Consider the following 144,179-nt stretch of genomic DNA (forward strand, 5'->3'; position numbering starts at 1 on the left):
GCCGGTGCCGGTGTGTCCGTGCCAGTGTCAGTGCCGATGTCTGTGCCGGTGTCCGTGTCCATGCCGGTGTCCGTTCCGGTGTCCATGCCGGTGCCGATGTCCGTGGCGGTGCCGATGTCTGTACGGTCTGTGGCGGTGCCGGTGTGTCCGTGCTGGTGTGTCCGGGCCAGTGTGTCCATGTCCGTGCCGGTGTCCGCTTGTCGGTGTCCGTGCCGATGTTTGTGCTGATGTTCAAAGAAAGAAATGAATACAGGTTTGGAACAACATTAGAGTGAGTAAATAAGGACAGAATCTTCATTTTTGGGTGATGGTCTGTGCTGGTGTGTCCGTGCTGATGTCCGTGCCGTTGTCCGTGTCGGTGCCGTTGTCCGTGCTGATGTCAGTGCTGATGTCCATGCCGGTGTCCGCGCCGGTGTCCGTTCTGGTGTGTCGGTGTCCGTGCCGATGCCTGCGCCGGTGTCCGTGGCGCCGGTGTCCGTGCTGATGCCTGTGCCGGTGTCCGTGCCGGTGTCCGTGCTGGTGTGTCTGTGTCTGTGATGGTGTCCGTGCCGGTGTGTTGGTGTCCGTGCCGATGCCTGTGTCCGTGCTGATGCCTGTGCCGGTGTCCGTGCTGGTGTGTCTGTGTCTGTGATGGTGTCCGTGCCGGTGTGTCCGTGCCGATGTCCGTACCGATGTCCGTACCGGTGTCCGTGCCGGTGTGTCCGTGATGGTGTCCGTTCCGGTGTCCGTGCCGATGTCCGTACTGGTGTCCGTGCCGGTGTCCGCGTGTTGGTGTCCGCGTGTTGGTGTCCGTGTGTCGGTGTCCGTGCCGATGTTCGTTCTGATGTTCAAAGAAAGAAATGAATACAGGTTTGGAACAACATTAGAGTGAGTAAATAAGGACAGGAATCTTCATTTTTGGGTGATGGTCCGTGCTGGTGTGTCCGTGCTGATGTCCGTGCCTTTGCCCGTGCCGGTGTCCGTGCTAATGTCCGTGCCGGTGTGTCGGTGTCCGTGCCGATGCCTGTGCCGGTGTCCATGCCGGTGTGTCTGTGATGGTGTCCGTGCCGGTGTGTCCGTGATGGTGTCCGTTCCGGTGTCCGTGGCGGTGTGTCCGTGCCGGTGTGTCGTGTCCGTGCCGATGCCTGTGCCGGTGTTCGTGCCGGTGTGTCCGTGTCTGTGATGGTGTCCGTGCCGGTATGTCCGTGATGGTGTGCGTTCGATGTCCGTGGCGGTGTGTCCGTACCGGGGTCCGTGCCGGTGTGTCCATGATGGTGTCCGTTCCGGTGTCCGTGCCGGTGCCGATGTCCGTACTGGTGTCCGTGCCAGTGTGTCCGTGCCAGTGTCCGTACCGGTGTCCGTGCCAGTGTCCGTGCCAGTGTCCGTGCCAGTGTGTCTGTGCCAGTGTCCGTAATGGTGTCCGTGCCAGTGTGTCCGTGCCAGTGTCCGTGCCAGTGTGTCCGTGCCAGTGTCCGTACTGGTGTCCGTGCCAGTGTCCGTGCCAGTGTGTCCGTGCCAGTGTCCGTGCCAGTGTCCGTGCCAGTGTCCGTGCCAGTGTGTCCGTGCCAGTGTCCGTACTGGTGTCCGTGCCAGTGTCCGTGCCAGTGTGTCCGTGCCAGTGTCCGTGCCAGTGTGTCCGTGCCAGTGTCCGTACCGGTGTCCGTGCCAGTGTCCGTGCCAGTGTGTCCGTGCCAGTGTGTCCGTGCCAGTGTCCGTGCCAGTGTCCGTGCCAGTGTCCATGCCAGTGTCCGTGCCAGTGTCCGTGCCAGTGTGTCCGTACTGGTGTCCGTGCCAGTGTCCGTGCCAGTGTGTCCGTGCCAGTGTCCGTACTGGTGTCCGTGCCAGTGTCCGTGCCAGTGTCCGTGCCAGTGTGTCCGTGGCAGTGTTCGTACTGGTGTCCGTGCCAGTGTCCGTGCCAGTGTGTCCGTGCCAGTGTATCCGTGCCAGGACACACCGGCACGGAAAGATAACTTAGTCGAAAGATAACTTAGTCCAGTAACCAGGCGCTGTTTGACAGGCTTTTAAGTGCATGTGCTCCTCGGCTGTATGCGCTCAGAATGTTAGAACAGTGCATCAGCACGCAAATGAAATGTTTAAAGTAACAACATTTTTAAGTTTGTTGTAACTCCACCTCTGCGTTAACATGTGATGTGAATGTACGTCGCATTGTACAGTATGTTGGGATGGAGGCGCCAGAACTGCAACTTATAGAATACACTGTAGCACGATACTACTATATTTATTCAAAAGCAGATTGTGGAGACATTTTAATTGTCCACGATCAAAAATCGTGATATAGCACACCCCTACTTCAGATATCATTCTTGGGGCTCAAGTAAATTTTCTTATTATCTTACACGAAAATAGTTGTGCTGCTTATTATTATTGTGGAAACTATGATACTTTTCAGGATTCTTTGATGAAATTTCAAAGGAACAGCTTTTATTTGAAGTAGAAATAGTAACATTATAAATGAGTTTACTGTCACTATTGATCAATTTAATGCATCCTTGTAGAATAAAAGTATTGTGTTCTTTAAAAAAAAGAAAAGAAAATCTTACTGACCCCAAACTTTTCAATGTTACTGTACCTGACTATTCAATTGCTTGAACATTACAGTTTAATGGTTAACACATGTTTTTTGGAGTCTAATTCTTCTGTTCTTTCAAACTATTTGTTGTGGTGACAGTGGTGGTGGATGGTGACTTTAAGGCCTGAGCTCATGGCATGATAAATAACAACAGACGTGTACGCTAGAGCTGAGTGATGCATACACACGCGCATAGATACTCTGTATCCAAAACACACGCACATAGTCAAGCATGCTACAGCGGAACCCTCTTTTGCCAGAAACCGCTGTGTCCCTCTTCCACTGTTTCTTCACATTCTGATCCCATCCTCTTTTCTTCCATCACAATCTTCTGTCTCTCCCTCTCATCCTAACTGAGCCAGTAGTGATTGATAAACGGTTTTCAAGGTCTCGGCCACGCTGATAGCAAATGTGCCACAATGCTTGCAAAGACCTTGAGTCGTGTATGTGTGTATATAGCTGATGAACACATTCATCAACTTGCCATCATGTCACGAGTATTGTACGTTGTTGGCAGGTGACAAGTCATTATTGTCTGACATTAACACACACCTAACTTTTCAAGTGGCCTTAGACTGTAGGGTCAGAACAGGCGGGGATATACAGTAAAAGGTCAAAGGTCGGCAGTAAAAGAATACACACACAATATAATAATGCATTCAGTATCTGAGGGGAGAGGGGGCTCAGCTCCGCATTTTGAAACAACATCAGAATTCCAGTGCGCTTTGTGTGTGTGCGGAAGACTTTGGCCGGAACGCCTGAATTCCACTCAGTCCATCAGGAATGCTGGCTGAAGCGAATAACAGAGGAAGACAGAGGGATCAAGCAGGGAACATTTTGATTTGAATCAGCTCTCTGACCAGAGAACAAGGTATTAAGTGTCGTTAATCATCATCAACATCATGTGTTCGGCAGAATTCACGTTATATACACTCACCGGCCACTTTATTAGGTACCCCATGCTAGTAACGGGTTGGACCCCCTTTTGCCTTCAGAACTGCCTCAATTCTTCGTGGCATAGATTCAACAAGGTGCTGGAAGCATTCCTCAGGGAGTTTGGTCCATATTGACATGATGGCATCACACAGTTGCCGCAGATTTGTCGGCTGCACATCCATGATGCGAATCTCCCGTTCCACCACATCCCAAAGATGCTCTATTGGGTTGAGATCTGGTGACTGTGGAGGCCATTTTAGTACAGTGAACTCATTGTCATGTTCAAGAAACCAATTTGAAATGATTAGAGCTTTGTGACATGGTGGAAGTAGCCATCAGAGGATGGGTACATGGTGGCCATAAAGGGATGGACATGGTCAGAAACAATGCTCAGGTAGGCCGTGGCATTTAAACGATGCCCAATTGGCACTTAGGGGCCTAAAGTGTGCCAGGAAAACATCCCCCACACCATTACACCACCACCACCAGCCTGCACAGTGGTAACAAGGCATGATGGTTCCATGTTCTCATTCTGTTTACGCCAAATTCTGACTCTAACATCTGAATGTCTCAACAGAAATCGAGACTCATCAGACCAGGCAACATTTTTCCAGTCTTTAACTGTTCAATTTTGGTGAGCTCTTGCAAATTGTAGCCTCTTTTTCCTATTTGTAGTGGAGATGAGTGGTACCCGGTGGAGTCTTCTGCTGTTGTAGCCCATCCGCCTCAAGGTTGTGCGTGTTGTGGCTTCACAAATGCTTTGCTGCATACCTCGGTTGTAACGAGTGGTTATTTCAGTCACTGTTGCCCTTCTATCAGCTCGAACCATTCTGGCCATTCTCCTCTGACCTCTGGCATCAACAAGGCATTTCCGCCCACAGAACTGCCGCTCACTGGATGTTTTTTCTTTTTCGGACCATTCTCTGTAAACCCTAGAGATGGTTGTGCGTGAAAATCCCAGTAGATTAGCAGTTTCTGAAATACTCAGACCAGCCCTTCTGGCACCAACAATCATGCCACGTTCAAAGTCACTCAAATCAACTTTCTTCCCCATACTGATGCTCGGTTTGAACTGCAGGAGATTGTCTTGACCATGTCTACATGCCTAAATGCACTGAGTTGCCGCCATGTGATTGGCTGCTTAGAAATTAAGTGTTAACGAGCAGTTGGACAGGTGTACCTAATAAAGTGGCCGGTGAGTGTATATATAGTATCTCTGGTGGGCTATACTATGGCTCCCTTTTCCCCACTTCAGTTACAGTTGAGTTGTTGTTTATGTTTTAAATCATACTATTGGATAAGACAAGGAAGTAGTTGTTCTCTGATTTCTTATGATTTAGATGCAACAGTAAAATCTATTACAACTCTAAGCTCTTTAATACTTAATCATTAGAGTCTTGAAGTGATTTACGATGCCATTGAATGGACTGTGATTTGTGCTAGAACATGGCATTTTTCCACATTAGTTTTTCTTCAAATAACGTTCACAGCTGAATAAATTACAGTAGCAAGACTATATAAACTTCTGTTGTATAAGAGATCGGTGACATAAAGGACAGACTTTGAATCCATCCATTATGTGCAAACTTACCCTATTACCCTACCAAACATCTGAGCAGATAAGCCTTCACATGACACTGAAAAGTCTTATTTTAACAAAATAATTAAATACATTTTATAATCTATTTTTACCCTTAATGCATCAATGGAAGCAGTACTATAATGAGCTGTCACAAATTACAGCATTTGCATGTAGAATGATCTATTTTATTAAGTTTTGAATGTGATTTATTTATGAATGTAGGAAACATTTTAATTTAATGAAATCAATTACCAACATGGTTTAGTTGAGAAAGAAGGAACATAATAAATTAATATTATTATTGCTTGTGGTTACAGTAGGAAATGTATACCACATGGTTGTATTGTGTAAATGTAATTAAAATGTGTAAATGAAGCTAGCAAAAATTAAAAATGGAAGTGGGTGAAGGTGAGGGCAAAGTCCCTTTAAAGAAAGTCAGTTCTTTTTGCAACCATCTTTGTAACACCCCCTTTTTCTTTTTTTTTTACGTAGACTAACTACTTGAAAAGGAAAAGATGGAAATCTCCAAAACTATTTGTCAAGATCACAATGGGATCATAAATGTTGCTTTTTTCCCCCCCTTAAACTGTGCTATAGTCTTTTCAGGCTGGTCAAGCTAATGTGCAGATGCATTCAAGAATAGGTGATGAAAAGCAATATCTCTATTGGCTCTTAACTAAAAGATAGGACTGCTATACATTACTTCAGCTGACATTTTGAGCATTATGATTCCTCGCATTAATTTTTCGTCTCCTCCTTATACTGTCTCTGAGGTTAGAATAAGATGAGGAGTAATGGCTGTGCGGAGTAACAGCGCTGATGTGGTAACAGAGGTCACAGTTTTAATCTCCGGTTGGGGCAGCCCGTGAAATGAACGGTTACCAAGATGCCCATCATGTTCTGTCACCGCCGTGCCCTTGAGCGAGCCTCTTAACTCATGGTTGTACAGGAATACTCCTGTAATTACAGGAACCTGTCCTTATTGTAGGCCTTCTGTAAGATAAAAGGAAGCAATCTTGACTTGGGAATTTAATGCAAGGTTGTATGTCTCAGATATGAGCCAGGTTAAATGAACACACATATATTATTTTTGATTTGTTTAATTTCATGTGTTAGTTCATTTAGGGTGGTCCTGCCCTTAATGGCTCTCACAGCACCAGTCCCATTTCTTGATTTGTTTCTCCACCTGGACCATTCAAGCCTACACACACACACACACACACATATGAATGTGGCCCGGAGAGACCAAGTCTGTGTATGTAAGTGTGTGTTCTCCATCATCCTTTAGCTGAGAGGAAAAGGAACAGGAAAGTGGGATATGAGCAGGTGAAAATGCGTGTGTAAAAAATGTTCTTGTTTCCATTTACACTCAAAAATAAATGTTCCAAAAGAGGGTTTCTGCAGTGATGCCATAGAACCATTCTGGGTTCCCCTAAGAACCTTTTAGTGAACAGTTCTTACAGAACAGAACCTTTCAGTGAACAGTTCTTAAACTAACTCTCTTTTTCTTAGTGTGAAGAACATCTTAATAATCTGAACTATAAACTTTTGGTTATATATTTGGGTATAGATTTACATCAAAAAAACATTCTAATTTAGAAGTAATAAGCTATTTTCTGTCCTGTTTTTGACCCCCTCTTTCGAACATGTCTCAGTTTTTTCTGTTTCTTCATGTAAAGATGGACTCGATGATGGTAAGATCAGATCTCCGTGTGTATCCTACCGGCTATTGTCAGACTCCATGTGCATACAAAAATCTCACTGGATTATTACAATTAATGGCAAAAGGAATGTTTGGAAACGTAAACAGATGTTTCTAACTGACACTACAGTAAAAGATATAAAAACTGGCTAAAAAACATTTTATTTTCTGGTGAAGATACTAACGTGCCTAAGACTTTTGTATATTATTTGTTCATAATATATATTTTTTTGTTACTAATGTTCAGCTTTTCTTTTTAATAGTCAACTTATTTTTAGCAGTCATCTAGCTTGTAAACACTGGTCACAGACACGAAGATGTATCTTTAATTTCCCCAAGCTGATTGTTCACTAAAAACCCAGTCATCATGTTTTCAGGCCATTTCAAGTTTGATTTTGGCATGACATAAAGTGGTGGTGATATTAGTCTTCCCATTAACGCCATCATTGGTTTCATTCAGGCCAATCCGTGAACGCGCACAAAAACAAGAGCAAGGATTTATCGCACAAACCAATCATAACCTATAATATCCAATCAAAGCGCGATGGAGACATTGCCTCCTCTCACGTGACTTTCCCCCATTTATTTTAAGTTACCCCCCACTAAACTCACCGCATGCTTTAGGTGGTCTGTTTTAAGTCAATGGGGACAGAGGAGGCACGTCTCCCGCTGTAACTACACCTGCGAGTGTTGCTGTTGGACAGTGTTACTTTATAAAAACGAGTGACTTTTACACACAAAAAAAACCTCATCTAGTATTTTGAGTAGGCACTGCCTCCCTTACCTCCTCGGGGGAAACGCCCCCAACAACAATGTGAAACATTTATGCGTATTACATGTGCTTTATAATTCTTGGTTGTGGCAAGTAAAGTTTAAGTAGGCTACTGAGTTACCACAGTTATAGTTGTCATGATAACTTTGTTTTGTGTAAATTTGTGTCGCACTGTCCTTCTTATAGACTATGCTTTTAGATAGAGTGATAAATTGTAATTTGCGGTGTCGTGTTTTAAATAAAACTGAAGTTTTTATTCAGGATTATAGCGAATGGCATAGATCAAAACAATAACAAAAACTAAATTCTCTACGTGCTGTCTTCTGTATCCGGGAATCCCCGTATTAAACCCTTAAATGCCGAAGCAAAGGAAAGAACAGAAAATCTCAACTGTTCACAGTCTGACTGCAGCGCTACAGTATAAATACTCAGTACATATCAAACAATCTGTAACAGACAAAGCAATAGTGACACATGGTAAAAACATTGTTACTCACACTTGTGTGTTGCGACATTGCTGTCGAATCCAATATAGTTGGCACTGCATCATCTTTTATTTTCAGTCTCTTGGAAATGCTTGCAACCGAACAATGTCTTGTTTAAAAACGAATTCGCAGGAAAATTAAGCCAACAAACGAACAGTGTCTTACTGACGAGATCTAGAACTTCGTTTAAAATAAGGTTCGCTTCTTCGCAAAACATCTTGTAATCCTCAAAGGCATCTCTATTGTTTTGTTGCTGAAGTAATCCTGTGTTTGTGTCTCTCTTGTATTTACTACTACATGACATGTGCGAATCGATGGGCGGGGCTAAAGAGCCAACGATGTCTTTCGCCACACTATTACATCATAATGTGACAAAATTCAAAAGTACTTTTTTGGGCAGCTTGGTGTCAGTGAAAGCTGTTTTTGGACTAATGAGGAAGTTTTGAGTTCTGAAACTTACATGAGATTTTAATAATAACCTTCGACTTACTGTATATGTCAAAAGATCAAGGACAATTTGATTTCACAATTCATGGCCCCTTTAATAGTGTACTGTATGTAGGGACATATTGTCATCCCACTATCACTACATGAAATCATAATTGACACTAGTTACTTTCTTGATGTCTTATCCTGGTACCTTTTATTGTGAACAAAATGCGAACCAAATGAAAAAATGGTAATATTTCATCAAAATGTATAAAAACGTGCACTTCCGACTTTCAGATGACTATCTTTCTTTCCTTTTTTTCCCCTATGTCGCTTTTTATCTGTATGGGCTAATGAATAAAGTAAGCCCAGCCAATTGGCTGTTTAAACATTGTTTCAGCAAACTCACATCCAGTCCCGTCTGGCTTTATCTCCTAATTTTTTATCTCATGAACAATATCCTGTTTCAATCTGAAATATGTCATGTTCTGGAAGTTTAATAGGTTGCAAATGGGGATTCACTTTGAATTTCTGTGCTACTTTTCTTAATTGCTTGTCATTGTTTTCTTGGTTAAAATATCTGATGATATGTTTAATCACTCTTACACCTGTGCATGTGTGTTATTGTCTGTTTCTATGTGTGTGTGTGTGTGTGTGAAGCTAATGGAAAACAAAGGTTTACATTATATGCTGCTGACGACATCAGGTCTCCATGACAGCTTATGTTAAGTATCATATAACATGGGCCAGCTCTCTCTCTCTTTCTATCTCACTTCCTCTATCTCTCTTCCTCTCACAGTGCAACTTGCTACAGTTGTGTATCTCTGATTATTGTGATTTCAGGTGCCAAAGACCTAGAAATTGGAGGTAAGGTGTGTGTGTTTGTGAAACATGGCGAGGAAAATAGAATAAAAATAAGGCGATAGAGGGAAAATGTAAATGTGTTTGAGAGCTTGATGGAATCACATTTGCTGACTGTTGCCCTCTAGAGTGTCTCATTGGTGCCATAATGACGCCACTCAGTCGAAAGTGTGTAGTGCAGCTCACACTGACCTGTGTTTGTAATGATTGCAGATCTCAACTGTCAGACAGATATATGTTCGTGGGAAACTGTTTTAAATATAGAGTTAAAGGGATAGTTCACCCCAAAAATGAAAATGTTGTCATAATTTATTCACTTTATTGTTGTTCCAAACCCATATAAATTTCTTCCTTTCCTTTCTTGAAAGTGTCTTACCTGCAGTTAATAAATGGTGACTGGACTTTCAAGCAACATAAAACATCATAAAAGTGATTAATACGATGCGTGCACTATATTTCATGTCATCTGAAGTCATACAATATCTTTTTGTGACCAACCACGATTTGAATTTTTATTCACTGACTTCTTCCCACCAGTGAGCTGTTAACCACTGCGACCGGATCATTGAATCTGAGAACCGTATCAGTCCAATTTGTGGACAAATCATTTACAGTAGGTTGGTTTTGTGAACTGGATCAACTGAGTCATTGAAAATATCTGACTCAAGAATGATTCGTTCATGAATCAGACATCGTTACTTTCTTATGACCTCTGATGAAAGATGTTCAGTGGATAATGACTCAGTTCTTCACACAATCTTATCATATGGCTTCAGAATCTTATAATTTTTTTTTTTTTTTTTTTTATCAGTCATTTTGAGTTCCTAAGTTGACATAAGGGTTAAGTAAATTTTGGGGTAAACTATCCCTGTAATAATTTACCTCATTACACTCCTAAGTTGAACTAAAGTTGCGCTGCAGTTTACTGGAACTCATCCAGAACTAATTAAAACATTCCAACGTAACAAAACACACATCTGATAGTGTACATCCCTGAATTCACAAGAGAAAGAGAGACTTTTACCTCTGACCAGTCTCCACCCATAATAGCCTGCCATCCAGGAGGGAGTGGCTGACCGAGGGAGGGGAAAGAGAGAGAGAGAGGGGGAAAGCTGGAGAGCTCTGCGGTAGCAGTCAGCGCAAAAACCAAAGCAGAGAAAGACTGAAAGAGAGAGAGAGAGAGGGGGAAAAGAAGGTACATTTGAGAAAGAAACTGTGGAATTAGCCACTAAGAAATAAAATTAAGGAGAAAAGGGAAAGAAGGAAGTCTGGAAAATAACTTCAGACCAGGACAGAAGACACACACAGAGAGAGAGAGAGAGAGAGAGAGAGAGAGAGAGAGGGGAAAAAAGACAGACACATGAATTAAAAGAAGTCTTGGACTTCACATTGGAGACACATGTTCATGCGTGGACTGTTTCTGCTGCTGTGATCTGTCATTCCTCCTCACAGCGTGTGTGTGTGTGTTCTTGAGAGGCTGAGAAGAGTGTGTGTGTGAGCCTGTCGTTCCTCTGGAGTCTACGGGACCATGGCACCTGTCAGGAATGGATGAACTTGAGGCTTAAACTCGTGGAAGAAAGAGATAAAAACAGAAAGAAAAAAGCTGAAAGAGTAATAGGTAAGTTTCTTTTCTAGCAATGCTGTGTGTGCATGTTGGAGTGTGTGTGGAAGGTTCTACCTCTTTAATTTGTGATTATCTGAGATGTTTCTATGTTAACCTGTATTTAATATTTTTGATATTTGTAATACTTTGAATAAAGCCCGTACACACAGTTTAAAAAGTGAGAATGTGTATATTGGGTAGGGAGCCCTCCAATGCGACAAGCTGTTCGACCTCTTTGTGCATGTGCATGCATGATGGCTTGGTATTGTATTTTTAGATATGAATACTGTAGTAAATTATGGGTGGATGTGTTGTTACGGGTATAAACACTTGTTTAGATTGTGTGTCTCTCTCTCTGTATGTGTGTGGACTGATCTAAACTGGACTGTTTTCTTAATATAGGGTTATATTAAAAGATTAAATGGTCTGTGAATAAGCAAGGGAGATAGAGACAGATAAAGAATGGAAGAGTGATAGGGAAAGACAAGTTCGTTCTGTAAGTGTGTTTCTGCTGAAATATTTACCCTGGTGCAACTCTGACGGTTCCTGTGGTGCTCATGGGAAGATGTTCTTTGGTTCACACAAAGAGCAAAAGACTGTTATCATCACTTCATCATTAACATTTTATGATTTTATATTTTCAACCCCAAAACATCAGAGATTAATGGAAAGATGACAAGATAAGAGTGTACATTCACCCACAAACACATGTTTAGCTTTTTTTCTGAGTGGAAATGTTCCATAGACATTTTTTATATATATATATAATGTTCATTTTAAATTATATTATAAAGCTTATTAACTTAAACATAATAATTATTAACTTATTAATATTATATATACATTTTTCTTAAAAATGTGTACATTACATGTTGTATAATATTTTTAAATATGATTAAATTGTGTGTGTGTGTGTGTGTGTGTGTGTGTGCGCTCAATCAATCAATCAGTTTTTTTAAATTACGAACATCCTGGCCATCCCAAAAGAGTGTTTGTGTCAGATTTTGGCCCCAAACTATAGCAAAGTATGTATACAAACTAAAACACACATAATCCATACCATGCACTACCCAAAACAGTAATTAGACACACAAACACTCACATACCTAGCCTCCCTCTCACACACACACACACACACACTCTCTCTCATTCACATGCATTCACACAGAAACACCGTGTGCTGTGTTTTTGGTCAGCTGTGTTTTGGGTGAGGGGAAGAATGTCGTGTTGTTTTAGTGGCGACTCTAAGAGAACATTGTGTGTGTGCATGTGCTTGATGAAATTACACGCAACGACTCGCGCAGCACACAACCGAACGGTCCCAGACTTTCCTTCAATGTGAATCACCAAGTGACTTTCTTCATTTTTCTCTGGCTCCTTGATTCTTGCTCTCAGGATTGGGGGGTGGGTAGAGAGACAGAGAGAGAGAGTAAGTAAGAGAGATTGAGAGTGAGATGGCTTTTAGCCCGGTGCCTCAGCCGGTGTGGATCGTTAATTGAGCTGCTCCCATAGGGGGGTATCAGACCCCAGATTAATTTGGCTCCCCCTCCTCACACAAGCGCACACACACTCATGCTTTCACCCTCACACAAACTCACACTCTCTTTTAGGGCCCTTTATATCCATCTATTAGACCACAGTTGTCAGATGTCGTGGAGATTCTATTCTGATTGGAGATTGCGGGTGGGTGTGGGCGAGTGTCTCTATGGTGGGGTTATTGATTGTTTTGTGGAGTGTAGTACTATTTAACTGTGGTGGGACCTGTAGGCCTAGACACATTAGGTTGTCTTGTAACAAAGAAATCATTCTGTACATCACTGTGAATGTTTCTGAGTTCCAAGCCATGGAAAATATATCAGGAATCTTACAAGTGTGCTCTCCAGGCATAATATACTTCACTTTAAAACATTTCATCAGCTAGACATTGCTTTTGTTTAGAGTTAAACTTATCAAGTTTATAGTGATGTCATTTTGAGTCGGTTCTTTTCAATTAATCAGTTGAATCAGTTGACTGATCGAATCAGTCGAAATCAAAATGATTTTTTAAAGTAATCACTAATCACACACACCTGAAAAGGTCATGGAAAAGTGAAATGTCAATTATGTTTGCACAGACTTTGGAATATTTTGGGTAGATAAAGCAACCTCTGAAATTCATTTTAAACTTCCTTTAAATACTGTTGTTACATAATCAATTCTCCATTGTTGCTCTATTATGAAAGTTACAGGGAGATGAAGACATATTAAATACTCTGCGGTATTTTTAATATTTTTTGTGGTTTAGAAAACTCGATTAGGGCCGACAGCAATGTCTTTTGAACAGCAGTGTGACTCAGTGGTTGCATCCGAAATTGTATGCTTTCCTACAGGCGAAAAACAGGATGTGACAAAAGTATGTAAAAGAGTAGGCAAAAAGTAACTGGATGACCTACTATTTCTGAAGATTCTGAAGTGTTTACTATCCCATGAGGCCACGGGAGATGATTTTTGAATGGAGGTAAAGCAACGCAACTGACGCTGGTAGGTCACACGATAATGACAACATGGCGAATGTAGTACGTCCAAATTACATTCATACTACACACATTCAAACATTTTTAGCACTCGCAAAGTAAGTACTGGAGACTATGCAATTTTGGATGCAGCCAGTGACTCAATATATCAATTTGAGATCTGTCCGAATGAAGATGTGAAGGTGGCACATGGTGTAGTGTAGGGATAGAAGATTTAACGGCTCGTGTTTTTGAGATGTGCGGGATTATGTGGAAAAACATCATTTGGGATAACTGCAGCAGCTTTCCCGAACTATGTTCAAAACATATAAATCTAACATGGTCACTCTTGGCTCTTCCTAGGCTTGGTGAGCTTGGAGATTTCAGATTCTGACATGCCATTCTGACATCCATTGGAAAGTTATTCCACAACAACATCAAGTTGACTGTTCTGATTTTGTTATTTTCCATTTGAATTTATTAAACTACAAAACAACACATCGGTTTATGTTATATACACTACCGTTCAAAAGTTTGGGGTCGGTACGATTTTAAATACTTTTAAAAGAATTCTCTTCTGCTAACCATGGCTGCGCTTATTTGATTAAAAATACAACAAAAATCAGTTATAGTATTAAATATTATTCCAGTGTAAATCAGCTGTTTTCTGTGTGAATATATAGTAAAGTGTAATTTATTCCTGTGATCAAAGCTGAATTTTCAGCATCACCAGTGTCAGTGTCTTCAGTGTCAAATGATCCTTCACAAATCAGTATAATATGAGGATTTGATGCTCAAGAAACATTTATTATTATTATCAATGTTGAAACAGTTGTACAGTTTTTTATTTATTTTATTTTTTAGGATTCTTTGATGAATAGGAAGTTCAAAAGAACAGCATTTGTTTGAAATAGAATCTTTTGTAACATTATAAATGTCTTTACTGTCCTTGATAAATAAAAGTATTGATTTCTTTCCTCCAAAAAATAAAAATAAAATTCTCACTGACCCCAAACTTTTGAACGGTAGTGTATATTTTCAAGAAATCATAAGTCAGTTGATAAATAGGTCTATGTAAATAATGCTATAATGCTTACATTTATTTTTTTGCATTTAAAATGATTGGTTTTAGTTTTTAGTGTCTTTAACTTTTTACAAAATAGTACAGAATTTTAATATTGTCAATTTATCTCTTATTGCCTATTAACTCTTTCCATCCATGTTTTTACTGTAATGCAATTGGGGGGCGCTATTATGCATTTTCTGAAAGAGTACAGAATCTCCGGATCAAACAGTGTTGCCAGACGTACGATAATTATCGTATTTGTACGATAATTTTGACCTCTGTACGATGTACGATCAATAATGAAAAAAATCCCATAATGTACGATAATTTCAGAATTTTGTGACACTTCAATCGGAGGTCATTGTAATCATAGTGCTTCTATACTCATTGATCTAGCTGTGGATCTACGTCATGATTGTGAGGAGAAAGTGAAGGTGAGAGAGCACGGCAGAGAGGGAGAGAGCGAGAGACGTGGCATGTGTGTGCCTCATGAAAGCTACACCCGTCAACAATCTAGTCTCCCCCCCCCCCCCCCCCCCCCCCCGTCAACCCGTTTGGCTCGTGTACGATAATTTTCTTCCAAATACGATCATTTTGAGCTTCTGGTACAATACTTGGATGTTTCCAATCTGGCAACACTGGGATCAAAACACAGGCGAAGAAGCAGAAACAAGCGATAGAAGCATTGCATGTAAGCTAACGCAATCATTCAACATTAAACGGCAAAATAAACCAAAACTGCCTAACAACCCCTTGAAGAGGAATAGGACTGTGAAGCTTTGGGGGGTTTGATGGACGTGATTTACTTCTTCTGAATACGATCTGGACGAAGTCTTAGACAAAAATGTGAATTTCTCCGCTTTTTGTTCAAAATGTTGCTTTTTTTAATTACTAAGTTTTGATTAAAAAAAAGGAATGCACGAAGCTTACATAATTTGTTTTTTAAAGCAGAGGCTCTGTTCTCTCTTTTGATATATTGTATATTCAGACATGTTTTCTGTAGTCACACATAACACCACCCTGTATGCAACGACACTTCATTACAAAAGGTTTTGTAATCTTTTACAATCTCTTCAAGTCTAAACGAAACTTTCATTGTAGCTTGAGCAAGACCAAAGTGCTGGTTTGGTATGAAGCTTGCCGAAAGTTAATAATTTAACAATAACAGAGCTGTCTATAAAACGTTTTATCTCTTCCTGTTTTGATTATTCAGATATTGAGTTTATGTCGAGTGTCTTTTTTGAGAATGTCTGCCGAGAGTTTTTAGAGGATATTAAGATGGCGAGAGAAGAACAGGACCGAGTCAACAAGTGCAGAAACGTTGAACAGGTCAGTTTACTGAAGGTGGGACAACATACTGGTGGGAGAGGAGAAGATGAAAAGATAAGAAAGAATGATAGATCAGGAAGGATTAGAGAGCAGTGCAGGAGGGTGTTGATTTTTGTAATGATACTGTAGCATTTGCACATCATGTTTGTGTGTTCACGCAGTGGTGTGTGTGCGAGAGTTGTTTTATGACGTAAGTGTGTGTGCATGTGCTGATTAAGGTCATTGTGATGGTCTTTTGTGCTGCTGTTGCCACATTTCACTTCTCACTTACGCACACTTTCACTATACACACACATACACAGTTTCACTAGACAGACACTACCGTTCAAAGTTTTAGGAGCAGTACGATTTTTTTCTATTACGCTGACCAAGGCTGCATGTATTTGATCAAAAATAATTTAAATTTTAATAATTTAAAATAACTTTTTTTTTTATTTTTTTTTTATTTTTCAGAATGTTCAGCCATTATTTCAGTTGTTCAATGTCACAGGATCCTTCAGAAATCATTCTAATATGCACAAGAAACATTTCTTCTTCTTATTATTATTATTATGTTGAAAACAGTTGTGCTGGAAATCATGATACATTTTTTTTTCAGGATTCTTTGATAAATAGAAAGTTCAAAAGAACAGCATTTGTTTGAAATGGAAATATTTTTAACATTTATAAAAGCTTTAGTTTTTCTGTCACATTTTATAAGTTGAATGCATCTTTGCTGAATAAAAATGCTAAATTATTTCAAAGAAAAAACATTTTACTGACCCAAAAATTTTAAACAGATTTCTAAATGGAGGTAATGATATTTTCTAAACCTCAAGTCTGAATCTTTTTGATATCAGTAGAAAAACATGACAGCAAACCATTTGACCCCCGCACAAATACTGTACATTTAAACCTGTGCACATACAAATACTGTATACACTTCTTTCTCAGTAGATAGACGTAACACATACCACTGAGCTCGATAAACCCCTCTCAGATGAATGTGTTTTTGACTGAAGTATTTTCCATCACTGCATGTTTATTTTTTAAGTAAAGCCATCATAAAAGGTATGATGTCATTAGACAGTGCCCGCAGAAGTGTGTGTGTGTGTGTGTGTGAGAGAGCTTTCATATGGGTCTGAAAGATGACAAAACATTGCTGCTTGATTAAAAAAAGGGGGGCATTCCTGAACACATGCTTTTTAACACACAGGGAGTGTGTTTGTTTGTGTTGTGCATGTAAGTGTGTACGTCTGTTGTTGTGTGGCTATGATTAAAGAGGCAACAGATAATTCATGACGACCTGCAAGTTGTAGGTTGGTTTGGAAAGACACATTATGAGTTTTGTCAGTGGTATTTTATAAAAAATAAATAAAAAAAAGAATTAAATGAATGAAATATGTGACCACTTTGTTTCATTTAGTATTGAAGTAATTCCAGCATTTGGTAACTACAGAGCCCCTAAAGGGACATGGTGATCGAAAAAATATGAGATGGAAAGAAAAATCATACTGTATTCAATGCTTTTGTGTTCGCTCGTAAAAGTTTTGCATTCCCCGTGAAACTTTTTTGTTCTTTGTGATTGAACGCAAAGTTTCTTGCTGGAACGCAATTCATTTGCGAGAGAACTCAAAAGTATTGACATATCATTTTTCCTCCCATCTCAGTTTTTTTCTTCACCATGTCCCTTTAGGTAACAGAATTGCATTTCAGTTATCCAAATAGTTCTTCCTCAAATTCAAATGAAATGTTAATGGAAGCTTTAAGGAACAGGAATTGTTAAGAGGCATTGAAACAACTGTAAATAAAGAACATTCCTCTGTCTCCCTCTCTACTTCCTTCCCAACCTGTTTGTCATTCACCTTCGGCCTCACTAGAGCTCTAGGAACTGCTTGTAATAGGGGATGGAATACAGCGTGACACCTCTGTAGAATGTGCAAATGACTGTGACACTGATAGATTTCCCCTTTAATAGAACCGGACTGAGTGTGACTGGACAGACAGACACACAGGTTCAAATCCATCGGCTAAAGATGCCACTACATAGAAAGAGAGAGAGAGACAGAGTGAAAAAGTAAGAACGATACATTAAAAAGGCATTAAGGATTATGGGTAATGGAGCAGGCCCGTCAGTGTGGATTAGCTAATGCTCATCAAGGAGTAGAAGTGTGTGTGTGTGTGTGTGTGCACGGCGCGCATGAAATGGGGGAGAATGTGTCCCTACATACACCCCTCAATAGTATGCTGCTCATGTCTCTGTGTGTGTGTGTGTGTGTGTGTGGTTATGTTGCATCCTAGCTCATTATTCCGTAGTGGTCGACTAAAGTGTGTGTTCAGCAGCAGCTTTTAAATAATGAAAGAAGATAGAAGATATTGGATGTGCACAGATAGCAGTGTGTGTGTGTGTTTGAAAAATGGAGTCCCAGGATAAAGTGAGATTGGGGGTGGTTGCAGTTTCTGATTTGATGCCCACAAACTCCTAACAAGCTACCTGCTAGAGAGAGAGATGGGGAGAGAGAAAATAATCCTCTCTTAGCAAACTTATTTGATTTCTTAAGTGGGATAACCTTCATCTACAGTGGATATATTTACATACTGCAGAAGCACCACTGCAGAAACGAATGATCAAGTGAAATATAATAACTGTGTGTGTGTGTAGTGTTGAATGTCCATTCCCTTTGAGATTCTACCCACTAGCACTCTCAGCCATAGTAAATCAATATCTGTCAATCACATACACACACACACACACAGACACACACCTGGCTGCTGTACACACCCTCAATGGTTATTTGCCCTAGGGCACCTCAGAGCAGATAGTGGGGCAGTTTTGTCTGTGTATGTGTGTAGAGATGAGAAATGTGGAATTCTGTGGTTTCCTTATTACTGTGCGGATTGTTTCTTCAAGTAATCAACTCAAGTAGTGATTATCACTTGAAATTCCCACATTTCCATTAGCACGGACACTTTCTGTACTCGATGTCAGCTGGTATTGACCTTTCCTGAACATACAATATTGTGTGTGTGTTTGTGTGTGTGCACGCTCAGTGGAGAGACAATGATGAGAATTCCTGCTTGCATTCCTTTGGAAACTACTCACACACCGTACTTTAGGATTGGACAGCATAAAATGTGTTTTATTTTAACTTTTCATTAAACCTTACCTTGGTCAATCCATAACAATTAATAATAATAATAATATATATATATATATATATATATATATATATATATATATATATATATATATATATATATATATATATATATATATGTGTGTGTGTGTGTGTGACCTCATTGAATTAATAGTAATGGTGGAGAAATAGGTGTTTGATATAGAGAAACAGAGGGAAAGAGATTCTATGTCATTGTAATCACATATTATGAATAAATGTATTCATTTTGCATTCATCTTGAACATTCTGCGAGGAACCTCCATGTGTGTTTTATGCAGGATAGAAATTCATACGCATGTGGAAAGACATGAGGGTTAGTAAATGGTGACAGAATTATTATTTTTTTAAGTAAACTACAGTCAGGGTCTATAAATATTTCCTATCGACCTTGGACTGCATGGTGCATTACTTTTATATTTTTTGTATGTTTAATATATTTGTTTTTATGACAATGTAAAATTGAATTATTTAGCTGTTTTTTGTATGTACATTTTTGTACATAGCATCATAGAGTATATGAGTTGAGCCAGCCTGTGTGAAACTGCACCCGTTACAAAAATTTGAGTTTTTTTTTTATATTTTCGTTTTGGTGGCTTTATATCTGAAATGAAAAAAAAATCAACTGAAAGATAAACCTCTGATAGTACAAAAAACACTTTATTTAATCTCTAAAGCCGCTCTTTCTTCATCAGTATATATAGGCCGTTTGTTCTGTGTGAAATTACATTTGTTCAGTTTTCCTCCAGCTGCACTCATTACTGGATTAAATTAAACATTCACCCAACTAAACACAGTCTTGAGTGTACACACACACACACGAGGCTGGCGTCTGTGCTGTCTACTCCCTGTGTAGATCTGCTTATCCACGTTTAGTTACTTGACATTTGTCATGCCACATATCGTTAAAACCCGCTGTTCTGTGTTCATAGTGTTTGCGCTTCTATGATCTTTTATGTGTGCGTGTTACTCGATTGTGTGTGGGTGCACAAGGTAAAGATGGAGTATATAAGTGCATATCTCTGGATAATGATGTAAAATAATTAAATATAGTTTTGCTGTGGATGCTGCATCTGTGAATCTAATAAAGAGCTTCTTTATAGAACATTTTTATTGTTTGCAGGCCATTACATAATTTGTTCCACTACAATATAACCAATTCAGGTTTCTTAGGCTTCATTTACAGATGAATTTAGAAGTTTTGTCTCTGTCTCAGTCTGTCTGTCTGACTTATAATAGATGGGTTTTGGATTTTTTGGCTTTAGATGAGGAGAAAAGTGTATTTTTGTTTAATCAAAAGTGAATTGCAGAGGACTAGATGTTTTTTTATGATGTGTGTGTGTGAGATTTTCCCTTGACCTGTTAAGTACACCTTGCTCTGTTTCTTTCTGAGGGTGATTTCCCAGCTGGGTGGTTCCTTGGAAACCATAAATGGCCCACCTGCACGGTCCAATCACACTTTTAACTGACACCTGAGAAACAAGGTGTGTGTGTATGTGTGTGTGTGTGTAAACCCCCTCTATCTCTCTTTACTGCTGCCCCTGCCTTTCAATTACACTCTAATAGAGGGGATTTCTGCCTCTTTTGAGACAGCTCATCCAGAGGTGTGTGTGTGTGTGTGTGTGCAACAGAAAGAAAGACTCAGAGTCAGTCAAACTTCAAATTTAGCAAAACTGCAATAGAACTGACAAGGGATTAAATGTAAGGTGATAAAAGTAGTATACAGTGCAGCGAAGCCCGCGTGTGTTTGCGATGCTCTGATGGTCTCATTGGGTTTGTGTGGAACTGAAACCCAGAGACTTGTGGGTCGAAGGCTCAAACTCCCGCCGTGATACGCCACTCTCTTCCCATCACGTTCCCGGCATAATCAGTCATGCCACTGATAATCTCTCACCATCCCTATGAATAATGTTACTGCTGTGTGTGTATGATCATTAGTATTATACCAGAGGCCTTGACAGCTTCCTGACGGTATGCTGTGACACACTCACACACACTGTCTCTTTATCCAGTCACCAGAATCTCTTCTGACAGCTCTTACTGGGAGCAGATCTTCAGCCGCTCCAGGGAGTCAGGCGCTGTGTGTGAAGGCAGGGACAGGAACGGGAAGGAGAGCAGAAAACTTGTCAAAGCGTTTTCCAAATCTACTTCCACTTCCATCCAAATAAGTGTGACCTTCACTTCTACTAGACAAAATAGAGAGTGAGGAAAAAAGAAGAAAAGAGAACAAGAATAAAAGGTTGAAGTCATATTAATCAGTGTCATTTTATTTATAAAGCACCTGTCAATCATCTATAATCCTACCAGGGGGCGGGGCAAGGGATTGACCCTGTCAGTTTGTGAGTGTGTGTGTGTGTGTGTTTTATGTTGGATTTCCCACTGGTTCCACTCTGCTGCTGTTTTAGGTCACGGAAAATGGCCCGATGGAAGTGGCCTGGGACTAAAGCTAAATCGGTCTCATGAGAAAATGCTTTGTGTGTGGAGCAAAAGAGCTGAAACAGATATGTGCAGCACTCTGATGATGGTTTGATCCTTTTTAGATGGTCTCTGTTCTAAAAGTAGGTGTGCATGGATGTACTTAGCTACTTTAATCAGGGGTCTTTGAACCTTTTTCAGGCCAGGACCCCTTAGTGGATAAAGAAACAGAGCAGAGACCCACTTTACATATTTTATCAAATAAAGACTTGCATTTTTGGCCTGGCATTATAATAACATGAATTTAGTACCATATTAATGTATGTTTCTATGAGCTTACATTTTTTTATTTTTTTTATGTACAAATTCATATAAATTACATAGTAATTTTATTTTACTGTGGAAGGATTGTTAAACATTATTTTTTAGCTTCTTTAGCTTTATTTGAAGTTAACTTAATATTGTTTTAACATATATTTTCTGTTTTGAAAATATATTTTCCTTTTTCACAAAAATTAGCTGGAGATAATTGACAGTTCAGGTGAAGTTAATTGACTGACCCTTGCAATACCACCTCAGACCCCCTTTTGCAGATAAAAAAAAAAAAGATAAATCTGACAAACTTTTGGACACATCCAGGAATGTCCTTCATTGGAAGAACAGTTCATAAATAATATATTTTTATGTTCTAGAAGTGCAAATAAGTCTACGATATGTCCTCATTTAGATAACTAAGTGTGTGTGTGTGTGTGTCCACTTCAAAGACACAGAGGATTATGGGTGAAAGGGTTTAACTTCATGATGGTTTGACCCTGGGGGAGAGATAAAGGCGGGGGGGGGGGGGGGGGGGGGGGTTTGAGAGTGAAATAGACTATAGATAATATTCAGTTTGAGAAGCATGCGGAATGTGTGCAGACCCTAATCACAGGTTCAGAGGGGACGTTTTGTGAATGTCAGAGGAGAGTGTGTGAAAAAAACAGAACCATGAGAAGCAAAACTCTTAAACCGGGGCTGAAATGAGGAGCGTGTAATTTTCACCTTCTAAATGCTGGTGTGCTTTTAGCCTTAATTAGCACATTTAACTGTCAGCTGGGTGAGTTATGACATCCTCAGTCCCAAAATGTTAAGCCAATTGCGGTGGTTCACGCCTACTGGCCAATCAGATTTGAATATTATGGCCGGACTCGAGTGGATGACACTGCGATGTCGCCGTAGTGATAATCACCCTCTTAGTTCTGGAATTTGTTTAATGTCATGTTGCCGAGTCAACCACGGTCATGGTGATTAGCTACGGGTCTTACAACTCAAGTAACAATGACCCAGAATCCAACATGGGCTGAGATGGACTGATGTCCCTGTGTACACAGACGCACTCATACACTGTGCCATCCCGAGTTCACACAGTCAGGACAGCAATCATTCTAGTGATGGTCTTTGTGTAACACACACACAATTTATAGGTATTTCTTCAAATTTGGGGTCTGATTTTTTATTATTTTATTGAAACTTACAGATTTTAACTATTTTGTTTTATATGAGGATGACATAAAAATAGTCTAGGAGCCTTTTTTATTATGCCTTCATCATTTTATATATATATATATATATATTTGCTACATTTCAAATGTGTTTTTTGTGTAGGGGTGAGTTCAGGTTGATCAGGACACTTTTTCCAAGTCATTTCAATGGCAAAAAGTGTCCCAATCACCCATGAATTCACCCTTAATTTTGTAATTTTTGCCTCAGAGCTAGACTTTAAAACTCAAACTATAAAAATCTAAACAAATAGTGAAAACAAAATCAATATTTATTGTGTGAGAAAGTATTTAGATACATTTTCATTTTCACCGCACCAACACTTTTGCCCCAGTAAAGTTAGTACTATTTTTGAAAGGAGAGAACAGTCTCCGTAAAGAGCTTGAAATGTGTTAAGTGAAGAAAATATAAAAATCACAATAAATATCACTGGTTTATTTTTATTGTGTAATTTTCTAAAATATTATTTAATTGTGTTTATGTATAAATTGCTAGCTGTGAAATTAACCTTAGTAAGACAAGAGTTTGTCATTTTATTTCAAAAATATTATAAATGTCATCATTGTCATTTGCATCACAAAATGCTGTTTAACACAATACATCATTTGAGATGTGATGAAAATGAGCGCTTTAATGATTTTCAGAGAAGAAATAACTGAATTTTCTAGTGATGCATGTATATATCATACACAGTTGGACATGTTTGGTGGACAATATTAAATGAACTACAGTGAGAATGTGAAAAGTGTGTTTTAAGAGGTTTTATTTTTATTAAGTCCACTGTGCCTGTAGTACATTGTAGCTGAAATGACGTTACCTTCTGCATTGCATAAGAGACTTTTAAAAGTACTCTCAGAAAGAACTAGTCCCTTAACAAGAAGTGAATCTCTCATGTGAATGTGTAAGTGTGATGAATCAGCTGTTATTGACGTCAGCTGCTCATGCTGACGTAATGCTCATTTGTTTAAAAGTCGTGGGATGTTGTGGTGTGGGACAAGAGTTTATTTCCTTCTGAACTCCAGAGTGTGTGTGTTTGTGTATCTGTGTCCTCTATTCAAACTTTATAAGTGAAACACCCTTCATTTATTGGCAAACAATTGAAATGACATCTTCTTAAAGCTCACCACTCTATCTGCTCTTTTACACAGCTGACCCTACAAACTCTACACCAGAAACAATACATTAACAGGACATTGTGCATACACACACACACACACACACCTACCCTAACACACACAGCTGTAGTCTTTGAGTACAGTATCAGAGTACCTCTTGAACTCAAGGGGTTTAAAGTGTTTAATAGACTTTAAAGATTATACAGCAGCACACACATCAAATACCCAACGTTACCATGGTAATCAGAAAACCAGACTGGGGTTAAGGAGCACTATTATCTGGGACAGAGAGAGAGAAAAAGAGTTTTGTCCTATAAGTCCTTAACCCTCCAGAAGTGTTTGCACCGAGCCCCGCAACCATGGATCCTTGCCAAACACACACACACATTATACATTACAGATATCCTTATGTGTGTGAGTGAAGCTCTACATAATGTTAACAATAGTAATCCTAAAAAGGTTTTTACATTTTGTGTTTCTAGGGGGTTGCTAGGGCAATTCTTGGTGATTACTAGCATGATTTGGATCGTTGGCAGGGCATTGCTATCACTATGCAGTTACTAAAAGGTTTTGTAGTGTGTTGCTAGGGCAAATGTTGTGGGTGGTTGCAAAGGTGTTTCTAGGTCGCTGATTGCCATTTCGTTGCAATTAAGTTACAAGGGAGAGTTTATGTGGTTTCTAGGGCAATTGTCAGTGGTTGCCAGGGCATCACTATGGTCATCACCAGGGTTTTGCTAAGGTGCTTTCAAAGGGGCTTCAGTGTGACTTTATGAAGCTGCAAGGGTGTTTTGCATGGACACAAGGGCTTTTCAATGTGGTTTCTACGGATTTGTGGGTGGTTGCCAGAGCGTTGCTATGCGGTTTCAAGTGAGTTTATATGTGGTTGCTAGGGCAATTGTAGATGTTTGCTAGAGTGTTGTGGGAGGTTGCCAGGGTGTTGCTATGCAGTTTCTAAGGTGCTCTCAGTGGGGCTTTAATGTAACTATGCAGCTGCAAGGGTGTTTTTGCATGGACGCAAGGGCTTTTCTATATGGTTGCTATGGTTTTGTAGCTGGTTGCCAGGGCATTGCTATGCAGTTGCTAAGATGCTCTCATTGGGATATTAGTGTAACTATGCAGTTGCAAGGGTGTTCTGTGTGGATGCAAGGGCTTTTCTAGGTGGTTACTATAAGGCAAAGTTACTTGCTGAAATCTAATACTTATGGTTACTGGTTTGTTCAGATCACTAACTAAAATATAATTAAGTATAATCAATAGTAATAGTGGAGCTCGTCGAACACACACAGACTTACACAATCAGCCTGAAAAAGAGCTCTGAGTCTTTTAGACCATCTGAAGTTCTCTCCTGAACTCTCTTTCTGTATCTCTCTCCCCTCATTTTTCTTCTAATTTAAAGTTCATTCTATCATTCTGACAGAGTGCCTGTGTGAGAGAGCTTTGTACTTGTGTGTATTATTTTAAATGGACTGAGGGCTCGTGGCTGACCTGGTAGATCGCTGCAGTCACACACACACACACACACACACACACACACACACACACTCACACACTTGCCGAAACTTGCTGTTGTTCCTGACGGGTAAGATCCGCCAAATTCATTATCTGGACTCCATTTGAAGGGATTTGTGTCTGTCTTTGTTATGTGTATACACAGTTTTATCTCAGAGAATGTAGTAGTTGATCTAAAGCAAGAGGGTTTTGAGTGGTTTTATGTTCACATCTATGTGTCTGAGACTCTCAGGCTGAGAGAGAGAGAGAGTCACAAGTGAGAGACTAAGGAGGGAAATATAACTCATGTTAGTGTGCCAGCGTGCCCTTGTTGGACCTACAAAGACTGAAACACAAAAGAAAAGTCAGCAAGGTTGGTTGTTTCTTTCCAGTACAAAGACTGAAAACACTTAACAAAGAATGCCATTTCTCTTTGTCTCTCCTTAAGAACAACAACTACCTGCATTTGCTTAAAGGGATAGTTTACCCCAAAACAGAATCAACAGATTCATTGAAAAGATCTGATTCAAAAGAACTGTTCATTTATGAATCAGACTTATGAACTCTCATGCGGCCGTGCAGGTTTTGAACAGTATGGGGTACTAATGGCAGAATTTTCTCTTTTTTGTGTGTGTGAACTATTCCTTTATTTCCCCCTGCATGTGAGCAAAGCCTTTCCTCACACGTTTCGATCTTTCCTTTCTCTTTCGCTCCCTTACTGGACGTTCTGACAGTTGGTCGCAGTCCAGAGGAGCCGTTCAGCAGAACAATCGACTCCTTTCTCCTCTTCTCTTTCGCTCTCTCTCGCTCTTTCTCTCTCTTCAGGGTCTCGCTTGCACTGAGCGTCATGAACCGAGAGGCTTATGCCACAGTTACCTCCTTCTCGCTTCTCTCTCTCTCTCTCTCTCTCTCTCATTAGGCTTGTTTTGTCTGGTGTTGTCATTGTGGCATTGAGGTCTTAAGGTTAATTATTGTTTGTTTATTTTGGATTTAGCAGCATTTAGTCTGGTTTTAAGCCCTGGTTCCTGTGGAAGAGCCTTCCTCTGTGTGTGTGTGTGTGTGTGTGTGTGTGTGTGCTCGTGCGCGAGCGAGTGAGCAAGCGTGTCCTGCTACAGCCTTGGCTGTAATGATGATGTATGATTTGCTGCGTTGGCACAGCCTCTTTGCTTAAAGAGATGTGAAGGGCGCTGGGATGCACTTTTCTGCTCTACTCTTGTATAAATCTCCCAGGATGGGGGGTGTGAATCTTGCTGGATGTACTCGAATGCGGGCCTGCAGTAGCTCATATTAACTGTGTGTTTATAGTAAATTAGCACAGCTAATCAGTTTGACAGCGCTACAGAGGGACTGTGTGTGTGTGTGTGTGTGTGTGTGTGTGTGTGTGTGTGTGTCAGTGTGTGTTTTATTATGAGACTTTTGCTGTCTGCCAGTGTGAATAGTTCCATTATTCACAGCGATAGAAACAGAAAGAGAGGAAGAAAGAACAAAGCACTTTTATATTTGGTTTGGTTTGTTCCTCTGTTTAAAATACATTTTTAAAAAGTTCACACGCTGGTCTTGTTTTTCAGGATTCTGTACATTTTAGCTTTGCAGTAAAACTGTGTGTGTAAGTGTGTGTGGGGCGGGGGTAAAATCTATATTCAGTGGAGTCAGTAGGTCTCCTCTCATCTTACTGGTGATGCTCACTAACACTTATTAAAATTCAACACTGCAGCGTGTGTGTGTGTGTGTGTGTGTGTGTGTGTGTGTGTGTGTGTGTGTGTGTGTGTGTGTGTTGCTAACAGGGTTTTGGAGATGTAGCAGATTTAAAAAAATTGTAATTTATCACTCTCTGTTGTATTATCCTCTTATAACACTTATCATTTATCTCTGTCTTCATTTCAACATACAGATCATAGTGGGACGTTTTCAGTTAACTTCTTTTGTTTTTAAACCGAGCTAAATATATATTTCTATCATCTAACTTAAACCTAAAACTCACACATGTATACAGTTGTGATCATACGTTTACATACCCCTGTGTAATCTTCAAAATGTTCATATTTTAAGAAAATTGATAGGGATCTTAAAATAAACATTTTTTTGTACTGCCCTGAATAAGCTATTTTACATAACAGATGTTTACTTATGGTCCACAAGACAAAGTAATAACTTAATTTACACAAATGAAACAATTCAAAGTTCATGCGTGCTTAATACTGTTTATTGTTACCTGGACTTTATATAAACATCTGTTATGTGAAATAGCTTATAAAGGGCAGTGTTAGATAAAAACAAAATGCAATTTTTATAATCGCTCTTACTTTTTAAAAATGTTTAACATGTTGCAGATTCTGCAAAGGTTGTAAACTTATGACAACAACTGTATGTACTTAAATACAGCAATAATCTGTCTTTTACTAGCACCTGAACATCAGAAAGAGATGCAGAAAGAAATGTAAAGATTTTTTAATCATTTAATCGTGTTTTATTTTGGCATGCATTAGACAAAAGGGAGGACAGATTGGAGGACTGAATGGACACAAATAGTATAAAATGACCATACGGTTTCCTCTTAAAGTCTTACATAACATACTGAACTCATACACACACACACACACACACACACACACACACACACACAGTCTTAAACCCAAAATATGAGATAAAGTGAGAACATTAAAATCAAGAAGTGTGTAAATACGTCAGTGTGTTCAATTATCTGACTGTTTTGACTAAGTGGTTACTGTTTTAGCTTGAGGATTTTTGCAGTTTATCTGAATGATATGCTTCCAAATGATACTGTATAGAGTCAGACCGCTCCTCTCCTGTTCTCTCCTCTAATTCATTATTTCTTTACCCTCCACATGCTGAATATGACCTAGTGCAGTAAGCAAGCACACACGCACACACACACACACACACACACACAGACGGCAGCAATTAGATGTTGTTGGTCTGAAGTGAGAGCTGGACGGTGTTCTGACCGAGTGGATCTTGGCTTTCAGTTTGTGCGTTCAGTGAATCTGGACCAGAACCATAAAAAGATCAAAATGAACGGCTCAACAAGACCGAATGCTTCATATGTGTATGTGTGTGTGTGATATGAGATCAGATTTCTCCCTCCTCATCTTAGATAGGACAGTAGCTTTAGACCATCTGCTACTGAAATAAAGCATGTGTGAGTGTGTGCGTCTGCATATCTGAAATATCATGGCTATTATCGGACAAATGTATTGTAGGAGCGGGTGAAAAGGGGGTCAGGAAGTACTAAAAACTAGTTATGAAAGGGAAATGAAAGTGAAAGTCTTAAACAGTTTTTTTTTTTTTTTTTTTGGTGTCCAGCTTTCGGTGTAGAGAGGAAACTCCACATCCACAGCATCACTGTCACAACAAGCAGGACGACTGAGATCCGCCACGGCAACAGCTGCCACGACAACCAGCATCCCAGTCAACCATCTGTGTGGCAGCTGTCTGCTGTTTATAACTGATACGAAGTTCTGGTCCTCCTCAGAAGATGATGACTATGATGACGATGATGATATGCAGCTCGCTGGTCCTGCTCGGGCTGATCGGCATCAGTGCTTCATCTAGCGGAAGTTCACCTTCCTCACCCCGGATGAAGCTGTCTTATAAAGGTGATGAAACTGGCTTGTACCTCATGTACACATTTATGTCTGTATACATGTGTTTGGATTTACATTTGAGTTTTTTGGTGTGTTCTCCAGATCTTCAGCAGTTTAACGGCGTTAAGCGGTTTGACTTAGAGCGTTCGTGTTGTTTCGGAGCTCTCCTATTGGACGAGGAGAGGGGGCGGCTGTTTGTTGGAGCTCGTAACTTTCTTTTATCTCTCAGCCTCGACAACATCAGCAAACAGGAACAGAAGGTAGAGCACATTCCTTACTCTCCTTCTTTCCATCTTCTTCTTCAATTCCTTCATCCATAATGTAAGAGTGAAAGGAAACATCTTCCATTCTGTTTTTCAAAGTCAATCATTATTTTTAACAAAGTCAATCATAACTCACTGATATACAGCATAAACACCTTGGGACGGAGTCACAAAGTTCACAAGTTTGTAAGATATTTCTTAAATACAATTCTTGAAAACATAAAGTCTTAAAGTGTTCATAGATATTTTAAGAATATGTATATATATATGTATATATATATTATATTATAATGTACATGTGTAATATTAACATCATAGTAAGATTTGTATTAATAATATTATATATTATGTATGTAAATGATAAATTTTCTATACTAAAATATTATATACCACAACAATATTGTGGTAATAATATCTGTTGTTGTAATGCTTAATATTTAAAAACAATACAAAAAATTCATTAAATATCTTTCATTTTGAGATTTATCCTAAATGTTGAGGTTATTTACAAGGTGAATCTGATTTCACCAAGTACAACATGTTCCTGGGTCAACATTCCAATCAACCAATCAGATTTGAGGGACAGGTTTACAGTTTATGTCAAGTTTAGGCTTACAGCCATGTTTAGGTGTTTCTATAGCAGTGTTATTCTCCTATCATTCCCTCTGATTTTAGGGAGAAGTTATGGGTAGGGTTAGGTTAGGGGTAGGTATAGGGTTAGGGTTAGGACTATGATTTCGGACAGGAATGTTGTTCCAGGATCAACAAACTTGTGTTTCAGATGTTCAACAAACTTTGTTCTTAGGTATGTTTTGTGAATCTGCTGCCAGCTTTTTTCACTCCTGTGCTCTCTATAATATCTCTGTCATACATTTATTTTAATAAAGTAGTCCAGGGGCATAACTTGACCCTGCTTATATTAACAAATGAAGTGATTACACGATTGGATGTTTAAAAGCCCGTTTACACTTGTATTTTGTGCCGCCCACACGTGATTAATTGTGTGTTTGTGCTAGAGAATCAGTGAAGAAGCTTTAGCATTTATTGTGTGTAAAGTTAATCAGCCTTTAAAGTCACACCAGATGTTTTATGGTGGTCCAGGCCAATGTGCCGATGACAGAATGATGGATTTTTATTTCTTTAGGAAGGAATGATTAGTGAGAGTTGTCGGTCACTGTGTGCTATAGCTCTAGACTCACACAAGCACACACAGGTGTGGTTACGGGAGGATACGTCCGGATGTATTGTGCATGTGTGCATCGCCCCTGGACGTGTTTTAACTGTGTCTCTGATGGGGTTCAGCGAGAATGTCCCTCAAGCTACTAAACACGTCTAACCCTGCAAACTAAGATCCTAACCTTAAGCCAAAACTCTTCCTCACCTCTGAACTCTCTGTTTGTCAGATCTACTGGCCAGCGCCTGTTGATTGGAGAGAAGAGTGCAACTGGGCCGGGAAAGATATCAATGTGAGTCTCTGCAATAATCAGATCTTGTGGTCATTAACATATCTGGTTTACACACTTATCGGTACCATCTCTCCTATGAGCTGTTTACACACAAACACACACAAGGCAATTAGCACTGCTATCACCAACAGCTTTCCCAAACGGCTCTATCATTTACAGACATCAATGTAGAAATACAGCCAAAGTTTTCTATCAGGGGTCTGTGGGGTCCATGAACATACTTCAAGGGGCCCACAAAGAAGATTTATAAAATATTGAATGTTCTCATAATATTAATGAATATTTGCTTATCTGATAAGCATCATATATTGTAATAATGTTAGTTTTAGTTAGTTTTTTGATACATTTTATTATAAAGTGTTACTGATAAAATCTAGTGATTTCATTAAATTATTATTATTATTAAATTATTATTTCATTAAATTAATCAAAAGTGGCAGTAAAGACATTTATAATGTTACAAAAGATTTCTATTTCAAATAAATGCTGTTCTTTCTATTTTTTCTAACTTTTCTATTCATCAAAGAAAAAATTGTACTACAGTTTACAAAATATATGTAGCAGCACAACTGTTTTCAACATTGATAATAATAACACGTGTTTCTTGAGCTCTAAATCAGCATATTAGAATGATTTCTGAAGTATCGTGTGACACTGAAGACGACTAATGATCCTGAAAATTCAGTTTTGCCATCACAGGAATAAATTACATTTTAAAATATATTAAAACTCTTTTAAAAAAAGAGTGTTTTGTACATTTTTACTGTGTTATTGATCAAATAATTGCAACATTGGTGAGCATAACATGTTGCCGACCTCAAACTTACATAGAGTATATCCAAAAGGCATGATTTTTTCCATGGCATATTAAAAAAACTAAAACAAAATAGTATAGTCATGTATTGTCTAATTCTATTACCATGGTTCTTTTGCAGTTTTCTCAGTATCTCTTTGATACTTATGTTGTAACATGTTGAGCATGTTTGTCAAAAGGTCATAGTTCATGTATGTTGTAGCTTGTGTGTGTTTTATCTGGAGTGTTAAGCGGATGTGTGTGGGATGTTTTTGGACACTGTGTCTGTCTGAATGTTCTCTTTATATTTTAAAGGGCGTGGAAGGTTGTGTAACTTCAAAATGTGTGTGTGTGTCGGGGTTCATTCTACGGTGGGACTGAGGTCAGCTGACAATGAGATCTGCCACACACACACACAGACTTTGTTCAGTGCACTGACCTGTAAGTTGACCCTCATTACATGTAGGTGTGTACAGGACGACAGGGACAGAACCAGACCTCCATGAATAAAGACTTAAGATTTTCCCTAAGACTCTCCCCCTGACCTTTCACTTTCTCATGCTATCTCTCTTTTGTTCAGTCTCAGTCTGAACTCTGATTTCTCACTCAATATTTCTTTCAATTTACTCAGTTCCCTTAATCTCGGGTCTCTGTCTTTCAATCTCTTTATGTCCTACTTCTTTCTCACTCCCTTTCTTTCAGTCTCTGTCATATAACATCTTCTGAAGCCAAACAGCAGCTTCATATAATGAGACTGAAATTGAAATGAACTCTTCTCTTGAGAAACTCTGCAATTGAATCACTGAGTCAGTGAGTGGAACTGGAGAACCAAATCAGTCCGATTTGTGAACAAATCATTTCAACGCATTCTCACCCCAAGGCGTCACTAAAATGACAATTTTGACCATGCTTTAATATTCGACGCTTTAGGCACCCTTTAGCGTCAGTTACATGACGCGATCCTAGGGCGTCATCTTACTGACGCTTTACCTAAGCGTCAGTTAGATGACGCGGGTAGGTTTAGGTCTGGGGTAGGGTTAGGATTAGATAGCGTCATCTAACTGACGTTAAAGGTAAAGCGTCATCAAGATGACGCCCTAGGATCGCGTCATGTAACTGACGCTAAAGGGTGCCTAAAGCGTCGAATATTGAAGCATGGTCAAAATGATTCCCAAGGCGTCAGTTTCATGACGCCTAGGGATGAGAATGGGCTGATCATTTGGCTTGATTTTGTGAATCGGATCAACAGGATCAACATGAATCATATAAAACTTTGATTTTCAAGTTCAACTCAGTGAACTGACTGAATGATCCCTCGGCAGTTAGTCAAAGTCAACATCTTTAAAGAGAAGAAGATTATTTGTGAATAATGACTTAAATTTTAATCAAATTATTTTTGAATGAATTCCTTGTATTATTACATTGACTATAATTTGAACAATGTCTCACAAACTCGCAAAGCTGTATTTATAAATTGTTGATAGTAGATGTCGACTACATGTGGACAATCACACAGGGATCCAGTGATCAGGCCAATAAGGTCAAAGTTGAAAGTTCACCGCACGCGTCTCAGCAGGAAATTCACACACACATACGGTTTATTCCTCCTGAGAGACATTGTTCATTTTAAAGCTCTTTTTCTTTTGTTCTGCACTCTGTCTCTTTCTTTCTCTCTTTCTTTCTTTTTTCTTTTTCTGTCTTTTTTCTTTTTCTGTCTTTTTTCTTTGTCTCGTGGGCTCACTTCAAAGAGCCCTTCAGCACACACACACACACACATGCTCACACACATCCCTAACACGTCCTTCCCTTATTGAGGGCTGTAAAGCTCTCGAAACAGAAGCACCAGTGTGTGTGTACAAGAGGTAGAGAGAAAGGGAGAGACCCCTTCCTGTATAAACACAGTTTGTCAGCAACTTAATTGGTCTTCTATGATTCTATTCCGCCACCCCCTCCGTACAGCGTGCACACACACACACACACACACACACACACTCTTCACAGGGTGCGTTAAGCTCAAAGAGAGGCCTTTGTTCTCCACAAGCTCTGTATGTGTGTGCATGTGTGAGTTTGTGTGCAGGGTTTAAGCATGGCAGGAGGGCACATGTCAATCACATCTTTCTGTAGAGGTAGCAGAGAGGTTACACACAAAACACACACACACACACCCTTTAAGCTGGCATGATTATGCTGCCTACTAAGATACCTTGTTTTTGCCATTTTCTAGCATCCCAGAATGCATTGTGATGAGTAAAATCTAACATGGTGGATGAAATGCAGGTTATAAATATTTCATTTAATAGATTATTATAGATACACAATCAAGTTATTTTGTAACTGATTTGCTTTGGGACAGTGGGTCAGTGTCACATTGTCCTCTGGAACTTAAAGGAGAAGTGCCTAATATCTGAAGTTCAGTGTGTGAGTGTATCTTGAGCACATTTCAACAGATGTTCAGTTCAGGGTTCATTCTGCTGCTGAAAGCCCACTGTTAGTCAGAGAGAGAAGATGGAGTGAGGCATAATTACAGTCCAAACAGCAGGAACATCTGCTTCTAAAACTGGAGAGTCCTCTCCTCTCCTCCCTTTCGCTCTACCTCTCCTCTCATCTCCTCTCCTCTCCTCCCTTTCGCTCTATCTCTCCTCCTCTCTCCTCTCCTCCCTTTCGCTCTACCTCTCCTCTCATCTCCTCTCCTCTCCTCCCTTTCGCTCTACCTCTCCTCCTCTCCTCTCTCCTCTCCTCCCTTTCGCTCTACCTCTCCTCTCTCTCCTCTGCTCTTCTCTTCTCTTCTCTTCTCCTCTCCTCTCCTCTCCTCTCCTATCCTCCCTTTCTCTCTACCTCTCCTCCCTTTCGCTCTACCTCTCCTCCTCTCTCCTCTCCTCCCTTTCGCTCTACCTCTCCTCTCATCTCCTCTCCTCTCCTCTCCTCCCTTTCGCTCTACCTCTCCTCTCCTCTCCTCCCTTTCGCTCTACCTCTCCTCTCATCTCCTCTCCTCCCTTTCGCTCTACCTCTCCTTCTCTCTCCTCTCCTCCCTTTCGCTCTACCTCTCCTCTCATCTCCTCTCCTCCCTTTCGCTCTACCTCTCTCCTCTCCTCCCTTTCGCTCTACCTCTCCTCTCCTCCCTTTCTCTCTACCTCTCCTCTCCTCCCTTTCTCTCTTCCTCTCCTATCCTCCCTTTCTCTCTACCTCTCCTCCTCTCTCCTCTCCTCCCTTTCGCTCTACCTCTCCTCTCATCTCCTCTCCTCCCTTTCGCTCTACCTCTCCTCCTCTCTCCTCTCCTCCCTTTCTCTCTACCTCTCCTCTCCTCCCTTTCTCTCTTCCTCTCCTATCCTCCCTTTCTCTCTACCTCTCCTCCTCTCTCCTCTCCTCCCTTTCGCTCTACCTCTCCTCTCATCTCCTCTCCTCCCTTTCGCTCTACCTCTCCTCCTCTCTCCTCTCCTCCCTTTCGCTCTACCTCTCCTCTCTCTCCTCTCCTCTTCTCTTCTCCTCTCCTCTCCTATCCTATCCTCCCTTTCTCTCTACCTCTCCTATCCTCCCTTTCTCTCTACCTCTCCTCTCCTCCCTTTCTCTCTACATCTACTCCTCTTTCCTCTCCTCTCCTCCCTTTCGCTCTACCTCTCATCTCCTCTCCTCTCATCTCCTCTCCTCTCCTCCCTTTCGCTCTACCTCTCCTCCTCTCTCCTCTCCTCCCTTTCGCTCTACCTCTCTCTCCTGTCCTCTTCTCCTCTCCTCTCCTCTCCTATCCTCCCTTTCTCTCTACCTCTCCTCTCCTCTCTTTCTCTCTTCCTCTCCTATCCTCCCTTTCTCTCTACCTCTCCTCTCCTCCCTTTCGCTCTACCTCTCCTCTCCTCTCTGGTCTTCTCTTTTCATTTCATCTAGTCTCTTCTCTTCCTCTTTTAAGGTTATCTCATCTCCGCTCTCTCTTCTCGTCTCTTTTTGTCTCATCTTGTCTCTTCTCCTGGTTTCTCTGGACATATTGTCTTTGGTTAACCCTTGTTGTATTTTCTTTTCTTGAATCATCTTCTCTAGTCGTCTTATCTTTGGTCTTCTCTTCTCGTTTAGTCTCATCTCGTCTCGTGTCTTTTCTTCATCTTGTCCCTTTCATTGCTTATCTTGTCTGTCTGTTCTCTCGTTGTCTTTGGCCGTATTGTCTCTTCTTGACATAAATTCTCTTTTCTTTTCACCTTTTCTTTTCTCTAGTCATCTCATCTATTCTCTTGCTGTCTATGGTTATCTTGCCTCTGATTGTCAGTTGCTGTCTTTTCTCGTCTCTTTTTGTCTCATCTCGTCTCACATATATTTTCTTCTCAAATCTTCTCGTCTCTTGTTAACTCGTGTTGTGTGTTCTTGTCTCTTCTTATCTTGAATCATCTCATCTAGTCACCTCATCTAGTCACCTCATCTTTGGTCTTTCATGTCTCTTGTCTAGTACCTCTGGTCTTCTAGTACATCTACTTTTTCATCTTGTCTTGTTTCTACTCTTCTCCTGTCATCACAACTTTTGTCTTCTCCTCTCATACAGTATTTTCTCTTCTCTTCTCGAGTCATCTTATCTTGTCCCTCCTCTTCTCTGGTTATCTCATCTAGTCTTTTCTCTTGTTGTTTTTGGTCATCTTAGCTCTATTTGTATCTTCCTGACTTCTCTGCTTGTCTGTTGCTGTCTCTTATTGTCTCATCTCAATCTCCTCCTCGTCCCATGTCGTCTTTTTAAGTCTCATGTCATCCTTCTTGTCTCATGTTGTCTCTTCTCTTTCACATTCCTCTCTTTCGGGCCATGCTTCATCCCTGCCGCCTCTCCCTCTACCCTGGAATCCGAATGTTCCCGCTCACTAATGTTGTCGTAGTGATTCCAGGCACTCTGGGAAATGTGGCATGCTCCAGAGAGCACATTCACAAAGGAAAAGAGAAACAGAGACTATATGTGTCCATGTATGTCAGTTGAACAGTCGATGTGTCTTTGTTTTTATGTGTGAAAGAGAGAGCGTGAGAGATTACAGAGAGATCCGGGATCACGGCGAGCAGGCAAAGGTCAGCGCTCATGTCAGACTGTCGTCAAGGATATACGTAATGCAATGACGTTTCATTTATGATCCGCCCCATACGAGGTCCCTTAAGAGATAAACCGAAAATGTTTTCGTCTGCCTGTGGCTCCGTGCTACTGATAGTCAATCCAGATGGTGGCAGTCTCCCTGTCTCACAGATGAACTGGTGAAAGTATGTAAAATATGTCCTTCATAAATTTGATTTGTGCATGCATGTGTTGCAGACGGACTGTGTAAACTATGTGAAAGTGCTTCACCACTATAACCGGACTCACCTGTACGCCTGTGGGACTGGGGCTTTCCACCCCACCTGTGCTTATGTGGAGGTGGGACAGAAGATAGAGGTACGTTTGTGTTTGTTTGGATGCATATGAATAAGTTTGTGTGATAAATGGCCCCAGTTTGGCTTTCTGATGGCCAAATGCACAGCTACAGTATATTTTGCTTTGTCTCTATAGGATCATGTGTTTAGAATTGATCCCTCTCTGGTAGAAGATGGGAAAGGAAGGAGCCCGTATGACCCACGCCACACATCAGCATCTGTTCTGATTGGTTAGCTGCCACTGTTCATCTTTCTATCTCCCATCTAAAAGACACTGTTACATCATGAACAATCAGTAACCATATCTACTTTATAGGTGATGAGCTTTATGCTGGCGTTGCCACTGATTTGATGGGTCGGGACTTTACAATATTTCGCAGCATGGGACAAAGGCCTTCCATACGAACGGAACAGCACGATTCTCGCTGGCTCAATGGTGCGTTTGTGTATGATTTATTTAAAAAAAACATTTAAAAAAAAATGCAATTCACACATACAGTGACTTAAATAGACATCCTCTGTGATAAGCATGTTTTGATTTTTTTTTTCGAGGGTATAAAGTCCAAAAATTCTTAAAAGAAAAACATTATTTTATCTTGCATACTCTTATTTGTTATTGACCCATGTGTTTATGTGCATCTCTGTTTTTGTATAATGGCAATGTGCCCTATGATGATGGTGTGTGTTTCAGAGCCCAAGTTTATAGCGGCATTTGGTGTTCCCGAGAGTGAGAATCCTGACGATGATAAAGTCTTCTTCTTCTTCAGAGAAACTGCTGTAGAAGCTCAGGGATTCGGGAAGGTTACATATTCCCGGATTGGCCAGCTTTGCAGGGTTAGGAGCCAATCATTTATCACTAAGCCTAATGGCTATTGGCTGCTGTTTATCATCTAGATTTAAATTAACATGCGTGTTTTTTTGGTTACAGAATGATATGGGGGGACAGCGCAGTCTAGTAAACAAGTGGACGACATTTCTAAAGGCTCGTCTTGTGTGTTCTGTACCAGGCAATGATGGCACTGAAACGCATTTTGATGAACTTAGTAAGAACGCTCACAAACACACACAGACACTAGGGTTAAATTACGCTGATATAACTGACAATTGCATTTCATTGCCTGCTGACCTTTGTCTGGACCTTTAGGGGATGTGTTTCTGCTGCAGACCCGTGATAGAAAGAACCCGCTGATCTACACTGTTTTTACCACCTCCAGGTCAGAGTTCATCTTAGGGTGTGGTTTAAAGGTTGTATCAGCGATTTCAGGCCTCAAAAAGGCCCAAACATAAATGATCACATTCATCTAATCTTTCCTAACGATCCGCTAGCTGCCCGCCCCATAAGCAGGCCGTCAAAAAAACGCGTCTCTGTAGGCAGCCTTGGCTCTGAGATCTGTACACAAAAACAATTGGTTTCACCAACCACTCAAAACCAAAATAAATAGTGTTCCAACCAATCACCGACATGGGTTCGTTGATAGACGCTGGCTTCTTCTTCAGCTCCGACCTCACAACACCCACCCCCTGTCGGTGATTGGTTGGAACACTATTTATTTTGTTTTTGAGTGGTTGGTGAAACTAATTGTTTTTGTGTGCAGATCTCAGAGCCTAGGCTGCCTACAGAGACGCGTTTTTTTGACGGCCTGCTTATGGGCCGGGCAGCTAGCGGATCGTTAGGAAAGATTAGATGAATGTGATCATTTATGTTTGGGCCTGAAATCGCTGAAATCGCTCACCCAAGAAGTTAAATATTGAAATTGGTTTCTAACCTTCGTGTTATTCCATACCTGTATGACTTTCTTTCTTTATTGGAACAAATTTTTTTTTTTTTTTTTTAAAGAACGTTAGTCATACAAAAATGGTAAATGATAACAGAATTTTATTTTTTAGCTGAATTGTGCCTTTAAGATTTAAATAATTGGATTTGTATGGGAAGTGTTTATATTCACTGTCTGATATCAATCTATTTTGAAACATTTAAACTAAAACATTTAGGGTAAATTCAAGTTTTGGTCATTTCAATGAGAAAAAGTAAATCCAAATACCTGAATTCAGCATTTGTGTGACTATTTTTATCTCCTTGTACTGTAACGTGTTAACGGTCTGTGTGTGTGTTTTGTCTTACAGCAGTGTATTTCAAGGTTCTGCAGTGTGTCTCTACACCATGAATGACATTCGCCGGGCATTTTTAGGGCCTTTTGCCCATAAAGAAGGTCCCAATTATCAGTGGGTTCCTTTCCAGGGTAAAGTGCCATACCCACGGCCAGGCATGGTGAGAACAGATTCATACGCCTCACATCATACACTATCATTCATAAGTTTGGGGGTGTAATTTTTTTAATGGTTTTGAAATTTATTTGATCAAAAACTGCAGTCTTCAGTGTTACATTTGCTTTTTCACGATTCTTTGATGAATAGAAAGTAAATTAAAAAAACATAATTCATTTGAAATAGATGTTTTTTAACAATGTAAGTTTTTGCTGTCACATCTGATTAATTTAATGCATTCTTACTGAATAAAAGAATAAAAAAATCTAATTGACCACTAACTTTGAACAGTAGTGTAAAGTGTAGTGTAGTGTGAATGTTAGAAAGTAAATATAGGTTTAGATTTGTCAATAACTGGTTATAGGTTTGGTCTTGCTGACCTGTGTAGACTGTTGATATCATGTGAATGGGTTGTGCTTCCGGATTCTACAGATATCTCTCTCTGTCTCTCTCTCTCTCTCTCTCAGTGTCCCAGCAAGACCTTCGGCAGTTTTGAGTCAACTAAAGGTTTCCCTGATAACGTAATCCAGTTTGCAAGGCACCATCCGTTAATGTTTAATCCAGTAACTCCACTGGGGGGTCGGCCAGTGTTCCTGCGTACTGGAATACCATACAGCTTCACTCAGATTACTGTAGACCGTGTAAATGCAGCTGATGGACACTACGATGTAATGTTCATCGGCACAGGTAGAATACTGTCTGAATATTGACAAAAGGATCTACAGTCCAGACTAAACTGTCTTTACTAGTTACGGCCCTGGTTAAAGCCCCTCTGTGTTTCTCTGCAGATGTCGGCTCTGTGCTGAAGGTGATCTCTGTGCCCAAGGGAAGCTGGAGTAACACAGATCTTCTGCTGGAGGAGCTTCATGTCTTTAAGGTGAGATAAGGAATGTGGGGATTTTGTGACTGCAAGTGAGCTAAATCAGTCAAAACATGCATTTATTGATGTTCTCATATGGAAAAAATATTGTTGCATTAAATAAAGGTTCATTCTAAAAATGATTAAAGCTTTCTTTTCTGGTTAAAGGGTTAGTTCACCCAAAAATGAAAATTAGCCCATGATTTACTCACCCTCAAGCCATCCTAGATGTGTATGACATTCTTCTTTCAGACGAATACAATCGGAGTTATATAAAAAAATGTCCTAGCTCTTCCAAGCTTTATAATGGCAGTGATCGGTTGTATATTTTTTTAAATCCATCAAAGTGCATCCAGTGCGTCCAAAGTTAATAAAGGCCTTCAGAAGTGAAGCGATGCGTTCGTGTAAGAGAAATATACATATCTAAAACTTTGACCTTGACGCACAACGTAATGACAAACGCGGAAGCGCAGAGGATAGAGTAAAGCAAAACACCTGTCACGAATTAGAAGTCTAAAATTACCATTTTTAAAGAGAAATGGTGGAGGAGTTTGAGTTTGTTGTCCAGCTGTTTGTTTGAACCGCGAGAGGCGTCAAAGCTTACGATACTCTTACATCCTATGTCATACATCGTCAAGTGTTACTCTTTTGGCGTAAGTCCACTTGCGTAGGCCGTCTGCTGGAAGCTAGTTATTTTAGTCGATAAAGATTTAAATATGGATATTTTTCGTACACAAATGTATCGCTTCACTTCAGAAGGCCTTTATTAACCCCCAGAGCTGCGTGGAGCACTTTTATCATGGATGGATGCACTTTGATGGGTGAAAAAATCCATTTTAAAGCTTGGAAGAGCCAGGACATTTTTTTAATATAACTCCGATTGTATTCGTCTGAAAGAAGAATGTCAGATACACCTAGGATGACTTGAGGGTGAGTAAATCATGGGCTAATTTTCATTTTTGGGGGAATAGTATCCCTTTAAGGTTCTATTTGTTAATATTAGTTAGCTACAATAGTTAACATGAACTAACAAATAAAAATACTAAAGCATTTATTAATCTCAGTTAATTATTAAAATCAGTGTTGTCTAAAGTTGTCTTTGTTAATGACATGAATAGTTGTATTTTTATTATCTAACATTAAAGATGAATAAATACTGTAACAAATGTATTGCTTATTGTTAGTTAATGACGGGGCCTTATTGTAAAGTATTGTAAAATCTTATTGCAGGATTCTTCATCTATTACCAGTATGCAGATTTCCTCTAAACGGGTGAGAATGAGTCTTTGTTTTTATAAAATATCTGCTATTTTTAAACAGTATTAAAGAATCACATGAAAGCAGCATATTAGTAAGTCATGTGATCATTTTCTCTGTCTCTACAGCAACAGCTGTACATTGGCTCAGATACAGGTGTTGTCCAGGTTCCTCTGCACCGCTGCAGTATGTACGGTAAAGCCTGTGCCGAGTGCTGCCTGGCTCGAGATCCATACTGTGCCTGGGACGGACACACCTGCACACGCTACCTGCCAAACACAAAACGGTAAAACCTTCATGGGCTTCAATCAAACATGTTGTTTTGAATTTTAGACCACGTAGAATATCTGATTCAAATTGCAAAATAGATGCATTTAGAGACAGTCAAACCTGATGAAGTATTTTTTTGCTATTTTTTTGCTTCTTTATAGTATATATGTTTATGTGTGTGTATTCATGTGTAGAAGGTTCCGGCGTCAGGATGTGAGGAATGGGGATCCTAATGCTCTCTGCTCAGGAGGTAATACTGCAGTTTCTCTCTCAGCCTCTAGGAGGAGTCATTTCTCTGTTCTCACTACTGTTATTCATTCACAATGTGAATTAAAGCAATGGATCTCAACTGCTGGGTCACAAGTCTGCAAGTACCAGAGATAAAATACACTACTATTCAAAAGTTTGGGGTCAGTAAGAGTTTTTAAAACGAAATTAATATTTTTATTCTGCAAGGAAGATTTTTATTTTGTTACAAAAGATTTTAATTTCAAATACATGCAGTTCTTTTCAACTTTCTATTCATGAAGGAATTCTGAAAAAATAAAAAATAAATCTTGGTTTCCACAAAAATATTAATCAGCACAACTGTTTTCAACTTTGATAATAATTAGATATGTTTCTTGAGCACCAAATCAGCATATTAGAATGATTTCTGAAGGATCATGTGACACTGAAGGCTGGAGTAATTATGCTGAAAATTCAGCTTTGCTATTAAATTATTATTTTTTTTAAATCTAACTTTTGAATAATAGTTTATGCTATTAAACATAAAATGCCAACATGGAGAAGTTCCATGACATCCCGTCAACCTAAAAGTAATTAATTTAATTGTATAGAATATTAGCTGCGAATTTTAATATTGCCTATTTATCAGTTATCTGCCATAACATTTAAATAATTATTGTGTTATTGCTGTTGACCAGAATTTTAATATCGGTGCATCCCTTTTTTTACACATTGTTGAGCCTGTGCAGTTCATATATTTCAGTGTTTGGTTTTATTGACATTTTTGTTTACTTTTTGGTAACATTTTTGTATGATAAACAATTTGTTACTGTGTTGTGTGTGTCGCCTCTTTATATACAGTGTAAAATCGAAAGCAAAATGATTTAAAATTATTTCTAATATGAGTAACTAGAAGTGGCTGAGAAGTGACAATGCAAGTATAACAGTGTTTTGCGTGTGTGTCCTGCAGACCATCAGAAGCAGCGTGTCCTGGAGAAGAGGCTGTACGCTGTGGATGGAAGCAGCTCCTTCCTGGAATGTATCCCAAAATCACTACAGGCCCAGATTACATGGACCTATCAGAAGCATCCGGAAAACCCACGGGAGGAGGTGAGAGAGAGAGAGGCAGGCTGGGTTAGATATGTGGGGTTATTATGAGAAAGACGGATGCAGACAGCTTTGATGAGAGATGATAAATGTGTGTCTTTGTTTAAATTAATGACTTTCATTCTCTCTCGCCTATCAGTGTAATCACTACTGATGCTTGATGCATTTATTGTGTATGTGTGTGTGTGTTCACAGGTTCGTCTAGATGACCGTGTTTTGCAGACCGAGCGAGGCCTGTTGCTGAGACGAGCCGTGCGTAGAGATGGCGGTGTGTATCAGTGCCACGCAATGGAACATGGATTCACCCAGAACCTCCTTGCGATCACGCTGGAGATTTTGCCTTTGGCTGGCCCCGCCCCCTCCGCTCTTAACCCTCGCAGCCCTGCACACACCAATCACGGGCAGTCCACCAATCAAAAGCTGTGGTACAGGGACTTCATGCAGTTGGTGGATCACCCAAACCTAAACACAGTCGACCAGATCTGTGAGCAAGTTTGGTCACGCAAGCACAGCCTATCAGGGAAGACCGCGCCAGGTCCAGCCAATGAGGCGCCGGCTCACGACCCGCTGCACTCTAAAAAGTGGAAGCACCTGAAGGAAGTGAGGAAAGGACGAAATCGCAGAACGCATGATGGGAGACCCGCACCCAGAGCGCCGCGGAGCGCAGGAGAGTAGCGAGGGATGAGAGGTGGAGTTGAAAGAGAGACTGAGAGACAGAAAGGAAGAGCAAAATAACCACTGGAGGTGGACAGATTCTCACACAGCATCTCATTCATTGACTGTTTATTGCCTGTTCAGCTTTTTATTACCCCTGTGACGACACTCCACTGCCTGTTATTAGTCTCTATATACTCTATTGGCCTCATCTCCAGTCTGAAGACTCAATCTAGTGCCCCCACGACCCCAATCCCGCTCCTGTCAACATCTATTACAAACCTTCCAACTCCTGACGGTTCTCCAGAAACCCATACTCCATCCAGTTCTTCTAAAATACTAACACAAACTCAAAAAACTCCAAAAAATCCCTTTGAGTTGTAACAGGAAAATCTTCGAGACGCAAAGACATGCATGTGCTGCGTAATTCAGTAAACACAGGCTCTTGTGGACACGCATTGAGTAAATCCATGTATACTCTTCTATGTCTTCATCTGGGTGTTTGTGCTACATGTGTTCTGTAGATTAGATTATCCTCTCACTTTGGCCCTGACTCACCAGCACCAGATGAACATCATCTCTCTTCTTATTCTTTCACTGCTTGAAGACTTAAAACACAACATTTCAAGCTCAAAAGACAAAAAAGGAGAAAAAAAAACTGTACATTTGTGATCTGGTAAGGCTGTATGAGTGTTTAAGTAAAAGTTTTTTCATTTGACAGTAATTCTATACCTTAAACGTGGTCAGCGAAATTGACATTTCTGGCACATCTACAAAGTAACAAAGGTGAATTATTATTTTGAGATACTAAGTTATGTGTCAGGTGTTCTGATTATGTATTGTATGAGACTGAGATAGACACAGCATTAATGTATAGGGGGATTATGGGTAATGTATGGTCCCAGACAGTAAGGAAATCTACAGAGAAACCTTTTTAGATACTTTTAGGTCTAATCTCAGAACTAACCTGTTGAAACCGAATAAGGCAGAATAGTTATGTATATTTGAATGTGTCTGTATAAAAAGCAGGAAAATCGCACTCTCAAAATCTTACACAGTTTTACCATATTCACTGTTTAAATGAGCATTCTGCGAGCATCATATTCTGTAACAGCACAGCGAATGTTTTATGTATGCTAGTACATAATGGGTAAAATGAGAAAACATGGATCCAAGGCCATCTCTCAAGGCAAGAAACAAGAAAAAGTGTCCAAGAAAAATGTTGTTAGCTCTAACACGTTTTGATTTATTTTTAATTAACTCTTTCTGTCTCTGGGGAAAAGGAGTGTTGAATTAGTCAGTAAATGCATGTTTACAGACGCTTGATGCCAAATTTCTTTTTTAATGCATTGCAAATAGCGATGTGGGAGCGAATCATACAGATTGCAAAAGTCAAATTCTACAAATTTACCATGGAGCGTCCTGGGGAAAAAATACCATAGGCTATTATTATAGTCGCTACTCTAAAAATGTGGTAATTGATATCCACCACCACAAAAAGGCAGAAATTGAAAGCATTCAAAGGCTATTAAAGTTTTTTACAGTGTTTTAGACTGTTCTGCAAGGTAGTGAGTGGTGCTCGCGCAGGAGAGATAGTGGACCCGATGGCCTCGCGCTGTGTTGTTATGGCGCTCTCTTCTGGTGTTTGTGGTTTCTGCTGTGTCGATGAGAGAAACTTGACATTAAATTAATCGATTCCGAATCCGATTCATTTGTAAACGGATGTAAGAATGTTTTGAGTAGAACTGGTTGGTTATCATGTGGTAGTATTTATATCAGTTGTCTAAAAGTTATACTTAACGGTAATTTTTGCATGACTTTAAACGTCGAGAGTTTTTGTTTGTTTTACAATGGAAAGACCATGTTTTAAAACTGTTCTGCGAGATTATCTGATATTTTCATCGTATATTTATGGATTGATAAAATAAGCTAAGCTTAATGTGTTGTTGTGGTTTGTGAAAAAAACTGACCTATGTGTAATGAGGAGAATATGAGAACGTCCTTGTGTGTATATTTTGAAATTCTTTCCCAAATTTTGAATACATAAAGACCTAACCTGACACACTCCATTTAAAAACCACATTCTGGGTCATTTAAAAGACTATATACAGCCTTTCCAACTAATCTTGTTCTCTTTCTGCTTTGTGACGCTTCTCAGCTTTTGAGAGAGAGAGAGGGGGATTGTGTGTGTGTGTGTGTGTGTTAATGTGAGAGAGGCTCTGTGTGTTTGTGCTGTTAAATATTAGAATTTCTGTACATTGGGGAAAAGTGAGTTTCATTTTGTGGACAAGTCAAAGGTCAAAGGCCAAAGTTGACATGAACACTGTATTACTCCCTGGGTATTTTCTCTGTGGGTTGTTGCATCAGACTGTAAATGATTAACACAATAAAACATACAGTTAATTCAAAATAACACTGTTTTAGTTTTGATAGAGCGAGTGTGAGGTAAGAGAAAGAATGAAAATTGTGACAAAACTCTGTGTGTGCATTAGCGCAATCTCACCACTCGAGTGCACTGCTGTGTTTCATGCTAGTTTGTCACACTTTTAACTCCATATAAGGTTTGTTTTAAAAATTGTTTTTGTACAAAAAAAAATTTGTCTCATTACTTTAAGTTAAAGGATATCGGGGGGGTTGGGACAGAATAATTGAAACATAAAAGGATTTAAATTAAACATAAAATGATTCTTGAAACAGCAATAAGATGACACTTTTTTCTTTCTTTATTTTTTAATTGCAAAAAATGCACAACATAAAACACAACAACTTGCCACACATTGTTCCGTCTGCTAATTGGTAGTAATGTCTCTTATTGTCTGTCTGTGACAGCTGTAATGATTAATGATGCTAATTAGGCCTAATTAACCCTTCACTATACTCCTTAACCTCTCAGGCTCTCATTAGAGGTGTTGATTTAAGAAAGCATGGTCTCAGTGTCGACAGACTGTCTCACTAGCTATAGATTCTTGCACACATATTTTATTTTCCGTCTTTCGCTCTGTCTCACATACGTCAGATCAGACAGACAGAGCGAGAGAGTATCAGAGGCTGAAAAAACAAACCATGACATCGGAGGAGAAGATACAAGATGAGCAGAGAAAGATGAGTTTGTACAAGTGGCATAGAAAAACACAACCTGCCCAAACAATGATAATGAGTTACTTAAGAGTTAATAAGGCTTTAGAAAATATTATTTGTGGATCTAATTATAAGGGATGTGGGAAACTGGACAGAAAAAGAGAGAATAATAATAATAATTAATAATAATAATTCATTACATTTATATAGCGCTTTTTCTAGGCACTCAAAGCGCTTTACATAGAGGGGGGGATCTCCTCAACCACCACCAATGTGCAGCATCCACTTGGATGATGCGACGGCAGCCATATTGCGCCAGAACGCTCACCACACACTAGCTTACTGAGAAAGCATGTGTGGCCCTTAACCTGCGCTAAACTGGCTGTAATGAAGCCCCTTGACTGATTGTGAGTGAGCAATGGTGTTTCCATTCATACTTTGGCAGTGTGCATCTTTCTGTAAGGTGACTGAATATGTCTACAGCTGTGCTGCTCAGTAGCCTATAGTGCTAAATGTGTATGGGGAATAAAATCCTTTGTAAACAGGTATGCCCGTGTTGGGCAGTAACGCGTTACTAGTAATGCGTTACTGTAACGCAGTTACTTTTGACAGTAACTAATACTGTAACGCATTACTTTTTAAATAAATTAACTCCGTTACCGTTAGGCTACCATATGGCGCGTTGTCCGTTACTTTTTTAAATTAATAAGTTGCTGGAGCGGCTGAGAAGTGTGCGCTGTCATTACACAGTACGAGAGCACTGAAGAGACTGCTAGCATTATACAGAGCGAGAGGACACCTGAGGACACATAACAAACTCACTGGCTGAGTTGTTTACGTACACGTGAGGCAGCGCGAGCACGGAGATTACAAGCTGCACGGAGAGCGCACTTGATGCGCATTTAAAACACAGACAGCGAAACGGTATGAATACAGAACACTTAAGTACACATTGCCATATCATTATAAAGTAATACATTTTTTGACTAGATGCTGCATCAGCAGCAGAGAAAGAACAGAAGCTTGCCGTCGAGTCTGAGAGGAATAACATTAGTAACGGCTAACTTACCTCAAGCGATTAAAGCAATGTGACAAAAACACACGCGGACCTGACCCACATGTTTTATATCGCAATTGTTACCATCTATATGCATTAGTTTATATCCAGCTGGTTACTTTTATGCATTCATTAGCCGGCGAAGTTGTATTTTTAAAACTAGTGACGTGATTGATTGCTTACATTGATATGTTCATGCAGCCGACATCAAGTCTAATCAAGTGTTCTAACATTTAAGCAAATAAAGTGAAAGACTGTAATATAGGTCTACATTTATGTAATTTTAATGCTCTGGCCTTTGCAGATATTTAAATATGGCCATCTTCTTTAAGCTTGAATCATATAAATGGTAACACTTTACAATAAGATTACAATTTTAGCATTAAATATGGTTAATAAATGTTGTAGAAGTATCATTCATTGTTAGATGTATTTGTATCTCCTTAGTTAATGTAGGCCTACTATGAACTAACAAGAATGATTAAAGTACAATTGTATTGCTCAAATATTAATTCATGCAGTAAAAACCACAGTGGTAAAAACGTATACTGTCAGCTGCATGAACATATCAATGTTGAGAAAGCAAACAAGTCGTGCACTAGCTTTAAAAATGCTTGTTTTGTTATTTATTTCAGAAATCCTTGATATATTCAGTTTGTGCTGGTCTGACTTAAATAAAATAGTGTTTAAAAATGACTTTCTGTTTAAGTCAGTTTTGTGTTTGTATACCATAACGCATAAAAGGGCATTAATGGGAACATTTAAGAACTTTCTTTAAAAAAGTAACTAAAAAGTTACTTTTAACAGTAACACATTACTTTTTGGTGTAAGTAATCAACAAAGTAATTGAGTTACTTTTTGAATGAAGTAACTAGTAACTGTAACTAGTTACTATTTCTTAGTAACTAGCACAACACTGTGCCCGATTGGACCATGAGGGTGTTTGTTCATGTTTCTAAACAGGAAGTGGGTCAGTAGTGTGCGTCAATGATGACAGTTCCTGCAGCTGCGGTATTTCACTGTTTAGAGCAGTTACTTACACATACTTCCGCAGCCTTCGCTTAATGACTAAGTGTTTGTGTTTGCTAAGCTTGAGTTAGAGCACTTCAGATAAATGTGAGGTTGTGTTGAAACAGGATACAGTCAGGCAGACTTGGGATGAGGTGACCCTAAATTAAAAGGTTTTTGTTGTAAAAAATAAATACATTTTATTAAAAACTGACTGAGTTTTGAGTGGTGCTTGCTCGCAAAACCTGCTACAGAGTTGGAGTTAGTCCTACAACATTCCCAAGTACAGTATGTTTCTAAAGTGTGTCTATTGGTATTATGGCCTTGTTTCGTCCAGTAAGCAACAAAGTTGTCTTCCGCTGCTTTGTAAATTCTGCAACTTCGATATCATTATTGTCTGTAGCACAAACAGTGCAAGATATGTGCCAAAGTTTGGTACAAATAGCATAGGTTTAAGGCTTTGAGCAAGTTACTAACCCCGAATATGAACAATAGCCAAATATGCTACTATGGTTTAAGATCAAACTCTGATTCTTTCTGTGAACTTTCACACAAAGACAAATAAAACACAAGATTTTGGCAAAGAATTAAATGATAGGAAATGCACAGTATCCGTTTAAATACTGTAGACACTAGATGCAGTTCAGTGCCTTTCTCACATTCATGCACTTTTTGATCTGTTACATCCACAATGCTATTTAACTTTAAAAGAGGCATAAAGAGATAATGTTTGACTCCCTTCCCTTCTAAAGTTGAAAGAACCCTGAAAGGTTATTGTAATTAAACTGTTTCAAACACATGAAAGAAATACATTTTATGCTTTCACTTTATGATACTGCCAAAGTGAAATGATTTCCATGCACCCATACACTAGTGAATCCACTCAAAATAAAGCCGAAAGTGATGGTAAAAAACCCCCCAAAAAACCAAACATGAACTAAGAGTAGCCTACGTTTACAAGACAATGATGTGATAAAAACAGATACGTTTTTCAAGCCTATACAGTTGACAACATTGTCAAAAACTATCCCGCTCACACGGATCTACGAAAACTACTAAAAACGATGTATTATCTTATGCTGAAAGGCCAGTAGTTGGCGGTGTCACTTTGTAAAGAAAAAACCACGCACCTATAGACTAAACATGTAATAAGCATGCATGTGACGTCAGTGTTTTCATAAATTAGCATTTTTGTAGTTTACGTGGAGACGGTATCGTTTTCAAAAACTTGCACTATGAAACCCGTTTTCAACAGTTTACATTTTCAAGCCCCCAAAACACAAAATAAAAATGCCCAAACATGGCCTTTTAAATGTGTAGGCCTATTAATTTTCATGACTTTTCCAGACTTGGATATATGATGAAGCCTAATTTTAAAAGTGTGATTTCTAAGTTTTCTAAAACTGTGGGACTCTTGGTTCTTCAAAGAAAGTGGGTACATTTTTTATTTTTTAGTTGTTTTAGCTCATTTGAATGCTTTTCGCCCCTGATTCGCCCCCTGAGTAATTCTGGGTAAATAGTCTCTTGCACCAAAGGTGAGGCGAGTTATGTGACAAAGTTTACTCTTCAGGTCTGGGTTCTAAAAACAAGTAGAAATAAAAACAGAGATACATGACTTTGCAATTAACTTTTTAACACTGAGAGCGAAACCATGGCAGTTTGACATTTATACAATGTAACCACATCAACCTGCTAACTACATCACATATAAACGCACATTTGGGCCTCGTTTAGCTGGTGTTTCGATTCTGGCTGGGTCTAGTTTATGAACGTCTTCACTGATTTTATAGCTCTTTTACTGTGGTCTGTTCTCCAGCAGAAATATATCCCAGCACAGCCGCTTTGTTCCTAATGTCGAGCCTCGTAATGACTAATGACACTAACATATGACCTCACTTGAATGGAGTCATTTTTAAATTGAGCACTGACAAAGACAATCTCAGGAGAAAAAGACCTTTTCAGCATGATAAACCAGCACACGATGGAGATCGTAAAAGGAATATCTGTAATGCTGAAGGGTCACACCCAACCCCTGGGTCCCGCTAAGAGGGGGTCGCTCTGAGCTGACCCGGTGTGAAGCAAAAACCCATAAAACTCTCTGTGAAATATTTTATTTATGTATCACTGAACCAAACAGAGGTCGGAGTTTTCTGCATGCAAGAATCACTTTTAAATAACACATAAATATATCAGACACACTGGTTAAAACACTGCATTTATGCTGTATTTTATATACAGAGAAAATGAACTAAAATCAGTACAATCAACGTTTAAAAAGAGTGAAAAAGATGCTGTTCATGTTATTAAAAGTATAGGACTCCAGTCAGATTATTGTTTTAATGTTGTATTTACATTAAAAAGCTGATGACAAATGAAGGATCAGAGCAGTTCTGCTGTACCCATTCACAAAAAGCAGTTTCAGTGCAAGTCTATGCAGTCAGTCCTGTCAGGGCAATGAACAGATAAAATTATATTAAGTGAGCTTGTTTCTTTTGTTTGATTTGTTCCAGAGGTTTGATGATTTTTCTCCTGAAGTTCTAAAAAAACATTGGAGAAAGTTTGCAGGCCAAACACTTTCTCTCCATCTCCAGGAAAGATTTGTACAGACAGCAATGTTTTAGAGAAAGCGTTCATTTTCCCCCCAGACCTTTCTAACTATAAATAAATAAATGGTTCAAGTGATGCAGGAGTTTTTCGTATAGATGTACAAAGTAAACTAGTGAATGTGAACAGCGAGAAAGGGCACAGATGTTCGCATCAAGGTTACTTTAGCCGCTGAACAGCTTTTGCATCAATGAATGGTAAAACATCAAATCAGCTGTCTGGTATTGCATCAATTAAATTATATATGATTAAAACATTTTAATACTTTATAATAAGGTTCAATTCATGAAAAAGTTAGGTGGTCGTTAAAATACATGGTTATTCACCTAATAAATATGTGCACATGACATATTGAGTTTAAATTATAGTCTTACCAGAATAGCATCTTTAACTGCGGCTAAAACAAAAAAAGTCCACGACAACATACTGTACAAAATCGGCATAGAAAAAAGATGAACACAGCAAAGGCCTTGCAGTAATATTAATAATAAAAGTTCTCAGAGGTCATTTCCAAAACAATTGATAACTCACACACAAGATAACACCAGCCGTGTTTCTATAGTCATGTGTACACTATGCGTTTACTGTATATGCACTATGTACTCAACCGTCTTGTGTATGAATTTTATCCAGTTATTTTCTCATCCAGAATTGGAGTCTGTTAGCCTCTCCCCCTCCAGTACACAATTAGCGCTGTGAATTGGGACGCACCTTGAGTAGTGTGTTCATACTGAAAACACCAAAAAGAAAAAGTTCACTTCAAACACCCAGAGAGTGCATGGATGATGATTAACCGAGATAACTAAGTGTAGAATGTTGAACACTTCTTGCACTCAGCAGTCCAACTTTAGAGTAGAATAAAGGGGTAGTGTAGGGTTCAGACGACAATGACAAAATGCTGAATGACAAAATAAACCTTCTAAAAATCATTCACTTGACGGAAGAGTAATACATAGTTATAGGTACACAGTGTCTAGTTGGGCATTTGGACACAACTTGAGAAACAAGAAAGAGCGAGTCTGCGGTGTGATACATAACGCCAGTTTCAGTTACAGCATTGCCATGCATAACAACAGAGATTAAGAAAAATCAGACCACTGAATGCCATTATTGACCAATTAGAGTCGAGTATTCCAGTGAGCTGCGTGATAACATTAATGCATTAAGTATCATGAACTAACAACAAACAGTATTTACAGCATTTATGAATCTAGGTTAATGTTAATTTATAAATATACCATTAATTCATGTTCATTCATAATAAATTGATGTTCATTTATACAATGTCAAAAAAGTCACAATGCTGTAAAATTATTGTCCATTGCTATTTCATACTAGCTAATGCATTAACTTAAGAATTAGACCTTACTATAAAGTGTTACCAAAACTTTGCAAAGAATGAAAAGTAAACTGACCCTGTACAAAGCTCTGTAGCTCATGATCGCGATGTGGTGTTTCAAGCTGATTAAGAACAAAATCAGTTCTGTTGAAGTCTCAACGGTCGTCAACCTATGATTTAGTTACCAGAAAATAGTCTAATTAGTCCAAACTTTTAATTCTTTACAGCTTAATGAACTGGCAAGCTGAGTTTTGTTGAGCACTGCCATAGCTCTCAGTTGAGGAAAAGTCTCTAAGCATTATGCCCTGTCGTATCACAGCCAGACGAATCTTAAATGAATATATGTTTTTTGGCACCTGTTATAGCAGTGGCAGCGCTCCAGTCTACTAGTCCCATCCTGTCTACCCTCATTTGTTCCAGTAAAAAGATTTTGCAGCTGCTAAGTTCTTAAGTGAGACATTAGCCACGGTCTACTGTGAAGTGATGAGGGCCGGCTGTCCTGGTCACAGGAATATTTGGAGAGGAGGCTCAAGAATGTCCTAATTAACATGGAGAAAGCTTGGACTGCTAGACATAAAACCTACATTATTTTACATCACCAAACGCAAGTGTTTATGTGTGTGTATAAGGGCATCTAAAAATCCAGTCCACTTTTCCATTGGAAGTCCATTTTGCTTCACGTGGGTCTGTATTTTACTCTAGTGTGTTGAGGTCCCGTGGAGAGCGGATTCGGGATTCTCCCGTGCTCTTTTGGATTCGTGATTTCCGTGTGGAGTCCTGCGCTTGCCGATATTTGTCCATCATGCTTTTGTGTTTGCGTCTTAGCTTCTCATTACACCAAACGCGTTCGCAGTACTGCTCCACCTGCGGCAAATTTGAAGGACCAATCAGCTGCAAGACGTCTTTGAACCACGCCCTGGCTGGCCCACGGTTGGCAGGGGCTGTGCTGGCGGGGCACGGTGACCACACTTTATACTTGCTGTCACGTGACAGGAGGTCCGAAAGGGCGTCGGCGTGTAAGACGTCCAACCAGAAGCGTGAGAGTGTTTGCGAAAATCCGTGTTCCCGAGATCGACACACGTAGATGCCTTCGTCCTGACGTAACACACGCCGGAACAACAAACCGTCATCTGTCTTAATGATACGTTCATCTAATACCACCTGAACAGAGAGGAAAAGAGAAATGATTGGAAATGTACAAATCACATGGTTTCTTTCTCAAATACAGTAAATTAATACATAAATAAAATGAATACATTTCATTGCATTAGAGAAACAAAATGGGATCTGCAAACAAATTAACTTTTCTTTCCCAATGACTGCTCACCAATTAGTTTCAAGGTTATTTTCAGTAGATATTTGAAAGTGTCTTAAAAGTAAAAACACACCTATTCATAACAATGGGTGTGGCGAGCAGGACGAGGCCGAGGGCCGTGAGAGAGATACGAGACCGGTGCGTCGCACAGGTGTCGCTCATCAGTAGCCTAATCATGCCACCGGCCTCACACCTCTCTCACGGCCCTCGGCCTCGTCCTGCTCGCCACAATGGGCATTTCATATACAAAATGTGTCCAAATGTATTCATTTTAAAATGTATATTTATTGGTTAATAATTTAAACGTGAAATATATTGTGAGCTTTTGTAAAAATTTTGAGAATTTTGAAAATTTATATTTTGTTGTTCATTTTTACTTCTTTGTAACATAGTACTTTCTAGAATAGTTTGTACTTGTTTCTCCTCACCATTACCGCCTTAAGTCTGCTCAGTGTGTGTTGTAAACCAAAATTCATTCTAATGCTACTTTGGAACAGTATTTTTGTGTGTGTGTGGTTGACTATACAAACGAAACTGATTCCGATTTTTTTCCTCCCATGTGGCACAGATCGGATATGACCCACAAACGTGCAAGCAGGAAAAAAGCACATGGATCCTGATATTCTCAGATTTCATTCAATATGTGGAAATAAAGCTGATATGAATCGGATATGCGCATTTGCGTCTGCCATGTAAGTGGGCAGATCGGATATTCACTTGTCAATGCGAGTCGTACATCATTGAAAAAGTGAAGGTGACGAATGAGGTCAACTCAGGTGGACACCAACTGCAATCACACGACTCTTTTCAAAGGGGCAATAAAGGATGAAGGCTCAACCCAATGTTTTGCTGACCTTTAAATATGGTGTGGAGAGCAAATGCTTGTATTATCATTTCCTCTGCATCTATTGCAAATCGCTCCATTTTTACTTCCTTTTCAGCCTAAGCTTTTCCGGGTCAACACGTCTACCTTGGGTTATTTCGCCAAGTGTATAGTGTAAGTGCAGATATCGGATATGGGTCACTTTTAAAAGATGTAAGCTGGTCATCAAAAAAATCAGATATAGTCAACAGATCGGAATTGGGCATCAAGACCTGAAGTGTAAATGCAGCCTAATAGTAAAGAGAATAAATACTGCATATGAAGTAAATATTTTGTATTTTACATCTATTTTAATTTATTTGGACTCTAGTGCAATGACAATATAAAAGGCACTTTTATAAAATGTCACAATTTGTAAAAAAAATATTATTTTACAGCTTGAGATTTCTCTTGAAATTTAACAGCATGTTGTCCTTATCGCACTCACTATTTTTCTAACACATTATAAAATGGTCTTTATAAATGAAAATATATAGTTGCCTTTATATCCACTTGTTAAACCTGATGTCACACGTCACCATTTCCAGGTCCAAATCTATGAGATCCCAGAAGCAAACAAAAATGCTAATATACACTCAATGTGTGCTGTAGTACTACTGCAAAATCATAATCCTAACCTTGATCTCCATAGTAAAATCTCAGTTGGGCAGACACATGATTCATTCTTTCTGAAATATTTGTTTTAATTTCAATTAAATGAATGTCCAATTACATTTCCAACTTAAACTGCCGTAAAATCTCAAATGCTTTAGAGCACAGACTTAAGTTTGATCTCTTTGCAAAGATGACACTTGGCAGAGTATTGCTGAAGTGAAAAAAGTTAAACAGTGAACGTAAAATTTAATTTAATTTAATTTGGCCGCATTAGTTTTCACTAGGTGAAATTCGTCTCCCATTTATTCCCTATGAGGTCATTTTTGACAGCGAAGAGTACAAGTGTGACTATTTTTTTCAGGACCATTTAACCTGTTAGAATCATGTCGTTTTTTTGTGTGTTTTTGTGTTTCATGTTGTGTTCACAAGTGCCAAAACCTTTACCAAGTTTCGTACCATTCCGATGAAGAAAAAAATTCAAAAAAAAAAACAAAAGTAAAATTTTTCAGTCAAAAATGACCAAAGAGGTGTTCTATAAATTAATAGTCCACATAAAAGGCTTTTGAGATTCATTTGAAACGGAGTAGACTTGAAGCCAGAAACAGTATGTCTTTAAAGCTGCAGTCCGGCGTTTTTCCTCTTTGTCGCCATCTCTGTTCGAAATCTGCAATTGCAATCATTCGCGGAATTATCAACTTTACGTGAGTAGTACTTCAACACCCTCTCGACACGGCACAGCGCGGATGAACACAGTGTTTGAGGAGAGTGAGCAGCTGTCAATCACCACGCCGGTGTGGATGCATTCAGAATCACAGATTAGCCTATTCTTTTTGGAAGTATAACCAACATAAGAATTTTCACCGGAAAATGTCATCTGAACAAGTAAGAAACATCCACCCTTGTTCTGGTTCTGACATTGCAGTAAATCGCGCTGATTAAATCTAACAATCGCTTATAAGTTATTATAAGTTATATAATTATTATTATAATTATATCACGCAAAACCGTGCAAATGATACTTTGTTCTCACATTGTTAATGTTAACAACGTCAGCATTGCGTGACTACATGTAATGTCCTTCCGATATTATCCTTGTTTTCGCATGGGTCCGGTTGCAGTCTCTTTTTTTCTGTAGCCACTCCGATGTCCGAACGAAGTCTTTTGTATTTTACAGTGGGTAAATCTGTTGTCTCTGGTGATTGTAGTTTGAACCTTTCTGGATCCGCCATCAAATTGATAAGTTTAATTATATCAAGTGCTGTGAGAAAAGGCAATAAATCTCCACCTCCAACATCCTCACACGCAATATAGCCTACTAGCCGTGACTCCTCCTTTATGTGTACAGATGTGACGTAATGACGCAAAGATGCTCACATCTCCCGCGGAAATCCACCAGTACCACTGGAGTTAAAAACATTATTACAAGCTTACCGTTTTGAATCGAGCTAAGGCAAGCAGATAGTTTTGAACACTGGCTGGTTATGTATTTTATCAAATATGTATTTTGGATCATTTTTAACCCAAAAAAAGCTACAGACAGCAGCTTTAACAAAGAGAACCCTGGCATCAAATAGTTTAAAACCCCTTATATAATGCAATGATTTTTCAACATTTTTAAGTGTCCAAATACTTTTTTGGTGTCCTTGTAGATATCTTCTAATCCTTTTGTATGTCTCTCACCTCTTCTAAGTGGTCATCTCTCTGAATGTGCCATGTGACAGTGGCCTGTGGTGATCGAGGGATGCACTCCAGGAAGGTGCTGTTGTTCTCAGTGCCATAAATGACCCGTTCTTCAGTCAGATCCAGATCCTCCACTACAAAGAAAATCACATGACACTTTAACACAGTCACACAACACGGTTCAGAGTAAGGCAAGTCAGGGATTTTCCACTGCATATGTGTTTGGATAAGAGTACACATACATAATCCCTTTTCATCACCAACATCCTCACCTTTGGCATGCAAACACTCAAGCGCTCTTCACTCACACCTCTTTTGTTCTTTCCTCTCATTCTCTCTCTCCTCTGTGATGAGAGATGGGGAGTGATCTGTCTGTTCATCTCTCACTCTATCAGTTCCTGTCTTTCACAGAGAGTTTGTCTCAGTTTGCCCTTTAAACCCCATTAATCTTCCTATTAGAACAAGCTCAAAGGTGTATTGAAGTTTCTAATTCAAATGATTAAACAATTTAACTTCAAATCTCCGGAGGAATTGCTCTTCTCTTATGCTTTCACATCAGTGAGCTCTTTGACATGTAAATGAAATTGAAGTTGTCAGAGGATGCCACTGGTGCATTGACATTCATGCTGCATGGCTGCACTCAGTTAAGGAGGCTGCCACCTCTCTCCTTCTTTCTTACCACTGAGGTTTTGGTCCATGCACTGCAGTGCTGGGTTTGCATGTTTGATGTCCTGTCTCCGGTAACGCCGTTTTGTGTTTGGCAGGTAGCGTGTGCAGGTGTGTCCGTCCCAGGCACAGTATGGATCTCGAGCCAGGCAGCACTCGGCACAGGCTTTACCGTACATACTGCAGCGGTGCAGAGGAACCTGGACAACACCCGACTGTGAACCCACGAACAACGTTTGCTGTAAGAGGGGGAGAGAAAATTAACAGTTTTGGTTGTTCCCTTGAGCAAAATAGGGATAGTTCAACCAAATAACAAATTCGGTCATCATTTACTTTCTTTCCTCTCTGAAACACAAAAGGGGATTAGTAGAATGTCATGGCTGCTCTTTTCCATACAACAAAAGTGAAGGACTGGTGCTGTCAAGTTCCAAAAATGAACAAAAAGCACTATAAAAATATCTGACCAAAATTTAAAAGTACACTATGTAACTTTTTTGTGTTCAAAATTAACTAAATTTAAATGATAATACATCATCAATCCTTCTTCCAAAATATATATTTTTTTAACCTTATTCACTATGGTAAGCCTATTTTAAGTGTTTATATTTTAGACCTGACAGGATGGTTTTCGCAGTAAATTGCGTACATGCGTCGCTCGCCTGTGCATGTCTCGTAATATCAATTGTAACTTTTTTGTGTTCAAAATTAACTAAATTTAAATGATAATACATCATCAATCCTTCTTCCAAAATATATATTTTTTAACCTTATTCACTATGGTAAGCCTATTTTAAGTTTTTATATTTTAGACCTGACAGGATGGTTTTCGCAGTAAATTGCGTACATGCGTCGCTCGCCTGTGCATGTCTCGTAATATCAATAAATAGAGAAAAGCTGCTCAAGCCACTTTGATGAGTGTATGCTGTGGGAGTGGCATAGTTGTCAAAGCGAGCAAGAAAGGTTGACATGGAGCACGCTAAATCTCCAACCTCCGGGGAATCACCCGTTTTAAACAAATGCCGAACAGACGAGAGTCTGCTGCCAAAAAGAGAACACGATAGAGCTCATAATAAAACGAGAAAAAACATTGGCTTGGCTTTTCAAAGATGGCAGGAACTGAGGTTCCCTTTTGTAGTCACTTCGAGTTACGTCGAAATGACGACGAAAGGGGGTTTTGCTTAGAAGCCTATCACCTTTGAGTGTTAAAAAACGAGCCAATGGCAAAGAAATGCCATGGGTCTGCGGAATTTGCATAGCGTAACTCCGCCCCACCTCGTGGGTATATAAGGAAGAACGCTGGCAGAATGCAGACATGTTTCTGCTTCGGAGCCAAGAGATCCTCTTCACTCCTGCAAGCCTGATTTCTCTGACTGTCATCGAGTGTCTTCGAGACGAGCAGCTCTCCAGTCTGTGTTGGTGCAAAGGCGATTTTCCAGCGAGATTCACATTCCTGCCTGCTGATCTGTGCAGTGGTCTGCATCCAGCGTGTGTGTTTCTCCCTGGCCGCTTCAGCGCAGGCTGCTGAGCGTCCTCTCACAAAAGAGCTTGCACGGGCACGTCTTTTTCAAGATATCTCGCCCGTGTGTTTCTGGGTGCGGTCGTGCCATTTCTCCCTCTGATGGGCATGATCGCTGTCTTGCGTGTTTAGGCTTAGAACACGCTAAGGCAGCTTTCATGGATGAGTCATGTTCTCACTGTGGGAACATGACCATCGCTGCGTTGAGATCAAGACTCCATGACCTTACTAAAGGTAGAGTCCCCTCTGCCACAACCCGATCTACCCCCTCCTCGAGAGCTGGTACTTCGGCTGGTGGCCAGGGTGATCTGAGGGTTACGGTGTGGAATACTGCCCCGACGATGCTTCCTTGGGCCACACACCCCTCACCAGCGCAGCAACCCACGAGTTTCTTGGGTGCAGCCGCGGGGCCGTCTTCGGATGTGCCTCGCATCTCATTCGGGGCTCCAGAGGAGGATATGATGTCGATCGCCGCATCGCAAGGAGAGCTGGAATCTTCTGGGGATGAGGATTCGGCTGTGCTGCCGCCCCCCGGGGTCCCAGCACTGTCCGAGTCCGATCCAGAACTGACAGCTATGCTCTCCCGGGCCGCCGCGAGCATCGGGTTACCGTGGAACCCTCCACCCTGCCCTGAGCGCTCGCGGTTGGATGATTGGTTCTTGGGGGCTGCACGCGCTGACTCTCATCAGCGCACCCGTCTCGTCTACTTTGGTGGCGAAATCCTACAGAGCTGCGGGGAACGCCGCCGCCTCGCTGCATGCCATGGCCATCCTCCAGGTCTACCAGGCCAGGATGCTCAGGGACATGCACGAGGGTAGAGCTGACCAAGGGCTCTTTGATGAGCTGCGTGCCGCCACCGACCTCGCTCTCCGAGCGACGAAGGTGACCGCATGCTCGCTCAGTCCAATCAGTCTGTTCGCCGCCGAGGACGCCCTCTTGCGACTCCCGCCCCTCCCGCTCGGCCCCAGCAGCAGCCTTCACCCGGGCTGCGCCGTGGAGGTGGACGCAGGAAGGCGTCCCAGTCCGCTTAAGCCCCGCCGCCCGCTAAACGCCAGGCCAAGCGGCACTCCTGATGCGGACAGCTCAGAGAAGGGCTACAGTTCTGCGAGGAGGTGGTAGCAGGGCCACTCCTTCCCCCGGTGGAGGGCCAGGGGAGAATCTTTTGGCCAGCGGCACCCCAATGTGGTTAATGACAGAACTGACTCACTCCCAGAGTGTGCGGACGACAGTGCGTGCCGCTTACGAGCCTCACCACTCTCGCTCCCCTCTCACACAGAGTTCTCGGACGACAGTGTGCGCCGCTTACGAGCCTCGCCACTCGCGTCCCCCTCTATCGCCAGACCCCTGTCAGACGAGACCCCAGTGGACGCGGTCTATGACTGTGCTCCCACACAGGGACGCTATGCCTCCCCAGTCCGAGCCAGTCATACTGCCTCGCTGTCTCACCGAGGGTACGTCTGTGGTCCCCATGACCCTGCTGGTACAGTTTCTGGGAACCTGGCTTCAGCTTCCCAACCTGTCCTGCTGGGTCGCCAGGACCATCAGGCTCGGCTATGCGATTCAGTTCGCATGATCTCCTCCCCGCCTCCGGGGAGTCCGCTACACTATGGTCGGTGGCAATGCCCCTGTCATGCGTGCGCAAGTCGCAACCTTGTTGGCGAAGGTGCGGTCGAGATTGTCCCTCCAGCCGAAATGAAGTCCGGGTTCTGCAGCCCCTACTTCATTGTACCGAAGAAATCCGGTGGGTTACGGCCAATCCTGGACCTGCGCGTTTTGAACCGATCCCTTAACAGGCTTCCGTTCAAAATGCTCACGGCCAAACGCATTTTCGAATGTGTTCAGCCAAAGGATTGGTTTACAGCGATCGACCTGAAGGACGCCTACTTTCATGTCTCCATTCTTCCTCGACACAGACCGTTTCTTCGGTTTGCTTTCGAGGGGAAGGCATATCAGTACGCGGTTCTCCCCTTCGGGCTAGCACTGTCTCCTCGCGTCTTTACGAAGTGCCGTCGAGGCAGCCCTTGTGCCTAGTAATGGGCGATATAAACGATATGCGATATAAACGATACAAAATTGGCCTACGATAGAGATTTTAATTCTATTGCACTATCGCGATAATGCATGTTGATGACGCAATCTACCCGCGAAATTTAGAGCCACGAGCTGCAGCCGGCTGCAACGCATCATCATATTCGTCATCTTGAATAAACATGGCTGAAAGCGTCAGCGAAACAGAGGAGCTCGTGAAAAAGACGGGTGCAACATCTATTATTTGGACTTGGTTTGGATTTAAGCCGTCCGACGAGCAGCAGGAAAATATACTCTGTAGAGTGTGTGGGGCAAAAGTTCCAGCTAAGAGAGGTAACACGACTAATCTGTTCTACCACCTCAAAACTAAACATGTCGTTGAATACCAGCATTGCCAGGCAATGCAGCCAACCGCAAAATCCAGTACGAAGAAGAACGCAGGACAGAAAAAACAGGAACTGATCCAAACCTCAATCCAACAGTCATTTTCAAAAGGTACTCCTTATATCAGGAAGAGCCCGCGATGGATTGAAATTACCAGGGCCATAACTGTTTACTTGTGTAAGGACATGGTCCCTTTTCAAACGGTAGAGAGACGCGGCTTTAAAGCCATGATCAGAGCTATTGATCCACGATATGAGGTGCCAAGCCGCAAATACTTCACAGAAACAGAGATGCCAAAAGTGTATGCCGAGCTCCGTGAAAATGTTGAAAAAGAGCTGCGTGACTTGAAATACTTTGCTACTACAACGGACCCAAGCTGCAACGGTCAGAGAGCCACTGCCGCACACAAGCACAGAAGCAGCAACTGATGGTGCTGAAGCAGCTTCTTTGAGGCAATCAAAGAAGGTAAAACGGAGCCTGGGAAGCTTTTTCAAAAAGACCTCCGATGGCACAGCTGCTCTCGCTGACAGAGAGGTCATCGAAATAGAGCTAAAAAGTTACCTGCAGACAATGCAGGTTGATGGAGAGACTGACCCACTGGACTGGTGGCGGCTGCACCAAGCTAATTTTCCAAGGGTGGCTAGACTGGCCCAGAAATATCTCTGTATCCCGGCCACAAGTGCTCCTTCGGAAAGGGCATTTAGCTTTGGTGGCAACATTGTTACATGCCACCGGTCTCTGTTGAAACCAGAGACTGTGGACAAGCTTGTGTTCCTGGCTAATAATCTTTAGGGCCTTACAAATGACAAATGGTGTGTATTAAACAAAATCTCAGTGTTGTGCCTGATTTTAGGATTCTTTTTAACTGAGAAGACACCAGACAGTTTTTCTGTTCTTTGCATATTTTGTGTCCTTTAAGAAAATAACTACAACTACATTTGCACTTTTTACTGTATATATGGCATGGCTCTACTGTAAAGAAACTTTTATACTTTAAAAATTTTCTTTTGTTGACGTATATGTCCCTTATACTGGAAGTATTTTATTTATTTATTTATTTAGAACTTTCATTTAGCACTTTAGAATGTTTTCATTTGAAGTATCTATGCACTACACTTGGAAGACTTTTCTTTATTCAAAATAGCCATGCCTAATACTGGAAGTATATCCCTAATTCACGGTGTCCGTTCCTTTATTAACAAGACACCAGTTTTAATTTCATTAGGAGAACAAAATGTTTAAAACCAAATGCGTTACCTTAGGCTGCAGGTTTGAAATATGTTTTTATTTAAAGTATCTCTGCATTACACAAAATAATTTTCTTTGCCTAATTAATACTGGAAGTATTTTCAGTACAGTGTGTATGTTGTTCCTTAACTAAAAAGACACCCGTTTTTCTGTTCTCTGCAACTTGGGTGGCATTTAAGAACCAAAGACTTAAACAAATTAAGTGTAGTGCCTTTTAGAAGGCCATTTATCTGCAAAATTGTGTTGTATAATTGCAGTTTTGCTTTTGCACAATAAATGTTCTTAAAACGACATACAACGTTTCTTTATTTCTTAAAAAAAAAAATGTAGCAGTTTGGCTTTCCTAAGGGTCTATATAGCCTGTTCTGAAATGGTTCTATTATAATTTATATATCGCAATATATATCGTTATCGCAAGAGGCTGCAATGTATATCGCAATATGGATTTTAGGCCATATCGCCCATCCCTGTGCCGCTTCGGCTACACGGGGTTCGCGTCCTGAACTATCTTGACGGCTGGTTAATCCTAGCTCACTCTCGAGACCAGGTTTTCGAACACAGGGACCTAGTGCTTCAGCACCTAGCTCGTCTGGGCCTTCGGGTCAACTGGGAGAAGAGCAAACTTTGCCCCGTGCAGAGGATCTCTTTTCTCGGTATGGAAATCGACTCGGTCGCCATGTCCGCGCAGCTTACGAGCGAGCGCGCGCAGTCACTGCTGACTTGCCTGCGTCAAATTCAGAGCAAGAGTGCGGTTCCACTGAAACTATTTCAGAGGCTCCTGGGGCATATGGCATCCGCAGCGGCAACCACACCACTCGGGTTGCTTCATATGAGACCGCTTCAGCACTGGCTTCGCGATCGAGTCCCGAGGTGGGCATGGCAACAAGGCACGCTCCGAGTACCAGTTATTCCGACCTGCCGTCGAACCTTCACCCCGTGGTCAAACCTCAGCATCCTATGGGCCGGTGTGCCCCTAGATCGAGTTTCCAGGCATGTTGTTGTCTCAACAGATGCCTCCACCACGGGTTGGGGTGCCATGTGCAATGGACATGCTGCCGCGGGCTCCTGGACAGGACCCCAGCGCCTTCTGCATGTCAATTGCCTCGAGTTGCTGGCAGTACGATTGGCTCTGCACCGCTTCCATGCGTTGCTCAAAGACCAGCACGTACTAGTCCGTTCAGAGTAGACAATACCGCGACAGTAGCGTACATTAACCGTCAGGGTGGTCTACGCTCCCGCCGTATGTCGCAACTCGCTCGCCACCTCCTCTTATGGAGTAAGAAGCATCTGAGGTCGCTTCGTGCTATTTACATTCCAGGAGACCTGAACTGTGCAGCCGACGAGCTCTCATGGATTCAGCCTCTCTCCGGCAAATGGCGACTCCATCCCCAGTCGGTTCAGCTGATTTGGGAACAGTTCGGGGACGCTCAGGTAGATCTGTTTGCCTCCCACGACTCTTCCCATTGCAGCCTGTTTTATTCCCTGACCGAGGGCATGCTCGGCACGGATGCACTGGCGCACAGCTGGCCGCAGGGCCTCCGCAAGTATGCGTTTCCCCCAGTGAGCCTTCTCGCACAGACCCTGTGCAAGATCAGGGAGGACGAGGAGCAGGTCATTTTGGTTGCACCCCACTGGCCCACCCGGACCTGGTTCTCCGAACTTGTACTCCTCGCGACAGCACCTCCCTGGCCAATTCCTCTGAGGAAGGACCTCCTTTCTCAGGGATGGGGCACACTATGGCACCCTCGACCCGATCTTTGGAACCTCCACGTGTGGCTCCTGGACGGGACGAGTTAGGTTTGAGTACCCTACCACCAGCGGTGGTGGCTACCATCACTTCCGCTAGAGCATCGTCCACGAGACATGCCTATGCGTTGAAGTGGAACCTCTTCGTCAACTGGTGCTCTTCTCACCGAGAAGACCCCACGATATGCCCGATCAGTGTAATGCTTTCCTTCCTGCAAGCAGGGTTGGAGCGAAGGCTGTCTCTCTCCACCCTGAAAGTTTATGTTGCCGCTATCGCCGCACATCATGTTGCAGTTGAGGGTAAGTCCATTGGGAAGCACGACCTGGTCATCAGGTTCCTGAGAGGAGCGAGGAGACTGAATCCTCCTCGTCCTCCTCTCGTACCCTCTTGGGAACTCTCAGTGGTTTTAACTGCCCTGCGGAGTGCTCCCTTCGAGCCCTTGCAATCAGTGGAGCTTAAGTTCCTGTTGATGAAGACAGTGCTCCTGGTTGCATTGGCCTCCATCAAGAGGGTAGGGGACCTGCAGGCATTTTCCGTTGACGAAGCGTGCCTGGAATTCGGGCCGGCTAACTCTCACGTGATCCTGAGACCCCGGCCTGGATATGTGCCCAAGGTTCCTACCACTCCCTTTCGGGACCAGGTGGTGAACATGCAACCGCTGCCCTCAGAGGAGGCAGACCCAGCCTTGGCACTGCTCTGTCCAGTACGCGCTCTCCGTGCCTACGTAGACAGGACGCAGTGTTTCAGGACCTCAGACCAGCTCTTTGTCTGTCATGGTGGGAAGCTGAAGGGAAAGGCTCTCTCTAAGCAAAGGTTATCTCACTGGATAGTTTTTTTTATTTAATTTTTTTATTATTAGGGACCATGTACAATCTATAACATAAATGTTGCCATTTGATGCATTGTACCAGAGTTAGCCATAGGCTATTTTACATCTGCAGTCCCATTGCACTGCACGCCATTGCTTTGGCATACCAGCAGCAAGGTCGACCGTGCCCCCTTGGTGTGAAAGCCCACTCCACCCGGAGTGTGGCTTCCTCTTGGGCTCTAGCGCATGGCGCCTTGCTAACAGACATCTGCAGAGCTGCAGGCTGGGCGACACCTAACACATTCGCGAGACTTGGCTTGCTTAACACAACACTTTGCTTGCTCGCCATTCCACTCCACGGACTGGATACGTGCGATATTTTCCTCAGGTGAGTTTCCCCGAGAAGCCCTGGGTTCCTCCAGCACTGTTGACGTCAACGCTAAGGTTATGGCAGCTTTCGCAGTTGGCTAGGTGCCTCCATGTGCACGGTCCCCCCGCTGGGTGACTCCCACGTGTGTATTTCCACTGTAAGCCTCCTTGAGCATGTGTCGGCAAGCCACCTTGCCACTCCTGGAGTTGAAAGATTCCACCCTATGGACTGGATACTCCAGTGTTCTTCCGTATGCTACCCTCTCTCGGGCCATACGTGTATTCCTAAGACCTCCCTTCGGGCGGGTATGGTTTGCATATTTCCACTGAGATATGCTCCCCAGTCTACCTTGGTATTCCTGTGTTAAGTGGGAGTCCTTCGTCCGTGCCAGTCTCACGACAGGGAGCTCACACTTACGCAGGGCACTGGAAGACAGCCGAGAGGTGGCGTGATTAGACTGGTACCCCCATTTCGTCGTCATTTCGACGTAACTCGAAGTGACTATGAAAGGGAACGTCTCGGTTACGTATGTAACCCTCGTTCCCTGAGTAGGGAACGGAGACGTTACATCTTCCTGCCACTCCGCTGGAACGCCGAGCTCAGTCTTGGCTCCTCAGCAGGGAAACATGTCTGCATTCTGCCAGCGTTCTTCCTTATATACCCACGAGGTGGGGCGGAGTTACGCTATGCAAATTCCGCAGACCCATGGCATTTCTTTGCCATTGGCTCGTTTTTTAACACTCGAAGGTGATAGGCTTCTAAGCAAAAACTCCATTTCGTCGTCATTTCGACGTAACGTCTCCGTTCCCTACTCAGGGAGGGTTACATACGTAACCGAGACGATTTGAAATGATGTACAACCCCATTTCCAGAAAAGTTGGGACATTTTGTAAAATACAATAAAAACAAGAATCTGTGATTTATTCATTCTCTTTAACCTTTATTTAACTTACAAAAGTACAAAGAAAAGATTTCCAATGTTTTCACTGAACAACTTGTATTTTGTTAACATAAACATTTTGATTTTGATGGCTGCAACACACTCCAAAAAAGTTGGCACAGAGGCAAAATAAAAGTGAAAAGACTATAGAATATCCAAGTTAAACAATTCACAATTATCAGGTAAACTGGTAGGTGAGGGTATTGGGTCATGGCTCACCACTCTGTGCCAAATTTCATGAGAGAACTGTCAAGCAATTAAAAAAAAACACATTTCTCAATGCAAGATTGCAAAGAATTTAGACCTTTCACCACCTACCATATATAACACTGTGAAAATATTTAATGCCAGGCCTGACATTCTACACCATAGAGTGGATGTGCTTGACTGGCCTGCTTGCAGACCAGATCTGTCTCCTATTGAAAATGTATGGCCCATCATGAAAAGGAGAATCAGACGACCATGGCTTATTGAGCAGATGTCTTGTATCAGGCGAGATTTGGCAAAAATTCCACTTGCAAAACTGCAACAGTTACTATCCTCAATTCCCAAATGATTAAACAGTGTAATTAAAAGGAAAGGTGGTAAAGAAAAAAAATACAATTTTCTTGGTCAGAAAAAACATTAGAAATCATTTCTTTGTACTTTTGTCAGTTAAATAAAGGTTAAAAGAATGAACAAATCACAGATTTTTGAATTTATTGCATTTGAAAAAATGTCCCAGCATTTCTGGAAATGGGGTTGTAAAAGCGACGAGGAGATGGGGTTTTTATTACTCAACAAGTGAGTATATGAAGCTCTCAAACAGAGTTAATTGTAAAGTATTATATATTGTGAAGGGTCATATTCATCTGCACAGTCAAGCAGAGCCAAAGCAGAACCAAAACAATGTTCCTCCACAAAATGCATGCAGTTTTGTTTTTTAACCGCTAGAGGGCCAAAAGTTACATAGTGCACCTTTAAGTCATTATTTAATAAAAATTCAACACACAAGAACCAACACCATTTAGCATTTTTGACATGAAACCTGGTGCATTGAGTCTTGAGGCACTTTAGTTTGTATGTGTTTAAGTGTGAATCCTTTTTTGAATACCATGAAAGTAAAAACAACAACAAAAAACAGTTTGGAATGATTTGACGGTAAATAAATGATGACACACTTTTCATTTTTGGGTGAACTTCCTTTAACTCCTGTGGCTCCAGTACTGTCCATGAAGTAAGTGAACTGTCAGTTGGTTTGGATATAAAGCACCTGCTTCATGATGAATAACTAAGCAACTGGTTGTTTTGCATGAATGTGTAATGCTTTGGAGCCAAAAAGCATATACACACAAAGTGTCTCTGTACAAAGTAAAAGCCTCTTTGGGAATTTTGTGGAAAATGAATTTATGGTGCTGCTTACGTTACTACAGTTACGTTCATTTACTGGAACAGTACAGTGAGTGTACATGATGCATGCAGCATGAACTTACCCTTTTCACAGATATATCCATGGAGGTTATGGGAGTGGGTACCTGCAGAGATAAATATAATGAGAAACAGATCTAAAGGTACTCACATATACACTATTGTTCAAAAGTTTGGGGTCAGACTTTTTTAAAGAAATTAATACTTTATTCGGTAAGGATGCATTAAATTGGTCAAAAGTGACAGTAAAGACATTTAATTTATTACAAAAGATTTATATATCAAATAAATGCTTTTGAACTTTCAATTCATCAAAGGATTCAGCATTGATAATAATAAGAAATGTTTCTTGAGCAGCAAATCAGCATATTAGAATGATTTCTGAAGGATCATGCGACACTGAAAACTATTATTATAATTATGCTGAAAATGTAGCTTTGACATCACAGGAATAAATTACATTTTAAAATATATTCAAATAGAAAACGTCCCACACTTTTGAGCTCACAGACCTTGAAAACCTGCATTTCCTCCAGCGTGATTTCTTCACTGGTGAGAGAGTTACCATTTCCTAGTACGATAACCTTTAGCACTGTCCCAATATCTGAAGAGGTCAAAGGTCACAGTTATTCAATCATTCAACCACGATTACAAATACACTTAAAAATGAACTAAAGTGATGACGCTCCTTACCAGTGCCGATGAACAGGACATCATAGTATCCGTCTTCGGCCTGTGTGCGATCTACAGTGATGTGTGTCAGCCTGTAGGGGGCGCCGGTGCGGAGCAGCAGTGGTTGCCGATGTGAGGGGTAAATGGGGCGCCACATTAGTGGGTGCGTTCGAGCAAATTGCAAAACGACATCTGGAAACTCCAGTGTGCTACGGAAGGCACGGCCAGGCTGGGCTGTGATTTTACTGGGGCAAACTCCTGGTCGTGGATAAGGGACTCTTCCTTCATAAGGTCCCCACTGATAGTCCGGTCCTTCTTTATGAGCAAATGGCCCATTAAAAGCCTCACGGATATCAGCCATACTATAGACACACACTGCATAGCCCTGAAACACATTACTGGAGAGAGAAAATGTTCTGTTAAACTCCCAAACACCTGACTGATGCCCTTAAAAATGATGAAGTTTATTTAAATAGTACATTTCATACACAATGGCAATTTAAATTCTTTACAATGGCATAAAAAAAAATCAAAATCAAATATATATATTTTAAATATTTAAGAACATAAAAATGAATAAGAAAAGACAAAGGCATTAAAATAAATAATGAAAAGTAACATTTAAATTGGATTAAATTGAGGAAAAGGCGTAATTTATATATATAATAAAAGACATTGAAGTGTAATTTAAAATGCATTAAAAAATTATACAAAGATGAAAACTGAATGAAAAAATACAGTGCAATTGGTGAGCTAAAGTACGGCACAGAAATGCACATAAACAGATGTTTTCTCAGTCTGGATTTGAGACAGACCTGATTGTGCTGAATATTGCGTAGATCTCTGGATTGGTTTCATCTTTGGTCCTTAACAGAAACACATCCTCTGCACGACAAACACATCACAAAAGAGGAGTAAGAGATCAAAATGATTTCAAGTTTATATAATATTGTATATAAAGAGCTGAGGGAGTGTTTGTTTATCGTCTCACCCAGCTGGTGAAAGTGTGTTTGGATGCCGTGAGGTCCAGGAACAGAACACACCAGTCGGGCTTTAATAAATGTACTCCACTTATTCACCAAAACCCTCTGCCCACCCACATCACTCTGAAATCACATAAACAATAAATCATGAGGCGTTGAATTCACTTCTGAACTCTAACAGATCGGCAAAAACTCAAATCCCAGTATCATTTACCCCCAGACCACACACACAATGACCTCTGGGTAAAACAAACTATCCCTGCGTCTCAATTTGTATACGATCCATCCTAAGTAGTATGCAAGATTAGAATTAGTGCATCCCAAGGATATGAAATAATAATATACTAGTATACGAAAGGTGCCACAGTGCATCCATACAATGCTTTCCCCCCACAATCACTTACTAAATTGAGTTTGTGACAGTTCTCATTTGACTTTTTTGGGTGAACTGGTTTAATTAAAGGGGTCACACACCACTAACCCCTGTAATTTGAATACTGTTTATACATAAACATTCAGTTCTAACTGTTCCCGTGGGAACAAGAAGAGTTTCACAAAATATCTCACAGCAGCACCCAGTTATGGAGATTAAGGCACTGTAAGGGAGGGATTGTTACGGATCCCAAAAAAGCAAAACAGCTGGGTGGTGTAAAGGATCTGAAATCTGTGTAATCTGTATATGCGGAAATAATCACCCTCTCTGCAGTTTAAGTGTGTGTGTGTGATTTGGGAATGTGCTAGAGCTGAACAATGAATAGCAGTCAAAGTGACAGTAATGTGCGATTGAACCCGGCTCTTTGAACACTGACCTCTGAATGACAGAGAGGGATTTGTACTGCTCCCCTTACTCTACAGACCCTTGTGTGTTAGCGGTGTGTATGTGTGTGCACGGATACTGGGGTAATCGGTGAGTGTGTGTGTTTCAGAGGCATGCAAACCATCCAACAGCTGTGTTTATGGGGTTGACAACAAGGCAAAAGCATTGCATTACAGTATACTGGTCTACTTGTGCCTGGATGTATGTATATGGTGTTTGTTGTGGTTTGCCTCACCGCACACAATCGCCCAATGCGTGTGTGTATGGCTCCTTCATCGTCTCGCTCTGTGGTCTCTGTTGCTCTTTCAGTGAAGAAAAAATAAATTTTATCGTCATCTCTGTCTGCACTGTCAGGGATGAGGTGGGCCGCAACAAACCTGGGCTCTGCATAGACACACACACACACTATTATAATGCTTATACTGATCTGATTGTTTGTAGTATGTAGATTTTACAAATCAAGAATAATTGTTTAAGAATAATTGGGTGTTTCATAAATGATGAGCACTTAAAGTCCCAAAATTTAAAATATGAAAATACATAATAAAATAATAAAGATTATTATGAATATATAAAGACTGAAATAACTACTGCAATATTTGCCGTGTGAAAAATACACAAATTATGATTGCTTATTTCCACCAGATATTTTAGTATTATTTATATATCATTTTTTGGAATTTTATTTTATTTTATAAAGAAATTTATCTTTTAACACTTTTTTAAAAACAATATCAAAACTGATTTCCACAACAAGTTTTCCACTAATAAAGTATAGTATTTCATTTCCAATCAAGCTTTTCAATTGAATAATTGTTCAAAATATGTGTATGAAAATATTCTTTAATTTTGTGTATTTATGACACATTGTGCTAACTATGAAATTAGTTTTAGCAAGACAAAGGAGTCATACATTTTCTTCCAAAAATGTTAAATTGTCATTTCCATCACCATCATTTCCACCAGAAAAAAAGCTATAAAATACATAAGAAATAAGAATGTTTATTCAAATCAATATCAAATATTTTTGTACCGTGTAGAATTCTCTGATCTGTCTCTGTTCTCATGGGTGAGCGAGTTCCTAAACCTCTCAAAATCACAGAGTCTCTCCCCAAAAAATCCGCAGTAAGACCGGTGTACAGCTCTCCACCTGAGAGAGAGTGAAAGAGCATTGGAGGTCATTGCAGACAGCTGAATTCTCAATATCTTATGTGAGAGATAAGAAAAGTAAAAAAAATTCTGAAGGAAGCCCCACTGTTAACGTTTTCATTAAATCATCTTATCAGCAAAAAAAAAACACATTCACACACCTATAAATCAGTCCTGATTAGGGTTGGGTACCGAAACTCGGTGCCAATAGGGAACCGGTTCCGACGTAAACGGTAGTAACCAGACCGAATAAGAACGAAAATTTCGGTGCCTGATTTCGGTGCCTAACTTCATTAGGCACACACGCGCACACACACACACACACACACACACAAGGTCTCTCGCTCTCTCTCTCTCCGCCGTGCGTGTGCTACACAGTTTGGAGCACAGTTTCTTCTGTCTCGGATGCGCGCTGTTTCTCGCAAGGTTTGGCTGCATTTCACGTGTAAAATTACCTGTCAGAACGCCCTCTGGGTGTGCCGATAGTCTGAATCCCATATAGAATCAAGCCAATTCATTGGCTGATGGCGCGGGCGCCGCATCGACGCACTTACGTCGTCATACTATGTTGGCGCGCGGGCGCCATCTGCTCCTCAGATTTCTCTGCCGAAAAAGGAAGCTGGTCGGCAGCGCGAGGAGCTTGGCAGCGTCCCGTTCCCTATTGGGAGATATGTTACACCAACCAGAGATGTTCTCTTTCATAGGTTCACTCAACGCTGCGTAGCTTAGAAGCAGTGGATTTGTAGGCTGCTGTATCATGTGCCGTTTGAACTGACGCGCTACAGCGATCTGTCACATTTCAAAGAGCCAAAACGTTATTTGTTGTGTGAATCTCGTAAAAATATTGACAGAATCTGACAGCTGTGGATTTGTTCCATATCAAAAGTAACCTTCTCTGTCTTGTCTGTCAGTGTCCTCTTTGTCCGCGATTTTTCTGTGTGAAAAGGGTCATTTGCGTGAGTCTCACGGTCAATGCGTGAGAGTTGGCAGCTCTGCCTGCTAGTAATCTCTATTAATCTCCAGTATTATTACATTGTTTGATACAATATTGTTTCATTTGATATTATGTAAATATGAATTTTTATTTTATATTGGTTTTATTATTACCATATGTTACTTGTATTTATATTGTTTAAAGATTTAAGTTAATATTGTGTCCAGTTTGGCCCTGTAAATTAAAGGGTATTATTTTTTGATAAAGTGTGTGCGGTTTCATTTTCTTAAGTACCGATTTAAGAACCGTTTAAGCACCGGAACCGTTTAAAAAATACCGAGTAGGTACTGGAATCGGATAAAACCCAAACGATACCCAACCCTAGTCCTGATATACAGTCAATAGCCGTTCAAAGTCACACAAACACGTTACTTCTGAGATTAGAAGTTTTTATAATACTTCTGTACCTACTAAACTTAACTACATGTTTATAATTTGCATCTATTTGTATGAACACATACTTTAAAAAAAAAAACTCTGTTACCCATGAATTATCTGACAGAAATGCGTGTATGTTAGTATGTGAAAGATCTCCAAGTTCACTAATACGCAACCTTAAAAATTTGTCCCAAAACATATTGCATCTGGCAAAATGACAAGCAAAGAAAGCCAAGATTGTGCATTGTTGTAAAGACACACACAATACGCACTGGGAGATGTGTCTATGCCCCAGAAGACTGTAACACACCCACAAACACACACACAGAAGACCCCCGTAACACTAAACCTGGCCTGAAGAGCACCTCAAATTTCCCCCATCAGAGCAGTCAATCTACAAAGGCCCATAAACTCTGACAACTGACAAGCAGAAATCTCCACCCTACACACACAAGAGCCAAAACACACACACACACACACACACACACACACACACACACACACACACACACATGTAATGGCATGAACTTTTACACAGAAACTTGACACATTGGCACTGTACCTGTGAAGGTGCTTGCAAAGGGTAGTTTGGGGTCATGAGGACATTTCCCCCTCCCATTCTGAACTGTGGTACGGTCCAAACTGAACACATGCTGCCAACAAGAAGTCAGAATATTCACATCAATTTCACAACTCAACAATAAACTATAGTTGACACATACATTTCTCTTGCTAGTGAAAAAATTTATTGTTTAGTTTTTACAATCCTCATGTTCTGTTTGGGGTATTAGAGACCCCAAGGCCCTTTTAATATTTCCAAAGATATATTCAATATTGTTACTACTTCTTGATTTCACCTAATCGTATAATAACTGATTATAAACAAAACCTGATGGTTTTACATAATAATTCTACAATACTATAAAAACATTTTCTGATGTACACTACAGGGGGGGCTTAATGTTCCTGTGATGTTAAAGCTGAATTTTCAGCATCATTACTCCAGTCTTCAGTGTCACATGATCCTTCAGAAATCATTCTAATACACCGATTTGGTGCTTATGTTTATTTTTTGTTTTTAAAAAATAAAAAACTTCACGAAACTTTGTGAAAGTTCAAATAGAATAGAAAATAGAATAGAAAGCTCAAAAGAACAGCATTTATCTGAAATAGATTTTTTTGTAACAATGTAAAAGTATTTGCTGTCACTGATCAATTTACAGTAATGCATCCTTGCTGAAGTACTTACTTCTTTAAAAAAAAAAAAAAAACTTACTGACCCCCAACTTTTGAACAGTAGTTTATTGTGATTTGTTTTGAGTCAAACTGACCCCAAACAGAAACTATCAATGTTAGGGAGTAACTTTTACTTTTTTCACTTTTACTTGCTACATTTATCAGTAGCCTGAAAGTATTTCAGCTGAATTCATAATAGCATAACTTTTCAAGTAACAAACTACTTTTTGAAACAAGTACCAGAATAGCATAACACAACACTACATCATAGTTATTCTTGACATGGTCTATCATACACGTAGCTTTACAGCCAAAAGAGCTGAGGCAATGATTGTGCTTTCATACACAATCTTTTTCTCTCTCTCTCTCTCTCTCTCTCTCTTACTGTAAGTAGAACAGGGAAATGGTTAGTTTGGGTTTACATTTATATGAACCGGTTCAAATAAATGGTTTACTGATTCCTGATTCATGTTCCGGAGAATAAATCCCTGTGTCTTCTTTAGTGAAATACTGAAGTTTGTCTGCATTTAATTTTTTACAAGTAAAATATCCACATCAAAGTTTTAAATAGTTTATTGGTTGTATATGTATCATTAACATGTATTTTCAATTCACCCTAATTAAGTTCTTAAATGTTTTTTGCTGCAGATAAATACTGCTCTGATTACAAAACTAAATGGTATCATCTGACTAACTATAAGTAACTTTGCAACTACATGTCAACTACCAGTCATTAGAGGATTAGTAGACTGTCTGCTTAATATCTGATAACATTTTATTTTGATGGTCCTCAACAGACATTCTACTGACTATAAGTAACCCTGCAAGTACATATCAACTTATTCTACTAAACATAACCTAACAGTCTACTAGTACTCTAATGAGAGTTAGTTGACGTGTAGTTTCAAAGTTACTTATAGTTAGTAGAATGTCTTGGACTATCGAAATAAAGTGTAAACGAGTTTTCATCTAATGTGTAATAATAGTAATGGAGTAGTTTTTACTGTCAGTGATGTCAGACGTATGGGTGAGCCCAGTGATGCCAAAAACAGATTAAACCTGTGGTGAACTGTGCCAGTTCAGTTACACAATGTACTATTGTCTATTTGTCAGACATCTCTGACGCCCTGTGAGGTGACACATAAGATAAAACACCTCAGAGGAAGTAAGAGCAGCTCACTCTGTATTCTGTCCAATGCCAGAATATTCATATGACTGTATCACACACGCAAGCGATATCTCTCTTTTCTATCCTCTGCTCTGAATCCTCTGAATTAGTGTGTGTGTTTTTGCTTTGTATCTTCTCTCATGATCTAGTCTTGACCTCTAGTCTGTTGGTGGGTGACCTCTGACCTTAAACAATTTGGTCTCTGATATACATAAGTAAATTAGATTCTCCTGATGTGCATACACAAACAAACTAGGTGTGAAGTAGTGGGAGGGAGTGTTAGCTCATACCTCTCCACGGTGTCCGACGTTCACATACGCACACACGGGTTGGAAAGCTCCAGTTCCACAGGCCAGCAGATGAGTGCGGTTAAATGGCTGCAGCAAACGCACAAAATTTGCACACTCCGTCTGTCCCAAACACACAAAGATAGAGGTCATTTTAAAATATTGGGGGTTTTGGTAGCAAATGAGCGTACAATTTGGATCATTACAGCACAATTATTTACATAAACATACCAACACATGTATTTTACATTGGACAACCAGGTTAAACCCATCAAATGCAGTTTGTGCTCATTTGAAATCAAAGGATTTTGGTATGTGTGAGTTTGACTGATATTTCCCTGAAGTGTTTACAGTAAATGGAGAGTTACAGGAATCAGCTAATTTTAATGGATCAGAGAAAAAGAGCGAACAAATATCAAGAAAAGGATCCCTACTTAAAACTCACTGAAGCCCAATCAGAGCTTTCAACATGGGAATGAAGCTCTTAAGTTTAAATTACTGAAGGGTTCAGAAAGAGGAAGACATCACACACACAAACACACACTATCAACATGTACACACTCTTAACTATGGCCACCTGTATGCAGCCTCATTGACTGTGTAGGGTCAAAATCAGTGGAGCATAAATGAACGAAAGGTCAAGGGTCATAAAAGATGCAGGCAGATGCTCAAACTGCGACCAGATGTTAACCAGCAGGGCTGAGAGCGCAAGAGAGATCCAAAGCAGCAATGTGCCAGTCACTTAGCATAAACAAGGCATAAAACAGAGCCTGAAGCTTAAAAATAAATAAATAAATAAATGTTGTCAGTAACTTAGAGAATAAAACAAAATATTTTCATTTTACTCAAACACATAAATATAAATAGTAAATTTATAATTTATATACAATTTTTGTAGCCCTGTTATCAATATTTGGGACAAACCCGATTTGTGATAAAACACTGATTTGTGAAATTTTATTTAAGCAATAAATATTTAATTAAAATGTACATATTCAAATAAATAATAAATAAATAAATGAATAGATAAATAAATGATTTTGGTCATTAAATTGTGTTAATAATTCAAATATTTGTATTACAATAGACTGAATATCAATTCAACTGATTATGTCAAAATTAAGAAATTGCTGCATGATTTTAATTGTTGAATACAGTTAAGAAGGCCAAGACTTCTGAGGTTTGGGTTTAAAACAATCTATTATGTATTTAATTTATTAATCTATTTACATTAGTTTATCCACAATATCTAATAGTTCTCATATAAAAGAGGATTTGCGCTTCTAATGCTAAAAAAAGGAAACTAAAATGTCCCATATTCATGTAAAGACACCAGCCATTTTTTGGGATGTGTGAGCTGTGTCCTGTGTTAAATAAAACTCAGTTCATATCTGTGACTGTGTGTTTGTTCAGTGTTACACCAGCTAGAGCATAAATGAAAAACAAATATTCCCTTACACATACTCACAATGAACAGAGTCATTAAAACACCGCTGTGAAATCACACTCACCTGTCACATCAAACAATACTGCCGGGACAGTCACCAGAGCATGTAACCATGGAGGCACCTCACATTTCCACTTTATGAGGGAAACATACTAAACACTAGCAGATGCAGAGTGTATATCCCTGTGTGTGTGTGTGTGTGTGTGTGTGTGTGTGTGTGTGTGTGTGTGTGTGTGTGTGTGTGTGTGTGTGTGTGTGTGTGTGTGTGTGTGTGTGTGTGTGTGTGTGTGTGTGTGTGTGTGTGTGTGTGTGTGTGTGTGTGTGTGTGTGTGTGTGTGTGTGTGTGTGTGGAAGACATTCCACCATTGGGGACAGAGGACAGGAAAGCTTTAACTTGAAACATAATTAACCTATTCATGATGCTGAAAGAAAAAAGGGAGAGGCTGAATGAGAAGAAAAAGAACAAGAAACAGAAATAGAAAGAGAAAGCAAAGAGGAGTTTAAAAAACGAGAGAATAACTACGTTCTGTGTATTGGGACAGCCTTCTTCGGTCATTAGGTTTAAGAGACTCATGAGTCACACACACACTTGGTTGGAAGCAAGACAACAATAAGTTAGTGGATCAAATCTCATTTATGGGCGTTTGGCTTCTACTCTCCAGTCATAACGCCAACTGCAGTACACTCACAGTATAGCTGAGGATGGACAGATGTTTTCATTTGAAACTCCAGATTGAACCACATGAAATAAGTTTGAGAATCACACTAACCAAACAGTCCAAAACAAACATTTGATGATTTTTACTGTCATCTGATGGATTTAGGATATTCACCAAATTACCTGACATCTAAAGTATGCCAGCTTCCCCCCAAAAAAACTTTGGAAACTATGACACACTGACCCGACTTATGAGTTTGTTGATGTTCTTAGTGAATTCAGAACCAGAACCAGGAATTCACTCACCTCGGGATCTTTCCCTTTGAGAATACAGTCCTCACGGTTCCCAGGCAACGAAGGCCAATGAATCTGGAGATAAAGAGGAAAAACACATGAAATTTATCATCTCATAAATTAAACACACACTAAGCACAGCGCTGTTGTTACTTGTTAAGACTAATTAAGCCTCTAAAGATCCAAACAACTACAAAATCAGACACCAGTTAAAGCCACCATGAAATCAAAATGGACAATTGTTCTTTTTTAGCAAATGTTGCAGTGTGCATAATTTTTTCTTATATCTTGTAATCTTTTACTCACATGAGATCACAGCAATTAGCAAACAACAACGATCCAATGATTCAATCCATTCTAGATGGACAAAATCAAGTCCCGCCCTACATTCATTTTTTTTGTGTTCACGCTCTGTTCCACTCGAATATTCATCACAATAGTGGAGAAAATATGATCACAATTTCTGATAGCAATGTAATTCTGATTTTAAAGCTGAAGTGAATAACATCTGTGCAACTTGCAGCTTTAAATGGAATTGCAAAAATAATGAACCTTCTGAACACCAATAAACTGCTATTGGTCAGACAAACAGACAGTCTTGAGCCATTGGTTGAGCTGATGTTGCTGTGTCTGTACACTCAATTAAACAGTGCAACGTTTTGAAAGTCTCACAGAGCCAGTGTTTACACTCTTCTGGGAAACCAAACTACAAATGACTTATTATATTTGACTCTGCTCATTATGTGGGGTAGAGTGAGGTATGCCTCCGAGGGTGGGTGTGTGACAAAAACAAAAAAATGTTTTTTTGCTGCTCCCATGAGTGTCAACAATAAAGATAAAGTTATGAAAATAATAAATCTGAGAGTGTGAAATTCACAAAAACCTATATTCTGATGTTATGAATGCTTGAGAAATAAACAATTTCATCTGCTGGGTCCTCTATCAAAATATATATACAGAGATTGCACATCCTGACACATTAATGTGTCAAAGAACAGTCTGGCACACAACGACTGTCACGTTCAGACCTCACACAGACTTTTGGGTTTGTTTATACAGATCTGCAAACATGATTGCATTATATCTCCTTTAGCAAAACTTAACAGAATATAATTTTAAATAGCAATTTGTGTGATTAGATAAACAGTATCAATTCCTTAAAAGAAGTATTGAAGCAAACATATAACAGTATATATCAGTCACATATGAAGATCATGTTTCCAACAAAAATTAAGCGTAGCGTCAGTTCTGGCAGGTTACGTTAGTCAAGCTAGCATCAGCTGACTCTCAGCTGATCCACGTCTACCTATAGGAATATGACGTCTATCACTGTATATATATAAGCTCCTTCAGTATTATCAGCAGTTATCGCGTTTCTCAGGAGCTAATTACCCTCCTCCATCCCCAGCTCCTCCTCTCGTCAGTCAGCATTCGGCATTCTGATTCCCCTCTAAATAAGACTAAATTCTCGAATTATGTTGTACTTTAATTAATGATATCTGCAATACTTTCATGTTGGTTCTGTTCTATTACCCTAAGGGGGGTTATTGCTGCTAGGCTGCATGGATGGGCAGGGAGTTATTGCCCAGAACAGAACCATACCGCCAATCCTAACTGTATGCTAATTGTCAATCATATTAGAAGATTGTGGTCCTGACAGAAACATATTCAGATAAAATAGAGTAATGTTAAATAGTGATCCTGTAGCTCAAACCTGGAGCATGTACCTGTAATGCCAAGGTCATGGGTTAAATTCCCAGGGAGCTGATGTACACTTTGAATGCAATTTAAGTCACTGTGAATGTCTGTCAATGTAATGCATTAAATGTAAATACTGTCTGGACTTGTTGGCTGATCGACTTTTTTGTATCACACAGTTACAAAGTCGTTCTACTGCTTGTAAAATTGTAGATATCATTCAAAAAATGTTGCTCCTCAATCCAGCTAGTTTGAACAGCTTCACATGATTAAATCATTAGTGAGTCATTAGTTTTTATGTATCCTTTCAAGCTCTTACACATTTTGACATTGTCTAAATCCGGAACCTGTAATCAACGACGTTACCCAGCATCCTTCCTGTGCATAAAGGTATTTCCTGTTTCCTTAATTAGTCATCACCTTTATTCTTCAGGACACTTTGTGACTGGACTAAAAATAGTTATGTTAGCCTACCGTCACTGGGTCATATCGACCTGAAAGGTCATTATTAATCATAAAACACTATACTAGTATAATACATTGTTTATATAAACATGGTGTGAAGAAAAGGGTCTTAATTTGCTCTGGATACACCACTTTAAGATTACCATCCTCCATTAACCATGGGAGAAACACTGCAGCTAAGATTTACAGACGAATGTAAATGTAAATGATTCCTCACACTGAACCGAGATCAGCCATGATGAAGGCTGCAGGTGATTCGGGATTAACAGTAAATACATGCCCAAGAGCGAAGAAGGGAAGAAGGGTCTAATCAGGGTTGAATCATTTTTCCGCTTAAAGAACAATATCATGAATCATTGCTTGATTTCTGTGGCACTCTCCACTTCCACTGAGAAGCTTTACTGATAGCATCTGCAAAACAATCTTTTACACGTAAGTTCACACATCCAAACATCCTCATTTTGTTTTCTGGCTAAAAAAAAGGCCAATTACTGAGTGGCCAGTGGTTGCACAGCGGCCTTACAGAGTGCGTAAGGGTCTAACAAGGCAGAACACGCCTGTCCCAGGCTCAAAGGTCAAGGGGTCATAACCTCAGAGGTGGCAGCCACTCCCATGTGTCTGTCACCATGGCAATGCACTTCCTCTTCCTGTTCATGTCATTTAACAAGGCCACACACAATGATAAGTTCTTTGGAGATTACATACGAAAACAACCACATTTGTTGAGGCTCCAGTGACTTGAGTCAAAACATATTCACATGAACAGAGGCTTTAATTAACCTCAGCCACACACACAAAGATAATTGCATAGTGAAAAAAACCTGCCAAACCCTTGAGACACCAAAAGCACTTCTGCTTTTACAGTCCATTTAGGTCAATACTAATTTACACACACTGAGGCGGTTCTCATAACTCACAACTTTATTTTATAAACTCTACCACAAAACTGTGACAATAACACAAAAAAGGGGACCAAACATTGATCTTGTAAAATCAAGCAAGACCATTTACGTGTTTATATGTCTAAGTGTGGTCTAAACAAGTCTTTGTCACAAGTGGGGTCAGTTTATATGACTTTAATGTGTGTTTGTGGGCAGCTGTTTTTGTGTGATTTTTAATAAACATTCTGATGGATGAGAAAAGAGCTCTAAAGCTCTAAAGGAAACAAAATACAAAGACATTCTTTTTTAATTTTTATTAAATTGGATTATAGTATTACCAAACAAAATTTCATATGTGTTTATTTTTATATTAGTGAGAAAGTAAACAGTTTTGTGATAAAGTTAAACATATTTGTCTTGCTTTCTGTGAAAAAAGACCTGAGCTCTCCAAAATTTCCCTTGGAGTGGGCAGCCTTTTTGTCATGAAGTGCCATTTTTAAGTTTCCAAGTTAATCACTGTGCCATGCATCCCTCAGTGTGTTATTATACATAAACATGTTTTAGAATTTTTTTTGAAAGCTTAATTGAAAGCTTAATACATTTTACAGTAAAAACCTGATGCTCAAACATTACTTGATCAATTACAAACTTGCTAATTTGATTAGCCAGAATTAGCCCCATTAGGTTGCTTTAAATATTATATTAATTTAATGACATTTTTAAAATTATGGTTTTATAATAGTTGTAATATTATAATACATTATAAATATTATATTTATAAAAAAATATGTTTTTTACAAAGCTTTTATATACCTTGTTGTGAGTGTTTCTCTCAATGGTGGGATACATGTTGCTGCTTTTGAAACTCCATGTCAAGTTAAAACAGCTTTTTTCATTCTGTTGCACGTGATCTAGTTTTTAAACGCAACAATGCATCAAACAAGAACCGGCCTTTTCACACCCCTTACTAATCATGTGTAAAATGTGTCAGCACATGTAGGCGTCTCCTGATTTTATCTTTGTCTGTAGATAATAGTCTCCAGTAGAGACTGAATAACATGATACCTCTCACTAACATACCCTCATACAGCTACATCATCACTTGCACTTTTTCAGAGCTCTAACACTTTTTTGTGGCAGCATATTATCTTAACCTTATCGCAACGATAGTGTGTCCGCTACCTCTTTAGCATCATGTGTGTGATCCAGTCTCAGTGAGTAGAGAACATCCTTCCCTCCCAGGAAAAGCCTGTCGTGATATTCATCCAAAAACACAGCCGACAAGTGTAGATCGCCATGGAAACCACTGAAAACGGAGGTACGGTTTGTGGCCAACAGATCTGTGTGAAAGGGAGAAAGAGAAAGAGATATGAATTATGAATGACATGACAATGAACACTACATTTCAACTGAAAAATTACAATAAATCTTTCTCTCCTGGTCAAAGTGGACTGACTTTATTATGTTCTTACTGTAAATCCAGAACAGCAGGAGAAGCACTTGTGAATTATCGGAGTTCTCTGAGAACTAAATCCCTCTTTATCTGTTTCTCTTGTTGTCTATTAAATTTAATTGTGCTTTATTGCCGTGACTATTTGTTCAAAGCTGCAAGTCAAAATTTTGTGGATGCAAGTTTACGTCAGTACTTTTTGTAGCGGAGGCATTTTACCAAACTTGGCAAGTGACTTTCTTGAAGAGACTGTGCTTTCTGTTGAACATCTCAATGCCTTAACACTGAGTAACTATCTGATTTTTCGACAAAGTAATTTGTCCACATTAAATGCAAAAATGTTGTATTGACAAAAATGCAAATAAACAAATCGTCATGGGCTAAATCCAGTAATTTTAATAGGATTCCCCACAATTATAAATTTTGCCTTAGGGTGAAGAATTTCCCCATGCAGATTTCACATCGTGTTCAAGTTGTTCACGTGAATTTGCCATATTTACTAAATTGTAAGTGTGTGTGTGTGTGTGTGTGTGTGTGTGTGTGTGTGTGTGTTTGCGCCTGTGTGTGTGTGTTTGTGTGTGTGTATAACCTATTTGAGGACATACCATAGACTTCTATCGTTTTTATAAAAAGCTAATTATAACTACTACAGAGCCAAACCCAAACTTTTAAAACTAAAACAAAAAAAAGTATTTCCCAGATGAGAATATCCCCCAAATTGCCGTGGTTTTGTCATTTTAAACTAAAGATAAGTACATTTTGTCCCCATAATGTAGGGAATACCTGAACTACACACATTCTCTTGCTATCGTTCTCTAGTATCCTGAAGTACAGCGCTACACTCCCTCCACATTCCCTTCATATAATGTGAGGTTGGACAGAAAAGAGGAGTGAAGAAAGAGCAGCTGAAGAAGGAATGAGGCCTCGTTGAGAGGGTGGCACGCGTCTAAAGCCGCTAATTGGGCACCGCTGAAAAGAGCACAAACAGAAGCCAAACAACAAAGCCAAATGTTAAACCACAATTATAAACACACACATGCAACAAATACCACCACAACACTCCTCTATATAAATCAATTAAAACTCGCTCTCGGCCATTTTAAGAGTTTACCAAAAGACTTTTAGATTTTAACAATCACTGGCAAAGATATATTCAAACACAGTTACATAAACACACAGTTGTGGGGTTTGACATTGTGTGAGGTATTTTGATATAAACCTCAAATAAACTAACAAGCTGAACAAAGGAGAAAGAGTTTTGTTCTTTCTTTAATGGAATGATCTTGCGTGCAAGTTTCACCAAGAGATAAAAGCTTTTAAGGGTTTGGTTTCCAGAACACAGAGTCCGAACAGTGAAATACTGACCCAGATACTCTCTTACTGTAAAAAAGAGCACATATACAGAGTCACAGATCACTGGTTATTTGTCATTTAACAGGCGTCTCATCCAGCGGGTACATACAGGAACAGTAATTGCAGCGAGGCCCTGAGGTAACCTGCGGTTTAGTGCTCTACTCTAGAGTACAATGTTGGCAGATGATCTCAATAAGTCATGAATCAACCCTGTGTTCCCCATAAACACACATGTGAAGACAATTAAATGTAACAGAAACACATACATCTGAAGAAATTCTTTTGAAGAATTTCTGAAGAAGAGTCTTTTCCATTTCTCTCTTACAAAATATCTTAGACCAACGCTGTGAGTGCGTGTTAGAAATCAGGAACGAGAGAACATTGTGCTCAGTACGTTTTTATTCTTTCTTTCACGTGCTTCGTTCTGTCTTCAACCAAACTTAGGTATTCAGCCGACAAAGTTTAAATCCCTTCTGGCTAGCGCTCTTCTCATTATGTTTACGCATTAGGTCAGTAGTTGGAGTTGTTCAAACACATTCGACCACATGAGCATTTACACTATGAAAGCAATCTGGTCAAATGCTTTTTCGACTATGAAAGTGGTCCACAGTGGACAAGCTCAAAACGTTTTAGACCCCGTTTACACCTGCATTTTGCATTGTCGACTTGTGATTGGATTGATGAAAACGCTTCTTAATACCATAAACACAGGGCTTTAGTAGAGATGGGAATCATTTAGTACTTATGAGGAAGAAAATTTACACAGTGGTGGAATAAAGACAAACCAATTACTAACCATAACAATATATTAAACAAACAAAAAAAATAAACAAAAAATTATTTAATCTTAATTCTATAAGCTACTACTGACAATACTCAATGTTCTATCAACACCGCTACTGAATCTACAGCACAAAACAAACAGACAAAACATACAAAATATTTTTTTACACAATTAGATTTTTTAAATGCCGTTATATATATATATATGTACAACATATATATATACATATATATATGTACTATATATCAGACATCATAATTTTGTAATTGTGGTTCCACTAATTAAGTGATAAAAAGCAGTTGCAATCATTTTACAAAATATTTATTCTTGACATTTCGTTCCACGTGAGTTCCTGAACATGGTCAATGATGGGATACTTGGCCTCAAATAAAGCTCTGAAGCGGCATAAGAGAGTGTGAATTTAGTGTGTGTTAAGGGCACTGAGCTTTGGCATTCATCTGGGACAGTCTTGAGCACTAACTTCCTTCCACGTGTACATGCTCTCAAGTGGTCAAGACTGCAATACCGTGTGGGTATCGGGACAGTCCCCCTGTCAGATTATATTAGTATGGCGTTTCGTCTGGATTACAGAAGAACGGAATGGAAGAGGGTGAGAAACATTACCAAATTTTACGGGCTGTATAGACCACCTCCTCCTAAGTGAAAGTGTGTCTCAGACACATATACTACACAGTACACGCTCAGAGAGTATGGTGAAAATTTCAAAGGTAGTCTGGGCTCTCTCCTGTAAAATTCTCTTTTCTGTTAAAATAACAGTTCACAAATCACCAATTTAATGGCATCAAACTTGAAAATATTACGACACGCAGAGATTTGAGTTGGCAAAAAGAACTCGCTCTCTAACACACACACAGTTGTGGTCCTCCTCCAGTGTGACAGTAAGAGGCTATACGGATGCCAGTAAATGTGTAACACTTTGGAACAGAACTAAAAATGTAGTGTTCTGTTGGTGTCAGAACACATGACGTAGTTACAAACAAGGGTGTCTGGTTAGAGCAGGCCAGTTATAGGATGTCATAACTTCATCTGCTGACAAATCATCGTTCTTCTCCATTAAGATGAACTGAAATGCTAATGGATGTTTTCTCCAGGTATTATAGGCTTCATACAACACACAGACACACCTCATAAAGATATAGGCCTGTTCAACTGATGCATGTTTTTTCTTCAAACCCTATGATCTTAAAATCATTTAGCTTATAATCACATCTGTGTTTGCGTAATCAATGAGGAAAGAGGATGATGAATAGTAGAGAAATGCTAAATAAATGCAAACCAGAATTTACAGGGTTTGTTGGAATTGCATTGACACATGTTGTAGAAAATGTATTCCTTTCCTTTTTCTCTTAAACTTTTTCTTACATCAGTGGGCTTTCTACACAGTGGCACACCACCAACTTTTTAAACAAACCATTAATATCACACACATGCTTGTTGGCATCTGGCCTGCCTTTTAGATTTCGCTTACTGGTAATGAAGTGAATGAAAATGGAAGGAGGGAGAGGTCTTGTGGTAAAACCGAATGGGCCGTTTGCCTTAAGGATTGCGTTTATTCTCATGTCTAAAGGGTCGTGTGTCTGTATGTGATTAAGAGACAGAGAAAGAGAAAGATAAAAAGATAGAAAGTGAGAAAGGATATATAAATATGTAATAGATGAATACATAACCCTCAGGAGGAAACATGTCTGCAAAGAAAGTTAATCATGTTCTCCGCTCTGCTGTAGACAGATACATTAATATATAACGTGTATGTACTTTATCATGTGTGTGTGTGTGTGTGAGATCAGTATCAGGTTGATCCTTTGGGGGCTTTGGGCTGATTCTGTCAGCAGTGTGTAGTGGAACTAATTGATTATGGCTGATGCAGTGAGCAGCAGGGGAGAGCGTTCACAGAGTTGAACATCGACAGGAAGATCTCTTGGTGTCTTCCCAGGCACTGAGAATACACAATGTTAAGAACTGCACTCTCTCTCTCTCACAGACTGTCCTTCTCATATAACAAATCGAATATAGAGTATGTCAACATGTCACAGCATGTTTAAGACTAAAACAATCTAAGACATCTCAAATTCACTGAATACATTCATTATCATGCACAAAACACACTTACACCACTCTGTTTTACACTATGTGCACTACCGTTTAAAAGTTGGAGGACGCCGGTAAGATTGTAAAAACAGTGATATTGTGAACTGATTTTGTATGTGTTAAATCTTATCTTACTATATATATATTTAAATTGATTTATATATAAACTGTAATATTGTGAACAGATTTTGTGCACAAGAAATATTTCTTATTAGTATCAATTTTGAAGACAGTTGTGCTGTTAAATATTTTTGTGGAAACCATGATACATTTTTTTTGGATTTTTAATAGAAAAAGCATCATTAATTTGAAATAATCTTTTATAACATAATAAATGTCTTTAATGTCAATTTGATTAATTTATAGCATCCTTGATGAATAAAAGTATTAGGGGGAAGTAATGGTTAGAGAGCCAGACTGGTAACCAGAAGGTCGTAGGTTCAATTCTCAATACTGGCAGGAAATGACTGAGGTGCCCTTGAGTAAGGCAATCACACCCCGGGCTGTGTGTGTGTCCACGGTTTGCAGTGTGTGTGTGTATTTACTACTAACTGATCCTAATGTGTGTGCACTAACTTGGATGGGTTAAATCTGAATATGGGTTACCATACTTGGCCTTCATATGTCATGTCACTTTTTAATTACTTTTGAAGAAAAAAATCTTATCAAACTTTTGAACGGTGTATATATAGTGTACTATAGTATAAATATACATTTTATTTAATTTTTTTAAATAGATGAGTTATACCAGATAGTGAAGGGGAAAAAAATTAAACTACCCAGTATATACAGCTCACGAAGTTGGAGTGTGCAGATCGGGAATCTAGACAAATAATAGCGGGCTTTCTTTAAAATGAGGTCTTATCTCTTATACCCCAAACATCTGTTTGTGTTATTTAATAGTTTTGATGACTTCACTATTATAAAAACAAGAATAAGTACATGTGTCCAAACATTTGACTGATAGCATATGCATGTTCATATACGTAATTCTCTATAGTATCATAGTAGCGCTGTTTCCTCTAATTCTCTCTCTCTCTGTCTCTGCCTGTCTGTCTTCATTTGTCACACACACTCACGTTACTGCAGGGCAAATCCAGCTACACTAGCTCTTACTGGTAAACTCATAAAAGCCCCTCATCCCCCTCAAACCCACTTTTTCCAGCTTATTTTTTCAGCGTTCCTTTTGTCAATCTCATTCTTTTAGTCCCCCTGTCTTCTCCATCTCCTTGGCCTCTCTTGATCCCCTCTCTCCCCAAAGCAAGAATCAGAACATGAGGGTTTAGATAAACCCCTCTGGACAGCAGCCATGAGAGAGTCACTGCCTTCCCCTCTGTACACACACGCACACAATGAGACTCCAGCAGCGAGACAAAACACCTTTTTATGGCTACACACACAGACTCCACGACTTGTTTACACATTTACCAAGAAAGAATAAAAGAAAAATTCTTTCTCACACAATCTATATGACAGTGGGTGAAATTAATTCGGTCCACACCATTCCTCCTTTTATTTACCTCCATTTATTCTTTGCTTTCTCTGACACCTTTCTTCTTTGCCCTTTATAACCCTGATCCCTTTTAGCAGCCATGTTTCCATATGTTAGTGTGTGTGCATTTAGTGTGTACAGAGGGCAGCTGTATTTGTGCAGTGTGCTCGAGATCATTATAGCTGCAATTAAGTGTGCATGTGTTCGTGTGACGGCTCCCAGGACAGTCATCAGCTAAGGGGTTAAAAAATCAAATCATAGTTTAAGTGACCAGCAGCTGTTGTGGTCGTTATCAGTGCGTGTGATCACGTCCAGGGCTTGTGACCTAATTGCGGTAAGCTTGCGAACTCCCCTCAACGCAGGAGGAAACCGCCACAATGCTGCATTGTTCAGCCGCGTTACACCGCAAACTCTTGACTGACTCCACAAGGATGGAGGGAATGTGTGCTTTCATTAAAATTCCACCTGCATCCATTTTACACAGCACAAACACTGAATTCTTGTCTCCTGTGTGTGTGTGTATAGTGTGTAAGTATGTGTCTGAACTCTATGCTTTTGACCTAAACCTTCAGACCGATATTCATTTCCTCAATAGGTTTCAGTTTTGCCCACCTATTTTTTTCCTACTTCACACACCATATTTTCTCTGAACTCCACTTGGACCTGCACACAATCTGTGAATCAGTTCATTTACATGCACTTTAAAAGTTTCATTTTAGTTAGATCTAAAACTTAGACTGAAATTGTATTGTTTTATGACATCGATCTAAAGATGTGTGAAGTCAGAACTGTAAAAGATCGTATTTACAAGTTTTTTGTTTTTTTTCGTACAACGCAAATGAACACCATCAAAATTACAAGTGGGAAACTCTGGATTGTTCTGAGGGCGTGTGAGAAAGCATGGAGGACACAATGCTGTTGTTGATGTGAAATGTATGAAATACATTTTTTAAACTTACATTATAACTAGCTAAGTTGCATGTACACATTATGACAGTAAGACAGTATTGTACAATTACGATAAAATATATCATTCAGTTTACAGCACCTTCATAAATTTAATAAAAAGATAAGACAAAACATCTAATGCACGTTCTTTATTAATCATTTTCTAGAAGTAGAATTAAATTGATGTACATCGCAACCTTACACCTGGCGTCGTAATTATGACTTCCCAGTTCCCACCCATAAATACGAACTTGATCGCACCATTACAGACCTATAATGCAATTGTAACTCGTCTTTGTCTGGCATGTAGGCTACTTGTGACTATAATTGACCTTAGGGTTGAGAGCTTGCTTTGAAAGAAGTGTATTTATAATGCTTCAAATATTAAATTACACATTCTGAAGATTGCAGATCAACTACAGAAAAACTGTGCAGGCTAATAGGCTATACTTTATATAAATAATATTTATCTTTATCTGAAAGATAAGGCATATGCCCTTCAAAGGTCTACCCTTGACCACGCATGATTAAAGGTGCTGTGAGATCATTTTTTCTGGTATGGCAGAAAATATTCCTATTACTTGACAGATTTGACTGAATTAGGCCCTGAGATATCTGTAAACAGGAAAAAAAAAAGTCATGCAGGTACTTTGCTTTGCCAACCAAACGACTTTAAAGCACTTTCTGCCACTCAATCATTGTGCAGATTCATAAAGCTGGCCATATGAGAGAATCTGAGATGCGGACCGTTCAAGCTAAATGCCATGTTCAGCTGTTATAAGCAGATGTTAGTTGGTGTCAGAATGGATATTTTGCTACAAGCTGCTGTTCTCCTGATTCGTCTCTGATTACAATATTCTCAATGGCACAACTGTATCTTTGTAATTGGGCTTTTGGTAAGAGGAAGCGTGTCTAATTCAGTCGCTAGTCTGGCAGTTTCAGTTCAAACATCCCTCAAAGCTCCTTTAATATTTAGAGCAATTCCTAATCTAGAACCCCAATCTCATGGGAGAGTTTCACAACATCCATCTTACAGACATGAAACTCTGTGGCCTTCTCTCTCAAACAAACGGTTCCAGGGAGCTGGGAATATTTAGGGAGTGAGAGAATGTGAACGAAACCAAAGAATCATCAAACATTCTTTTAGTGACAGATTCTTTAGCCAGACCTCACAAAACCCTCCACAAACATCTGGGCAACGCTAAAAAAATAAACGCATTAATTCATTCATGTAAACTAAAACAAACACAGATCCGCCCACCTATGCGTCTCTGTGTATGTTCAACCATAAAAGAGAAAAGTGTGCCAGTGTGCACATATGAATGCATGCGGGTGTGAAAGTGAGTGAGGGAGCTTGGTTGGAAAAACTGTCCTCTCCTAAATTAGCACACACAACTGACCCACCAAGGGACCCCACAGATCCGCACACACACACTTAATGCCCAGCTACTGGCATATACAGGCCGTCCCTCATTTCCCATTCAAAACATAACATGCTCCCTCCAGACCAATCCATACAGCTTTGACAGCTTGATGAGTGTGTGTGCATGCTTTAGCCTTTTCAGTTGGCAGAATGATCAACAGGCATTACCCGTCAGTGGTGAAAATGCAAATATATAGTTCAACTGTATCTCTAGGCTGATCATTATCAAGGTTAATAGCGCGTCCATGGAGAAGAACACAGGCCGATTACATGCAATCAGAGCTCCACGCAGGGACTGGGTGAGCATTAGATGACTGCATTAAACTCTGCACAGATGCGCTCTAGTCACGCACTCACACACCGCTGGAGGGAAACTGGACACTCCATTCAGCTTATAATCATTAATGAAAAGAACTTTTGAGGCACTGATAAACACTTAATGCAAACCAACTTCCTGATACCCTCCAGGTAAATTAGGGTTAAGCAAAATTTCTCTTAAAGGCATAGTTAATCCCAAAATAAAATAAAATTATCATTTGCTCTCCCATATTTCATTCCAAACCCATGACTTTATTCTTACAAGGAACACACAGGGGGAAAAAAGGTTTTACAATGACTTTTTCTGTGATATATCAAAATATAGCCAAAAGTATATGCTAGTTTGCACTGTCCGGAAGCACAATAGCCTACTGTTGGTCTGTTTCTATGGTTCACTCTTAACACAACTTTTTCATTATATGTGGTTAATGAAACGTTATTCCAAAATTAGAGAAATTTTGCAGGCAAAAAAAAAAAAACCGTAGCAATGTATGAATCACAGCGAACACAGAATCGCTGTCAAACCAAGCAACTTTCTGATTTATTTCGCCTTTACGCGAAATTCACGAAGTGAATTGATTCCTATGGAAATTACTGGATTTCGCAAGCGAACCGAACAACGGACCGGAATTTAACACCTAATTTGTGTCCCTTGAATAGTCATACGAAATCAGGGTGAGTTGATTACAGAATTTTCATTTTTGTATGAACTATTCCTTTAATAATTTTAAAGCTGCAGCGTCTAATAGCAAGAGTTAAAACATCTCAAACTCGCCCAGGCCACTGCAACATTCTCCTTGCACTCCATAAATCCGATAATAGAGAGGCAAAGTGCGATTTAAAAAAAGAAGAAGAAGCGCAAACTGTCTCGCGCACCGCTGAGAGTCTGACCGCGGGGATGTGAGCGCGCGCCAGGAGAGCTAGAGGCAAGAGGATCCCGGAGTTTTGGATAACAGCTGAAACAGTAGCCCGGAGTCCTGACGTAGCTTTTTCCCACAGTTTAAAAAAGACCAGCCACAACATCTCTAGAGAAGCTCACTGCCATGCAAAGACGGAAACGGCGCTGTAAACGAGCTGAACAGGGCGCTCAGATTTGAATCTGATAAGGTCACAGAGGGGCTGTGCGCAAAGCTTAAAAAAAAATACTCAATGTGCAAAGCAGGATGCGTGGAGAGGGCAATATAAATGCGAAAAGCTACAGGGGAAACAGCTTACTGGAAACATTGTTCTGTGCAGGTATCTTCACACACTGTAAAAACTGCCTTAGAAAAATCTAAGTGACAATCAGTTTTTTCACTTTTTTAGACCACTTTGATAGCCTACTAATGATGAAAATATAATTGAAACACATACAACCAAGTAAGAAATAAAGACATTATTTGTGACAAAAAAAAAATAGGTTAAATTGATGTAAACAACGATGTTAAACATTGTTGACATTTTACAGTACACACAGTATTTACACTGTATAATCTCTATTTAAATTCATATTTATTCATACTACTTAGTTCTTTTCTGCATATATCGTATGTGCATTCTCTATAGCCTACTACACGTCCATGATTTGTGTTATGCTGGAGCTGTTGCCTATTTGAGTAGCCTAATCTAATGGAAGCGTCCGTTACAATTTTAATGTGTGTTGCACACTACTTCGCAACGAACATTTTTTTCCTGATTCTGATTGCCATTCCTGTCACTCGCACCTGTAACCTATGTAGACTAATTCACACACAAGATGAACCGAGGGATGGCAACATTAACTTTAACACTCAAACTGTGAAAATAAAACAATCATTAATCTAGCTATTTACCGAGTTCTCTCCTCATAGTCGGGTAAATCTTAACCAGGTCATTTTACATTTTCATTAGATCTTTGGCTTTGTGTTCCGTTTGTAAAGATGAGTAATATATATATATATATATATAGCTATAAGTTAAACGCATTACCTTTGTATGACAGGCGAAGACGCGGCACATTCAGTTTAGTGCTGGTCCCGAAAGACAAGATCACCGCCACTAAAACCAGAACCGGTAATTCCATGTTGAATGGATCACTTTCAATGAACCTTTCTTTAGGTTTACTGAAACTGTAAAGACTCAAGGCTGTTTCCCCTTATAAAAGCTTGAACGAAAACCAGAAACAAAAGATGCTGGACATCCACAGCTGGACCCGAGTCGTGAGATGGATCCTAGGTCTCAGGTTAAAGCTCGAGCCGCTCGCATATGCCCCTGTGCACTATTTTCCCACACAGCCCCAGTTCAAGTGCGCAAGTCTGTCTGTCTCTCTGTCTCTCTGTCTCTCTCTCTCTCTCTCTTGTGTAGTACTTCGTTCGTTCGTTCAGTCCTGAGAAACACCCTCCCCGCCCTCTCAGCGTCTCGAGCCCCTGGTCCTCGCCTGTCACTCGAGTCCAATTTCTCTTATTGCATACTAGTGGTATCAAGTGTGCGAGGTAATGGTTCTCAGAAATATTTTTAGTTTTACATAAGTATAATAAGTACATTTACATAGTACATTCAATAAGCGTTTTCAAACAACGTTTCAGTAAAGTTAGTTAGAGCGCTAAACTGACTCTCGCGAACAGTAGTCACGGTCGCGAGATGAGGTTACCATAGCAACAGCAGGCGGCACGAGCGCTTCCCATGCGGCTTCACGGGGCAAACATCAAAAGATTAGGCGACACCTTAAAAATAAAGACAACATATCTTTAGTATTACATCTGTAGAGGAACGCCACTGGGAGGAACACAATATATATATATATATTGATTATTCCAATAACACAGGAATGGGGAGTAAAATTGTGTTAGTAGACCAATTTCCACGAATCCAAAGCTTGTTTGTGAAAATTGGACAACTTAAAAGTTTAGTGCATTTAAAATCACAAGCAAGTAAAAGTTAAGACCACCACATTTATTAAAGATGAGCTTGGGGATAAAGAACCATGGAAATTTCTTCTCACAAAGACAGTGCTTGATCCAGTTAATTTTAAATATATTATTAATAATTTCAAAATCTAAACCATTTAATCACTTCTTTCTGATACACTTCTAATTATGGTTTTCCTTTTAACATACTCTGTCTTGCCTCTCCATAAATTTAAATAAAATTTTGTCAATTGCTGTACACATTTTAGAGTCTACATAAAGAGATAATGCAGGATATACAAGTCTAGAGATCCCCTCAGCCTTGGAAATCAATACACGACCTTGAATAGATCAATTTCTTTGGACCCAACAGTTAAAAATATTTCTAGTTTTTTTGTAATCTTTGTGAAAAAATTTCTGTAATTCTCTCTGAGGCTGATTTGCTAATTACAAGTATCTAACTACCTGTTTAACCTGTATTCCAGATATACTTGAATCATTTAGATGGTGAACAGCTATAAATGTTATCCTAGTTCATTGATAGACCTGAGGCATCAGAGAACAGTTTAAGTGCCTCTAGAATAACAGGGACCTGATCTTTGTTATTCAGAAATAAACAAGTGTAGTCAGTGAGTTGACTAATACTTAAAGAGAAATCTCCTATCAATACCTTTAATTCGAGAGCAATCTACAGATTTAAAGTTTCAGCTACTAATAAAAATAAAAACGGGGAAATAGGGTATCCCTGTCTAATACCTCTTTGGATAACAAAACGAGAGGATGTACCGCCGGATAAAGAAACACTACTTGAGATATTATTATACAATGTGTGGATCATATTTGTAAAGGTTGGGCCAAAACCAAACTGACATAAGGCTTGATACAATAAATTGTGCTCCATGGTATCGAAAGCCTTATAAAAATCAAAAAACAATTTTATTTTATTTTATTTCAGATTTCCACTCTGCTTGCCTCATTCGACCTCAAACGAGTATCTACTGCGGCTACTCACAAATCAGGTAAACAAATAGACCTTATGTACACGCGCAACTGCTCCACTGACCATATGCTGGTCACTCCGCTGCACACCTCAGATCACTTCCTCCTCACTCTCAACCTCAACCTGCCTCAGAACACAACACAAACTCCTCCAGAGGTCACCTTTCGGCAAAACCTACGCTCATTCTCACCCTCTTGCCTATCCTCATTAGTCTCATCCACACTTCCTCCACTTGATCAGCTCTCAACATTAGAAACTAACAGTGCAACTGATACTCTTTTCTCCACTTTAACATCCTGCTTGGACAACTTCTGCCCCCTTTCCTCCAGGCTAGCCCACGCCACACCCTCTGCCCCCCAGTTATCTGATGTTCCAATCGCCCCCTGTCCTCTTGATCCTATTCTACTTCAAGCCATTTATTCCTCAGTTGTGCCCGCATTCACGCACATCATAAACACCTCTCTTCACATGGGCACTTTTCCCACAGCATTTAAGCAGGCTCGGGTAACCCCACAGCTTAAGAAACCCACTCTAAATCCAGCACATCTGGAAAATTTCAGACCGGTATCCCTTCTTCCATTCGTCGCGAAGACACTTGAACGAGTTGTTTTCAACCCGATCTCTTCCTTTCTTTCACAGAACAACCTCCTGGACAACAACCAGTTTGGTTTCAAAAGCGGACACTCAACTGAGACAGCCCTGATCTCAGTAATTGAAGCTCTAAGACTGGCAAGACCAGCTTCCAAATCCTCAGTTCTCATCCTGCTGGATCTGTCTGCTGCCTTTGACACAGTTAACCACCAGATCCTCCTGTCAATCCTAAAGACGAAGGGCATCTCGGGGACCGCACTCCAATGGTTCAAGTCTTACCTCTCAGGTAGGTCGTTCAGGGTGTCATGGAGGGGTGAGGTGTCTAAGACCCAACATGTAGCTACTGGGGTGCCTCGGGGCTCAGTGCTTGGACCACTTCTCTTCTCCATCTACATGACATCGATCTGTGATTCAGAAACATGGCTTTTCCTATCACTGCTACGCTGATGACACACAACTCTACCTCTCATTCCAGCCTGATGATCCGACGGTAGCTGCTCGCATCTCAGCCTGCCTGAGTTGCTTGTGGTCCCGCCCAACCCAACACTACACCACAACTTCTCCATTCAGCTAGGTTCATCATCCATAACTCCATCAAGGTCAGCCAGGAACCTTGGAGTTGTGATTGATGAGATTGCTAGAACTGCCCAGTCCTGCATATTTGCCTTATACAACATTATAGAGGATCAGGTCCTTCCTATCAGAGCATGCTACACAACTCCTAGTCCAAGCACTTGTTCTATCCAGACTGGACTATTGTAATGCTCTCCTGGCAGGTCTTCCAGCTTGCACTATCAAACCTCATGCAACTGATCCAAAATTCTGCAGCTAGAGTGGTCTTTATCAAGCCGAAAAGTCACTCCTCTCCTCACAAAATTGCACTGGTTGCCAGTTGCTGCTCGCATCAAATTCAAGTCACTGACTTTTGCCTACAGAACAACCATTTGCTAAAAATAGACATCTCTGCATTTCGATTTACAAAATAGAAATAAAGCTTTGCGTTTGGTTAAGTTTCTGATTTCCCTATAACATTAAGTGAAAAATAAGTCAACTTAATTGACATAAAACAACAAACAAGAACTTATAACCAAATTAAATTGTTTAGTAAATAAAATTAGAACTTTCTAATATGAACCAGTTTTTTATATTTCTAGTCTAGCTTGAACCCTAACAAAAAACAGTCCCATGAGGATGGCAGACCTCGCTACGAATTATAACCGCTAAAGAGTCACTAGATAACCAAATTGAACCCTGAAACCCTGCTCGTTTACCTTCAAGTCTGGCTTGATTCACGAGTGGCCACAGTTTATTTCGAGCTTCCCTTGCACGTTGTGTTAAGTCCTCCATTATCCTGATGTTCTTTTGTTTGAGAATTTTGGAATGCTTTGCGTCGGCCCAAATGCGGTCATGGTGCGTACGAGAGATGAACTGTACAATAAAGCGACAGAGCTGAGTGACCTTCCTTTCCAAGCCTGTGGGCCACGTCGATTGGAGAACATCTGCCAGACCTGGTGAAACATAACGTAATATTTCCATCACAGCCATCTTTACATTTTCACCTACCATTTCAGGGATACCGGCAATCCGAAGGTTCCACCGCCTTTTGTATGCCTCCAATTCATCCAGCTTTTCCTAGAGTTGCTTGTTTTCGGTCTTTAAGGACGTGACTTCATCCTTCATCACACTGGAGTTAGTAACAGCAAGGTCTGCCTTGTCAGAGATCGCGTCCCTTTTAACTCCGAGATCAGCGATGCGGCTTGAGTTAGCCTACATGAGACCGAGTTTTCAATTGCCGTCAATTTCTCTAAAAAATCGTCTTGTTTTTTCCCTAGCTTCTAAATTGCTTCTAACAGCATTTGATGGCTCTGTAGTGTGGCGTCGCATGTTCGACTGTGGACTCTTGGTAGGAGTATCAGGTAGAAATTATGTAACAGCGACTTTATCCTCCTCCATAGGTGTCTGTACGTAATCATGCACGTTTCACTGCTAAACCATCTTCCATTTGTTGAAATTAGTTTTATGACAAGAATAATACTTTATTGAGAATTAACCTTCACTTCTCAGCTAGCAGGTTAATTCTCAATAAAGTACGTATGTGAGACATCCATCATCCTCAAAATATATATCCAGTAATAAGGGTTCTTGAATTAGTCAAATTATATCAATTAATACTGTTTGTACTCACATGAGGACACGTTAGGTCAAGAATTACACATTAATGTTTAAGAGCAACTAACAACACGACTTAAACAGGCGCCATCTTGGCCCCTCTCCACAATGTCTTTATGTCATGACCTTTTTTGGTTTCCTGGACTTTCAATGTAGGGACAGAAACCTCACGGGTTTCATTAAAAATATCTTAATTTGTGTTTTGAAATGTTACAAAACCTTGTTACAAGATTTTTGGGTGTTACATGTTACAAAACCTTTTTAAGCTGATTAACGTTCTTCTATAGGCTAACTTTTGCCGCTTGTCATAGAAAGAAATGGCTTTTATTATTTAAACTTCAGTCGCTGTTCCACTTTTGCTGGTGATCTGACCCACTGTACCTGGAAATAAAACTGTTCAAGTAAAATGCAGTTCCAAATTGTTTAAAAGTCTAGCATTATCACATAGAATTAAACATTGTTTCAATATATTTACATTTAGAAGGATTGTTAGAATTTGTTAGAAGGAACGTTTTCACAGGGAATGACCTGCTTTTTAGTAGTAACCACAAATTAATTCGTCTTTGTTCTATGCACTTACTCAGTCTGCCCGTAAGTGTTTGAGCTTGGATGTTTTGTTTGCAGAATTCTATTCTGATTATTTTGACTTTAGGGTCAGAATATATAGCAGGCCACATTCCATCTCTCCCTTAAACTGCCACTTGGCACTATTGTTGCGGCTTGAGGATTCTAATTAACTCAAGGGTTGAATTGGGGAGGTGGTTTCACCTAAACTCTGTGGGAGCTTTTGATCAGGACAATCAAACGGCAAAAATGCAGACGTCATTAGCGCATGATGTCAGCATACCACTTCCAGAGCTGTTACTGTTATAGCAACGGTGATTGGAAATGAGCAGAGAGAGAGAGAGGTATTTTATATAGGGAGAAACTTTGGACACAGTATGACTGTTTGCCAAGTGCAAACTGTCTGAAGTACTAGAACCTCTTTTAACAGACTTTTAGTTTATTGTCTAGGACATTTCTTATTTAAAGTCTGCAAGGAGTACTCAGTCATTCCATGTCCAAACACAGCAACTCACGTCTAAATATACAGAAGGTTTCAGGCAATGATTTAGACTGACAGCCAGTATGTAGGTGGGCCGAGAGAACAAATTTAAGATGGTGCATGTGCCTTTCTATAGGTTTAGCTCCTCCAATTGTTTCTTAGCCTTATCTAGATGTTTTAGTATGTAGTGTAGACCAGTAATGCATCTGTATGCATGTAATTTTCTTTATCACTTAGCCATAGAACCCATTATAGTTATGTTGTCTACACTGGATGTGGCGCGACACGACAAACTCAAGACAGTAAACTGATGCCTCATTCTATTTATGACGTACTCCAAGCACTTGTGATACTTCTTATATAGACAAATGGATTTGCAACTGTCGCTTTATCGCGTCCCGTTTAGTTTGTGAATCTGATAAACATGATGAACAAAATCTCAAATGCCCTCTTATCTTTTAACTTGCCTGAAAGTTAGATAGTTTCAGACCAACGGAACAGAAGAGAGAAAAAGAGAGGACTAGAATAAAAAAGGCTAGAAAAGCGAAAAGTTGTTTCACCAAAGAGAGTGTGTAAACCACCTGCTAGACAGATGAAATTTGAGGTATCCCAAAATCCGTACTGGGGCTTGACCTTTGACACTATGAAGAGGAAAGAGGTCAATTATAGAAAGTCTTGATTGTACTGTGACCTCTGACACAGCGCTCATTCTGCTCTCTTCCATTGCTCTTTTTCTCATTAGACTTATTTTCTCTTTGAGGATATGGCAGTGTACTTGTCATCCCACCCTTTCCTGACTTCAAGCTATTTCTGATAACAGACCGATAACAGCTATGACAATGAGTAAACATGCATGGAAGCACATGAACACACACTTATTCGTTAACAATTCACTGCTAGCTTGCTTACAGACATATGTATATGTGTGTGTATATACTGTGTATATATTGCGTGCATGTGTTTCTAGTGTGGGACATAATGACAGAGATTAACAGGGGAAGTCTCCAGAATAGGGTGAATTTATAGCGTATGGCTGGTTACACAAGAACTTGAACCTTCCCTGGCCAGTAGAAAGATTAATGAACAGAGTCAAACCCAAAACTTCAGTACAATGACACCCTGAATTGTGAATTATAAATTTGAGGAGGTGATAACATGAAACTCTTTTGTATAATGTGGTTAGTGATGAAGCTCTATTAACACGCACTCACTAGGCCTCGCTTCAGCATGCGGTCTGGAAAGGGCGTGATGCTTCGCAGCGATTGGTCAAGCATGTTATGGTCGTGACCCTGACACAGATAATCATAGTGACATTTTCATTGACTGTGACTCTTGGCTTTTGACCTCCTGCACATTCTGACTGCACTTATTTGTTTACCCTCAAAACCCTGGTGCTCATAAATCATAACTGTCACAACAATGTGCATGTTTAAAGATAATTGTGTGGCTTTGAGTGCCAGTCTGTATGTTTGCAGGTGTGTGAATGTAGATTTCAGAGAAAAATGGGTTAGCATAAATATTTAAGTTTGTGCAAATCAATGGCCATGTTTAGTCTGTTGGACCGTGAATGCATGTGTTGTTTGAAGATGTGTTTTTAATGTGAAAACAGCTGAATATTAGAGATTCATGTTTACAGTGGTAAAACAGGCCAATTACTCACCAGAAGCTACCTGTAAGCAGTAGCGAGGACTAAAAATTAAGACATACTTACAAGTTGTGATCCATAAACAACAGATTGTCCGACAAAATGGGAACGGCTATGTCTTTCAGGAAAAGCTTGTGTGTAGCCTGCATTATACTCTGTCTGTCTGCTGTTCTCCTTAAAATGTGCAGTGTACAGACAAACATTGAGGTAAATATGTTTTATGTACATTGTTTAAAATATATTTTCAGCCTAAATATATCAGCCTTAGGACAAACTTTTTCCTGGGTGAAAAAAACAGCGACAACACTCTTAATCTTATAGCGCATATTAACCAGACCTCGCCAACTTTTTTTGCGTATTCCGTGTGCAGGGATTATTTAAATGAGTAACATTATGAGATCATGAGATCCAAAAAAATCGTGCTGTAGTCCGAGCCATTCGTTGTAGTTCTTGGAAAGTGAATTCTGTTAAATAAAATATCTCCCTTTGGAGTGGACTTTGTGCTTTGTAACCTTGCAGATCTTTTTTTTTATGCTCAAACAGCAATATTACAGACTAAGTGAAAAAAGCATAATATAGGACTCCTTTAATACTTTTATTCAGCAAGGACACATTAAATTGATCAAAAGTGACAAAGACATATGTAATGTTACAAAAGATTTCTATTTCAAATAAATGCTGTTCTTTTGAACTTTCTATTTTTCAAAATGTATCACGGTTTCCACAAAAATATTCAGCAGCACAACTGGTTTCATTATTGATAATAATAAGAAATGTTTCTTAATTCATTAGAATGATTTCTGAAGGATCATGTGACACTGAAGACCGGGTAAATGGCTGCTGGAAAAAAATGAGATTTACCATCTTGGAAATCTTTCCTTAACCATCACAGGAATAAATTAAATATTAAAATATATATATATATAAAAAAAAAACATTTAAAACTGTAAAAACAAATAAATGCAGCCTTGGTCAGCATAAAAGACTTAATTCAAAAACATAAAAAATCTTACTGATCCCCAAAATGTTGAATGTGTGTGTGTGTGTGTGTGTGTGTGTGTGTGTGTGTGTGTGTGTGTGTGTGTGTGTGTGTGTGTGTGTGTGTGTGTGTGTGTGTGTGTGTGTGTGTGTGTGTGTGTGTGTGTGTGTGTGTGTGTGTGTGTGTGTGTGTGTGTGTGTGCACGTTCATGCTTCCAAACCTGTGAGAGCAAGTACTTTGAACTTTTTTCCTCTTTTCATCCTTCATTCTTTTTTTCTTTTATCCTCTACCATCCACATAACAGAGTCCAGAACCATGTGCTCAGTTTGAACAGAAATTAGTGATTGAAAGGATGAAAAGATTTGTTTTACCTCCTCCCCAGCCTGTTTCCTCCCTCTATTTCCTTACATCTTTCCCTGGCTTTATTTCAGTTGTTTTGTGGTTGATCCGGTTACTGTGTTTTGGCTTTTGGGGGCCTCTGGAGTCTGTATCAGCATCAGCAATTCTGCAGTCTTAACTGTTAACACAGCTAAAGTTTGTGTGGAAAAGGTTTTAGTAGCTGAATAGCTCTCTCATGTCAACCCTTTAACTGTATGACATCCATCCACAGAACACAAAAGAAGGAAAGAATAAAGAAGGAAACTGTTTTCCATGCAATTACAATGAAAGCTTTCTAAATGGACAGAAAAGCACCATAAAAAAATAATAAAAGTGGTACATACTTTATTCAAAGTCTTCTAAAGTCATACGATAGCTTTGTGTAACAAAATTTACAGTAAGTCATTAAAGGGATAGTTCCCCCAAAAATGAAAATTGTGATCATTCACCCTCCCTCATGTCTGGTATGACTTACTTTCTCTTGTGGGACATATAAATATATATAAGGAAATTTATTTTTTGTTCATACAATGAACAAAAGTGGCCAATGGCCACCAAAACTATTTACCATCATTCTTCAAAATATCTTCTATTGTGTTTCACAGAAGAAAGAACATTATACCGTTTTGAAATGACATGAGGGTGAGTAAATGATGACAGAGTTTTTATTTTGGATTGAACTATCCCTTAACAAGTCAATAAACCACAGATATTTAAACACACTAAATGAAACACAAGATGTGTGTGTGTGTGTGTGTGTGTGTGTGTGTGTGTGTGTGTGTGTGTGTGTGTGTGGTAGTGTGTGTGTGTGTGTGTGTGTGGCATGTCAGAATGTGCATTTCATATGTGTTTAGGGTGTGTCCAATTAATTTACTGACTTAATCGCCCCACACACAGTTCAGCAACATAACAAATGAATCACATTGATTTATATTGCTACTAAAAGCCATTGCAGATGTCCACCGAGAGGATATCTGTGTGTTTGTGGGTGTGTTCATGGGAATGCCACATAAAATGGTGATATATGCCTCAGTGTACGGATGTATATAAGACATTGAACAAAGCTGGCCTGCGCTATTTTAATTTGAGCACACTAAATAAACATTTGAAGATCATGAAGAGAATGTTTGTCTATGTGTTTGCGTGTGTCCATCTATGTGTGAGGAAATGAGGGTGTTATAAAGCTTATAGACAATCAAGAGGGTTTTATTAGGCTCTGCTACTCTGTCTGAACCCAATGAAGACCAGACCTCACCTTAATCCTGCTTTTATTTTATACAAATACCTTTCTCTTAGCCTCCTCCTATTTAAAACACAGGGATTTATTTTAGATAAGTGTTTGACTCCCAAACCTCCTCTAAAGGAGCACACTTGCCCCCAATGAACCTCTAAACCTTCTCATAACTCTACTAGCCTCCTCAAAAAGACCCTTAATAATGATCCAAACTTCAGTCTGCCCAACCTACTGTATACCAGCTGCCAAACCCCTTTACCAGAACCCCAGACCACCTCCTCTCAAAGAGTCCCATTCCTTTGTAATTTATTTTTATATTTTATTCACTTTGATTATTGTCGTATGGGTTTGACTTCTAAAGAGAACAATACAATGCTGGCTGGAATTTGGCCGCAAAACAAGAAACTAATAACCACTAACACTTGCTTCACATGACATTTAATGCTTTGTTTTTCTTTCTGATTGGCTGCTGACCCACAATGTATTGACACAGAAATTATTACTTTAAAAGTTAACACTCAAAAGTTAGCATCATCCTGGTTACCTCGACAAAAGGCCAGCAATATTTTTCATTGACTTTTGGATAATAGCAGAAAATAAGCTGTGACCAATGATTCTTATTAATAAACTTATGATAATATTGTATGAATTTTGTTGTAAAATCGGCAGAAGTATAAAGATACGGTTAGACTATGAAAGAACTACACCTGGATCGCATGACTTCAATGTCACCACCACTAACCTTCCAAAAACTCTTGCAATCTTTATTTAAAATGTACCACTACCAGTATGAGTATAAACATAACAATGCTGTAAAAGAAGTACTAGTGAGTTTTCCTGCTCATCATGATGACATCTAATGTGCCTTAAAGCTTCTAGTCCCATGTAGCCACTGGTTAGCAAATGCCTTTTTCAAGACACGTAGTTTAAAAAAAAAATTCACAAATGGGCTATTACTGATGTACTTTATGCTGTAGAATAAAACATGAAAATATGTTGAGCTTGTGTTAACCACAGACCTTATTTCAGGCATGTAACCAAAAACAATAAAAATATGTTTTTTTTTCTGTTCCACAGAAGAAAGAAATTTATGCAGGTTTGGAATGACATGAGGGTGAGTAAATGAACACATAATGTTTTAAATAACATGAGGACACCATGCCTCTCTCTTCCAAATAAATATACACAGTCATTCCCTAACCTACGTGCACAGGTCCACTATAAGCCTGTTTCCTGTCAAGAATCTGTGCGCTATGCCTAAACGTCTCAATGGAAATACCAGTGCGCTTTCTACAAAGCCTTCTGGACACACACACACAGCCTCAGGCTAATTTCCTATTTCCATATGGCGCCTGGTCCTAATCCCATAGTGTGACTTTAAGGCAATAGGTCCCATAGGCTAACGCACACATAAACACACATACATAACTATGTCATATACACAGTCAGTCATCCACCAACACAAAGAGGTAATTTATACGTTTTACACACATAGTTAAAGTATTGGCAGTTTTGTTTATAGATTAGAGCTGAAATGGTCTTTGTGCTTCCTGGACATTTACTGCCAATTACCACCAATTACCCTCTCAAACCAGCCACAGCAGGGCACTTTATAGTCGGACACATGAACACATTAGATGCATTCACACATGCATTAGCATATGGCTACCATCCAAAAAACACAGGCTTCTTAAAATCAGCAAGGTATTAAGTATTATTAAAATGTATTAACATTTCTAAACCTATATGACATACAAATCTCAACAGTATGAACAAATGAACTACACACTTTTCATTTGTGCACACACACTCATAATAGGCAAGAATGGACACATGCACCACACTCTCAACACAGTCCAGGATCCAGACTCCCCAGAGATCAGTAGATTAGCCAGAGCCAAAACCACACATACAAATTTTACACACAACACACACTTGCACCGCTTTAAAAGCCTACAAGCAAAACATTCTGAATGGTTCAGTTGCTGAACTACAATCACCACCGAAATCCACAGAACCACAAACAGCCAATCGTTTCACAACTTAACGAGGACCCACTAACAAGGGTCATGGGGTCAAAGGTTAAAACCACATAACCTCTTCAAGAGGAATTGTGTTACCTGTGGACAAAGGGTAAGTGAAAAAGAGGGATGAGAAAGACAAAACCTGTGCGATATATTGAAGCAGATGGTTTGTACATTTTTCAACTGCAATACTCATGACATTTTACTCGGCCGCCAAGACTGAAGAAATTAATCCAATGCACTATAAAAAAATGAACCATTGCAAGTGACATCCTGTACTGTAAGTTTAATATAAAGCAATTTATCTCGCTATGTATATCACATATGGACCATCCACATTCACTCACACTTTGGCTTTTTGGCATGGATTCTGCAGTCAAAATCTGGTATTTCCAACAGCGGCCATTGATCAAAATGTTCTTTTACATGGCACTGGCCCAGCAATCACAAACACTATGTGGGGATGACCCAGCAGCATTCCGGCAATCATCTGGAAGCTGACCAATAAGCATCAGGAGGTTGGCATAACATCATTGGCGTTCACCTTGCAGCCAGTGACCTTTAAACTTTCACATTACAGATATTTTTCCACATGCAGCAAATCCCAGACTCATACTGAGTGAAGGAGACAGACAGACTGACACACACACACACACACGTTGGGTTTTAATGTTTTACGGGGACATGATTAATGCATGATTTTTATACTATACAAACTGTATATTCTATCCCCTATCCCTAAACCTAGCCATCACAGAAAACTTTCTGCATTTTAAATTTTCAAAAAACATCATTCTGTTTTATTTAAAACGTGTTTTCCTGATGGAGATCAAAAAATGTCCCCACAAGGACAAGGATTTTGGATATTGCCATCTTTGTGGGGGACATTTTGTCCCCATAACATAGGGGGGAAACCTGAACAACACACGCATACAAACTGTATTAATCTTCAAGTTTGTGTACTTTGACTTCTCCTCGAAGTTCATTCTTCATACACACAGCTATGTGCATATTAAAGCTTTATCGTTCACACAAACATGTATACACACACACACACACTAGGCATTACGCATGAGGCCTCGGCCCTGTCTTTCATCTGTTTAAACAGCTTACTCCGTCCTTTGTGAAGACAAATCTATCTGTCAGCTCCAAAACCCCTATATAAAGTCACACAAACGTCAGGACATCATTCACCTCGAACCACGCCTTCCAAACTTCCCTAGAGTCCAAGCAAAACCTGATTTAATGGCAGAGTTAGGAGATAAGTTCACATTAAACTCCACAGAAACTCACCTTAGCTTAATTTATATGACCTGTGCATTATGAAGACTGCTATCATAATCTATATAGTCTTAAACAGATGTACAGTAATATGTTTTCCTTTCTGGGCTGTCTGATTGCTCTGTTATTCTTCTAGTGTGAGACTTTGAAATATTTTCAATGATATTTACTGCTGACAGAAGATTTGCTTTGTCAAAAAGGATTTTACCTTATCGAGCTTAATTCATCTTCACTTGATCTTCTTAGTTTTGTGAAAATAACATAATTCTTCAGGAATGTTTGAACAGTTTCATCTTGCATCTGCTTTGTCTCTATATTCATGATTATGTTTTTCATTATTATTATTATTATTAATTTGTTTCCTTGTTCTGACTGACGTGAAAAAATGTGTGAGAGAAAGAGTGAAACAGGGTTAGATAAATCATTTTACATGCAGACACAACAGCAACACAAACATAAATAGAATGTGTACACTAAAATAAATAAATATTTCTTACTCTTTTTTTCCCCAACAATATTTCTTACTTTTTTCCCCTCTGAAAATCTTTTTACTTAAGAAGCAAAATTGTAGAAGACATTAAGACTTATTGTACATATACAGTATATATATATATATATATATTTTTATTTTTTATTTTATTTTTTATTAAGTTTTCTGCAGACATATAAAGGGTGTTACAAACAACAGATGTAAAATGAAACAAGGTGTCTGAAAGAGAGAGAAAAGAAAGAAATCAACAGAACAGTTCCGCACATCAATATAGACCCTCACCAATCAGTCAACCCCCCCACCCCCCCCCCACCCCTAAGGCCACTCATAGCTCTAATGTTAAAAACAAAAAAATAATAATAATAATAATAAAAAAAAAATTAAAAAAATTTTTATATATATATATATATATAATATGTATATATATATATACATATACACATAAGACAGTAAACAAAAGAAGAAAAGTCTCCCCCCTCTCCACAGAAGTCTAATCAGGGGGTCCTGACTTCACGATAAGGCCTTCAAAAGTAGACAGTACAGGGCTCCAAGTTTTATGAAATGATCTCAGCGAACCTTTAAGAGAGTGTCTAATTTTTTCAAGGTGGATGCATTGCAATACCTCTCTTATCCAATCATCATGTGATGGAGGAGAAGCATGCTTCCATTTAAGGAGGATGGCACGCCTGGCTAGCAAAGTAGTAAAGGCAATGACGCAGTGCGCTGTAGCTGGTATACTTCTGATTGGGGAAAGGCCGAACAGGACACTTAAGGAATTAGGGATAAAAGTGTAATTGAGAGCCTGTGAGAGAGTTCTGAAAATGTCGGACCAATAGTCTGATAGCACCGGGCATGACCAGAACATGTGAAGATGATCGGCTGGGGATTGTCTGCATCTGTTACAGGCACCACTTCTGTTAGGAAATATTTTTGCCAGTCTGGCATTAGTGAAATGGGCTCTGTGAAGCACTTTACATTGTATTAGGGCATGTCTAGCACAAATAGATGAAGAGTGAACTAAACTAAGGATGTTTTTCCACTGGTCATCGGAAATGTCAATGCCCAAATCTTGCTTCCACGTTAGCTTAAGGGAGTTAATCGGGGAAGGGGTTAAGGAGATTATTTTACCATAAATTATTGAAATCAGTCGTCTTTGACCAGAGTCCAAGGTGAGAATTGAGTCAATTTCTGATTCGGGTGGACGATTGGGAAAATGGGGAAATAACTTTTGAATAAAGTGCCTCACTTGAAAAAAACGAAAAAGATGACTATTAGGAAGGTTAAATTTAGCTGATAAAGAAGAGAAAGAGGAGAAGACTTCGTTTTCATACAAGTCATTTAGAGTAGAGAGACCCTTAGCTGCCCAAATATCAAAGAAGCTGTCTGCAAGGGACGGGGAAAATAAGTGATTATTTGAAATTGGCATATGAATGGATGCTCTATGTAGACCAAATTGTTTCCTGAATTGATGCCAAATCTTAATAGTATTAATAACTATTGGATTGCTCGAGATTTTGTGTACCCCAAGGGGAAGCTGGGAGCAGATGTTAGAAAGTAAATAACGAGAGGAAGATATCTCTATATGCACCCAGGGCGGACTAGAGGCACAACTTTTAAAGGGATACTCCACCAGTTTTTCTTATTAAACTATATTATTCCCTTAACTAAGACGAGTTGATACATACCTCTCTCGTCTCAGTGCGTGCACTATATCGCTCTGTATTGCCGCAAAACTATGTTAGCACTTAGCTTAGCCCATGCATTAAATATGGGCCAAGCAGAGAAGCGACCAAACACTTCCACGTTTTCCCTATGTAAACACAGTTACTCGAGTAGTGTAACTTGACCTGGGCTGGTGACACAAAATAAACCGTTGCGCTTTTCTAAGCGTTTAAAATTGATGACTATATTGTATGGCGGAATACCATAACAAGTGCTTTTGAGCACTTCGACTTGGCGCAATAATATCTTCACTCGTGAAAAGTCCCGGCTCCCGCTTCCTCTCCCCCTCCCTCTGACATTTCCGTCAATACAACCAACGTGACATGCGCCGGTAGTAGTAGTTCGAGCGGAGTTGACGAAGTAACAGGTTGTTGGAAGCTAGTTAGCTTAGTTAGCATTCTAAACAGCACAGGCTCTCAATTTCGGTCGGCATCTGTTCGCAACAGTCACACTTGCACCACCAATTGCTGTTTGCCCGTGGTCTTTCGCCAGCTCCGGTCTGTTCTGGATCATATCTTTCTTGCCTCTCACGGTCCATAAGAGCTAATTCCTCCTCCGTGTACTCGGGTTCAAACAGATATGGCTCTGGGTCTTCTACAAAGAAGTCATAATCATCTACAAAGTCCGCCATTGCAAATGATCTGCAGTTTGCTAATAGCACAGCACAGGTAGTAAAAGTCACGTTGGTTGTATTGACGGAAATGTCAGAGGGAGGGGGAGAGGAAGCGGGAGCCGGGACTTTTCACGAGTGAAGATATTATTGCGCCAAGTCGAAGTGCTCAAAAGCACTTGTTATGGTATTCCGCCATACAATATAGTCATCAATTTTAAACCCTTAGAAAAGCGCAACGGTTTATTTTGTGTCACCAGCCCAGGTCAAGTTACACTACTCGAATAACTGTGTTTACATAGGGAAAACGTGGAAGTGTTTGGTCGCTTCTCTGCTTGGCCCATATTTAATGCATGGGCTAAGCTAAGTGCTAACATAGTTTTGCGGCAATACAGAGCAATATAGTGCACGCACTGAGACGAGAGAGGTATGTATCAACTCGTCTTAGTTAAGGGAATAACATAGTTTAATAAGAAAAACTGGTGGAGTATCCCTTTAAGGCCAACCCAATATAGTAATTTATGAATGTTACATGCCCAAAAGTAGTATCGAAAATTTGGCAAGGCTAAACCCCCTTCAGATTTGGGAAGCTGAAGAACTGACTTCCTGATGCGAGCCGGTTTGTTATTCCAAAGGAATCCATTCAGTTGCTGATCTAAATTAGTGAAAAAGGATTTATTAATGCAAACTGGAAGATGTTGGAAAAGATACAAAAACTTCGGCAGGATAACCATTTTAATAAGGTTTGCACAACCTATTTCAGAAAGGGAAAGGGAACTCCACTTAGCCATATCTGACTTACATTTTTCAAAAAGTGGTGTAAAGTTCTTAAGAAACAAGTCTTTGAGCGAACCGGTGATAAATATCCCCAGATATTTAAACCCATCCAAGGCTAACTTAAAGGGGAATGGAGAAAGAGGAAGAGATTTAGCCAGTTGGTTAACAAAAAATAACTCGCTTTTTTGAAGGTTTAACTTGTACCCTGATAGGCAGCCAAACTGTTCTAGAACAGATAATATAGGGGGGAAAGAAGCTATGGGGTCGGAGACGTATAATAACAAATCGTCTGCATAGAGGGAAAGTTTATGGACCAAGCCATGGCGTGTGATGCCATTAAATGCATCATGACTTCGAAGCCAGATGGCCAACGGCTCAATAGCTATATTAAATAACAAAGGCGAGAGCGGGCAGCCTTGACGTGTCCCCCGCTGAAGTAAAAAGGGTGGCGATCGAACACCGTTGGTACACACCGATGCAGACGGGAAAGCATACAAAAGCCGTATCCAAGAAATTAGTTTAGGGTCAAACCCGAATTTTCCTAACACAGAGAACAGGTAGTCCCACTCGACCCTATCGAAAGCTTTCTCCGCATCCAATGAAACTATGACTTCAGGGGTATTAGATGGGGGAGAGAAAATAATGTCAAGTAGTCTCCGAGTATTGAAGAAGGAATGCCTATCCAATGTAAACCCTGTTTGATCTAATGAAAATATGGATGGCATTACATTTTGGAGGCGGAGAGACAGAATTTTGGCTAGTATTTTGCAGTCTACATTTAACAGAGAAATCGGTCTGTAGCTACCGCAAGAAGTGCGGTCCCTGTCTTTCTTCAAGAGCAAGGATATAGAAGCCATATACAGCGTCGATGGGAGTTGGCCTTCTTGAAATGAATTATTGTACATCCTCACTAAAATTGGGACTAATAAATTAGAATATGCCTTGTAGAATTCAACTGTAAACCCATCGGGGCCTGGGGATTTCTTATTTTGCATTGAGTTAATCGCTTCTTTGACTTCTTGGGGGGAAATGGGGCTGCCCAATTTCTTAGCCCGAACTTCATCAATTCTAGGAAATATTAAAGAATCTAAGGGATTGGGGGACAATATCGAGGCTGAAGACTGCTCAGTGGTATAAAGGTTAATGTAAAAGTCTAAAAAAACTCTGTTGATTTCAGCTAGGTCTGAAGTAAGATTACCACTAGGGGACATAACTCTTGGAATTAGTCTAGAGGCACTGGCCGCACGGGCCTGTTGGGCTAGTAGTCTACCCGCCTTATCGCCATGTTCGAAAAAACGTTGCTTGGATTGCTGCAGTTGTCTCTCTACAATATGAGTCATCAGGCAATCATATTCTGATTGTAGCAGAAGTCGTTTTTTGTAAAGAGCAGGTGAGGGAGAGACGGCGTAAGTTTCATCAAGATTGAGGAGTTTGTCTAAGATATCCTGCCTTTTAGTCCTTTCAGCCTTACGCATGTACGAAGTGAAGGAAATAATCTGACCTCGAACAAAGGCTTTAAGGGCTTCCCATAAGAATCCACTGTTGACCTCAGGGGTATCATTGAATTCAATGTAATTACTAATTTGAGTGGCCACAAAGTTCTCAAACTCATGTTGCGCCAATAAATGAGAACTAAATTTCCAAAGTGATGGGGAGATAGCACTAAGAGGAAGATTAATATCAAGTGAGGTGGGGGCATGGTCCGAAACAACTATGGGGTGATAGCCACTAGCGGTAACCAGATGCAACCATTTATTATCAATCAAGAAAAAGTCAATCCGGGAAAAGGTTTGGTGTGGCGGAGAAAAAAAAGAGAAAACTTTACTCTGGGGATTTTTAAACCTCCAGGGGTCCGAAATTCCTAGATGAGATGAGCAATTAAAAACTACTTTAGCAGAATTAGATAGATTAATTTGCTTGGAAGACGACCTGTCGAGAATTGTGTCTTGCACTAGGTTAAAGTCGCCTCCTACCAGTATATGATGATTATCGCTATTTGGGATTTTAGCAAAGAGGTTGATGAAGAATTGGTCATCGTCCCAGTTGGGAGCATAAATAGAGACTAGGACTACTGAAAGGTTCTGTAACAAGCCCGATACTATGACATAACGGCCACTGACATCCTCGATAATATGTGTTGGCTCAAACAATATATTCTTGGTAATAATAATAGCAGCCCCCCTAGCTTTGGCCGAGAATTTAGAGTGAAACACATGACTCATCCAAGGCTTTTTGATTCTTTGGATATCTGATGTTTTAAGATGCGTTTCCTGTAGAAATATAATATCCCCCTTCAAATGTTTCAGCTGCGTCATTACCTTACCAATCTTAATGGCCTTATTCATTCCTTTGGTGTTCCATGAAATCAGGCGCACACCTTTACTCATTCTTGACGCATCAATAGCCATCTAGAACGATGCATATTGTAGTAACTGGAACTGCATGGCCTTCTGCAACGGGGAGAGAGAGGAACAGGAGACAGAAAAAAAAAAAAAGAAGAAAGAAAAAAAAAAAAGAAAAAAAAGAAAAAAAAAAAATATTTGTGACCTCATCAGAAACATTGCCCCAAAACACGAACATTGTCCGAGCAACACAGCTCAACGCTTTACAGCGATACAAGACTTCCACCGTCTCATTCCCACCACCTTTGAATGTCAACCCCCCCTTTTGTAATGAAAATTTCAAGTGAACAACGAATGGATCACAGTCCAGCCCTGTCATATATATTCGAATAGGCACATACTATAAGCGCCACTACTATAAGCATCACTGCAAATTCTTACGAGCAAAGAATAAGCGTGATGCAATAGAAGGCGCAAAACACAAATCCATTTAGGATAATACTAGTATTTAGTCCAGCCTGCGATTTAAGAACCAAACAAAATGAATACAAAGAAAACAAGTATAAATATTATTATAATAATAATAATAATAATAAGTACTGCCTGTCATACAATGTGCATCACACACAAACTGTAGGCACTACAGCTGTAAAACTAGTCTCTCAGGCACTGGGTGTGTAACTTAATTTCAAAAAATAAAAAAATTAAGTAAAAAAACTAAATAAAAATAAAACACTTACATACAAGTGTACAAGTCATACAAGTCTGTGTCTAATGGACTGACCAAAAAAAAAAAAAAATTTGTTAAAACAAAATGTGTATAATAACCACAAGCACCAGGCCTAACGCAGGGAAAAGAGAAAAATAAATAAATAAATTAACAAATAATAATAATAATTTGGTACGCCTGTAAGAATACATTGATCTAAATGAACTAAATCACTGAACTAAGTGGACACAAGGGTGTATACAAAACAATGCCTCCATAATGCTAAATAAAAGACATCTAACGTTATAGATCTAGAGTAACCACTTTCATATATAACAACCAAACGTTAAGTATAATACGCACATCTCAGTGTGAAAAATCCAAGCATTTAACGAATACCGCTTCTTGAGTCAGTCGATCCAGCCCTGAGTTACTCCAAAAGTCAACTTCGAGTTTAGACCACTGCAGGACGAATAGAAGCGATGTAGTCCTTGGCTTCAGTGACTGATGCAAATCTTCTCCTATCACCATCCCTCGTTACGATAGTAAGCCTGGCCGGAAACAACAGCGCTGGTTTTAGGCCGAGATTGTACAGTTCAGATAGCACCTCTCTGTACTTGGAGCGTTGTTCCATCACCTCCGGCGCATAGTCTTCGTAAATGGAAATAGGTGTGCCGCGGTAATGAAGCTTTCCCCTCTTCGCTCTGGCCTCACGGATGATCTTTTCCTTTTGTTGGAATTTATGTAGCCGAATGATAACAGGTCTGGGCCTCTGCCCCGGCCTCGGTTTATCAGCCAACGACCGGTGTGCTCTATCACATTCCGGCGGGGATTCCAGAACTCCGTCCCCAAATACTTCCGCAAGTAGTTCTGAGAAGAAGATAGATGGTCGAGGCCCTTCAATGGATTCGGGTAGTCCAATAATTCTTATGTTATTACGCCGGCTACGTGACTCGAGATCCACGACTTTGGATAGCAATTTAGCGTTGCTCTCTGTTAGGGTAGCACAGGTCGTTTCCAAGGCTTGCACGCGCTCATCCTGTGCATTAACGTGTGTCTCGAGCGAAGCAATCTTCGAAGCGTGGTCCGTCACGGCGGCTTGAATTTGGTCTAGCTTTACCTCGAGTGTTGAAACGGCAGTATTAAAGTCTGCAGATAGAGCGACCCGGTGTTCCTCAAGAAGGCTAGCGATAGCTGCCATGTTAAACTCTTTGCTGTCGTCTCCACTCGCCTCGGCTTTCTGGTCCTTTCTGCTTTGTTTTGTAGTTTTAGCTGCCATAATTTGATGCCAATACGTATATGCAACACAGATATTGCCCCCTTGGTAGTGAAATAGCAGAAATAGTAGGGTTTTAAAACTATTGTAGACAAAAAAAGTGGGAGCGAGACTTAACGCGTTTCTACGCCATCTCACCAAACCGGAAGTCGTACATATTTTTTATATTGTAAATCTTGAATTAAGTCATTTTCTTACCCAAATGTCAAAGTTTAACTTTATTGCATAAACCTCACTAAAACAAGAAAGAAAAATGGCAGTGGGGTAAGAAAAATAAATTTAGATAAAGAAATTCTCTGAAAACACGTATTAATATCTCAAGCAATTTTGCTTCTTGATACAATATTGGCATATATCTTTTTACTGGACAACAAGACAAAAACACAGATGAATAAAATACTGTGTAGGCTGTGAGTATGCAAGTGTTTATGTGTAATGTGTATGTAGTTTAGTATATGTTAGATGACTGGTGCGGACACAAATCATCACCCTCCTCATTCTAGGGACTGTGTGTTTGTGTGTGGTTCCTCACGCATTCCACAAAACAAGGTAATACAGGAAAAATGCTGTGGAAACATTCAAAAAACCTTCCAACACACACTCACAGGTGTGTCTGATGTTCTGGAACTAATTTTCTGCTGTTGCAAAGGGAGGTAATCTACTGTTTCCACATCCATAATCAGCACAAATCACCACAACGATAACAGCCTCATTCCCACAGCGGAGTGAGTGAGTGATTGAGAAAGAGAGAGAGAAAGTTGGTGAATGGAGGGAAGGTGAGGTACTCCTCACTACTGTAAATTCAAAGACAATCTAGTTTCCAAAACAGCAGCATCAACCAATCAGCACTGACATTGAGTTCTCATCAAGAGGCAAAAATAGAATGCTTTTATGAAGAGACGTTTTCTTGTTACACGTAAGCTATACATACATCACTTATACAAAGGCAGAATGGATTTGTACACATATTAGAATAAAAGATACATATCTAAACTCTATAGTTAACACACATACTGTATAACCGTCATGCATCTTCTTTTGCTAAAGGGGCACCAATGACAGTTCCCTGTGCTAGCCTAGGAAGGACAAGATAGGACCAACAAAAATTCAAATAAATTCAAATAAAATAATAAAAACAAAAACTTTTAAAAACACAGTAGTGCTAATCTAGTGCTACAGTTCTGGTTCAAATCCTGTTCTAAACTAATGAAACGTATATTAAAATAATAGTAAACATTATAGTAAGCTATTTGCAAAGTATAACTTTACAAAGCTTTAAAACATTTTAAATAATTACTTTTGACATTTATACTAGTTATATAAAATTAAAAAATATAATGATTTCTTCCACAATATTTTGTGTAATACTTTTTGACCTACAATAATAGTGCAACCTATTCTTTGTATGTTGCTTTCAAAATCGATTTAGCTCAAACATCAGTTTGAATAGTCATGACACTTGTATAACAATAAATTATTTTGACAGTTTGCCTTATAAATATGTATTAGGACAATTGTCAGATTAAATACAGGTCACATGCATTTAATCTGACATTTCCTTCCTCTTTCAGCCCACTGACTGTAAAAATGTCAAAGGTCAAGCTTGTATTGTCCAATTGCCGATGTCGGTGGAGATTTCCTGATCACGTAAACTTGTATTGTTTAACTGAAGAGGGTCACACCCATGCTGGAAACACACACACACACACACACATTTAGCGGCATGACTGAAAGAGCTGTCAGATGGAAAGTAGAGGAAAAGACACACAAAGAGCAAAAAGAGACAATCCAGAGTTTCATAAGCTTTACATTATAAACATCACAGAAAGACCTCTTCAGAGACACAAACTCAGAGAGGGAAACAGATTGGACAAATGAAAGCGATTGAGGATCAAAAACTCATTTCTCACAGGACCTTGCTGCATCCTTCACGCTTATGTCTTGCGCTGTGTCACTCCACAGACACTGATCCTTTATTACCGACCAGAATAATTTAGTCTCTAGCCTGAAAATACAGAGAGAAGAAAGAAAGAAAAGAGAGAGAAGTAGGACTGGTCTGTCAGGAATGGTAGACATGGATTCTATTGAGAGTTTACCTCAGACTAGAGCACAGATCACAGGAAATCACATGATGTTGTGATTTGACATCCCTTCAGAGACTGAAGCTTGTGAGTTTTGTCCAGGTTTGGGATTTCTCTCCTGACTGAAAATAAAATAAATTCCACATTAATACACTCGCTACCACATACACCAACATTCAAAAGTAAAAAGTTATTAAAAGAAAGAAACATTACTCTCATTACTCTCGATTAACTAATTTGCTTTATAACCAAACATCAATTAACAATGAATGCTAGTATTTTTATAAATCAGCATTATCCTAGATTAATTAAAAACAGCTCAAAATATTTTTAGCTCATAATATATAGCAAAAACTACTGCTACAATTAAACATTATTGTAAAATGCTCTATAATAATAAAAAAAAACATGTCTAAAATGTATGTATGATTAATGTAAATATAAATCTGTGTTCAAATTGATTGTGTTTCCTTAAATTGCTGGAGCGTTTGGCAGGCATTTGTGTGTGTTTACATAACCGCACAGAAGGGGAGAGAGAGAGATGAGGTGGAAGATGCAGAAACATGTCTACGTGTGTGTGTTCTTTGCGATTGTGTTTCTGTTTTCGTTAATGGTCAAGTTCCGGATTAGTATGTACAAGCACATATGCACAAATCCCTAAATGAAACCCTGCAGGAATCACTGCATGTGCTCAAGAATCTCACACTCTCACTCACTCTCTCTCTCTCTCTCATCTCTCTCTCTCTCTCTCTCTCTCTCTCTCTCTCTCTCTCCTCTCTCGTCTCTCTCTCTCTTCTCTCTCTCTCTCTCTCTCTCTCTCTCTCTCTCTCTCTCTCTCTCTCTCTCTCTCTCTCTCTCTCTCTCTCTCTCTCTCTCTCTCCTCTCTCTCTCTCTCTCCTCTCTCTCTCTCTCACACACACACACACTCCTACTCATTTGTTGGTCTCTCCAGTGTTTCAGTCAGCCGAATGTTACCCTCCCTTGAAGGAGAGACGGAGCCTCCATCATGGAGGGAGGGATTTACACAGGAAAATGAGGAGGAGAAGATTACTGAGGATGGAGGGATGAGGGAGAGAAGGACAGGCTGTAATTAAACAAATCTCAATGACAAACGAGCACTCTCACTCACTCAGCACTCCCTCTCAAGCCGACAAACAACCATCTCACACACATACACACATCCATCCTCCCCCCTCAGCAATCACATCTTAAAGAACGCATAACACACATTCTTACACTTTACACACGTGCTGCACACACTTCATAGAAACCCCAAAGTTCATAAAAAACTTAAGAACTGTAACACATAATATCTTACAGCCTCATAATTCTGTCTCTTTTGTGTTTGAGGAACATCTAATCTCACCCTGGGCCTGTACCTCTGCTCCTCAGTTTTATTTAAGATGGAAAAGAACAGTTCATCTCATGGCTAGATGAATAACATGCACATTTTCCTTTTTGATCTATATCCAAGTCTTTCCCTCAAAGTCTCTGATTAAACCAGACCTGGAATTAGACACCTCAGCTTTGGATTATTTAACTTCTTTGGAACATAATACAATTTTGATGAAATACTGTTGAATTCTAAGTCCATTTCTAGATGGCACAACAGTTCTTTGTTTTGTAAAGCTATCTCATTTTATGTGTCCTGAATACACATAATTAAAAAATTGATGTGAAGTGATATTTACCTTGATTTATCTTTGTTTTCTGCACACATCACATACCTCATATTTCATACTTCACTTTACTCACATGTTGTCTCACAAAACTTCACAAAAATTTTATTAGGGGCAAGAATGTTTACTGGGATGGAAATTATATTACAGGGCATTTTGCTGATAGTAGTTGATTGAGTTGGTGTAGTTTGGGTTATAGAGTTGATGACGTGATTTAAACTTAGGCCGCTCTGAGGACTTCCATCTGCACAACTCTGTCTAAACACAGCCAGATCACATCAGACCGGAACAAACACACACAATGAACACACTGAACATCAACAATCTGTCCACCTCAAACCTCCCCACCTGAAGATTATATTAGAAAGAAAACGTATTCCCCATTCCGGTCCCTTAGCCTCCTTGTATGTGTCCTATTGCTTTCCCATCTGCTGACCTTTACTCACACATATCTGATTCTAATCAAACCCTTTGGCCAACATTCACACACCCCTGTGCACGCACACACACAGACAAGAAAGTAAGACATTTGTGGAGGGGGGAAAAAAATCAACAACATAAACACTTCATGTACTCGGCAACATGGTTTAGCAGTGCTGTAAACAGCGACCTCACTCCAACCCAAGAAAATCGAAGCCAACAGATGTAATTTATGCTAAACATCCTACCTTTACAGATGAAACATGCTGACCCATATGCAAATATCTTCTCTTTTCACTAGACATTTCTATCAGAATGTAAAAAACAGATGTAATTTAATATGTGGGAATATAGAGAGAATAGAAGTGAGGTGAGAGGAGAGAAAGAGAGAGAGAGAGAGAGAGAGAGAGAGAGAGAGAGAGAGAGAGAGAGAGAGAGAGAGAGAGAGAGAGAGAGAGAGAGAGAGAGAGAGAGAGAGAGAGAGAGAGAGAGAGAGAGAGAGAGAGAGAGAGAGAGAGAGAGAGAGCAGGTGAAGTAAGGTCTCTGAGGTGTAAAGGGTCTGGCCTCTCTCAGGACCTCCCAAAAACTCCCACAGGCCTGTCAGAAGCCTGGGGCTAGAGTAGAAGATGCCCCAGGGAGAGAGCCTGACCCTGGGCTGCCCTCTGGGCCTCAGCAGGGGGGGGAACAGGGCGCTTTTGTGTATATTGTCTCCACCCACTGTGTGCCCTCCAAACCTTTGCTTTATCACTCCCAAAACTTCCTTTATTACCTTCCTTTATTCATTATACTCCCTCATGAGCATTTAATTTAATCTAGCCTATACTACATTCATTTCTGCCCAGTCTGCAAATTCAGTTTGGTTAAAAAGGGGGAAGGAAGGAGGAAGTTCTCTTGCCTTCAGACTATGCAAACCGTCATCAATAAATTCAACCCTTTTACAGAAACACCATGGTAATGTCAGTGCAAGTGCAGTGCAGTTCAAATAGATTTTTAGTAACTGAAATAAAGCTGAAATAATATAAAATGTAAATATTAGAAGAAAATATAAACTAAAAAAATAGAAATGTTACCTTGGCCCCCCCAAAAAAAATAAACCAGTTCAAGTACTAAAATACTAAGATACTAAAAAAATTTAAATATAGAAATATTATAAAAAAGCGGCACATAAAATTATTAAAATTTAAACACATTAAAATGAAAACTGAGAAATATAAAAATATTTGGAGTATCATGTAAACAACAGTAGGCCTACATAAATGTGATAACCATTCAGTTCCATGGTATTAGCTGATCTTGTCCCATAACTACACCATATGCCAGTGGGTTAAGTGGCAAAACCAGTTGAAAACAACTGCAAAATACCATCACAGTACTTTCTGTCCTTATTATTCTCAAATGTTTTTTTATTTGCTCATGTCTGTCTCTCTCTCTCTCTCTCTCTCTCTCTCTCGATTTTTCATATAAACAAACAAATTGGACTAGACAAGACTATATAAAATTATTGTGTCAGAGAAATCCATTTTGGAAAATATGAAACAGTTTTGGAAAACAGGAAACTTATTGTTTCTTATTTGACACGTACCAGGTCAGCAGAAGGATATTGTGTATATGTGCTCAATTTAGAGCTATGCAGTATCATGTTCTCAAAGACATAAAGCGCACAACCAAACCACTGGCTATCTTCCAGAGCCAAACAAAATCAGAGCCAGACTGCACCCATGAGTGTATTTGGAGGATAAGAACGGGTAATTATATGCAATTTAAGACCTTCATTATATTATAATAAAATAATGCATTCATAATTGCACAATGAGAGAGCGAGACAATTTGCTAAGAAAGTAATTTAACTGCTTCCTTAAAATTCTATGTGTTGTGAAATATCTGTCAACACACACTTTCACACTTTAACACATTCCACAACACTATATCAAATTATGGTGCAATAACACATACTTATACCAATGAAATCGAACTCCCTTCACAAACTCACATCAACCGTTCAGCACATTTTTTGCTCAATTCCAAAACGTAGTGAGCTGCCTAAGGAAGCAACATTTCAAGGAATCATAGGTGCACCCCCGACACATTTTATCCAAATTCTAAAACAGCACCACATGTATCTTTTGAGTATACGAAAATCCCATTTTAAAGGGGCTAGAAGTAAATATTTTCATTTATTAATCACTTTTTTATTGCCAATATGTAAAAAGCTGGCCATCTGGCCAATTTTGCCGGGAAAATCAAAAGGATGTGACATTTACGCTCACTCCTAAAAGCATCTCTTCCGTTCAATGACATCAAATGATTGCTTATACAATGTTCAGGATAATGCCGAAAGAGTCATTCTGTACTATATTGTCAATGTGTTTATAATCAAACTAGATAGAAAATCTATTAATAATGTCACTGATTAAAACCCACTGCCTATCACTCAAAATAATCCCATTGCTGAGTGTTTTTGGGAGTTTTGTTTGGTTTAATAATTAACATTACTTTTGAGAGTATGTGTCTCACATTGGTTGGCTTGTGAATTGGTATTACTTGCACACAGCCACTACAAAACTGTTCACAAGCTTCTAAGAATTAGATTTTGGTTGTTGTGTGTTGAAATAAATATAGAATTGTGAATGGAATTCTGCAACATCAAATTATCAATGCAATAAAATAGCTTCTCTTCCCTGCAAAACGACACCATGAAGAATGTGAATATTTAATTTCTAGGCAAAAACAAAACAAAAGATAAGGTATCTGTATTAATTTCAGTATCAGTAGCAGAGGACAATCCTCTTAAGATGGCGGCGCCGCACCATGCAATGTGGCGTGATGTGGCCTTGAATCACGTTCAGTCACTTAAGTGCGAGCAGCACAAGCACGAGTAATAAGTTGCTGTCTGCAGTTCACTTAACGGCCACCGGTGTCACTAATAACAAGAGTCCACATAGGCCCTTTAAAAATAAATAAATATATAAATAGGCAAGCTTCTATTTTTTATTCAATATAGTAAACAGCCAAATTCTAAGTCAAAATCACATGAATTCCTCCTGAAGAAGGCAATCCTAGATTGCATAGTGGACAGAGAAAACATTGACGGCAAGATGATGGATGAGTTGAATTATAAATATGCTTCATTTGTTAAAAAAAAGTGTAAAATGAGTTCTGTGTAATTCAAAATATTTTATTGTACCTAATATGTGTGCTACGTATTTGTATGCTTATTACAATGTCTTGTTGTTGTTAGCTTAGCTACCTGCTAACATTAATGTTGCGTTAATAAAACGGCAGTAGCGACAGATTTTTTTTTCAGCATTGTGACACATCCAATGAAACAGATTATAAAAAAAGTAAATATGTGGGGCGGGGACATTGATGCATCAGTTGTTGATTGGATGTTAAGATGTGAGTGTTGGTCTCAAAAGTGAAGAGATGGTCCTCACTGCAGAACATGAAATCCACGGGGAGGAGTCGGATCCAGATCCAACTCCTCCCACCTTACATATACCTAAACCTACCCATCTCCGCCCCCTGATCCCTAAACCCACCCCTAATCCCTAAACCCACCCCTAATCCTACCCATCTCCACCCCTTGGATCTTGATCCGACTCCTCCCCGTCGATCTTATGTACTGCATTGAGGTGCTACTGAAAGTGAAGGCAGATGAAGGTGAGGGGCGGAGTTTAATCATTGGTCAATTAAGAGCTTTCATGACGGTTGACGCTGCCTCAGAAGGCAGCAGTTTATGTGAGAAGTAGGCAGCATACTAGGTTTTGAAACCGAGCTTTTTGTAATCGCTGGAGCCATTGTGGTTAAGTGTAGATTTATGTCGGTTCGGTTTGGTTTGGCTTGGCAGCTCGCTTTCACCACAGTCAATCAGTCACACACACTCACACTGCTGAACACATGGTGGGCACATGCACTTGAAAGAATTGCATTTCAGCTCACTTCATCTTGATGATGGAGAAACAAAGAGAATGAAAGAGTGAGCGGAAGAGGGCAAAGGGACAGATGACATTGTTAAATGAAAGGTCTCATTTCCATGTAATTATTACTCGTCCTGTGTGACGGCGCTGGAGCCCTGCTGAGTCTGAACTGTGAATTATAGAGTGAGTGAGTGTGTGTATGCAAGTAATTCAGTCTGGCTTGAGTTTATCTCTGTGGTTTCCTTACATGGGGTGCCCCATTAGTCTGACCCCTCCAATCACAATCTAGCCCGGGATAATTATTGGGGTCTGGGGGTGGGGTTAACAGCACGCCATTGTCACGGTGGCAGCAGGACTGATGTTATCATGACATCACACAAAGAACAGAAATGAATTCTGGGAGAGGCACCTGCAATGACAGTGCGGTGCATTCCACAGCCATCCTGTCTCCAATCTCATTCACACACATCACTCACTCGACAAAAAACAACCTGAAAAATGTTTCATATAAACACATTGGGGAACATTCCATCATACCTTACCCCTCTACCACTTCACATCGCTCACACACACATATACAGAGTTTTAGTGATAAAGCCCCACTCTCATTCTTTTTCTTTTTCTCTCTTTCATCTCTTTTGAAAAGCATTTTTATGATACTCAATAAAGCACATGAATGCTGACTTCATCAGCAATCAACCAACAAATAAAGAAAATTACAAACATACCGGTAAGCAATTTAAAATGACATTTTTGATGTACAACCCTCCCATTAAAAATATATTACTATTAGGGCTGTAAGTAGATAACAAAATTATTAATCATATAATTGTGATTAATCTCATAATTTTTCATTGTTAAAGTCTTAACATGTCTACATTCAGAGATAAATAGTAAATTACACAAAATGTGTAATAATAATAATATAAATAATAATTAATAACAATAAAAAAATATTTCAAATATATTATTTTATTATATTATGATATATGAATGATAAAAAGATGAATATCTGTTTTCAATAAGTTAATCTATCCAGCTCATCATGCCTAGGAAGTAAAAATTTGATAAATGTAACAAAATTAAAAGAAAAAAAAATGTTATGGGCTCTCACTTGAAGTCAACACGAAATGTTATTTGCAACCCATTTTACTTCTGTAATGTAATTCAGAGTAAAACAGCATATTTAAACAATGTAATGCGGGGCTTGATTTCCTCCATGGGGAATTGATTGGATCATGAAAAGTGGTCTATTCATGACTGGTATTTGGTGGGGTGGTGAAAAATAATTGGCCATTAATTTCATCAGCTGAAAAGTCATTTCAGAGTTGGGGAAAGTTATTACATTTTGATGAAAGAATACTGATGCACTGAAGAATCCTTCAAAAAAAAAAAAAACGGAGTTGTTAAGAAAGTAATTCTTAGCATATTAAGAAAGTAAATATAGGGTCAGTTTTAATTTCACGTTGATTTAAAACACAAAAACAACACTTATTTCACGTGAGGACTGTCGTCTGTATTTCTTAACACATGGCAAACATATGAGTGACCCCAAGCATCCCTTTCTCCTCTCCTTTTCAACCTTTCTCCTTCTTTTCTGCTCAGTCTCTAAATGAGCTCTCACTCCCTGAGCGCTTCACTATTTCCACAGTAGGTTCCCTCTCAAACAGTGTGTGCTCAATAGCCAGTCAGGTTGACCCTGTGACCTGCTCTCTGTAAGCCCAAACCACCAATCACAGCTTTCTTGTTACATCTCTGTGAAGCTGTCGTCATATTCCCTGTTCTCCCTGTTGTCCCGATGATGACACCTTTAACTGAGGTGTGGTGACCTCTGCAGACCTGCAGCTTCCAGTGAGGGGCCTCCCTCCACACACACACACACGTATACACAAGAAATACCATTTTTGAGCTCATCTCTGCATTTGAAGTACTTTAAGAAAACTTTCCAAATTTCATATTAGATCTATGAATAAGAGCAAGAATGTTCATGCAATTGCAAAAAAAAATAATAATAACTGAAAAACATCATCAACAACAACAACAATATGAGCTAAATGAGTGGTTTTCGAACCAAAATGTGCAGAGCGGAGGGTCCCCATGGGGACAAGTACACTAAAGTACGCTCGACTACACAGCAAATCACAATAAGCCTGATTTATACATTACTGTTCAAAAGTTTGAGGTCAGTATGATTTTTTTAAAGAAATTAATACGTTTATCAAGCAATTAGGATCCATTAAATTGATCAAGAGTGACAGTAAAGACTGAAAACGGTTTCCACAAAAATATTAATCAGCTCAACTGTTTTTAACATTGATAATAAGAAATGTTTCTTGAGCACCAAATCAGCATAGAATGATTTCTGAAGGATCATGTGACTTTGACTTTCACGCATAGAGGTGGACTACAGTGGACAGCTATTCAAAAAGCATTTTCTTGCACATGCATGGGTTTTGATGGCATAATTGCACAACAACCTCTACAGTGGACCCTAGTGTCCTAATGCGTTACTTTACTCCTTACATCAAAAAGTAATCTGATTACATAATGCATGTAACTTGAAATGCATTACTTTACTTGTAACATCAAAAAAGTAATTGATTATGTAACGCATGTTACTTGTAATGCGTTACTTTACTCCTTATATCAAAAAGTAATCTGATTACGTTATGCATGTTACTTGTAATGCCCTCAACACTGCTCATTTCAGATGAGATTGAAAACACCTGATCGCTAGCTTTTCTCAGAGGAGAGCTATGGTAGAAATGTGTCCATCTTGAACATTATCACAATTATCAGCTAAAAGGGGTAAATCAACATATCCGGTAGACTAGAGGGAGCGTGAGCGTTTTCTACATAATCTGAGTTGGGTTTCCACAGTTGTACCATGACAGGCTGTAGAGATCTCTGATGGAATCACGTCCTCTGATAAAAATATGCAAAGTTCAACTTATGAAGTTCAATTGCATTTGCAATATTTAGCGTTTATATTTTTTGTATAAATTTGATAGTTTTCACATAATTTTTATAGATTTCATATAATTGTATTCATTGGTTTGTTAAATACACACAATACTGCTGTGTTATTACTGTATTATGTTTAATACAATACAATATCTCTTCAGTTAAAACCATAAACGCATACCCTCCACTCAAGTGGACATCTGGAAATCTATTTGAAAAATGTGTAAAAAAAAATAAATAAATAAAAAAACCTACGAGCAACAAAAACACTGAGGTTATCATAATTCATGCATGAAAGGGTAAAAAATTATTTTATTATTATTTATTATTATTACATTTATTATTTTTAAATTATTTAAAATTGTAATATTATTTCACTATATTGTTAAAAAAATCTTACTGACCCCAAACTTTGGGATGGTACATATTTGCACTGAAAAGATCAGCAATAATTGAATTGCAGATGATTAGTGAATGGAATGCAGGTTTTTACAATGAAATACTACTAACAAAATTATTTAGTACATTTTCCCCTCAGTTTCCTGAAGAACAATTGTGTTAGTGATAGAAAGAAGAGGTTTGTTTTAGGGTTTGTTTTATTTCGCCTGTTTCTTGGAAAAGTTTGACCTTCAGTTAAACACAATGAAACACAATGGGGGAAAAACTTTTGTAAAACATCAAAAGAGAAAGAACAACCCAGTACCAAACAGATCAGGCACTCTGTTTGTATTTCAAGGAAAATAACTTATTTGATAAGACTGAGGGAATTAAGAATGTGTTCATTATAAACAGAACCAATAAATGGAAATTTTTATCAGCACTCAAAACACTTTCACATGTTTTCTGTAGTCGGCTATTTTCAAATAAAGGCCAAATCTTATTCTCCCAAGCAACTCTATTGAATGAACGGATATTGACTTTACACAATCTCTCAAATGCACAAAGCTGGTCTCAACTTTTGTGTGGCACACAGAGAGACAAAAAGAAAGAGACAAAGACAACACAGAAAAAGACAAATTGGATAAAACAGACAACAGGCCAAATCCAAACTATTAAATCCACAATAAGCCAAAACACCTTCACTGGATGTAAATATTAAAACACAAGCTATTACAAACAGGTGTTTAGCAGTCAGGAAGACTGTGTGTGTTGGGTGGGGGGTGGGGTAAGGTTCATGCAAGAATGGGGGCCCCTAGAAAGCTCAGTGGACCCTGAAACACTCAGTGGCCCCAAAGCAATCATCATTGAGAAAAAAGACCTCCAACATTAGAAACTCATGAGCCTAGTAACCCTGAGGAGAGCCACGGGCAGCCGGACCTCCATGAAGGAACTGGGCGTCTCCCTACAGCTCGCCTGAACAGAAACAGAGAGAGGGAGAGCAAGGACAAGTCAAGAAAAAACAGAATAGATCCAAAAATAATGGTGAGGGAAATAAGGAGATGAGAGATGGAGAGATGAAAGGAAAGACGGAAGGTGTGCTGAGTGATGCAGCGAGCCATGGGATGTGGTTTCAAGAGTCTGAACGAGAGAGAAGTAAGAGAAAGCAATATTAACTAAGAAGGAATGCCATCAACTAGAAACCAGTAATACAGTCCAGCTTTATCCATCTTCCTAACACCTTCCATCTGGCCATATTTCATCTCTGTGTCGTAGTTTATCATCACAGTAAACTGTCACAGAAAGTGATCCTAAAAGGAACAGTTCACCTAAAAATGAATCTTCTGTCATCATTTTCTGACCCTCATGTTCTTCCAAACCTGTATGATTTACTTTCTTCTATGGGGCACAGAAAATAGAAGCAGCAATATCCAATTGGTAAGCGAATCATTCTTTTGAATGGGATCTTTTTGATGAATCAGCTAATAAAACGGGTCTGAATTGATTCAAACCGCAACCAGCTCAGTCTGGAAGAAAGTCAAATGGGTTTAGAGTGACAAAGTGGTGAGTAACTCATGACATTATTCACATTTTCGTGTGTTAATACTAAAAGTAGAGCTCTATTTCTCTCTGAGACTTTGCCTAGCACTAGAATTTGCCGTGTAGATCAGAGGGCACGCATGGGTTGTAAAGCAGTAGAGTTGTGGAGTGCTGCCAAGCGGCATGTCTGTGATGTGGTCATGCACTGCTTATCGAGAAAACCCTAACAAAAACAAGCATATAACTCATATTTCTGCAAAACGGGTGCTACGGGTAACCTTGCTAATTAGCAGCATTCGAAGCTAATCTAGAGTAATGCTTTAAAACTAACAAGCTTAAAATGGAGAACCGTGCACATTCACCCATGAATTCCTCTCCCACATAAACACATTTCCAAATATGTTATCTTTTATTTTCCATTACCAGTCCAGCATTATCGTCAGTCGTTTCACCTCAAGGCTGTATATTTGAAAAGTTTATGTGAGAGCTTGAATTGCATACATAAAAAAAACTGGAGATTCTGTGACATTAAAAAAGAAAAAAACATCTTGGAAGAGAGCAAGATCTTGGTTTTCAGGGTCAGATAGGTGACAGAAAAATTCTACCATTTAAATCAGCCATATACACTTTCATAGAAATTTACTTGCAATATCTATATCAAACTGGTTTTGCTGTATGCGTTTCTTTCAGAGCCACTGTCTGTTAGAAGCTCTGCAAAGTTGTTCCCCGTGTATATGGCTGGTTTGTGCTTTGCATTTTGTGTCTGGGGAGGAGACGACAACTTGGATAACTCCAAGGTCAAGGGTCGTGACCCCCATCCCGAGTCAATGCATGAACTGCTGCCTGATTTTAAAGACTTTCTAGCCCTCACATTCTCTGTGTGACCGTAGAGCATGAAACAAGTGTCTCTTTACACACACACACATAATTAACCCGAAACACAAACCCACATTTTCTGTGCTGACAGGAAGACAAACCAGAGATGCATGAATTATGAGGATGACATGGGTATGTACTGGAATGTGTGTGCATGTGAGTGTGCGCAAAGGAATGATTGAGAAATGCTGTGATTTCTGAAACTGATTTCACAACTAATACATGCTCAAACTAACACTTTATCAGCACAGAATGATTGATTCAGAGTCTGTGTAAATCTTTAGATTCCTTAAAACTCAGGTTTAAAGAGATAGTTCACCCAAAAAATGAACTTTCTGTCATCTACTCAACCTCAAGTCGTTCCAAAGCTGAATTTTTTTTTTCTATGGAATACAAAAAGAGATTTAATGATTAGGTGAATGCAATACAATGGCAAAACATCATGACTAAACATTCAAATAGACTTAGTGTGAAAAAAGTCTATTCTTAAGCAATTTTAACAAAAAAAATCCTCCTCCAGTGCGACTCATCGCTTCACACTCTTCAGTAGATTTGATAGCAGCATTGAGTGTCTTCTTCTCTTCTTAATGCTAGTTGGCAAACCAGTAAAAATGAGCTTTTCTTAAAATCTTAAAGCATTCAAATGAGATTTTTTTTTTGTAACTATCACTAAAATATCAGTATGAATTCCGAAGCCTTTTCTCTTATGCCACAGCCCCTAGTGAATCTCTGCTATAGGTTAAAGACCACAAATAGATGCCTTAGTAATGTTTGCCCTCAGCTTTTATTCAAAAGACAGAGAACGCACACGCACAAAAGAGTTTCACTCCCTTTGAGCCCCACACCAAACAAACCGAATAGTGATGTGAGCGCAGAGGCATCTCTTTCAAAGCTGAATCCCATGGAGGTGTGCAGTGTGTGCGCTTGGGGCCGGCCATAATCTCAATGGCTTTTGGGGTCTTCTATGATGTGTTTGTGTGAATGTATTCACAAGCATACAGCTTGTGTTTGTGCTAGCACATGTTTTAATGAGAACGCAGTGTGTGTCTATGTGTCCATGACCATGCAGTGTGGGATTTCGGGTTGAATGGAGCGATGAATGGTGGATTATGCTGAAAGAAGAAAAGTGAGAAAGAGAAAGAGGCAAGACAGCGGGTGAGAGTGACAGACAATATAGAAACCGGCCCACTTCCTGTTTTTAACTGATCAACCAAGCAGACAATTGCACAGCGAGAGAGAAATCAGCTTGTCAGATGTCCCGTCTCGCTTTCTCTAGCTGGGATGAGCATTTAGTTCCAGACGGTCTTTGTTAAGCTTCAAAAGCAGATAATTAAACCATTAACCATAAACCATCTGGGGCAAAGCATCATGTCTCCATCCACTCGTTCAGCCTCTCTCTTTTCAGGACATCCCTTTTCTCACCCATCACCGTTTTCCTACCCTATGTCTTGCTATTCAGAAGACCGGCTAATTGAGAACACATTGTTTTGTCTTTGCTGTGGTCGTTCATTCTGCCTACTGATTTATTAAAGCGAGGGGTCGCTTGACGGGGCGGTAAGTGAATTGACGGGTGTTATTGGGAATGCTGTTCTGAAAGAGTGAAGGAAGGGATGCATCTTTTTATGATTAACCTTCATTATGTTCTATTATGTTATAATCCTCCCTCAACTTTCTCTTTCTCTCTGACATTCTCGTTTTGACGTTGTTTGGGCATCTGAACTGCTGAGAGAAAAGTGTTTTTGTGGGACAGCAGTGAGACATGATCGAGAGCGGTGAGACCCTACTAAACAGGCACCAAGCCAAATCCAGATCTTTGTATTTTCTTATAGTTTTATCATAGCTGACACCATAATGCGATGCCTTAAAGGGGTCATAAACCTTTCATAATTTTTTTTTTGGAGTGCATTTATAATGTTAGTCATGTTTCTTGCATCTAAAGAAGTCGTAATTTACTTCATAACCTTATTCTGACCTCTCTCCGAACCTTAGAATTAAACAGACTGATGTAATGTAAACACCCCCGTAGAAAAAAAAGTCAGGTTACACTTTATTTCGATAGTCAACATTAGACATTAACTAACTTTGCAACTACATGTCAATAACTCTCATTAGGTTAGGGTTAGTTTATGGCTTAGTAGAATAAGTTGACATGTACATGCAAAGTTACTTCAGTAGAATGTCTGATGAGAAACATCAAAATAAAGTGTTAGCAAATATTAAAGGGGACCTATTATGCCCCTTTTCACAAGATGTAAAACAAATATTTGATGTCCCCAGAGTGTGTATGTGAAGTCTTAGCTCAAAATACCCCACAGATCATTTGTATAGCATTTTAAAATTGCCAAATGTGGGCTTGTACAAAAACGCATCGTTTTAGTGTGTTTCCCTTTAAATGCAAATGAGCTGCTGCTTCCGCCCCACTTTTCCGATGAGAGAGGTCCTCTGTATAATTAAGCAGTATCATGTAATAAACATAGGCCTACCTGAACTCCTGTAGCGAACATGAAATGTCTTCATTGATAACTGAGTACCAACGGACTTGGTCAGCGGTTTTGCGTCTGTCTGACAAGCAATATCTCTTGTTTGGCTGCTCTGATTTGCTGTCCTTTACAAATAAAGATTCCACTATCAGCGCGATAAAAAAAAAAAAAAAACATACGGTAGCTGGACGGACTCATGGTGCTATCACATACTATCACAAACTTTATAAGTCTAACATGTTATTATGAGCTTGACAAATTCAACGGCAATTTGAAAAACAAACGCGTAATACTTACTTCTAGATGCTAGATGTGTAGCTGGATCACGAACAGTTGGCACTGCTACATCCTTCAGGAGCAACTTTTTAGTAAATAGATAGAGCTATGTGGATTAATACATCCAGCTACACAACACCGACAACACTTGGGAGACATTCTCGTCAGTGCAGCAATGGCGGATGTGTACAACTCTCAACTGTCTATGCTCTCAACCTGCTCTCAACTCGCTGTGAACTCGATCAGGGCGGTTCTATGTTAAAACGGCAGTGTCTGTCAACACTCGTGGGCGGGGCCTGCGGCTTTAGTGACGTCACTAAAGCCGCATTCTGAAAACAGGTCGTTGGGAGACACTGCTTATGATTAATGGGGATTTTTTTTAAAAGGAGTGGGTGGATTTTTATCACTGTACGGTGGTTGTGTACACACACTGCCAACACACATTTATGTTCAAACACCATGCAAAAGTGAATTTTGCATAATAGGTCCCTTTAAGGGAAGAATTCACTTCAAAATGAAAATGTTGTCATCATTTACTTACCCTCAAGTTGTTTCAAACATGTATGAAATTCTTTCTTCTGCTGAACACAAAAGAAGATATTTTTAAGAATGTCGGTAACCAAACAGTTGATGGACCCCATTGACTTCCATAGTATTTTTTTTCCTACTATGGAAGTCAATGGGGTCCAAAAAATAATGACAAAATTTGCATTTAGAAGACCAAACCCAACGTTGAAAATTAAAATCTGACGTTGGATTCTGACATCAACCCGCCTTTCATTTCCAACCAAAATCCAACGTCTGCAACCAAAGTCATCCCCTGACTGACGTTACTACTTTCTACTCAAGGACCTTGACAGAAATGGAGTGGATTAAAAAGTACAATTTGTCTTTCAAATGTAGTGAAGTTAAAGTAAAAAGTTTCCAGAAAAATAATAATACTCAAGTAAAGTACAATACTGAACAAGTGTACTTAAGTAAATGTTACTGTCCACCTCTGCATGTAGTTACAAAGTTACTTATAGTTAGAAGATTGTCTAATTGAAAGCCCCTCTTTTTTTCAAAGGGGGTGTTTATAGGATTCTTAAATATACATCAGTCTGTTTAATTCTAAGGTTCAGAGAGAAATAAAAGCATGGCAAGAAATAAAAACTATATGAGATATTATATGAGATTTAATATGATATAAAGATGAACTCACAATTGCAAGGAAAAAAGTCAGGACTGTGAGATAAAAAGTTGCACACACATTTTAATTTTTTTATTCTGTGGTGGAAACAAGCTTGAATAGAAGAAATGATTTCTATAAGTAAATTTGTTTACCCTATTCAATTGTGTTGTTCTTTTAAGATGAACTTTAAGTGAATTTTAAATGATGGCAAATACAATTGAAATATAAAAATAGCACAAATAAGCATAAAAAATTAAATACCCAATATTGTCTGATATCAATTACAAATAAACGATATGGTACATACTCTACATGAAATCTTCCAATTTTCCAATTTCCAACTCAAACTGCATGCATTATTTAGGCTAATACATGATATTCTCAGGAGAGGAAGAACTGGGATTATAAAGATTCTATTCAGATAGTAACATTCCAGAACCCACTCCAAGATTCCGGTCTCCTGGGAAACACAAGTCTAATGACACAACACCTCATCAGAGAAAGAGTGAGCGAGTGAGACCCTCACTGATCAGAGGAAAGCAGCACTATAGGGTGAGAAGAGCTGATCCAATAGGAGTGATGGGGGAGTTGAGAGGGAAAAGTAATCTGTTGTTGAATAGAAGAACTGGTGGATGAGAAAGGATGAAGTGGATGTGAGAGAAAGGCGTAGTATGTACTGAATTCAGTGAAGGACCTCTTAACCGTTGATGAAGTGTGTTCACTTGGTGAGGTGTGTAGAATCAGGCTATAGAAACATACAGCACATGTGCAGTCTGACACTGACCGATAGCATTTAGAGAAAAAACAACTTTGAAACCCTCTGAGAAACCTCTCACACAGTACTTTCTGTGCTCTCTTCTGAATCGTCAAAAACGTTCCAACACTGATATTTATACTCCTCCTGCAAAAACAACATAGCTGCTACTGAAAACTGTTAGAACAACCAATCACAAAACTCCCAACTTACTTTATCTCAAAGCTGTCCTGCAGAGAGAGAGCAGCAGTGAAGTCTGGGTCATTTTACTGGGAAACATGTTTGGAATATGCAGCATGTACACTTTGTTCATGCATGAAAGACTGTGATAATACATCATATATTAAATAATGATAATATAAATTTGAAGTAAAAAAAGGCGAATCCATGCGGTTTTCTTCAGTATATCGTGAAGCGTACAGCTTTTTCTCTCAGTTGTTGCAAAAAAAGTTAGCGTGTGTATGCATATGTATATATATATATAACAAAATACTGAATCTAATCTTGGTTTAGATGTTTTACAACTGCAATTCTTCAGGTACTAGTTTTTAACTTTTCATATCACATACTTTTGGAAATAATCTCTAAGAATCAGGAAAAAATGATTAGAAATCTGGGCTGGCAACCAAAATCTTTGGGTTGAACCCTAAACTATAGAGTTGCTGAATTCCTCCATCTCCCTTGAGCATGCACTTAATAACTAAACCAGATAGAGAGACATATCCTACCTTCAGGGTGTGTAAATATTAAGAGAAACTTTGTCATGTAGGGCCAAAAACATCTAGTATTGGATAAGCGCATCCTCTGGGCTCAAAAAGATCCGGGAGGGAAAAACATCCCACTACAATAAGCGCTTAAACGGCAGGGGCTCATGGTAAGAGTCGGAAGAAGACAAGGGCAGAAAAAAAGTGATCTAATGACTCAATTAAAACTAACAACACCGAAGAACAGCTATTATTGTAATCATAATTAGTACACACAGCACATTTTAATTTGTATATCAAGGCAGGTTGTATAGTCTGGGATCAGGCAGTGTGTGGGTGATTTTGGAGCAATCAAGTGTGTATGTGAGTGAACGTGATTAAGTCTTAATAAGCAAATGATTAAATATGAATTTCTTCCATGTTTCCTAGAATAGACCTACACTATTTTCACTTATATAAACTGCATACAGATACAGAATACTGTATCATGACAGATGTACAATATACACTTCGGCAATATTGTAAATGCTGACAATAATTCCACTACAGTTTGGTTGACTAAACACAAAATTTGATTAAATATGGAAATAATAATAATTGCATTTATTTTCTAGATTGGGTCCACTGTTTTAAACAGCAAATATTACTTTGAAATTAGAATATCGCATGAAACATTTGCAAATATAGCACAGTTTCCATCACGTGTTCCATTGGCACAAAATATCAGTAAAATGGAAGTTGCTGCAATCGGGGAAGTCACTGTCTATTTTTCCGTATATCATGAATTAATTGCGCCTCAGAGCACACAGACGAAATGCAATAAATGTCATGTTATCTTCAGTTCAGACTTCAGAGGCGGATGCCTGGTGTTTGGGAATGCAATTATGTGAGACACTTTTTGGAGGTCATAAACCATTTTGATGACAAACTTTGGCTCAGGCATTTCAGAATGACCAAACCAACATTTGAGATGCTGTGCAATGAAACTGGTTCATTGGTTAGCCCAGTTATCCAATCAGATTCTCTAACGAGGCAGTTTTTTGTTCCACAACGAGGGATTTATCCGGTACATGCGTTTCAATCATAGTTTATATGCATAAAAATACATATGCATTTTTAGAATTTATGAGAATTTATGTGCATCTTGCAGTTTTCATCCAGTGTTTATGGAAAAAAATTAAAAAAGTGAATTTACCCAAAATGTGAATAAAAAAAAAAGAAAAAATAGGTCGATGGAAACAGGTAATTGGACAAATAAAGAGATCATGAAGAAAAAAAAATTGCATAATACTGTACTTAATTGCATAATGTCTGAATACTTTTATTTTTGTCTAATCCATACTATATAGGCTACTATGTTTTTTTTTATAATAGGCAGGATTCAGTGCATAGTGCAGTATGCTAGTATTCCATTCTAAACATAGTCCAGTTGAGTGAACATGCACAAAATCATATAACATCTGCACATGTGCAAACAATTGTGTAAACTTTTGTGTAAGATTCTGTTTAAGATTTTTTCTTTGCTCACTTGTGTATTTCAATTTGGTGAATTGCTGGATATGTTACTGCTTGCAGAACTCACTGTTTCAGCACCCCGTCTCACCCTAATGCCCAGTCATAACACTCAAACGCTGACAGGAAATGTCAGTTCTTTATAAGTGAACAAATATTCTCCAGCTCCATCCCTCCCAAGAAACGACAGAGTTACATGGCAAACCGGCGGATGGGAGGGAGCGAGCGATAGAATGAGAAGATGACAGAGGAAGGCTGAGCAGAGCCTCTGTAATATGAAGGTGTGGGCATGTGTGTTTATCTGAAGGATGGAGGGAGAAAAGCAAGGGAAAGAGAGCGTGTTAAATTTCATTTCATCAAGTAAAGTGGTGATGCTATAAGCTTAAGTTGTTTGGTGACAGTTTTGCCCTTTTTACCCAGTTTACTCTCTGACCGATCACCTCCCCTGCCAGGGGCAGCTAATGGACTCATCCATTACAGTGACAACTGAGCAGAGCACTGCGGACCGGCCCACGAATGGAAGCATGGGGGAGGAAAGGTGAGATGAATTAATGGCTTTCAGCAGCATGCTAATTACCCCAAAAGTCTATTAGCCTCCGGACCCCTGAACACATAAACACAAACACACTCTTCACGTCCTATGTGCAAGCCTGAAAACATTACTACACTCTCAAACTCACACAACTTATCACTCACATCCCTCACACTAAGCAGTATCACATTTCCTATCCAACACTAAATCACAAGCAGGTGGAAATGCTCTTGTTTAATCTCCTCTACTCACTCTAATCCCATCCCAAGCCTTCTGTCTAAACACACTGATAACCACACACAAGCAGCATATTCTTTCCTTAATGGCTCTGACTGGTCAGGTCTGTCTCGCACTCACGATTACTTTCTCTGGATTGGACTCTTTTATAGTATTTTTACCCTTTTGCTCAATTTTCCACAGTATTAGTCTGTGATCAGAGCACGAAGGACTTCATGGGAGACTGCAGGGAATTTAGTTACACTGCAGTACGATGGGTCTTTTTTTAAATATATTGATAAGCCAAATTGTTTTTTTTCTTTGCAATAGTCTAATAACAATTACAAAAGCGCATTGATAAAATGAGAATGAAAACTTTAAATATAAAAAAGATAATTAAAAATATGAATAAATACTATAATAATAGTATATAATTAGTACTAAAACAACTGCTTTTAAATGACTTGTTTAAAATTTGAATTTGAATTAAAAAAAGTTCATCTCTTGGCACCAGAAATGACCTAGAAACTTGTCTACATATGACAGACAGCACATTGCAAAAATATACATGCAGATGACAGCCAATAATCCATAAAAGAAATATGTAAAAACTATGATAAAAAGTCAATTTTATTTGATCTCTAATGGGTGGGCACCTTTTTATGGGATGGACAGTGACCACTAGTTTTGAACAACTTCAGGCCTGGTGTAAGATGAGCCAATAAGTGGGGTAAGTTGTGCCAGTTTGATTTGTATCCTTTTTCTTTTTAACAGGCGAAAATAAAATACAGCCAGTATTACCATACCCATTTATCAGTTTGAAAAACGGGGATCTACCTTAAGATCACAGAAAACTTGTACCTTGTAAATGACCAAAAGCAACTGAGGCAACATGAACCAAAGTATAACAAAGTCGGATTTAAGGATTTCATTTAATATGCTATAGTATTTTGACAACTTAGATCGATTCAGTGCACAATCCACAATCACTGATTCTGTCTACATCATATTTATGGTTGTTGATTCAACGTACCCCAGGCCTACTGGATTTGTCCCAACTCCCAGGATTCTCGGGAAAAATGCTTGAGCCATCAGATAAAGCTACGTTTTGTGTTTTCGTTAAGTTATTACACAGAGCTCATGAAAGTACCAACAAAACAGTGGCTCATTTTTAGCCCTGTCTCCCTCTACTCAGTGTGACCTTAAAACTACTCAGATTTTTCTCCTTACTTCCTCTAATCTGCTTCTCATCTGCTTTTCACCCCCTGGCAATGATTTTCTGCTTTTTTGCTGTTTGTGTTTATTCTCAAATTCTGCCTTGCTCTTTAATCTTCCCTTATAAGTCTTCCAGCAGCTAGGCAGATGGAGACAGAGAGAAAAGACCTAATGATATTTGACCTGACAAGACCCAGACACCTACACCAAACCCGATCAAAGGGTGAATAATAATACAGACCTTTCTTTCTCTTTCTCTCTTACGCACACACACATACTGGCAGTGGTCTCAGATGACCTGTTGTGTTCTACTTCTGTCTCTCTGTCGGTCATTAGCAAAGCAATCTTAACAGGTTATAAAGCAATCTGCCCCCTGAGACTGCCAGCATATTGAAAAACCTCATGCTACAATTGGCCTTTTAAAACACTGTAATATAAACCTGGCTGGTGCTCAACATACCACAAACGGCAAACCAAAATACCCAATAATATTAATTTAAAAAACAGAATTCACGACAGAAACACAAGAGCTGAATGAATCTGTCAAAGGGGATTTAAGGATTAAGTGTTCAAAGGACAAGAATGTTGCTAAAACTATGAAACAAAGAAATCTTTGAAGGAAGGATCTTTCTTAAGCGGCTGTAAATGAAATAGACACGAGTCTTAGATATGTGAGCTGTTACGGCAGCCACCAAAGCTAGCATGCACACCTGGATGAAGCGCATGTACATTGTCCAAAATAAATGACACACATTTCCCTCTTGTATCATGTTTATAAACATGGAATGTTTGAATCTCTGCAGATACATTTCTGAAACTAGAAAATAGATTTTTGTTCTTCTCGTGTACTTCCTGTCTGAAATGTACAATATTTAATATTCAAACTAATTTAAATCTACAAACAATCACCTTGTCAATGTATTTAAAGTCAAACAGATTTAATCAAAATATTGCCATGTTACTCTCCATTAAAATCATAATGAAGAGCAAACTTCTCACAAAAGAGTGGATGTTTAGAAATTGATTCTGAAAATAATAGTTGAGTATCTCAGTACATGAGCTCAGATTTCTTAACTTATAGGCCGTTTCTCAATATGCGTTCTTGTCTGTACTTGTGTTCTTGTGGACTTGTGAAACGTCATCAGTCACTGCCCAAGTACTGTTCCAATTCAAAGTTCACATCTAGCCAAGTCCAGTTCAAATCCCCGGATGTGTTCTTGATCCGCCCCGTTTACCGAGGATGCATCGAGAGGTGACTTGTGCGGACTTGAGACAGCCAGGTATCCCAGAATGCATCTCGCACAAACCAGCAAGCGTCAATAGCAGAGGAGAAAACCCGCGTAATATCAAAATACTACTGTTATTGTGTCATGAAATGTAATTTTAAGAAGATTTCAGGCGAGAATGTGGTTGTTTAAAACTCAAATCTGTGGTTTATTTATAAAGATAGCGCCTATTTGAAAAATGTATCTGATGTTTTCGGAGTTGTGACATCCAGGCGTTCACCGCGGGTGTTCAATGCTCATCAACCCCGACTGGAACAGCTTTTCCTCGGCTAGTGCTTGACGTTTGCCGCTGGCTCTGATGTCTCTAGTCTAGTGGATAAACTTGACGTATAATTCGTCTTGTGTATAAGTCGATCTTTGGTCTCATTAAACTATTGTTTGTTCCATGGCAAAAAAATCGTTTTGGCTGAGGGCAAAGTGAAGTTTCATAACTTTATATATTTAGGCTATTTAACTTTAACTTTGTAGCCTATTAGAGAGCTTACTTATGTTTGAATTGTTTGCCTTATTTATCATTGTAGATATTATTGATCTTTAAAACTGACATTTAACAAAAAGAGACAGGGTTGTGTAATTGTATTTTATATACTTAAAAAAAAAAATATATATATATATATATATATATTTATTTTAACATTCTCTTCACTATATGTACAATAAAATAAAATGACACAACGTACCATGTCTCTGTTTGTTAAATGTCAATAAAAATCAATAATGTTTCCTATTTTTAAAATGAAAACAAAAAGATCATGTTCATGTTGTTATAAATAAATAAATGCAGTGAAGATGTACGCGTTGCCTGAACCACATGGCCATTAGGCTACTATGTTTAAGATTTTTAAATGAAAAGAGGCAGAGTGGTGTTTTATAACATATTTCGTTTTATTGTTGACGAAAAGAGGCAGAGTTGTCGCATATTTCGTTTTATTGTTGCCTAAAATATACATAAAGAGATAACCGGAGTAGCCAGAGCGCGCTGAGTGACGCGATCAAGAACGCACTGTTCCATTTGCAGAATAACTGGACTCGCGTCCTCTCGTCCTCGGGAGTTCGTTCTCCTGAGTCGAACTTGGCAAGTCCGAACTACCAAGGACGCAAGTCCGAAGTTTGCGTACTTGGTATTGAGAAACGGCCATAGACTCCATGCTTTGGCATTTGACCCCTTGTTTTAGCAGTGCTGATTTAACAGACAGGTCTGCCCCCTAATGGACAGTGACCTCCATAGCATGTACATTTAGCTTCAGTGCAGCATTCATAGACTTTTACAGTTTTGGCAAGAATGTCACAATAATGTGCAGACAGAAATAAAAAAAGCTTCTGAGAAATGTCAGTTTAAATGTTCTTTAAACCACAGAGCGATGTTGAAGAAGCAGTCAGACTGAGTGTTGACTTTAGACAGCGAGTGACCCTCATCACTGTACCACAACAACCTGAGAAACAGACAGAGAAAAGAGAGAGAGAGAGAGAGAGAGAGAGAGAGAGAGAGAGAGAGAGAGAGAGAGAGAGAGAGAGAGAGAGAGAGAGAGAGAGAGAGAGAGAGAGAGAGAGAGAGAGAGAGAGAGAGAGATAAAGAAAGAGCAGGCTGAAGAGTCAGTGAGATTTTTTTTAAATTAATACTTTTATTACGTTTAGAATGATTTAGAGTGACAGCAAAGACATTTATGAATGTTACAAAATATTTCTATTTCAAATAAATGTTTCTTATTCATCAAAAAATCCTGAAAAAAGCACCAACATTGATAAAAAGAAAAACATTTTTTTTGAGCACCAAATCAGCATAGAATGTTTCTGAAGGACCATGTGACACTGAAGACTGGAGTAATGATCCAGAAAATTTAGCTTTGCCACAACAGGAATAAATTACATTTGATAATACAATAAAATGTTAATGGCCAAAACCAATCATCTTAAAATGGGCATATACTGGCTGTTTAAATCAGCCTGGTCTATCACTATTAGTGACAAATAATATGAGTAGTCAGTATGTTTGTATATTAAATGATGGTGTTTGTTTGTGTGTGTGTGTACCTGACAGGTGTATTCCTGCTCTTGAGTGCTCTGTAGAGCTCCAGACCCTGGTGAGGCGATACTCTCCTGTCTCTCCCGCCCAGCATTAACAAAACAGGAGCTCGGATCTAAACACACATACACAGACCACATTAAGGTTTAATATTTACATATTAAGCTTATTATGCTACACAAGAAATTCTCTATTGTAAATTAATCACTTTTCCTGTCTGTGTGTGAGTGTGCATAGTTTGATGACAAATTTGTACTCAGAAATGTGCTAAACCTAAGAAATAACCCAAAAACCTCCTTTTAGGGTTGTCCTCATTTGTAAAAAATGGTATAAAATTAAAAATAAACTGTAAAAATGCAGCAAGTTTTAGGGTTCAGTATTCATAACTAGCTGTACATAAAACCAATAGAAGTCTGTGCGAAATCCCTATTTAGATAGTTCAAAAATGTGTGTGTGTGTGTGTGTGTGTGTGTGTCAGTGTATACCTGTGCAGCGTGTATTATAGGTGACTTCTCCAGCATGGAAGTGAGGGACTGTGATGTGGGCAACTGGTCAAAAGCATACTGAAGCCCAACAGAGGAATATCTCCTGTAGGGGCAGTACAAGCACACAACACCATTAGTTACCTTTGGCCACTGTAAAAACTGAAATACAGTATATTGATCATTATCCAACAGATTTAACATGATAACTTCAGAATACTAAGGCAATACTACATTACTGCATTATATACGAGATACGATGATGATGCAAGAGTTGTTGCTTTTTAAAGGCACACTATGCAAGAATTGTACCTTAATATAACAGCTTCAAAGTCATTTCGGTGGTAAACAAACTCATAGTAGGGTGAATCATCCTGGTAGTAAAGCTTGGGGGGGACGCCGCTGGAAAAACCAGCAATGCAAGTTTGAGAGGAGCGCCCCCGACAAATCTCGCAAGAATCACGACATGCTTTACGGCAACGACGTCACACACATCAACAACAACATATGAAGCATGAAGACACTTGCGCGCATTTCAGACGTGATACTCGACGATGAAAAAAGGAAAGAAAACGCGGTCGGAAGAGATTAGGAAAAGGAAAAGAGAATCTGACCGCGTGAGGAACCGGAAAAGAGTCCCTGATTCGCCCTCGCTATGTGTGTGCGCGTGTTGTGTGAGTGGGCGCGGCTGATCAGCGCGGCTGATGAGCTGATCAGCGCCAGCTGTTTTGAATGAGGATGTCCTATATATTGTTTGTTACCTCGTCCTATCTTTGTCAGATGGTTGTTGAGGCTACCAGGGTTCTACTCGCCGTGTTCTCCTGCATTCCAGTCCTGTACCCATGCAGTGGTTTCCTGAGATTTTCCCGGAGGAATTTCTACCTGTTCCTGCATCTGTGTCTGCCCACTGCGTCCCTGCGTTGCCGAGCCTGAGTCTTCTTCTGCCTGCTTCCATTTTGACCCACACAAAAATCTACTATTGTGCTCCATAAATTACTGTTTACTCGCAACTGAATCCTTTGACTATTTCCTTCAGAGTTGTGACAGTCGCACTCGGTCGGGCTTTCACTAGACGGCGCGAGCTAAAAAGCAGCACTGGATGCAACCGCAATGCTGATCTGGCGATCTTGTTGATGGACTAGTAAATAAATCTCTTATTTCTAAACTTGTTTGCGTTCTATGTTGTTGCGCTTGCTTGTAGTATGTCATTTTTTTTACGATGCTGTTCATTCGTCCATTGTTGATAATTAGACCAGTCCAATAATTTCCACATATGTCTAGCTAGCTATTTACGACAGTGCAAGTATTCCACAGCGACTATAGGGGTCGCTGTTTGACAAAAACACAATTTCTGCATAGTATGCCTTTAATGTATTTGTTAGCCTATCCATTTGAACTCACTAGAGGCAATGCTGCTGTGTTTTTTTTATTCAAACCATTGCAGAAATTGAGAAGCTAAATAGAGAGAAGATCTTGGTTACGTCGAAACCATAACCAAGACTTTCACACAGAACACATTTTTCTGTTCTGCTTTTCTATTGTTTTACATGCGCTAGAAGGACATCTTTGAACGTTGCACTTACATCTTGCACAAGAGAGCTGCATGTTTAAAAAGCCATGTAAAGCTAAAAGAAGTTAATCTTTCAAAAAACATGTCTCGAGACTTAGTGGGGATTTTTTCTATTCCACTGCATCTCATGTTTTTTTTAAGGAAAAAAAGCACTCTGTGTGATCAGTGCTTTGGCTCTTTGTATTAAACTATGCATATATGTAAACAGAGGCCAGCTAGTAAGAGCTGTGCAAGTTAGTAAACCTCACTCCCCTGACCTCAAGAGACTGACGCTAGAGACTGCGGTCTTTAGCGTCCTTGTTAGCACGCCCGCCTCTCATGCCGGTTTGAATCCCGCTCGGAGCGGGTCGAGTAGAACCGGAGGGGTTACATATACATGATGCTGTTTTAATCATAATTGTTAAAGCAATTTACAAAATTACATTTGATTTATAAACGTTAATTTAAACGTTATGCACTTTTTTTTACAGTAATGTTATTTTATTGCTTTGAATAAACAATATAATGTGGAGAGTTAATATTTAGCTCATTACACCCCCTTGTGGCCTCAGGAGACAAGCCAAAAGTGAAATTATGCCTTTTAAATTTCAATATTAGTCATATTTAAGTATAAAATTCAAATCTAGTTTTTCAACCATTTTCACAGCCCTAGTAATAATGAATGTAAGCATGATACATTACCAGTCTATGATATCACTGGTCCCAAGCAGCGTGGCAGCATTGATGACGGGGTTTCGTGCTGCACATGCTTTGTAGAAAGCTGGATACTGACCGACAAGGTGGCAGGCCAGGAATCCACCATGAGAGCCACCCATCACTGCCACTCTATCAGGATCGAGAGTAGTCTCATTATGCAAAGCGCACAACACTGCTCTCTGGACACAAAGAATGACAAACAAGCTAATGCAATACTTTTTTTTTAACAGGCACATGTTATTTGTGCATATACACACCTGAACATCTTTGACGTCCTGACTGCCAACATTTCCAAGCAGAGACTCTATGCCATCTTGACCGAAACCAGTGGAGCCTCTGTAGTTCACTTTAACACACAAAATGTTAAAATACTTCAGTGTTCATTTTCGATTTGTTTATGTTGTGACAGGAACAAGAATTGACATATGAACACTCACCCATAAGAACAGCAAAGCCAAGTTTGGTTAAAGCAGCAGCTGTGGCATTCCAGTCAGCAGCGAAATGAGAATGAGGACCACCTGCAGAGAGAAATACTTTACTAGAGCCGCGTTTCCAACGCAGGAACTTTCCCCAGGAACTAGGGACTTTGAGGTGGTACTCCGTGTGTTTACACCGCAGGAACCAGGGTCTAAATGAAGTTCCAGGTAAATCTTTCCCCCTCCGAAAGTCCCTGCTCGTAAGGGTAATACTTTTTCAAAGTTCAGGAACTTTCAGGGGTGGGACTTGGGCGCTGAACATGCTGATTGGTTGAGTTCACGCAGCATTTTATTTTAACCACCGTCTGTTGAGGTGGGTGTAGTAAAAGTTGTTTGCTATTCGAATTACAATGTTTACAGAGTTAAAAAAATATGACCGATGGACCGACGACAGGGTTCAGGCTTCATTATGCTTAAATTCAGAGGATGAAATCCAGCGGGAACTGTAAAGTCGCGC

At 39.4% G+C, this 144,179-nt stretch overlaps 4 protein-coding genes across 9 annotated transcripts in view; 1 reads left to right on the plus strand and 3 right to left on the minus strand.

The window, feature by feature from the left end:
• Positions 1 to 179, minus strand: part of LOC130094520 (period circadian protein-like) — a 16,690-nt gene extending 16,511 nt beyond the window's left edge. Inside the window, exon 1 of the mRNA XM_056260840.1 lies at positions 1 to 179. This exon is cut by the window's left edge and continues 210 nt beyond it. Coding sequence (XP_056116815.1) covers positions 1 to 179 — 179 coding nt within the window.
• A 10,328-nt stretch (positions 180 to 10,507) lies between these two features.
• sema3b (sema domain, immunoglobulin domain (Ig), short basic domain, secreted, (semaphorin) 3B) lies at positions 10,508 to 44,679 on the plus strand. 2 transcript variants are annotated; one of them, XM_056260873.1, is made up of 18 exons: positions 10,508 to 10,954; positions 28,860 to 29,152; positions 29,243 to 29,400; positions 30,807 to 30,869; positions 36,926 to 37,045; positions 37,160 to 37,253; positions 37,340 to 37,459; positions 37,715 to 37,857; positions 37,952 to 38,066; positions 38,168 to 38,237; positions 39,148 to 39,292; positions 39,756 to 39,975; positions 40,077 to 40,165; positions 41,378 to 41,419; positions 41,533 to 41,690; positions 41,869 to 41,924; positions 42,873 to 43,012; positions 43,205 to 44,679. In XM_056260873.1, exons 2-18 carry the CDS (start codon positions 29,032 to 29,034, stop codon positions 43,682 to 43,684), a joined length of 2,334 nt encoding a protein of 777 aa, XP_056116848.1. In that variant the 5' UTR covers positions 10,508 to 10,954; positions 28,860 to 29,031; the 3' UTR covers positions 43,685 to 44,679. The 2 variants fall into 2 exon arrangements, with proteins under 2 accessions (XP_056116848.1, XP_056116849.1); XM_056260874.1 differs by having other exon boundaries at positions 39,151 to 39,292.
• An 8,024-nt stretch (positions 44,680 to 52,703) lies between these two features.
• On the minus strand, positions 52,704 to 93,620 carry sema3bl (sema domain, immunoglobulin domain (Ig), short basic domain, secreted, (semaphorin) 3bl). The gene is made up of 15 exons (XM_056260875.1): positions 93,287 to 93,620; positions 82,645 to 82,802; positions 78,431 to 78,493; positions 76,023 to 76,142; positions 73,891 to 73,981; positions 71,841 to 71,957; positions 71,043 to 71,191; positions 69,999 to 70,113; positions 69,823 to 69,892; positions 69,029 to 69,405; positions 68,848 to 68,939; positions 68,401 to 68,442; positions 57,901 to 58,126; positions 57,222 to 57,355; positions 52,704 to 53,910 (listed from the first exon to the last, which is right to left on the minus strand). The coding sequence occupies exons 1-15, from the start codon at positions 93,378 to 93,380 to the stop codon at positions 53,443 to 53,445; spliced, it is 2,316 nt and encodes a 771-aa protein (XP_056116850.1). The 5' UTR covers positions 93,381 to 93,620; the 3' UTR covers positions 52,704 to 53,442.
• Positions 93,621 to 139,618: 45,998 nt separating this feature from the next.
• zgc:136971 (S9 family peptidase) overlaps positions 139,619 to 144,179 on the minus strand; it is a 16,911-nt gene continuing 12,350 nt past the window's right edge. For 4 of the 5 annotated variants that reach the window (XM_056260864.1, XM_056260863.1, XM_056260867.1 and 1 more), the window contains 6 exons: positions 143,684 to 143,764; positions 143,504 to 143,592; positions 143,232 to 143,425; positions 140,984 to 141,086; positions 140,507 to 140,613; positions 139,619 to 139,908 (listed from right to left, as the gene is read on the minus strand). In XM_056260864.1, the coding sequence (XP_056116839.1) occupies positions 139,806 to 139,908; positions 140,507 to 140,613; positions 140,984 to 141,086; positions 143,232 to 143,425; positions 143,504 to 143,592; positions 143,684 to 143,764 (677 nt within the window). In that variant the 3' untranslated portion in view covers positions 139,619 to 139,805. Of the gene's footprint in view, positions 139,909 to 140,506; positions 140,614 to 140,983; positions 141,087 to 143,231; positions 143,426 to 143,503; positions 143,593 to 143,683; positions 143,765 to 144,179 lie in introns of those variants that run through there. The other variant, XR_008807982.1, reaches the window with a different exon arrangement.

This window comes from Rhinichthys klamathensis, unplaced genomic scaffold (genome assembly GCF_029890125.1).
Source record: "Rhinichthys klamathensis goyatoka isolate OS25496 unplaced genomic scaffold, OSU_Roscu_1.1 h1tg000180l_1, whole genome shotgun sequence".
Taxonomy (NCBI): Eukaryota; Metazoa; Chordata; class Actinopteri; order Cypriniformes; family Leuciscidae; genus Rhinichthys; species Rhinichthys klamathensis.

Coding starts and splice junctions, on each gene's coding strand:
- sema3b (XM_056260873.1), top strand. CDS start 29,032: ATGATGACTATGATGACGATGATGATATGCAGCTCGCTGGTCCTGCTC. Junction 38,238..39,147: donor ACTGTTTTTACCACCTCCAG/GTCAGAGTTCAT, acceptor TTTGTCTTACAG/CAGTGTATTTCAAGGTTCTG. Junction 41,691..41,868: donor TACCTGCCAAACACAAAACG/GTAAAACCTTCA, acceptor ATTCATGTGTAG/AAGGTTCCGGCGTCAGGATG.
- sema3bl (XM_056260875.1), bottom strand. CDS start 93,380: ATGGAATTACCGGTTCTGGTTTTAGTGGCGGTGATCTTGTCTTTCGGG. Junction 82,803..93,286: donor TCTTCGCCTGTCATACAAAG/GTAATGCGTTTA, acceptor CCTTTCACACAG/ATCTGTTGGCCACAAACCGT. Junction 71,958..73,890: donor CTTTGCAAGCACCTTCACAG/GTACAGTGCCAA, acceptor ACTCTCTCTCAG/GTGGAGAGCTGTACACCGGT.